The 144,179-nt window shown below is 38.0% G+C and overlaps 2 protein-coding genes across 3 annotated transcripts in view; one reads left to right on the top strand and one right to left on the bottom strand.

The window, feature by feature from the left end:
• The window catches only part of LOC115437233 (amphiphysin-like), an 11,980-nt gene extending 6,469 nt beyond the window's left edge, over positions 1–5,511 (top strand). For both annotated transcript variants that reach the window (XM_030160459.1, XM_030160458.1), the window contains 3 exons: positions 1–24; positions 103–204; positions 4,442–5,511. The exon at positions 1–24 is cut by the window's left edge and continues 165 nt beyond it. In XM_030160459.1, the coding sequence (XP_030016319.1) occupies positions 1–24; positions 103–204; positions 4,442–4,546 (231 nt within the window). In that variant the 3' untranslated portion in view covers positions 4,547–5,511. The remainder of the gene's footprint in view (positions 25–102; positions 205–4,441) is intronic.
• A 54,370-nt stretch (positions 5,512–59,881) lies between these two features.
• LOC115437152 (brain acid soluble protein 1 homolog) lies at positions 59,882–113,816 on the bottom strand. The gene is made up of 2 exons (XM_030160303.1): positions 113,663–113,816; positions 59,882–61,898 (listed from the first exon to the last, which is right to left on the bottom strand). Exon 2 carries the CDS (start codon positions 61,880–61,882, stop codon positions 61,241–61,243), a length of 642 nt encoding a protein of 213 aa, XP_030016163.1. The 5' UTR covers positions 61,883–61,898; positions 113,663–113,816; the 3' UTR covers positions 59,882–61,240.
• Between the last annotated feature and the right edge of the window lie 30,363 nt (positions 113,817–144,179).

The raw sequence follows: 144,179 nt of genomic DNA, 5'->3' as shown, positions 1-144,179 counted from the left end.
CTGCCAGACGACTTCCTGTATAAGGTGTGCTTTTACTGCAGACTCTTCAGCTCTCAGCCAGTCCAGCCTAAGTGGCCCTAACCCTAACCTGTCCTCCTACAGGTTGAGACCATGCATGACTTTGAGGCAGCGAATTCAGATGAGCTGGAACTGAAGCGAGGTGACATCGTGTTGGTTGTTCCTACTGCTTCTGTAGAAGATCAGGTGAGAACGCTTCCCTTGAGTTTTTCAGATTGAGGTTTATTAACGTTGTGTAGATGAACTCCCAGTGTCGCCTTTTACTGAAGGTTACAGTACTTTAACAGTTTCCTCGGAGTTCTGGACGTAGGAAACTACCACTCACGTCTCGTACAGAGTCTACATCACAGGTGTCAAACATGCGGCCTGGGGGCCAAATCCGGCCTGCCAGAGTCCAGTCCAGCCCATGGGATGAATTTGTGAAATGCAAAAATTACACTAAGATGTTAACAATCCTTTTAGTTCAGGTTCCACATTCAGACCAAGGGACTCTATGCACAGCCCCACTACTTGCTGAATTTCAGGTGGCTCCTTTATTTCCTGTCTTTCATTATTGGACACACTGAATAATTGAGGTGTGCCTGCTACTTCTTATTGTGACTACTGATTAATTAGGCACACCTGGATTAATCAGTGTGTCCAATAATGAAAGACAGGAAATAAGGAGCCACCTGAAAGCCACGGAAGTAGTGGGGCTGTGCATAGAGTCCTTTCAATCTCCAGTGGGTCAGAACCAGTCAAATACTATCATGATAACATATAAAAAAATGACAACTCCAATTTTTTCTCTTTGTAAATGTATATATTTTTGTTTTTACACTAAAACAAAGCATAATTTCACAAAAAATCTGAATAACCTGAACAAATATGAACAACCTGAAATGTCTTAAGAGAGGTAGGTACAATTTTAACAATATTCTGTCTGTTAAGACATGTTTTGTGTGTTTGTAGATCCACTGTGATCTGTAAGTTCTAATGTAGATGTGTAAATGATAAACTGAGGCGGAATATTGTTACAATTACACTTATTTTTTCAGTTTGTTCATGTTATTCACATCTTTTCTGGATGTAAACCTTTTCATAATGTAAATTTACTTTTTTCACTCTAAAACAGAGAAGAGTTTGGAGTTGACATTAATAATATATATTATTAGGTTATTATTATTATTTTTTGTCATTTAAGTTTTTATTGAAACTTTTTATACATATTTGACAAAACAATAAAAATGAAAAACGAACAAATCAACATTGCTTGGGTACATTATACCTATTTCAACACATTTTTATCCAGTCTTTCCATCATTCTTTGCTCTGTAAACAGTCCATTTATTCCACTTTTTGTCCATTTGTGCTTCCTGTTGTCGCACTCTATGAGTCACCCTTTCCATTCCATCAATGATTTCAATCCACTGGTCCTTTGTTGGTGTCCCCAGTTCCTTGTAATAGCTTTTCTGCAAGCCACGGAAAGTATCTTAACCAAGTGTATGTCATTTCCCACTACATTTCCATCAGAATTTAGGTAATTGTTTTATTGGTTTGGTCCACTTCAGATCAAATTTAGCTGAATGTGGAACTGAACTAACATGACTCTGACACTCCTGGTCTACAGGGGTTGGACAAAATAATGGAAACCCTTCTATGATGCCACAATGTTAGGTGTTTCCATTATTTTGTCCAACCCCTGTACATTATAAGGGTTAGACCATGAACCCTGACCCTAACCCTACATTCAGGGTTTAGACTAGTGTTTCTCAACAGAGGCGGTACCAACCCCCAGGGGGCATGGGACATCTTCAGGGGTGTTTGGAAGGAGAAAACTGAGAGGGGGGCGCTCAGGCACAAATCGGGGGTGTTAGTCACTGTTGTACATTACATACAAAAAGAGGATTATATCAACATCCTGGATAACAACGTGAAAGTGCTGAGAAACTCCAGACTGGTCCTGACTGGACATCCCAGCAGAACACTGACCACCCAAGCATATCACCAAAGTAGTGCAGCAGTGGTTCAAGGACATGACCCAGTCCAAGTCCAGACCTAAATCATATAGAGAATCTGTGGATGGAGCTGAAGACCACAGTGATGGGTTGGAGACTATCCAACTGGACCCAACTGGAGGCTTTGGACCAGGAATGGACCACCATCCCACAGGAGACAGAAGACAGTCTGTGGACACTAACAGAAAAGTGGACCACCCTAACCCTTATAATGTAGACTGTGTACCGGAGGGTTACGGTTAGGGTTCATGGTCTAACCCAGGGGTGTTCAACCTGCGGCTCCGGAGCCTCATGCGTCTCTTCATCCTCCTTGTAGTGGCTCCTCCCTTTACTGTGGTCAAACCAGCCGCTAGTGTTTTTCTTGTGCACTACTCATTCGACAGTTATGTAGATGAGCTGCATGGAGCGAATGTGCCTTCAACAACATAAGTAAGGGCTCATTTATGCTCTACATTAAAGACACAGGCGGACGGACGGAGGGTTCTGTCTGTCCTTTGTATTTTACTCACGGAATTCTGTCCGTTTTCCGGGAGCTTGTGGATGTGAACCCAGACGGAGAATATGGAGCAGTACAGCTGGGAACTGTGGAGGAAGTGTTGAGTTTGGAAGAGAATCCTTTCCATAAATAGCGATACTTTTCATAGAGCGACTGTATGAGTATGAGTACTGTGTACTTTTAGGGTAATCCTACAACAGATTCCCTTCCAAGATACAAAAGTGTTCGTTTTTTCGTCTGAAATTGGCTTTAAGACTAAATTCAATGATGAATAAAATTAATTTTTCCAATAAGTACCTTGTGAATTTGGTGTTTTTGGTATTAGTACTTCATATACTATTTGCACAAATACTATGAACTACTTTTACTGTGTACTTTTAGAGTAATCATACTCCAGAATCCATTCCACACTGCACTTCTGTTTGTTGTATTCAGTGTTTGTAACAGCTAAAATGTAAAAAAAAGATGAAAACTTCTAAAAGTTTTTAAGCTCTGTTATTTTTTGTGGCTCCAAACTATTTTTTTTTGGCAGAAGAGGGAGCAAAATGGCTCTGACTGATAATAAAGGTTGCAGACCCCTGGTCTAACCCTTATTATGTAGACTGTACCAGAGGGTTAGGGTCAATTCTGATGTATTAAAATTAGGGCTGGGCAAGTTAACGCGTTATTACCGCATTAACGCATTCATTAAATAACGCTGACAATTTTTAAAAAATCTCCCGTTAATGCCGTTCTGCCTTTCAAGCAACTCTTTGTTCCTTTATACATACGGACTGTTATTTTGAAACTCATGCTTTTATTTTGGTGCTCCACACGCACTAGAACCAAGCACTGGTGCTGGTGTAGCTGAGAGGAGAAAAGCCAGCGAACTTTCCGAGAAATGCTGAATCAAATTTGTGTAACTCCTGCAAAAGCATTGCCTGTATGTGTCAATCATTCTGTTGTTTGCTAAATAATTTCACATGCAAACGTGCCGTTAGAAACATGTTTATGACGTTATTTTGGATGTGTTTATTGCAATGTTTAACACGTTTAAGTTAATTCGTTTATGCTAGTAGTCGGAGATGGGTTGCTAATTCTTTATCCAGGCTCATGTTAAGTTTATGTAAATTCATTGGTTGTGTTTAGGTATAATATGCCAGCCTTTGAACTAACCTTTACTTATTTACGATGTGATTAGCTCAATGCTAACTTGAATGGGAAAATCCATAGACACGCTAACGATTAGCATTTATAGATCAATTTAAAATTTACGTCTTTTATCCAGCAACAAAGGTTCACATCAGATATTTTATACTATTCATTCTGACAACAACTGAACATAAAATACTCACAGGCAAACGTTTTTGGGGCCATACAAACAGAGTGAAAGAAACGTGTCTGTTAGTTCCTTCTTATGTCCGAACTGACTACGGTAACACCGAAAGGACAAAACATATGTTAGTGCAAGTTATTCTGACCACTAGAGGGCCCCCTTTGTATGCTTTTAACAACTGAACATCACATATTATGGGCTTATTAGTATTAGTACTTATTAGTGGGCTTAAGACTCCTGTCAATCACTCACAAGTGGAAATAAACTGGTGTGGACATAAACATGGAGAAAAGTAGCGGTCTTTTACATGGACATTTTCATTTTAAATGTCTTCAGATGGTGGGGTTGAGAAGTCCAAAGTTGTTTGGAAGCGTTGACATGTGGAATTATTTTTTATCACTGGAGTACTTCAAGTCTGAAATATCACTTAAAGGCAATTCACGCTGTTGATGCCAGCACACCCCCCCCCCATAACTATGCAGTTAATCGCGATTAATCCCAGAAATCCATGCGATTAAAAATTTTAATCGCTGCCCAGCACTAATTAAAATGTCATTGACATTAACATCATGAATTCTAAGATTGTACGTATGAATGTCACTGTGTTTGTTACAGGACGCTGGCTGGCTAACAGGGATCAAAGAAAGCGACTGGTCAACAATGGGCGTGGGTGCACAAAGAGGACTGTTTCCAGAGAACTTTACCCAGCGTTTGGAGTAAAGCAGAGCTGCTTTAGCTGCTGTAAAACAACATCAGGAAGTGTCAGTGTGTAGGTAAACCAGTCAGCATGTAGCGCCCCCTTCCTGAAAGAAACCAACGAGCTGCAGCAGCTGAGCTCTGGCGACGCACTGCAAAGTTCAACATTTACAGAGGCGGAAATGTTGGTCTTAAAAACAACTGGTAATAAATAAGCATGATGTGATACTATGTTGTACCCTTACCAAAACTGTGTGAGTGTTGTTTTTTTTTTCTTTTTTACAAATCAAATAACACTGTAAGGCTATCTGGAATCCTGCTGTGACTACATATGAACACTTCCAACGCATCAATCTGAAAAGGACACACCTGTACCATTGCACCAGCTGTTGTATTGGTTTTCTTGCTCTGCTGTTCAGTATACCAGAGTTTGTGATGCTGTGATGTATTTCAATGTTTCTGAGTGATGAAACTATTAAGTTTGTCATTACTGGTCACCTTTGTTCACTTGTTCCCCAGTTTGTATGGTATCATGGCTGAATGTTTGGTTGTGATCATTTGTCTAATTACTAAAGGGAATGGAGACTTTTACTGTGTGTTTTTGCCAAATTAATTGTCATATTAGTACTGGCATCTTTATGGTCATCCAGCATGAAAAATGTTAGTCTCAGACCCATGACCTAAACTATTGTAAAGAGGATCAATTATATTCATATCAGCCATATTATTATTCATGTTGGGTTCAAAGAAGGCAGTTTTTAACAAATACAATATGCAATCTTTGTTGTGGGTCTGTGTATGGAAGGGTTCAGGTTGACACTAACACTTAAGGTTTGGGTTAACCCTAACCCTGAGTGTTGATAAAGATGAGTTCACTCCCTTTGATGGACACATTATTCCACGGTGTACATGTTCATGTGATATAGATACTACAGTCCTTTATGTGAAGATGAGTAAGTTATAATAAAAAAATTATAAGTACAATCTAATTTTTGGATCGTTATGAGTTTTATTGAAACTTACTGCATTAGTGCAGGTTAACCCTTATGTCCTCCTCAAATTTATTAAACTCTGGTCACCCAAAAATGTACACACACACAAAAATGACTATAAAATCATCATATGCCAACATTTTTATTTTGCTTTTTTTTTTTTTTTTTTTAAATCTCTTAAACAACTTTCCGCTGCTCAAAACTACCAAACATTCAACAGTTTTCAGGATTTTAATCCGTTAAATGTGAGTTTAATCATTTGAATTCTAAGTGAGTTATTACAGAAAAACACAAAAAATGGAATATTTTCCATAAAATAATAGTAGGTGGATGAAACATTGATGGTTATTAGAGTGGATAGGTCAAAGATTAGCAAAAATTGATTTGATGTCATAATATTTTTTTCTGTTGTGTCACATACTCTCTCTGGTCACCCCCATTGACCTCTATTATAACCCCCCCTTTTTTTTTCTTTTTTTTTTTTTTTTTTATCTCGCTACCGTTACAATTTAGAAACATAAAAACTCTAAAGTGAACATTTTATTTAAAAGAAAACTAGTGATATTTGACATTTTAACTATATTTCAGCAGTTTAAACTATTTTCTATTGTAGGCAGATGGGGGGGGGGGGGGGTATGCAGGTCCGCTGTGTAACAGTCCAGCCTGTCTCACCTCTGTTCCTCCTTTGGTTTGGATGTGGAACTCAGTCAGTGGTGGAAAAAAGGTGGGATCACCATCTCACCTGTTTTCAGGATCTGTGTAAAAGAGGCTAATGACAATAGAGCACATTTTCAGTTGTAACTAAGTACTCATATAAGTACTCAGTATCGGCATGTACTCAAATGTAAGTACTTGTACTCAGTCTGGAAAGAAGTGGTATGGGTGCATCCCTGATCCAAACACCACTGACATTCATAAACCTCTGCCAACAAACACTGTTCCATCCCTACACTCAGAGCACTTTCAGTTATACCCCCCCCCCCCCCACACACACACACACACACACACTACTACTCTATGAAAGCATTATCTATCTATCTATCTATCTATCTATCTATCTATCATCTATCTATCTATCTATCTATCTATCTATCTATCTATCTATCTATCTATCTATCTATCCTATCTATCTATCATCTATCCATCCATCCATCCATCCATCCATCCTTCCTTCCTTCCTTCCTTCCTTCCTTCTGCCTCCTCCCTCCCCTCCCTCCCCCACACCTCTCCTTTTCCAATACTAGTCCACATGTCCACACCTTTATTGGACAAACTGTCCATTTCTGCTCTTTTGTCCATGACACAGACTGTATTTACCAGCGAATATTCAGATGAAGTTTGTTCAATAAATGTCGACTTATTGATCTTAAAAGTCCCTCCATATTATTTTAACATCTTCACTTGTATTTACTTGTAAAATAATTGAACGAGCTGAATTAATAACATCATCATTTTCCACATCCTTGATTTGTGTCAAACTAAACTCAGATCATAATATGATATGAAATCCATCCACTGTCATATTCAATTAAATCAAACATCAGTGTTTATGATCCGCGTTTTAATGGATTTATAGATTAATCAGTGTTTACATTTGTTTTTTCAGAAGGTTGGGAAATAACTCCATTTGGCTTTTTCCCCCCCAAATTGAAGTTTAATGGACTTTTTAATGTCATGAATTTGTTGTGTTTAAATAATTGATCACTAATACAAACCTTATTCATTGTTTTTATTGTTTGCATATTTCCAACCTCTATGTTTAAAGTTGTAGTTTTTCCTTTAGACTTCTACTGTCACTGATTGGTCCTGTGCTGCTGTCCTCTACTCTCCTCTAGTGGATACAACAACAAACTGCAGCTCAGTGTTTGATTCTTCATGGAACTGATCAAACCTGTTAAAGCTGGAATGAATACACACAACACACAGACTTTTATAGAACTGTTGAATGGACATGAATCAGGAGGCGTAAATACAAGTCATAATAATAATGAACAGAGTCAAAGGAGCATATATGGATCCATGGAGCATTAAAGATGGAAAACCTTCCAAACCTGCATGGATTCAACTTGGACTGAGTATTAAAGGAACTGAATCACTGATCCATGTGGTAAATGTGTCCAGTCAGTAAGAGGAGGCTGTGAATATACGCCCAAAAAACACCATATCTACATTCAACCATCCATTCAAATCAGTGGCGCTGCTCATCTTTCAGACAGGGGAGGCTCATTGTCGGCTTACATAAAAAAAAGTCAAGTTATTTAAACATAAATTCGTCCCTCCGTTCCTTTTTAAGAAAATGGTCAGTGACCTTCGTACCAGCTGAACAAGAAAACGTTGAAATTACGTTAAATGGAAACAAGGACACAATGAGTGTGTTTTATTTACAGTGCAAGAAATGAACAAGTAATTTCGTAGTGGTTTCTCTCTCCATTTCACAGCAGAATGTGCGACAGTATTAAACTTAACTCTTTTAAGTGAAGGAGTAGATCTCAAAGAGCTGTCAGTCAAATGGGATTCAGCCTTTTGATTGATCTTCCAATCAGCACGTGGAAGCCCAGCGTCCAGCCCAGCCGAGCTCCGCCCAGCTCCATTCACCTCCAGAGACGCCAAGCGTCCAGGGGCGGGACAACATCGTGGCATTTATCCAATTACCATCCAGTTTTGAGGCAATGAAAAAACTGTTCCACTCAGTCCCATTGAAGTGCATGGACGCTGAGCGTCTACGGGCAAATGCACTGAGCAGAGATTGAATGAGAAAATGAGACACGAGAATGGAGGAGAAGTGAACAACATCGAGCCCATTGGTTTGTGATAAAGCTGATTCTGAATGAACTCGTCTGTGAGATTGTAGCACAGCCACAGAATGTGTGTACAGAATGTTTTGTTTCATCAACTTATATCCCTGGTATATCTGTATGACCTGTTATTCTGAAGGGGTGTGTCCAAGTGCACGCGGACCAGAACGCTCATTAGGAGGGTGGTGCAGGTGTGTTGGGGGAAAAGACAAACAGAACACACTCCAGGTGTCTGCATGAGAGTCGAGCTATCGGTTCCAGTTTCTGTTAAAATTAAAAAAGAAAACTCTAGGACCACCGGGAAGAAGCCTGCGGTGAGACCTTTTAATAGACCACGTACATTAACTGCTGTAACGAAAAGAGCAGTGACGTCCGGCCGTGTCTGGGAAACTTTTCGTTTGGATTATTTTCATTGCCTTGGATTACTGGACTGTGAGGTATTTATCAGTGGATTACCAATTTTCCTTTGGATTGTTCAGTCCGACAACGAGGATAAAGAACTGTGGCCACTGTGATCAGCAACAGGTTTGAACAGAGACTAATGGTTTTTTTTTGTTTATTTTAACTTAGAGCTTCACTGTTGAACCATCAACATTAGAACAAGTGGTTCCAGGCACAACAAACCCCGCCCCTCACATGTATTGTAGCTTATTTTGGCATCGATCCAGCTGATGTCATCCCGTCTATGTGTGTGCTGATATCAGCATATCAACTGCCCCTATATATGTGGCAAGTTTAAAGTAAATTGAAACAAAATTGACATTTTTATTTAGATATTTTAAATTTCACCGATTATATGGAAATGGGAGAAAAAAAAAAAAATTTAAAGATTCCTAAAAAAATTTAAACTTTGAGCTACTTTTCCCAAAATGTACTGATATCTATTTTGGGTCACTGGCAATCTATAAACCCAGTTTGGTCTGAATTCAACCAATAGTGTTGCTGCTAGCAGGGGTGTCAAACTCAGATCCTCAAGGGCCGGTATCCTGCATGTTTTCGATGTTTCCCTCTTCCAAACACCTGATTCAAATGATAAGCCTATCATCCAACTCTGCAGAAGCCTGATAATGTCCGTCAGGTGTGCTGGAAGAGGGAAACATCTAAAACATGCAGGTTACCGGCCCTCGAGGACCGGCGTTTGACACCTGTGTGCTAGAGTGTAAACAAACAACATACAAAGAAACAAACCAAACCAAAAAATACCCCTTGCCTCCGGCGGGGTTAATACATTATAATTATTGGACCACTTTACATGTTATAGATGAAAACAGAGCCAAGTCAAATATAGAAAGAGTCTTTCCTCTGTAAGTCATAAAAACACAACGTTTTATCAATTTATCCACTGATTTGTTTTCAGTTTTAAAAACTAGTTCTCTGTATTGATTAAAGGGTACTTTCTTTCACTGCAAATCATTAAACAGTGTTTTACTGAACTGATGTATCTCACGTTATTTTGTAACCTTAAATTACATATCTTTCCTTAAATGCCCCTTTGTTCGCCTTCGTTCGTCTTTTTTCCCTACGCACCCTGAACGCCTCACAGGTCTAGGAGAAGAAACCCCGTGTGATTTAAAACCATATTTCTGTTTAATAAAGACACATGGAAATGAAGAAACCGACTGACAGAGATAAATCATGAAACTTTTTGACAACTTGAAGCAACAACATATAGATTTTACTGGACAAAATGTTGTGAATTGTTCAGTAAGTACGTGAATCTGCTCTGTTCACCGACTGAATATCCTGGTAAATTAGCAGCGCTCTTAGCTTAGCTTAGCTTAGCTTAGTTTAGGCGATTTATCCTGGTTAATAGATTTATTAGGTAAATGTAGAATGTAAGATGGCATATGAAAGTCGATATGTCCAAAAACAGTCATGATATGAAAGTTGTTGTGATATTAAGAAGTTAAAACGTTTCAAATGAGTTGAGTTGTGGAGCTAAACTAAGATGGCGCCGTTTTTTTTTTTTTTTTTTAATCTTTTATTTCAGGGATTACAGATAACAAAGCTCAAACATACAATCAACAAGGCCAAAAGAATTTACAACAATCTAAACATACAAACAAAAAACAAACATACAAAGGGATTCATAGACATTCGTTCTCCAAGAGTTCCTCAATAGTTTGTCAGTCTTATCACATTAGTTTAATACTGCATATGAACATGGCGCTGTGTGTTCTACTGCTGTGGATGTGTTGACACAAGACTGACATGTATTCAACCAGTTTGACTTAAAGGAAACAGTGTTAAATGGTTTCAGGTGCTTTTGTCAGGTACTGTACTACTAAAGAAGATATTCTTAGAATGTACTGTTTTATTTTTTTACACTGGATGATGCATAGTGTTAAATGTATGTTATAAGGACTGTGTTAGTAATCGCCTGTCCACTTGTGTTCAAGCTGTTATTTTTGTTATTTTCTGTAGATTTCCTTCTATGGACAGAACTGCTGCCTTCCTCTGGGACACTGTGGTGAGGACATACCAGGATGTCCATCTTTTCCATGGAGAGTGATAGGATCTTGATCAGTGGAACTTGGAAGAACTCAGATTTGTAAGTTTAAAGCTGAATGTCAGACACTGGGACACACTAAACTCATGAACATTGAAGGTGAACCTTAGACTGGGTTAGGGTCAGACATGTCCAGGGTGTACCCCGGTTTCGCCCATAAGTAGCTGGGATAGGCTCCAAGTGATCCCTGTGACCCTAGTGAGGATAAAGCGGGTTCAGAAATGAATGAATGAATGAATGTTTTGTGTTCAGTGTTGTACTGTTGTCAGGACGAGCATAGGGACAGTTGTCTGAGTCATTCATAAGTATTCTTAAAGTACATTTCCATATGGTTTTGAGTCCTTTGTAAGTGTGTGTTCTTTGTGTGTGTTGGAGGTCTTATTAGCTCCTCTGTAGAGTTTCTGTTAAGAGTCTATTAATGGAACCCAAGATGTAGATAGTGTTTTTTCTACAGTGGTCATTGACATTCACAAGGCTCATAAATGTAGTTCATGTATATCTGAACAGGCCATAGTCAACTTTATTCATCTAAAATGTCCTTTTTAATCTGGGGTTGGTGAAAATACTGAGGAGACAGTATCTGAAAACCAGGATCCACAGGAGCAGATGAGTAAAACACTTCAAACCCTGACTGTATTTAGGACACAACTGGTCTATGGGGCTGAGAAAAGCTGGTTTGTCTTCTGTGTCGGAACAAACACAGCAGCTCCACTCTGTCCTTACATGACCTGGACTCCTCCCCTATAGATCTGACAGTTCACAGGTGGGCGGAGCCAACAGGAGGCGGCTCCAGACAGCAGACAGGAAACACTGAACAGGCTGAACAGATCAGAGCTCAAACTGCTTTCACTCAAAGTGAAACTGAACCAGTTGTGGCGACACAAAGCAGAAATGGAGCAGAAAGGAGTTCAGCTGAATCAGAAAACATTTTCCTGTTCCATCTGTTTGGCTCTATTGAAGGATCCGGTGACTATTCCCTGTGGACACAGCTACTGTATGAGCTGTATTCAAACCCACTGGGATGAAGAGGATGGGAAGAACATCCACAGCTGCCCTCAGTGCAGACAGACCTTCACACCCAGGCCTGTCCTGGTCAAAAGCACCATGTTGGCAGATTTAGTGGAACAGCTGAAGAAGACTGGACTTGAACCTGCTGCTGCTGCTGACCACTGCTACACTGGAGCTGAAGGTGTGGTCTGTGATTTCTGCACTGGGAGAAAACTTAAAGCTGTCAAGTCCTGTCTGGTGTGTTTGGTCTCCTACTGCCACAAACACCTTCAGCCTCATTATGAATCTGCTGCATTTAAGAAACACAAGCTGGTGGATCCATCGGAGAAGCTTCAGGAGAACCTGCTCTCGTCATGATGAGGTGATGAAGATGTTCTGCTGCACTGATCATCAGTGTATCTGTTATCTGTGCTCTGTGGATGAACATAAAGGCCATGACACAGTCTCATCTGCAGCAGAACTGAGAGGCAGACAGAGCTGGAGGTGAGTCGACAGAAAATCCAGCAGAGAATCAAAGACAAACAGGAAGATGTGAAGGTGCTTCAACAGGAGGTGGAAACCATCAGACGCTCTGCTGATGAAGCAGTGGAGAAGAACCACAAGATCCTGACTGAGCTGATCCGACTGATGGAGGAAAGAAGGCGTGATGTGGAACGGCAGATCAGATCCAAGGAGGAAACTGAAGTGATTCGAGTCAAAGAGCTGGAGTCGAAGCTGGAGCAGGAGATCACTGAGCTGAGGAGGAAAGATGCTGAGATGGACAAACTGTCCCACACACACGACCACATCCAGTTTTTACTCCAGTATCCATCAGTGTCCAAACTCAGAGAAGATCCAGACTCATCCCACGTCCATATCCGTCCAGAGTTACTTTGAGGATGTGACGACAGCTGTGTCAGAGCTCAGAGATAAACTACAGCACAGTCTGACAGAGGAATGGACTAACATCTCACTGAGAATCACTCAAACACAGGTTCTACTGATTAAAGCTGAACCACAGACCAGAGCAGAATCTTACAGTATTCACGTGAAATCACACTGGATCCAAACACATTGAATGAAGATCTGTCACTGTCTGAGAAGAATAAAAGGTAACATTTATGAGTCAAAAACAGAACTATCCTCATCATCCAGACAGATTCAGTGACTGGTGTCAAGTCCTGAGCAGAGGAGAGTCTGACTGGTCGATGTTACTGGGAGGTGGAGAGGAAGTGGGGGAGGTGTTGGGGTCGCAGTTGCGTATAAGGATATTAAGAGAAAAAGGATCCGATAAGGAATGTGGATTTGGAAACAATGACAAATCTTGGACCTTTATGTTATGATGATTTAATCCTGTATTTTATCATAACAGTGTAGAGTCTTCTGTCCCAGGTCCAGTTTCCTCCAGAATCGGAGTGTACCTGGATCACACAGCAGGGTATTCTGTCCTTCTACAGCGTCTCTGAAACCATGACTCTGATCCACAGAGTCCAGACCAATTCACTCAACCTCTCTACGCTGGAGTTTGGGTTTGGGATGGATCCACTGCCCACTTTCCTAAACTCCATTAAACTCATGTTGACTTTGATCCAGTTGATCAGATCATCTTTTTGTATCTGTCTCTAAACCACATGACACAAAAAACAGATCAACTTTTTTTTTCCTGAACTCACAATCCAGATTCGGTCCCCATTCAGACTTTTTGGTGAGGATTCTAATAGTCCCCACCATGTGACTATCAACCAGCCAATAGTGTGTTTGCAAAAGCATCTTCAGTGTTTCACAGAGCTGTCATTAACTGAGGACCACACAACAAGACTTTGATGGTTGTCTGTGATTTGGAGGAAGTCAAAGAAAGTGGAGCTGTTTTTCTACTTTGGAGGAGTTGAGTTCAAATCTACTGTCCTTCCTGTTTCCTACAGTAGAAGCATGGACTGATCAGGCTCAGTCGTGTGACTGGAATGGGTTTCAGATAATAGTGGAACCTGATTGGTTCAGTTCCAAATACATGGACATGGATTTGGAGATGACGATAGAAGTGGAGATAATGAACCAACTCAGGCTGAGGCTGAGCTCATGCATAGAAACCTGTTCATCTGATCTGACCCTAACCCTAACCCCATCTGATCTGTTCATTCTGTTCCATTTGAGCATGTGCAAGAAAATAGAAATGAGACAAACACGAGTGATTTAGTCAAACATGAGCTGAAGACCAGAACAGGAAGTGGATTCTATCATCACTACGTATGTACAAACCCCAAAGAAATCCAATAATGGACTGAAAACATTGAAAAACGTTTTTTTTTTCCATGATTTCTGAAGTGCATGTAAACACATCATACCTGATTATTTCATTTATCTGATTATTAACAGTTATTGTTTTTTTATGGTCGTGTAAATGGGCTGAAAATGTTGGATGATCCAGTTCAATAGACAGATGTCCACCATCTTAGAAAATGGACCCATTTGCCCTTAAAGCCTGAGGCGTGACTTAGTTCAATAACGTAGAAAATACTGATGTTGTAATATGAGAAGATGTAATATTAGTTGAATTATCAGTCATCACATAATGGGGAAGTTTATGGAAAAATGTTGATTTGTGAATTAAAATATGAATAAAAACAAAATAAAGAAACAGTATTGTCTCTGAGTTCTCCACATTTGGACACCATATGGACAACTACAGTCCAGTGGAAAAGTCCTGGTCCAACGTTCTGTTGTTGGTTGAGTAAAGTTCTAATGTCCACACATAAGCGTTTGTCTGTTTTTAGATCAATTATTTTATTCGGACCGACTAAAATGATTGGTCAGACTTTTATTAGAAATATATGAGAATTAAACATTTTTGAGTTTCAATACCTGGTGGATTTCTTTTACATTTTAGTTTGACACACACTTATTAGGAGCATTTTAAGATGACAAAAGAAAAGTGTAAAAATGCCACATCATACGGTATAGCTTTAAGCTGAGACAAAATTGTTCAGATTTCACTTGTTTTTGTAGACGTTTCAAGTTATTCACATTTATTGTCAAAGAATAGTTTGTAAATGTAAATGTTTTAATCTAATTTAACTTTTGTACACTAAAACAAATTGAAAAATCTGGAGTTGACATTATTTATTGTTATTATATTGTATTTTGCTGATTTTTCAATTTATTTTTCATTTATTTTGCTTTTTTCTACTTTATTCAATTTTCATTCATTGAAGTCTGTTTTATTTGTTTACTTTGTTTTTTCCTGTTTATTTATTTATGTATTTATATGTCTGATTTATTTCTGTTTTGTTGTTTAAGCTGATAGACAAAATTTTTTAAATTTGATTTGTTTTTACAGACATTTCAGGTTATTCACATTTTATTATTAACGGATAGTTTGTAAATGTAAACATTTTCATGTTATAATATTTAATTTTTTCACATAAACCTAGAAGTCCTTCTTTATTGGTTATGTTGATATTTTACTGTACATCATATTGGTCTCAATGTGGAAGCTGATCTAAAATTAATTTAACATCCTTGACTGTTAATATCTTCAGTGTAATTTTGAAATAAAGTATAATAACAGTAGAAAAGTGAAATTAAACTGATAAACCCTGTAAACAACCGTGATTCATCAGGAAACAGGTGGAAGGAAAAGGTGATTCCAGTTAAACTCACATGAAAAACACTGTTGGTCGGACTTATAAAAAAAGAAAAAAACAAACAAACAGATTTTATGTGTTTTCATGGTTTAAAGACAGTAAATCTACAGACGGGTTTATTTATTTCATGCATTGTTTTCCTTTGTCTTTTTGCTGAATATTTGCAGCAGAAAACACCTCAAATCATGGACGAACAGGAGAAAAAAAACAAAGATTTACGCTTAGCAGAAAAATAACCGAGTACAATCAAACTGCATGGACTGAAACCATAAAGATGAGGACATTTACACGCATTTTATTCAGATTTTATTACTGTTACTTTTTAGTTGGTCTTTTCTCTCTGAAAGGAAAAGAAAATGTTAAATATGTCCAAATTAAAGTGTATTAATAGAAGTTAAGGGTTTTAAAATAAACTATAATTTGCAGATGAACATATTTTAAGCAGAAGTGACACAATAAACACTGAGCTTTGAGGCTAAAACTCCATGTAAATGTAACATATTTGTGTTCTTTTGTGTTTTGTGTGTGTGTTTGTGCAGATGAACCTGGTGCAGTTCCTCCAGTCGTCCACTAGGTGTCAGCACAGGCTCAGTGGTTCCTCTTATTGTCCAGAAAAGGGAAAAAAAATCCTCCAGAATCTGTAGATTCATCTGCGGCTGCAGGAATGTTTCATCCGTCTGATGTGATGATGCTCTGACCTTTGACCTTTGGACTGGTCTGCAGGTAAAATGAAGACTTATTTGACCTATTATTCCTTCACCTATGTTCATTTTGTTGCTTTTGCGGTTTGTCTTTCTACTCTTTCGTGCCTATTTAATTGATTTTCTTCAATTTTTTCAGTTTTTGTCTCATTTTGTTCATGTTGCTTTTTATTTTATGGATTTGTTATTCATTTTTGTTCATTTTTTGGTCACTTCAACTATTTTTGTTTATTTTATTGCTTAAATTTTCATGAACTTTTAGTGACTTTTATCGACCACAGATGAAGTTTTATTCCATATACAAGTTAGAAACAGATGATTTTATTCATCTAAGCATGTCTGAAACAACCCTGACCCTTATTTTCATTCATATTATTTCTTATTTCTTTTTTTTTTGTTCATTTTGTTGCCTGTTTTATTATATTTTCTTTGTTTTATTCATTTTATTGAACGATTTGCCTGATTTTGTTCATTTTGTTGTTTATTTGGTTTATTTTCTACATTTTCGTACCTGTTTCATTTTTTTTTCTTAATTTTTTTTTCTGTTTTTCTCTTATTTTGTTCATGTTATTTATTATTTTGTTGATTTGTTATTCATTTTTGTCATTTTTTTTGTCACTTTGGCTTTCTTTGTTTATTTTGTTGCTTATTTTGCTGTTTTTTTTTAAATTTCCATCTTAGTTTTTTTTGCTCATTTATGGATTTTGTGAATTCTTTGTTCATTTATGTTAATTTAATTTATTATTTGACATAAAAACAAGCCTCTATAATCTATTGGACAGGACTTTTATCAACTTTTTATCGACCACAGATGAAGTTTTGTTCAATATTCAAACCAGAAACAGGTTATTTTATTCATCTAAGTACAAAAAATTGTAATAACTGAAGATAAATAAGTGTCTACAACCTAATTTTCATTTCTATTACTTATTTCTTTTTTGTTCATTTTTGTTGCCTGTTTTATTATATTTTTAATTTTCTTCTTCAATATTTTGTCTTATTATTTCATTTTTTCTTCGTTTTGTTCATTTTATCAATTGCTTTGCCTGATTTGGTTCATTTTGTTGGTGACTTAATTATTTTTTGTTCATTTTTGTTCATTTTGTTGCTTATGTGATTTATTTTTCTATTTTTTGTGCCTATTTCATAATTTTTTCTTCAGTTTTTTTCAGTTTATGTCTTATTTGTTCATGTTACTTCGTTGATTTGTTATTCATTTTACTGGTCACTTTGGGTGCTGTGGTTAATTTTGTTGCTTATTTTACTGTTTTTTAAAAATTTCCATGACCTTTTATTGACCGCAGATGAAGTTTTATTCCATATGCAAACCAGAAACAGATTATTATATTCATCTAAGCACTGCTGAAATAACCCTGACCCTTATTTTCATTCATATAGTTTGTTTATTTATTTATTTATTTATTGTTCATTTTGTTGCCTGTTTTATTAGGTATTTTTTTCTTTGTTCATGTTATTGATTGTTTTGGCTGTGAACTTAAAAAAAGAATAAAATATGCAACAAAATGAACCAAAATTAATAAACCAACAAAATAGTAACATGAACAAAATAAGCCACGAACTGAACAGAATTGAAGAAAATATAATGAAATAAGCAAGAACATGAATGAAAACAAATAAAATAATAAATAAAATGAGTAAAAATGAACAAATAAAGGTTGTAGACTCTTGTTTATTTTTTCTTCTGCTTTGATATAATAACGGTTAGAATTCTGACATTTGTTAAGTATTTGGTATTTTTTGTTTATGGCTTAAGTTGAAGAAATACAAATAACTAAACAAATAAATTTTAAAAAGTCAAAACAAATTGCATGAAATAAAAGTCTGATATTAGTGCGGCTTTGGACAGAGGGTTAAAGATGAAAAAAATGTCCAAAAAATCACATTAAATACACTGATGCACATAAACACACCTCGTCTGAACGGTTTATTCTTGAATCTCTGTGAAAATATTCAGTTTCACGTCATAAAAAAGGTTAAAGTTTATGTCTTTTTGGTTCAGATTGAAGTCGTTTTCATCAAGCGTTCATCAAAAAATAAGTCAGTATTTCATGATTTCTCGCAAAACTCACTCTTTTTCCCTTCATTCATGAAAAATCTGAGGTGAGAAAAGACACAAATCATCAACAGCATTTGACTGAAGGTGCATCCAAACACCGGAGCATCGTCCTTAATTCTTAAAAATGCTCCAGTCGACACTTTGTGAAGCTGCCGGAGTCTGTAACCGACGTCACGGTCACCACGGCAACCGCCTCCTTCCCGCCGGTGATGGTCCTCAGCTGACCACCAAGAGCCGAGCGCCATCTGGACGAGGAGGAGGAGAGAGACGGCGTTTGGAGGAATCGCCAAAAAGAAAAAAAAACCCCAAACACTCAGCCCATGACGACCCATGATGCAACAGGGCGTAACGGGCGCACCATGTGGCTGTTTAATCCTTAAAGACCTAAATAAAGTAAGAAAAGAATGAAATCAGCAGCAAGTATTTGAATTTGGTTCCAGTAGTTTATGTTTTGGGCTCTTTTGTTTTTTTTTTTTTTTTCTAAATAAGTCCGGCTGGTTTTTGACACTTGGCTGAACTCAAAAAACTGTTAAACCGTCAAAAAAAGGAACAAAATAAGCAACAAAATGAACAAAATGGTCAAAGTGATCAATAAACTGAACAAAAATGAATAATAAACCAACAAAATAATAAACATGAACAAAATAAGCCACAAACTGAACAAAATGGAAGAAAAGAATAATGACATGTAAAGAGAATGTAGAAAAAAGATCAAAATAAGCAACTAAATGATCAAAAATGAATAAAATGCTTACAAAATAATGAATAACATGAAAATTTTTGCAAAAAATATATTAAAATTAAGTAAGGAAAGAAGCAACAGGCATTCGAATTTGGGCCCAGTAGTTTATGTTTTGGGCTCTCTTTTTTTTCTTTTTCTAAATCAGTTCAGCTTACTTACATTTACAAACTATCCTGTAACGATAAAATGTGAATAACCTGAACAAATGTGAACAACCTGAAATGTCTAAAGAAAATTAAGCACAATTTGAACTATTTTCTGCCTGTTTCTCAGTGTTTAGTGTCTTTGAGGCAGATACTTCAGGGCCAAAATAGGGCTGACAAGCCACTACAGGACCCACAAAAACTGAAGTTAAGGTCGTCATCAAGACTGATGGACCTACAACTGTCTTTGTAGATCTGATCCATAATGCACATGTAGAAATGATAAGTTCAGGCAGAATATCGTTAAAATTGCTCTTATTTTTCTTAAGAAATTTCAGTTTTTCAGGTTATTTACATCTTTTTTTTTTGTATAGTTTATAAGAATAAGTATTTCCATAATTTAATGGGTTTTTTTGCACTAAAACACAGTCAAAAATTTGGAGTTGCCATTATTTATAGGTTATTCTGTTATTATTTCCCTGGTTCGGCCCACTGCAGATCAAATTGGGCTGAATGTGGCCCCTGAAAGAAAATGAGTTTGAGAGCCCTGGGTTAAAGGGTTAATAGACTTTAAAGTGTCAGTATTTAAAGTGTGAATCCATTCATTTGCCTGTTTTCTGAACATCGACCTCAGATTCAGACAAACCCTGATGTAGGTTTGTCATATTTTAGTCTGAAGGTGTAGCTTTAACTCCACCCGTGACCAGAACCTTCAGCTCCTTCAGGATCCACTGAATCTGACCCAGAACAGGATCAGATCTGGATCTGACCACATGAGACCTTCTTGGGCTTCAGTTTTCCACAATCGACCACAGATTCAAGTTGACAACGAAAACATTAAAAAAAAAAAAAAACTAAACTAAACCCAGAGCTGAGTCAATGCATCCAGACCCTGTTTGTCTGCGTCTTTTGTCCTCATTGACCCATTTGAGGACTTCCAGGTGCAGCCGTGGTCCGGCGAGACTCACTGACGGGGGCTCCGGGGCTTGTTGCCTAGCAACAGGCAGCAAGCCGGCTTGTGCGGCGGCGGTGGTTTTATGTAACAGAGGCCTTAAGTCCTGAATGTAGGACGTTGGGTCTGAGGGAAGACGGACGGATGTCGACCACAGTGACCCCCCCCCCGCATTACATCCCATTATAACCCCCCACCACCACCACCACCATCATCATCATCCACCGTTATCACGACCATCTTCATCATCATCCATCATCACCATCATCATCACCATCACCACCACCACCACCATCATCATCACCATCATCACCACTATCATCACCATCATCATCACCACCACCATCATCATCATTACCACCATCATCATCATCACCAACATCATCATCACCACCATCATCACCGTCACCACTGTCATCATCATCACCATCACCATCATCACCATGATCACCGTCACCACCGTCATCATCATCACCATCATCATCACTATCATCACCACCATCATCACCACTATCCACTATCATCATCATACAGACGGATGTCGAACACGTCTTCATCTTCATGGAGTGGACGGACAGTTGGACAAATAACAAGAACTAATCTTACAAAATATGGAAATAACTGGTAAAAAAAAAAAAAAAACTGAGACACTAATGAGATGAACGAGTGGAGGGAAAAAACCCCATCCAAACAGGAAGTAAAGCCTAGAAAAATAACAGGAAATGACAGATGTTTCCTCTGTTCGCTGACGGATCTCTACACCCGATCTGAATTATTAACAAACCTCTCATCAATGTTTGATTCCACATTTCACAATTCACTTTCCCACTCACCTTATACTCCCTCTGAAACCCATAAACCCCGCCCCCACACCCAGTCCCACGCTGTGATTGGTGCACGAGGGGCCTCGGCAGCGATACCCGGGGAGATTATGGGATTTTTATTGGAAATAATCACATAAAAGGTAATATTTCTAATCTGTTTGCTTTAATTTTGACTTTTTGTATTTAATCTAAGGCTTTTATTTCACTGTAACTAGTCTTCATCATTTACATTTACATTATTGAGAATAAAACTAAACTAATAATGAATCCACTGATGTACATTCATCTCTGCAGCAGACGTTTGCACTGATGAAGCAGATTAATACAATTTATTACTGTCATTAAAATTAGATGTTCAATGGGTGGTGATGATCAGGTCTCAGATACACAGAAATAAAACATGCCTTCATGTGTTTCTGTTGTCAGCCTTTAAGGCGGCATCTTCACTAAAGTGTCACTAATGCTCAGTGTTTTTGTCCAGAAAATCTGTCAACAAGTGCTTGAAAGTAAATGCAAAACTAAAACTGAGGATAAATATGGGGATGAAGATGGTGAGGACAAAGATGAAGATGAAGACGATGATGAGGACAAAGATGAGGAGATAAGGATGAGGATGAAGATGGGGATGAAGATGATGAGGAAGATGAGAGTGAAAATGTAGATGAAGATGAGGATAAGGACAAGGATGAGGAGATAAGGATGAAGATGATAAGGATGAGGAGATGAGGACGAAGATGGAGATGAAGATGATGAGGATGAAGATGAGGATGAGGAGATGAGGACGAAGATGGGGTGAAGATGATGAGGATGGAGATGAGGACAAAGATGGGGATAAAGATGATGAGGATGGAGATGAGGATGAGGGTGAAAATGAGGATGAAGATGAGGGATGAGAACGAAGATGAGGAAGAGGACAAGGATGAGGAGATAAGGACGAAGGTGAGGAGATGAGGGTGAGAATGGGGATGAGGAGATGATGAGGATGAGGACGGAGATGAGGACGAGGAGATGATGATGAAGAGGAAGAGATGAAGATGAAGAGATGAGGATAAAGAGATGAGGATGTAGATAAAGAGATGAGGATGAGGACAAAGATGAGGAAATGAGGATGAGGATGAAGAGGACAAAGATGAGGACGGAGATGAGACAATGAGGATGAAGGCGTGGACGCTGATGAGAGTGTGGATGGTCGGAGACGCCACCGCTGCTTCACCTGCTGTGTTTTTCTTCTGTGAGTTGGACGTGGTTGTGCGTCCAAAGCTCTGAGGTTTAACCTGAAACCATCTCCTGCGTTCTCTGTCAGACACAGATGTGTTCACAAACGCTGCTAACTTCAGTCCTAAAACAACCCCCTCTAAAGGTTTTCATGACAACAGTCCTGCTTCACTCATCACCTCGGCGCTCTACAGGAAAAGCTCTGAAAACAGAGCGGCTCTGTGAATTGCTGTCACTTGTCTGCCTATAAACCTCTTAAACCGATGAGTTGCTGCCTCCGTCGCGGGAGAGTCACTCGGGAGAATCTGCGAATCTGGGACGGTCGATGGCGCTCGACTGACGCAGCCAATTGTACAACAATCTGCTGTAATCACCCAGTTAAGTATCTATAATTCAGCAGAGGGAGGTGATGCCGAGGACAGCCAGAGTTTCTGTAAAGGAGAAAGACTTCATCAGACGCCTCACTCTGCTCCGACCACCCTGCCAAAGCACCGACAGGAAATTTACGCTGTGTCCGATGCAGATTTCACAAATTAAATGAACAACTCAGAGGCGGCAAACATCCACGTGTTTGAAAAACAGACAGTGGTGAAAGTAAAAGTAGTGTGTCGGTGTGTAAAAGTACAAACCCAGACTATAAAATGTCCTCAAAGAGTTCAAGTCTGAGGCAAGGTTATTATCGTTAATGAAAGCGAACAAAATGATGAAAACTAGAATTGTAAAAACATTTTCGTTGACTGAAATAAATACAAACTACAATTAAAAAAAAAAAAAAAAAAAAAAAAAAAAGATAAATAACTGAAACTGTATTGTGTGCTTACAAAACAAACAGATAAAAATTATGGAAAAAATTCCCTTAGCTTTCATCTTTGTCGATGTTGGATTAATATGAAATCGATTTATTTCACTCAAGCAATTTTAGCTAGCGGCACTGTATAACACTTCAAGGTCTGTCACTTCTCGTCACTTGTTTACAGTCATTTTCTTGTCCCAACTCTACCTGCAATATGGAGACTTTTGCTGCGTTCCAGGCTGTTTTTTGAGCCCATAAGTCAAGACTTCAAACCATGACTCATGACTTTGTAACGTTCCAGGCAAGTCATGTCAAACTGCCTGAGCGCAAAGAATTGTGGGAGCTAGATGTAAACAAACCAGCATGGTGGACCATACGGTATGGTCATTTACAATCATTTCTATCCCTGAATGTGCTTACTCTTTGCTTATTTGAGGGAAACAGGAGGAAAATTGGCGCATAAAGCAAGAGAAGCTGTTCTATCTTTTATGTTATGTTATTTGTATATTTGTTTAAGTATTTGGTATTAATGTATTCTTGCACTCAATGGACTGAAAACTAGCTAACTCTAGAGTCACTGCTGATTATGTAGAACATTTGCAGATAAATAATGTCAGAGCAATACCTTGAGCGCAGACCTCCGCCAAGGCAGATCAGCCCCCCCGATCACCACCAAAATTTAATCATTTGTTCCTTGTGCCAGTATCAACATTTCCTGAAATTTTCATCCAAATCTGTCCATAATTTTTTCAGTTATCTTGCACACGGACAGACAGACAGACAAACAAACCAACCAACGCCGGCAAAAACATAACCTTCTTGGGGGAGGTAATGAACAGTTTGCATAAACACCACATCCATGGGGGCTGCCATTGCTACATCACATCAGAAGTCGGAAGTGGGAGAACATCGATCTAGTACGAGGTCACGGGTTTGACTGACATTCCAGTGCCTTTTCACCGGTAGAAGGTTGGAAAAACACGAGTTACGGGTGAACTGGAACGCAGCATAAAATTGGGAGAAAGCGGCAGAGTCCTGTTTGGGATTTATGTGAATACAATGGCAAAGATACGAAAAAAATGAAACTAAACTAAAACTAAGCATTTTACAAGAAAACAAAAACTAATAAAAACTAGCAAACCTATTCTAAAAACTAATTAAAACTGAATTAGAGAAAAAAATTCCAAACTAAATAAAACTAAACTATAATGAAAAATCCAAAACTATTATGACCTTGGTCTGAAGGACATGTTCAAAATGATCTGACCCTCTGGTATCCAGCTGAGCATATTATGCACACTTTGCACTTCATGTTATAGAAGTTCATCTTATTTTTCACAATTTGTTTTAGGTCAGAATTCAAAACCTGTTCATTTTTGCACGATTTTTAGTCCGAAAGTTCCGATGGACTAGCGGTATTAGTTGGCGTCCATCCGTAAACAATTATTCAAGAATCTTCTTCTCCGAAACCATCAGAATGACATGATATTTGTTGTGGAAGATTTTTGGGGAAAAGTCTACCAAGTTTGTTCAAAGAATTGGGAAATATTGATTTTTTTTTAATTTTTCAAAATTTTTTTTATGAATTTTTAGAATTTTCCAAATCTCCATTGGTTTATAATGGGACACATTTCAAAGTGCTATAACTGGAAAACAGTTGAAGATATTGATATAATTACTATTGATAATAGATCGGAAGTCACATATGGACTTTCATCTGGTGCCATGACCTTTGACCTTGACTGACTTTGAAAGGTCAAACCCAAGGTCATTTATGTTCAGATTTCTAGAAACTTCTTCTCCAAAACTTTCAGCCAGAATCAGTTGAAATTCATAGCAGAGGTTCATTGGGGTAAAGTCTACCAAGTTTGTTTAGAGTGTGTTGTGATGTTTTGATGTTGTGATCAAATGTTGTCGTGATATGTTGTGATGTCTTATTCTCTTTTAATTGTATAGTAAGTGTTCGAGTATGTATCTTGTATTATATTGTACAGGTATTGTGTGTTTTGTGCTCCCTTAACAGTCTGTTATGTATATGTTATTTGTTACATTAGTGCCCTATCAAGTGTCTAACCATGTCTTTCTCCTGTAAATGTTTTTTTTTACTGCCTTTTTAAAACTTGGCCAGGGGACTACAGATGAAAACTAGCCTTCTGGCTAATTCTGGCTTTTTTTAACCATGTGTAACCATGTGTTTTATGAAATTGCATTGTCCCCTTTCAAATAAATTAAACTATAAAGTATATAAAGAATTGACAAATATTGATTTTTGGTAATTGTAGCAGCCCTTGGCATCAATGAAACGACATAGAGTTCAACTGGTACAAATCTTTATTTCATCATCGAACACCGTGAAACTAGAACACAAACATATATATGTAAGTTATTTTGCAAAGTTTACTTACTTTACATTTTCTTCAGAAGCACAGACATTTTTACAAGAAACAAGACATCTTACTCATAATTAAAATTATAATTTAATACACATATTAAAAAAAATAAAAGAACAGACAAAAGAAGAAAACATGCCACTACAGTTAATTACCACATACCTTGTGGTGCCTACCAAGGGTGTAAACTCCTCATTCATCCAGTGCAGGGCTGTCAAACTCATGATAGTTCAGTTCCACATTCAGCCCAATTTGATGTCCAGTGGGCCGGACCAGTAAAATAATTCTGCTCACCTCACTTTACTGTTCAGCACAATCCTGCTCTGCTCTGTGTGGCAAAACAGGTGTGAGCTAATCAGCCTCATTTATCCCAAAAGGGGGTGTGGCCACAATAAAACAAAATGGAAAGAAAATCCAGCAGAAACCAAAAAAAAAAGAAAAATCTAAAATAATAAACCTGTCAACCGGCCACTAACAATAATAGATAGGAAGTCACATATGGGTTTTAATTTGGTGCCATGACCTTTGACCTTGAGTAACCTTGAAAGGTCAAACGAATGTTAATTAATGTCTTTAAATATGCTGTTGGACTACAGGAGCCTTGGCCCTATTTTTTAAAAATTCGGACCCATCCACTAAAATCAGCACATTGTAAACTGTGTTAAATTCCTACACCAACACCCTTCTACCAAGTTAACACATTTAGCGTTTAACATTTGAACTAGCATCAAAAATAGACTTGCATATTTACCTATATTGCTGTTAATCATTGAGATATGACAGGATGAACATATGAAAAAATAACTAATCCAATTTTTTTTTTAGTCCAACATTTTTTTTGTTTTTGCATCAAAAAATATTTAAAGGGTCAAAATATCACAATTCTTGAGTATTTGGTATTTGTTTATTGCTGAAGTTTATGAAATACAAAAAGTACCATCACTGTTACATAAAACTATTTACAAGAATTCATGTATAAAACACCATTAAAACCTCCTTAAAATGCTGCTAAAAATAATAAAAATTGTCTATCTCTCCTTCTCCGATGATTGTCATCGAATGGCAAGGATCTTAGGTTTTGGATGATGTTTGGATTTCATCAATAGCACAAATGGTTTAGGAGTTATTGAAATTTGAATGATGGTGAATGCAGAAAAGTGTCAGCAGACACAATCGTCTTAAAAGGTTTAAAGCACTTCGTCTTCATCTGACGGCAGAGGTCCGATCCTTCACCTCCTGATACTCTGCCATTTTAGGAAGCGGTTTGTGATCGTCTGATTTGTCCGTCACAAATCAGACACCACTTAGCACAACATTGATTGACTCCCTTTAAATACACAGCGCTCCTAGCCCGACCCGGACCCACTCTGATTGCAGATAAGAAACAATAAAATGAGCTTTATTGATCCTGGAGGAGAAGTGGGTCAGTGCAGCCGACCAGAAGAAAATGATGTAAATAAGGATGTAGTCCAGGGGTCTCAAACATGCGTCCCAGGGGCCAAATGCGGCCCCCCAAAGGTTGTAATCCGGCCTGTGGGATTACAAAGTGCAAAAATTCCACCGTCAAGGCTGTGGAACTCATTTTAGTTCAGGTTCCACATAAAGACCAATATGATCCACAGTCAAATAATAGTCAAAAAACTATGAAAAATAATGACTCTCGATTTCATGTGGAAAAAAAAAAATTACATTGTGCCTATAAATAATGACAGTTTCAAATTTTTTTGTTTTAGTGTCAAAGATAACATTAAATTATGAAAATATTTACATTTACAAGCTATCCTTTAACAATAAAATGTGAATAACCTGAACAAATATGAACAACCTGAAATGTCTAAAGAAAATTAAGCGCAATTTTAACTATTTTTTGCCTGTTCCTCAGTGTTTAGTGTCTTTGTAGATCTGATCCATAATGCACATGTAGAAATGATAAGTTGAGGCATAATATTGTTGAAATTGCACTTATTATTCGTAAGAAATGTACTAGATCTGTACCATACTGTCTTCTTCCAATGTGGGTCCGGGGTGTGGGGTCAGTAGCCTCAGCAGAGGAGCCCAGACAGCCGTCTGCTCAGACACATCCACCTGCTCCGGGGATAGAATCCTTCCAGTGTGTCCTGGGTCGGTTTCTTCCACGCACAGATCCCACAGTTTAAATAGAACCCATGGGGATCACTCATATTACGTGGTCCACGCACGCACTGATGCCTGTCACTGACTTACATTGGTATCATTTTTGGGCCCAGATACCCCTAAAAGGAAAAAAAAACAACTTTTATGTTATGTTATATTAATTAATTAATTAATTAATTAAAATTTAGTTCTCTTACTTGCTAAATTTTTCATTCACAAATGTAAGTTCTATAATACAAAACCCAATATTATTTATTTTTTGAAAGATGTTGAGCTTTATTTATGGTTGTTCGATAAATCAGGAAACAAAAAGGCTATAAAAACCATCAGTATTTGCTCTTATTTGGACATTGTATTGTAGTGTATTCCCTCTGGCAAACTTATGTTATTTTCTTGTTGTATACATTGTTGTATACTCCACTCAGTTCAATAAAGATTTAATGAAAAAAAAAAAAAAAAACACTTATGTGGGCCCATCACGTGATGCCATCACAGATTTGAGGTCGGAGCAGTGCATTGCATTGTGGGCTGCTCACAAAAACGACATGCTGACTTCTGTTAAATAAATAAAAGAAAACACAAAAACATATTTCCTTCAGGGGATTTTCGGTTCATTTTCATGCATTCATCTCAACAAAATCTGATCTCAATGGCTTTACATATCTCACCCATCCCTCCCAGTGTTGCACAAAAAAATCTTCAAATTTATAGTAAAGGTTATTCTTTCCATCCTATAAATTCCCATGGTTATGTCTGTCCAATTATTTATTGTCAGTTCTTCTTGTGTCATCCATCGTTTAGTTATTGCCTTTTTTTCTGTAGCTAGTAATATGCTGAATAAGTACCTGTTTATGTTTTTGGCCTCTGGAGAAATGCATCCCAAATACATGGTTTTGAAATCAAAAGGTAAATAGGTATTAAGAATGATTTCTATGGCTTGCATTTTGTGTTTGTAATTCTTGATGTCAAAACTTTTTCATTCCTATTCTGATAAAATGCACACAATACATTTTATGTATGACTGAAAGTCAAGTCAAGGTCAAGGTTACTTTATTTATACCCGTAGGTAGATTTGGTGATTGCCTTGGCATTACAACAACACATACATTGAACATGCAAGACAGATACTTGATCACGCTTACAGACAGGACAAAAAGTGCTCAGTGTTCCACCATTCATCAGTACAGCAGCATGGATAAGTAAAAGAATAAAATAAATAAGATCAAATAAATAAAAACAAGATGCAATAAGACACAATAAAAACCAGAAAAGATAAAAACAATTCGGGATAAAAACCAGGATAAGAACATAAAATTGAAAAATATGAAGTCACAATAATCAATGAACTCATTCAAGAGTTTACAAATATTATTAATTATTCTTAATAATATAGTTTTTTGCACAGCTATAGGCTGATATGCAGGCATATTCGTCTTATGCACATGAATATTTGACAGTTTCCTTACCCCATAACAGATGTGTTTTTAATTTCTCATGTGTCTCAGATACTCATTTGAAGGACAGTCCAGACTCAACGTGGTCGTACCCAGACTTCAACACCAGTCGACATGGATGGACGTTCTACCAACTCCTGGAGTATTTGAGGTGATATTTCCAAAGCTGTGACGCCTCAGTGGGTTCATTCATTCCATCCAGGTCAGAGGGGTAAACCTCAAAAGGCTGAAATGTCCAGATAAAGCTGAACACGTGCCATAAAATCCTCATTCTACACATGAAAGTGGCAGCGTGTCGACAGAACCTGCCTCTATTTTTACTTGAACTCGGCTCCTGCAGAAAGTTCACGTCAGCTAATAAAACACATTTTTCTGCACAAACTGTTTCCAAAAAGCAGAGGCAGAGAAGATCAAAGATTTATTCTTTTTTAATCAAAACCCACTCAGGCCGTCTGTAGTTTCTCTGCTCACGCTCAGAAATACTGCTGCTGTTGCTTAGCAACCATTACACCCATGAAAATATAATGAACAAAAGTGAGAAGATGCTGTAATCTTCAGCCTCCTGCAACAAGGATGACTGAAAATAAGTGACTCACAACTTCAGGTTCATGGATGAATAAAGGATTACATTTGGTCTGATATTTAGCAGGAAATGTGTTAAATCTATAGTTTATGCTCAATGTTCATAACAAAAAATGGAATGAAAATGCTTAAAATTCTAATTAATGAAGAAGAATTTTGGACATTTGACACAAGTTCAAACAAGGGAAGTGAACAACAGCCAGAAATAGAAACATGGAACCGAAACTCCACTTGCTAGTGTAAAAAAAACTATTTAATTTTTAAAATTTGCATGTTTATATGAAGTTTATTGTGATCAGGAAGTCTTTTCTTTTTCACTTTGCTATTATTTGTTGTCATCCATCAGGCTGTTTGTCGTTATATCGTTGCTGAGGTACAATTATAAACCTATTCTATGTTTTTCCACTAAACTACTTGATGAACTCCTCTGCTGTCAATGGATGAAATAAAAAAAAAAAGCTGACATTGATTTTGCGAGGTCCAGGTGGTATGACATCCTTTGACCGCTTGTGTTGATGCAAGCTAAATCTGATGCTAAGCTAACCATCTGCATCCACAGTAACATCCTGTACATTCTATTATAGATGACTCTGGTCACTCCTTCCTAAACCCTTTAATACTTTACGTTCTACCATGTATCTTTCCGAAACTGAGCAGGAGGTCCTGGGTTCAGATCCCAGACGAGCCCCCAATTCATGTGCAATCCCATCCAGGGACTGCATATCGAAATTAGCCATTAGTTTTATTTATGGTACAATCTACGAATTGGAAACTGTTTCTGTTAAATAAACGATAAATAAAAAAGAAAACTAAATATGTAAATCACTTAACAAAACACCGACAAAGTAAAACACATCAAATTATTACAAATATCATCAAATATGGTGAACATGCATGATTAGTTATACAAATAAACACAGGATATCGCAGGTCATGTGGTCAGTTTGGCCGTTGTATGACAGGATTTTAAAGGCTTGCCCTATCAGTAAACAACATGTCAGGTTAGAGCGCCTCCTTCAGGTAGGGAGAGGGAAAGCACCAATAGGAAAAACAGTTTAATAGAAAAGAAAACGGATGTTTATAAGTAGGGCTGTGTATCGGCAAGAATCTGGCGATACGATACAAATCACAATGCTAGGATCATGATACAATATATGACGATATATGACGATACTTTTAAAAAGGCAATTTTTTGTTTGTTTCTTTTTTGTTAAATGATTATTTCCTTGAAAAATTGAATTGCACCAGAAATCTGCACAAATACTAAACACATTTTTATTTGATCAGAACAGGATCTAATGTTATATCACAAAATGTTCCTGTGTTCAAACTTAAATTCTGTTTTACAGACATTACAGTTTAAGATCCTATTCAAATGTTCATATTCTATTAGTTCAGAACTAACATCATAACATTATTTTTGTGCGATCCCAACAAAGGAGCTAACATTATTTAATAAAAGAGTGTTAAATAATAATATAAACAAAAAAGAAAAAACTAAAAAACAAAAATGAACCTCCATGATATCTGCATTTGAATGAGTACCTAAAAATATTGATATAGTACTTTTTAATATCGATACAGTATTGTGAAATGAAATATCGTGATATATTGCAGAACTGATATTTTCTTACAGCCCTAGTCTGGAACAGATAAAATGTCTCTTCAGAATTAGAAAATCCTTATGTGTGTACTCCACTTTACAGGTTTTTCTACTTCCTTTGGACTAAAACTCTGACACCTTAGGTGAAACTGTGTGTTTTGTTGTTGTTGTGTAGTCTGTGTGTGTAGTCGCTGTGTGTGCAGACGTGGATTGACGTGGCAGACATGGCGCCCTGGGGAAGGACAAGCTGCTAGACTGGCTGGGGGGGTGGGGTGGCGGCAGCGGCGGGATGATGGCGTTTGGCTTGTCGGGGCTCATCCCTCATCCAAGGAGCAGCGTCAACCATCACAACACACACAAACACACACCCGACGGACACAACACCACTGCCGCCGCCTCACACACACCTAACGCAATGTGACAGGTCGGCCTCCAAACACACTGAATCCCAGTCGCCCTCCGAAGAAGCGGCGGTTCTCGCTGTTTGTCGTCTTGTGCGTGTGCAGCGTGTCTGGCGGCGGCGACGGTGGCGGCGTCCGTCAATGAAAGGTGTGGACCCTTTTCCCAGCTCTCATTGGCAGACGAACGGTTTATTTCTGTCACCCATCCTTAAAAATGTGACGCTCAGTGTTCATCAAAAAGCAGATGATTAAAACAGGTTCCATTTGGGTTTGAACTCAGGAGGATCCAAGCAGAACCCAGACTGGTTCAGTCCCCAACTGAACCAAGTCCCCAACTGAACCAAGTCCCCAACTGAACCGAGTCCCCAACTGAACCGAGTCTCCAAGTCCTTGATCCAGATGAGTAGGGCTGGGTAAAAAAATCGATTTAATCGATCTTAGATTGATATCATTTTAATTTTGTGTAATCGATTAATAGTGGATGAGATTGATTTTTCAGAGCAGGACTGGGAGTACGCGGAACTGCGGCCGGCTCTGTCTGCGAACCCCTGGGGGGTTGTCTTGGTCTCGCTCGCGAAGCTCTGTCGTGGAAAAGACGCGGAGGAAGGGTGAGGAAAAACCTACTCTTCTGGAGGTCCCTCCAGCCTCAAACTCGAACCCGCAGTGTGAAGGAACTGGCTGCCCGGCAAATCGCGAAAGCCAGTTGTTTTTGGAATAATAACTTGGATCCATACTATCACCTATGGCTGAGTATGGAGTTAGAGGAATAGGAAAGAGACAATGTCCAACCGATACGCTACCCCCCCCTGGCTCCCTGACCCGCTCCGACCAACAATCATGGAGCGCACCCCCCACCCCACAGTGAGTAGAAGCCACCAGCCAATAGCACAATAAAGATGACGAAGAAGTCCGTTCAGATCCACTGGTGAAACATGGGAATATTTCTGTCCTGATCATTATTTAAGAGCACATTCAGCAATTTACTGCTGAAATGTCATATTTATTTCCTTTCTAATATCAATATTGATACCAGTATTGATGTGTTGCATGACTGCAGTAGTCAAATAATCAGGTTATAACTCAAAATTGTACTTTGGTATCATTAAATTACTCTGATTAATCGATTCAGAACCTTATGAATCGAAATCAAATAGATTATGGAAATTGGCCATGATACCCAGCCCTACAGATGAGTCCCCAGCTGAACCAAATCTCCAATCAAACCAAGTCCCCAAATGGAACCGAATCCACCATCGAACCAGGTGTGTAAAGTAGTGGACAGATGTGGATAAATCTGGATGAATCTCCACGGTAACCAGGTCTGACTCAAACTAACTGAATCTTTGGACATCCTTCACCCATCTAACTGTTTACCGGTGTGTTCAGAAGGCCTTAAACCCACCGTCATTGGACTCAGGGTGTCTTCCAAAGGCCGTAGAGGTTTTTATTGGTCCACAGGGCATCTGAAGGCTCTGATTCTCAGCCCTATTAGTTTGAAATGTGTGTTTGAGTAAATACATCGACCTGTGTTTACACATGAATATTTAAGGCCGCGTTAATGCTGTTTTTCTGCTCCGGTGACTTCCTGCTCGCCCTCCGCCGAGGACGGACGCCGTGACATTTTTAGAACAAGAGAAAGAGAGAGAGAGGGAGAGTGTTGGTCTTGGCTTGTTCGCCCCAACAAGCTTTAATTTGTCTCCACTTACAGTCCGATCGAGTCGCTCAGCCCTTCGCCCCGGAGGCCGCCGCCGCTGCTGGCGCCGCCACCATGTGGATTAGAACACGGATCTGAGCCAAATGCTGCCGTGTGAGGTCCAGAACACAGAGACCAGGACCACGACAAAACCAGAGACACGATGATTTACTGGTTTTCAACCTCTCAATGGGATTTATCAGATTTCTTTCATTCCCAGTTTAGTTTATTCACTGTCTTACATATAATGTCAGTGAAGATTTTAAGTTTGTTTGATTCGGAGCATTTTAGAGCAGAAAAAACATACAAACACTTCAGTTAGTTTCTTTTCCCCCCTCACAGCAGCAAGTGTATTCCCATGAACCTCCACAGGCAACACAGGATAGACATTAAAGAAAACTAACAATTATAGCAAACAGGCAATGTCCACTTCCACAAATAAAGCTGTCAAAGGCAGAATAACAAAACCTTGATTATTAGGGGTGTAAGAAAATATCGCTTCAGCAATATATCGCAATATTTTATTTCACAATACTGTATCAATATTAAAAAGTACTGTATCGATATTTTCAGGTATTTATTCGAATGCAGATATTGTGGGAGTTCATTTTTGTTTTTTTGTTTTTCTTTTTTGTTTCTATTTTATTTATTATTATTTAATACTCTTTTATTAAATAATGTTAGTTCTTTTGTTGGGATTGAACTAAAACACTGTTCTAATGTTAGTTCTGAACTAATAGAATATGAACATTTGAACAGGATCTGAAACTGTAATGTCTGTAAAACAGAATTTAAGTTTGAACCAAGGTTCTAATAGTTTTGGATTTTTCATTATAGTTTAATTTTATTTAGTTTTGACTTTTTTTCCCTCTAATTCAGTTCATTTTCATTCGTTTTTAGAGCAGGTTTGCTAGTTTCTATTAGTTTTCATTTTTTTTCTAAATGCTTAGTTTTAGTTTAGTTTAATTTTTTTTAATATCTTTTCCCTTCTTCTCTGTCATATTCAAATAAATCCCAGACAGGACTCTGCTGCTTTCTCCCATCTTTAGTCTCCATGTTTCCAGGTAGAGTGGGGACCAGAAGACGACTGGAAACCACAAGTGACGGACCGTTAAATATCATATGAAGCCAGCAGCTAAAATAGCTAGAGTGAAATAAATCGCTTTCGAATCAATCCAACGTTGACAAAAATGAAAATGAAAGGCATTTTATCCATAATTTGTATCCGTTTTAGTTTTGTAAGCACACAATAAAGTTTCGGTTAGTTATGGTTTTTTCTTTTAATTATAGTTTTTATTTATTTCAGTTAACGAAAATGTTTTTTCAATCCCAGTTTTCGTCATTTCGTTAGTTTTCATTAACAATAATAACCTTGGTTTGAACACAGGAACATTTTGTGATATAACATTAGATCGTGTTGTGATCAAATAAAAATGTGTTAAATATTTGTGCAGTTCTCTGGTGTAATTCCATTCTTCCAGTAAATAATCATTTAAAAAAAAAAGAAACAAACAAAAAATTGCCTTTTTAACAGTATCATGATATATCGTATTGTGATCCTCGTATTGTGATTTGTATTGTATCGCCAGGTTCTTGCCAATACATAGCCCTATTGATTAACAACATGGAGTTTTGCATCAACCATAAATATTATTGCAATTAGAAGCGTTTTAATAGTTTTCAGATTCGATTCATATGTGAGTTTCAGTTCTCTGTGCACTGAGATGATCCTTCTGCAGTGTATGTATGAGTACTTGTACTTTCACTTCTACTGGAGGACACTGTGTAGACCAAGGTTATTATCGTTAACAAAAACTAACGAAATGACAAAAACTAGAATTGAAAAAACATTTTTGTTAACTGAAATAAATAAAAACTAGAATTAAAAGAAAAAAAACCCGATAACTAACTGAAACTGTATTGTGTGTTTACAAAACTAACTAAAATGGATAAAAATTATGGATAAAATTCCCTTCGTTTTCGTCTTTGTCAATGTTGGATAGATACGAAAGCGATTTATTTCACTCTAGCAATTTTAGCTAGTGGCACCATATGGAACTTCACGGTCCGTCACTTCTCATCACTTGTGGTTTCCAGTCGTCTTCTGGTACCCACTCTGCCTGGAAACATGGAGACTAAAGTTGGGAGAAAGCAGTAGAGTCCTGTCTGGAATTTATTTGAGTATGACGGAAAAGAAGAGAAAAGATACGACAAAACTAAAATTAATACTAAAACTAAGCATTTAAAAATAATGAAAACTAATAAAAACTAGCAAACCTGCTCTAAAAACTAATTAAAACTAACTGAATTACAGAAAAAAAAAGTAAAAACTAAATAAAACTAAACTAGAATGAAAAATCCAAAACTATTAGAACCTTGGTGTAGATTCATGTTAACTCTGAATTCACGAGGAAATGCTGCTCTAAAATGCATTTTTAGCTCCCAAACGTGGTTTCGACTCATATCAGTGGCAGAAACGTTCATTCCACAACATGATTCTACCAATCCACAACCCATTCAGTTTGTATATATGAGCTTCTGTGTATAAATACACACATGGTACAAGTGTGAGTCAGATGCATCACTGCGTCTTCAGGGGCAGCAAATTGCCAAGTATGCGGTTGCCATGACGATGTGAAGAGCCAATGAAACCCGGCGACTCTCCTGAGAGGCGAATGGCGTCGGCAGATGAAAAAAAAAAAACAAAACAAATAAATAAATGAAAAGGCAGGTGGCCGCAGAGGAGGAGGAAGAGAGCTGCAAATTATAACAATCACACAGCTCCGACGCCACGTTTCCCACGCAGAGGCTGACGGATGACGGACCCCCGGAGAGGAGGACGGAGAACAGATAAAAAAAGACGGAGGAGTCAGTGAACGTGTCACTGACTTCCTGTCGCCGGGTTGGAAACAACAAATTCAGAAGCACTTGTTGGACCAGTCAGTTAAAAAAACCCCCACATCTACAGAGAAAACACTTATATCAATAAACTGGCAAAAAATCTACCTAAATATACCGTCACTGAACCTGTTTACATTCACACCAAAAAACAGATCATGATCGGATTTCTGGAGATAGGAGTAGATTAGATAAGATTAGATAAGAAAAGATAAGATAAGATTAGATGAAATAAGATTAGATAAGAAAAGGTTAGATAAAATTAGATAAGAAAAGAGAAGTTTAGAAAAGATAAGATAAAAAAAAAAGATATATATATGTATGTGTGTGTGTGTCTGTGTGTGTGTGTGTGTGTATATAGTGGACTTTTTTTGTTTTTTTCCAGTGACCCTAATCCTCTTCTGTAGTTAAGTATACACCTCTTTAACCAATGTCGACCTTACCTCACCATTTTTTTAATCAGTATATAATTATTGACAACGTCAAATGATTTTTGACTATTTAAATTTCATCAGGGTCGTTTGGGGGTTTAAACTTCAAATTCGTAAACATCCACCTTTGACCAAAAGTATTGACTGATCTAAAATATTAATAATACTAATCTGTTAATGAATATCTGTGGAAAATGTTTAGGAAATTCCTCAAAAGTCTAGACATAATGGCACTGACATTTTTGTTTCGTCATGTTGTCATTTGACCGTTGTTGTATCCACGTCGTTTGGTCTTTTACATATTTCTTATTGAATTTTCCTCTTGCTACCGATTTGATATTGTTTCAGTCTTATAATGTTTGTCTTTTACTGATTTTTGTCTGGATAAAAAAGATGGAAATAACTGAACTCCTGCTTCAACACTGTCAACTCCTCTAATATGATGCATTTCTGTGTCCTCGAGTATTAAATCAGAATTAAACATCCCTGCTGCTGCTGGTTCTACCTGCTGTGAAGAGTCTGATCTGCTGAAAATAGAACAGATTCTTCTTTTTTTTTCAGACTTCATTCATCCTCTACTCATTGTTTGAAGGCTTCTACCTTTGAGGTGTTCATCACTCCTTAAATCTGTGACAGTGAACTCATCCTCAGATATTTAGGTTCCGTTCAGACTGTAAGCAAATGTGGCCCAAATCCGATTTTTTTGTCCGAATGTGACCTGTATCCAATCTGTTAAAGACACTTTGAACAGCACTAATCTGACCCAGACCTCTTCCATATGTGGTCCTGAATCTGACCCAGACCACTTTCATATGTGGTCCTGAATCTGACCCAGACCACTTTCATATGTGGTCCTGAATCTGACCCAGACCACTTTCGTATGTGGACCTAAATCTGACCCAGACAACTTTCATATGTGGTCCTAAATCTGACCCAGACCACTTTGATATGTGGTTCTAAATCTGACCCGGACCACTTTGATATGTGGTCCTGAATCTGACCCTGAACACTTTCATATGTGGTCCTAAATCTGACCCAGACCACTTCCATATGTGGTCCTTAATCTGAACCAGACCACTTTCATATGTGGTCCTAAATCCGATGCGTATTTGATTTTTTTTCAATGCAACTTCAGTCTGAACAGCCAGGTCGCATTTATCTGACCTTCACGTCATTGAAATGCGACAAACGTCACAGTTCTGCGCCCCAGGAGTGTTACTTCACAGTGTGTGTCTGTGTGGTCACATATTCCATCAGGACCTCTTTAGTGCATGTGGGTCACTTCAGGGTCGCATTCAGTTCAGACTCAAAACTGATAGAAGTCGCATTTAATGTGAAATATGAACCAGCACAAAAAAAATCGAATTTCACCAAAAAATCAGAATTGTGCATTAAGACCCATTTAAGACTAATCTAGTCTGAATCGTGCTTTAGAAACTCATCATTTAGTCGTAGACAATGGCGAGGGACGTCCCACAACTGGACATTTTCTGTCCCACCCATAAAATATCCCCTAATCCATGCATAAAACACTAACACGTGAATTTGTTGTATAAATCCTACTTGTTCCAAGACAAAATGTAAATGTAGTTTAAAGAAAATGTGTCATTCAAAATACCAACTAGATCTCAACCTCCTTAAAATGAAAGATTTCTCGTATCCCACAAACACCACATTATAACCATTAAAATAAAGAAGAAGTGATGAAAATTTTTTTAGAAAAAACAGAACAAGATAAGAAATACATGTATAGATGTAAAAGATGGAACAGAATGTAAACTTTGAAGGTAGATTTGCTTCTTTATTGGTTTAACCAAATAAAAAAATATTTCAATAAAAAAAAACTTCACTTCAATAAAAAAACCCAAAAACTTTTCAATCAAAGAAAAATAGTGTTTGAATGCAAAAAATATTTGAAATCCATAAAATTGCATTTGAACATTTTTTTTTCTTTGATTAAAAATGTATTTTTTTGTTTGAAGTGAGTTATTTTTTGATTGAAAATATTTTTTTTTAAATTGATTGAAGTCATCTTTTTTGTATTTGGGCATATTAGGGGTAGGATATTTGTGTCTTTATTATTCAATCCCAAAACATATCACTTTAAAAAAAAAAAAAAATTTAATAAAAAATAAAACCCTCCCATTTTTACTTAAAAAAAAGTGTTTGCAAAAAAATTTGAGACCCCAAAAATTGCATTGATTTTCAACCCTGTTACTGTAATTCCAGTAACAGGGTGACCAGATCCAGGTTTTGGTCATTTTTGACATGTCCTGTGGTCCTTAGTATTTATTTGTCACATTTACATGTTGATCTACAAACAAAAGTCATGTAGAATTCAACCCTGTTACTCAGATTTCAACCCTGTCACAGTATCATTATTATTAAAATAATCTTAAATGATTTTGTATTGAACTATTGTTGTTTCTGTTTGATTTGATGCATAATGGATTTGAGTGAATTTTTGAAAATCAATACTGAAATGAGTCAAAACAAAACATGATTATTGATGAGTTGGTGAAAATAGATTTTAAAGTTGTTTAAATGAATACGACACGTTTTATTTGAAAAAATTACATGGTTATTCAATGTGAACATGATTTTCTTTGCTTAATGGTAAAGAATGTATTAAAAATGTAAATATACTTTTTCAGGTTCTCAGTATTCATAATGGTTGCACAAAAACAAATAAAACAACTGATAAAACGTGAACCTTTCGATGCTGGTGCTTCATGGTTTTCGTAAATTTTTCGTTAAGTTTTATCTGAAATGACAGAATTGTTTCATGTGAATGTGACTTTCTTCGCTTAAAAAGTCTGATTTCTCCCTAAACGAACCAAACAACACGACCATAAATGATCTAAGACACGTTTTACATCCGGTCTTTATTTATCTGCGTGTTTCTGAACATTAACGCTGGTGTTAATGCATCAGAAGGTGCTGAAGAACGCGCTGTGACTCGGTCGACCGGCGCCTTCAGGCTGTCGGATTCCACAGCGGCCGAACCCATTGTCCTCTCGCTGTTTTCCAAATTTAGAGATGGTGGTTTGGTGGATGATGACAGAGTGTGACAGGTCTGACAGAAGAACTGAGCCGTCGGACCGTTTCACTCCACATCAAACAGCCTCGGTGGGATTTCAACACTCAGGTGTCTGGAAACTGGGTTCATTAATCGACTCCAACCACAGAAACTCCACTCAGATACAGATTAACTCATTACATCTAGCTTTTCATTTCCGTCTCTGATGTGCAGCTGGTTTTTAAGCCTTTATCAGGCAAGTGACTATTTTTGGTCATTTCCACACACATTACAAAACAGTGACAGCAACAGTTCCAGTGAGCCCCCAATCTGTGGTCCAATGTGGTCTCCAGGGTCTGTAAGGTCCACCTCTGAGGTCCAATGTGGTCTCCATGGTCTGTAAGGTCCACCTCTGAGGTCCAATGTGGTCTCCATGGTCTGTAAGGTCCACCTCTGAGGTCCAATGTGGTCTCCAGGGTCTGTAGGGTCCACCTCTGAGGTCCAATGCGGTCTCCAGGGTCTATAACAGGGGTGTCAAACTCCAGTCCTCGAGGGCTGGCATCCTGCATGTTTTAGATATTTCCCTCTTCCATCACACCTGGTTCAATTAATGATCAGCTCATCATCATGCGCTGCAGAAGCCTGATAATGATGGAATGGCTTCCAGGTGTGATGGAAGAGGGAAATATCTAAGACATGCAGGAAACCGGCCCTCAAGGACCAGAGTTTGACACCCCTGGTCTATAAGGTCCACTTGTGAGGTCCAATGCGGTCTCTGGGGTCTGTAAGGTCCACCTCTGAGGTCCAATGTGGTCTCCGGGGTCTGTAGGGTCCACCTCTGAGGTCCAATGTGGTCTCTGGGGTCTGTAGGGTCCACCTCTGAGTTCCAGTGTGGTCTCTGGGGTCTGTAAGGTCCACCTCTGAGGTTCAATGTGGTCTCCAGGGTCTGTAAGGTCCACCTCTAAGGTCCAGTGTGGTCTCCAGGGTCTGTAAGGTCCACCTCTGAGGTCCAGTGTGGTCTCCAGGGTCTGTAAGGTCCACCTCTGAGGTCCAGTGTGGTCTCCAGGGTCTGTAAGGTCCACCTCTGAGGTCCAGTGTGGTCTCCAGGGTCTGTAAGGTCCACCTCTGGGGTCCAATGTGGTCTCCAGGGTCTGTAAGGTCCACCTCTGGGGTCCAGTGTGGTCTCCAGGGTCTGTAAGGTCCACCTCTGAGGTCCAGTGTATTACATTTATCAGGTTTTTCTGGTCATGTAAACAGGTTCATTGTTTCAGATTCACCAAAAAAACCTACTTTAGTCCGAGGCAGTTTCATGTGTTTTGCAAAAATAATATAATTAAAATCCTGGATATTATGTTTTTTTGTTTTTTATCTTGTTTTGTTTCTGTCTTGTTCCTTCATTTCTACATTTCCAACTCGTTTTTATCTTGTTTCATTTTTATCTCTTGTTTTTTTATCATTTCTGTCCCGTCTACCCCGGGATTTTTCCATGATTTCTGACGTGCATGTAAATGCATCACATCTGATTTTTACAATGATCTAATTTCTAACATTTATCAGGTTTTTCTGGTCGTGTAAATGGGTTTATTGTTTAAGATTCAGCAGAAAACCTACTTTAGTCCGAGGCAGTTTCATGTGTTTTGCAAAAATAACATTTAAATTTTTTACCGTTTCGATCATTAACACAATCCTGGATATTTTGTGTTTTTGGTTTTTAATCTTGTTTTGTTTCCGTCGTGTCCCTTTTTTTCTACATTTCGAGCTCGTTTTTTTATCTTATTTCATTTTTATCTCATATTCTTTGTCATTTCTGTCCTGTCTATACCGGGGGTTTTCCATTATTTCTGACCTGCATGTAAATGCATCACATCTGATTTCTGACATTTATCAAGTTTTTCTGGTCATATAAACAGGTTTATTGTTTCAGATTCACCAGAAAACCTACTTTAGTCTGAGGCAGTTTCATGTGTTTTGCAAAAATAACATCATTTAAATTTTATACTGTTTCAATCATGAACACAATCCTGGATATTATGGGTTTTTTTTGTTTTTTACCTTGTTTTGTTTTTGTCTTGTTCCTTTTTTTCTACATTTCCAACTCGTTTCTGTCTTATTTAATTTTTTATCTCATGTTTTTTGTCATTTTTGTCCCATCTAAACTAAGGTTTTTCCATTATTTCTGACGTGCATGTAAATGCATCACACCTGATTTCTGACATTTATCAGGTTTTTCTTGTCATGTAAACGGGTTCATTGTTTCAGATTCAGCAGAAAACCTACTTTAGTCCGAGGCAGTTTCATGTGTTTTCAAAAATAATATAATTTAAATCCTGGATATTGTGTTGCGTTTTTTGTTTTTTTTTTAATCGTTTTGTTTCTGTCTTGTTCCTGTTTTTTCTACATTTCCAACTCATTTTTATCTTACCATTTCGTTTTTTCTCATGTATTTTGTCCCGTCTAAACCAGGGTTTTTCCATTATTTCTGACATGCATGTAAATGCATCGGATCTGATTATTACAGTGATCTGATTTTTGGCATTTATCAGGTTTTTCCAGTCGTGTAAACGGGTTCGGTGGTTCTGCTCCTAGTTCTTTAAGGGTTAAAAGAACAGAACAACATGTCCTCAGTGCTGTATATGTGTGTGTGTGTACATGTTGTGTATATATACATGTGTGTTCATGTTGTATGATGATGTGTTTGTGTTCATGTACATATGTCGTCCTGTGTTCCTCTCTCTCTCTCTCTCTCTCTCTCTCTCTCTGTTTCTCCACATGCTCGATCTCTCCCTTATGGATCAGGAGGAGGGATGGGGGGGGTGAATGGAGGGGGGGTTGCTCTGCAGCGGCTGCACTCGTGCCTGTTGCTAGGCGAGAGTCTGCACCGTGTCCGCCTCCGCAGCCTATCAGGGCCATGCAGGAAGCTGCTGCTCCAATGGGGCGGCGGAGTGCGGCGGCGGCGGCGGGAGACGCTCAGGTTCTTCATGGAGTTTTTCGGCTCTTTCCTCCACGGGGCCGTTATATGTCGGACATCAAAGCAGGAACTGGGAGGTCTGTTCATCCCTCCTGGTTTGGTTTCCGCTGCACCGGTGCCAGATTATTCTTCTTTTTCTTCTTCTAGAAGTGATGCCTTGTCGCTGCCAATCGTCCTGGGAATCATTAAAGTGAAATCATTAATTCTAGGCATAGCCATAGAGAGAGAGAGAGAGAGAGAGTTGCGACACGCTTCAATGTCGCCGTTACGGTGGTCACGTGGGTCACGTAAGGCCCTGTCCATACCAAGGTTATTATCGTTAACGAAAACTAACGGAATGACGAAAACTAGAATTGTAAAAACATTTTCGTTAACTGAAATAAAAAACTATAATTAAAAGAGAAAAACGATAACAAACTGAATCTGTATTGTGTGCTTACAAAACTAAAACAAATAAAAATTATGGATAAAATTCCCTTTGTTTTCGTCTTTGTCAATGTTGGATTGATACAAAATCGATTTATTTCCCCTCAAGCAATTTTAGGTAGCGGCCCCATATGACACTTCACGGTCCATCACTTCTGGTCACTTGTGGTTTCCAGTCGTCTTCTGGTCCCCACTCTACCTGGAAACATGGAGACTAAAGTTGGGAGAAAGCACCAGAGTCCTGTCTATGATTTATTTGAGAAGAAGAGAAAAGATACAACAAAACTAAAATTAAGACTAAATCTAAACTAAAACTAAGCATTTAGAAAATAACAAAAACTAATAAAAACTAGCAAACCTGCTCTAAAAACTAATTAAAACTTACTGAATTAGAGAAAAAAAAAAGTCAAAACTAAATAAAATTAAACTATAATGAAAAATCCAAAACTATTAGAACCTTGGTCCATACGAACACAGCTTGTTGTATCCGTAAAAGTTTTAGCCCGTCCATCCGTCCGGTTTTCTCAGCGTATTCAGTACTTAGAGAACAGTCTGGAACTGGGTGGATCACTGTGAAATATGCACAATCTATTTTATACCGGACCAATCACAAGTCTTGGGGGTGGATGTTTCACAATGCGTCATATGCACCAACTAGGGCTGCACAATATTAACAAAAAAAACCCCTGACATTGTGATTTATTTATTTTTTAACCCTGCAATATGAAAAACTACTCTGGAGGATATAACAGCTGTGTGGCGCCGACGTAAATGGTCAAACAAATTCGTTGTGTTTCTTCTCGTGTCGACACAGAACACGTGTTCAGTTTCATCCTTCTTGTAGCTGAAATAATTCCAGATAACTGATGTTTCTTTTCTTTTTGGCACCAAGTCTTCATTTTTGGTGGTTTTTCTGATTTGTTGTTTTTTGTTTTTGTTGTCTTGTTGGTTGTTTCTTTTTTTTTTTTTTTTAGGGTTGGATTGAGGAGTTTTTTGGGAATTGTACAGGTGCAATCCTAACATTTGTAACTGTTTAATTCTAGATTTATGGTAGCTGTTGTACAAATATTTTCCTTAATCTAACACTGGAATTATACAGGTGTAATAATATATATGGGTGTTTCTCTGAAACTGATTCTAAAAACAGGACACGGGCTAAATATTCAAACCAGATGTAGACGAATGTTTTGAAGCAAGTTTGGGTCTATTTTAAAAAGACATATTTACTGAGATAAAAGAAAAACTTTTTTTTAGATAAAACATATTTTTATATTTTCCATTAAATTTTAATACAAAAATCTGTATGTAACACAGTTAAAAGGACACAACAATTGCACGCTACTATATTTTTTTAATATCTTTTCATTCTCTCACAGGTGCATTTTGGGAATTGAACTAATTATTCAAGGCAGAGTTTTTCACAAAAATGGTCACTGTTGCAAAAATCATTCATGATTTATTTGTGTTTAAATGTTCAGGTTCCGCACATAACACCAGTGGACACGATGGGTTCCACACCAAACCTGGAATGAGACTGAGGTTGATGAAAAACCCAAATGTGTGGATTAGAAAAACCACTAGGATCCACATATTGAACACAGTGTCTTTATTTGGAGTCTATAGAAGACCATTTAATTTACACACGTTTTCACATCTAATGCACTGACACCTAGGGAGATTTAATGTCCATATTTGGGTCCTATTTTTGGACCCAGTATTTGATTATAAATTCATTAATTATGACATGGAACAGAGCAAGAGTATGATTTTTTTTGTATTTATCTAAGGTCATCATTAGGTCCATCCTGGGGGAAAATCTGTCTACATTTTCCTTTTATTATTGGGTCTAAAAAGATGGAAAAGTGCCAGATACTAAAATAAACCCAGTTTCATAGACAGACACACACACACACACACACACACACACACACACACACACATATATATATATATATATATATATATATACACACACACACACACATACAGGGTGGGGAAGCAAAATTTACAATATTTTGAGGCAGGGATTGAAAGACAGTGTATGACCAATTAGTTTATTGAAAGTCATGAGAATTTATTTGCCACAAGAAAATGTACATAATAGAAAATGTTTTTATTCTATGTGTCCTCCTTCTTTCTCAATAACTGCCTTCACACGCTTCCCGAAACTTGCGCAATTGTTCCTCAGATATTCGGGTGACAACTTCTCCCATTCTTCTTTAACAGTATCTTCCAGACTTTCTCGTAATAGTTTTGCTCATAGTCATTCTCTTCTTTCCATTATAAACAGTCTTTATGGATACTCCAACTATTTTTGAAATCTCCTTTGGTGTGACGAGTGCATTCAGCAAATCACACACTCTTTGACGTTTGCTTTCCTGATTACTCATATGGGCAAAAGTTTCTGAAAAGGTATGGATAATAGTGTTAGGTATGATTATGACATCAGTATATGTTTGGTTTCAAAACAATTGATGTAGTGCCTGCTGAGAAAAAACAACTAAATTTTCAGTGTAAATTTTGCTTCCCCACCCAGTAAATATATATATATATATATATATATATATATACATATGAAATATATGGGCAGTAATTGTGTTTTTTTCAGGGTTGAATGTTGCTTTTATTCTGGTCTTTAGTTTAATAATAGGATGTTTATTACCTCCGCCAAGGAGGTTATGTTTTTGCCAGGGTTTGTTTGTCTGTCTGTTTGTCTGTCCGTTAGTGTGCAACATAACTCAAAAAGTTATGGACAGATTTTGATGAAATTTTCAGGGTTTGTTGGAAATGGGATAAGGAAGAAATGATTAACTTATGGGGGTGATCAGGGGTGGGGGGGCCCACGGGGGGGCCCACTGATCAGCCTTGGCGGAGGTCTGCGCTCTCCGAGTGCTTCGAGTGTTACTACTGGATTTTTCTGGGTTTTATACGGTTTATTGGAAGTATCTGTACGGGTCCTTTTAAGCTGAATTATGACCGTTTCTAAGTAAATCCTGGATGTTTATTGGCTTTAATTCAGTGGTTCCCAACCTTTTTTTACTCCTGACCCCATTTTAACATCACAAATTTCTGGCAACCCCAGACATTCAGAACAGAGACTTTTTTTTTTGGCTAAAATTAACTTGTTTTTGATCCAAATTTGCCTAGTTTGCCATACTATGTCGCAAATAAACGTTAATTTTAGAGGACATTTAGTCTATATAATGTTTATTATTATGGGCGGAGGCAGTAAATCCAGGTGTAGATTACTGCACAAAGGGAGAATTTGATTTTCCTTGGTCAGGATATGTACAGTCAGTCCAGCTTGGATTTACAAGGCTGACAATTAATACTGAACAAACAAGAACTGAAACTATGAATTATGAAAGAGCTGCAGCATCTGAAACCGACCACAATGAACATTTGACAGATAAACAGAACCACAGTGCTTCAGTTTCTGCTTATGTATGAATGTGTATTGTATTATGTATTGTATATGTATTTATGTATTGTGACTGTCTCTCTCAGCTCACCATATATTTTTTATTAGTAAGTTTTTATTTTTATCAATTACTACAAATTTCAGGTGACCCCATTTGAATTGAATTTGACCCCATATGGGGTCCCGACCCCAAGGTTGAAAAACTCTGGTTTAATTCTTTTTGATCCAGATCAGTTTCCATGTGAACACACGTCTGACAGTGCAGTTGAATTCAGACTTGTAGTGTTTTACATCTGTCACCTTGTTATTGTCGGTGTAATAATTCTTCATCCATTTCATCAGTTTTATTCCTTGTCGTTGCGTCCCAGAATGCATCGTCTAATTACCGCGACTTCCGTCACCGTGTGGCTTTCCTCTGGTGAATCCAACCGTCGGCCTCGTTTTCTTCAGCGGCGAAAAAAAAACAAGCAGTTGAAGCTGAAGCGGCTTTAAATATTCAACACATTATGTAAGATTATGCAAGAACCAGGGAGAGCGAGGAAACATGGGGGATCATGGGAAACGCTGAATATTTAAAGGTTGGCCTCGTGTTTCACTTGGTTCATGAAGGAGCTTGGAATTATAGTGAACGTCCTGATCACTGCTTCATATGGAGGAAAAAAAAAAAACCCGAATGTTCCGTCAGTTTTCCTGCGTTTTCTGATTCATTTCTGATCGGTCTTAAAGCCGATGTTTCTTCCGTTCTTCTACTTTTACACCAGAACATTAAACATGTTCTCATCTTTAGTTTGCATTTTTAATTGACCAATCTGCTTCTGAAACTGGACTCTGTGCATTTTCTTTCTGTATATGATGCAAAACACTTACATAACAGAGCAGCTGCATCAGAAAAAAAAACAAAACGCCTCAAGTGACCAGAAAATTACAAGAGATGTTTGTTTTTTCTTCTTCTTTCCACGTTGAGAAGTGACTGATTGAAATAACAGATTCAGATTTATTAATTGTCATTCAATAAAAACATCCCAGATGCTGTTAAAGAACGAAACTGCAAAATGCACAGGGCGAAAGAAAACAGAATTTTTTTAAAAAAACACCAACTAAACACAACCCAATATATATGATAAAATATTAAAAACTGCATTAAAATAAATAAGTTAGTAAAGGTACAAAAAAATATTGCACGATGGAGGGGTCACTATTGCACCTATTATTGCACATACTGTATTGCACTTCACCCCTGAACAGATTAAAACATGAAAAAAATAACCTCCATGTAATGAACAAAGTCTTGAGTTGATGACATGGTTATCGTGAACGAAAACTAATGAAATGACAAAAACTAGAATTGAAAAAACATTTTCGTTAACTGAAATAAATAAAAACTATAATTAAAAGAAAAAAACATAACTAACTAAAACTGTATTGTGTGTTTACAAAACTAACAAAAACGGATAAAAGTTATGGATAAAATTCCCTTCATTTTCGTCTTTGTTGATGTCGGATTGATATGAAATCGATTTACTTCACTCGAGCAGTTTTAGCTGCTGACACCATGTGACACTTCATGGACCATCACCTCTTGTGGTTTAGAGTCGTCTTCTCGTCCCCACTCGACCTGGAAACATATCTACGACAGCGAGCAAGATGAAAGATGTGAAAAAACTAAAACTAGAAAAGCACACAGAGAGCACAGACCTCTGCCAAGGCAGATCAGTGGGCCCCCGTAGCCCCCCACCCCCACCCCGATCACCACCAAAATTAATTAGTTTGTTCCTTGTGCCAGTATCAACATTTCCTGAAATTTTCATCCAAATCTGTCTTTAACTTTGTCAGTTATCTTGCACACGGACAGACAGACAGACAGACAGACAGACAGACAGACAGACAGACAGACAAACCAACGCCAGCAAAAATATAACCTCCGTGGCAGAGGTAACTAAGCATTTAGAAAAAAACAAAAACTAATAATAAAAACTAGCAAACCTGCTCTAAAAACAAATTAAAACTAACTGAATTAGAGAAAAAAAAAAGTCTAAACTAAATTAAAACTAAACTATAATGAAAAATCCAAAACTATTAGAACCTTGGTTGGTGATGGGCCTTTGGTTTAACTCCAGGTTTTCCATTGAGGTTAAGACTTCATGGTAACATACCTAGAGCTGTGTATTGGCAAGAATCTGGTGATACGATACAAATCACAATACTAGGAACATGATATGATATATCACTATATATATCATGATACTGTTAAAAAGGCAATTTTTTTTTTTCTTTTTTTTAAAATGATTATTTCCTTGAATAATTGAATTACAGCAGAAATCTGAACAAATACTAAACAGATTTTTATTTGATCCCAACAGGATCTAATGCTATATCACAAAATGTTCCTGTGTTCAAACTGAAATTCTGTTTTACAGACATTACAGTTTAAGATCCTGTTCAAATGTTCATATTCTATTAGCTCAGAATTAACATCAGAACAGTATTTTAGTTCAATCCCAACAAAGGAACTAACAATATTTAATAAAAGAGTATTAAATAATAATAAATAAAATATATCTAAAAAAACTAAGAAAAACATAAATGAACCTCCACCATATCTGCATTTGAATAAATACCTAAAAATATCAATACAGTACTTTTTAATATCGAGACAGTATTGTGAAATGAAATATTGCGATATATTGCAGAACCAGTATTTTCTTACACCCCTAGTCGACGGTCAACTGGCAAATTATCGGCTTCACTTTAACTGTTTATCCAATGATTATACAAGGGTGAGCATATTTTGATTTCCAAAGAAGAGGACACTCGGCTGAATGATCACACGCTACGCAAGTACCATAGTACTGTGTGCAAAACACGTATAACACTAGAGAAAATATTTAGCGAAACAGTCTTCACATTTTGGTTTTATGTTGTTTTTTGAGAGTCTACTTTTTTCTGATACACCCTATATATACATACTCCCCCCCCCCCCCCCCCATTAAATCAAGAAGAACATTTGGAGTCATTATTTGTCAGGTATGTTATTATTTTACTTGCTCTGTATGTGGAACCTGAACTAAAACCAGTTCCGACACCTTTGACTCTTAATAACTTTAGGATAATTTTTGTAAATTCACACCATGGACCAGATTAGAACCTGTGGTGGGCCAGTATGTTTGACACTAGGGCTGTAAGAAAATATCGGTTCTGCAATATATCGCAATATTTCATTTCACAATACTGTATCGATATTAAAAAGTACTGTATTGTCATTTTTAGGTATTTATTCAAATGCAGATATTGTGGTGGTTCATTTTTGTTTTTCTTTTTTGTTTATATTTTATTTATTAATTATTATTTAACACTCATTTATTAAATAATGTTAGTTCCTTTGTTGGGATCGCACAAAAATACTGTTCTGATGTTAGTTCTGAACTAATAGAATATGAACATTTGAACAGGATCTTAAACTGTAATGTCTGTAAAACAGAATTTCAGTTTGAACACAGGAACATTTTGAGATACAGCATTAGATCCTGTTCTGATCAAATAAAAATGTGTTTAATATTTGTACATATTTCTGGTGTAATTCAATTCTTCAAGGAAATAATCATTTTTATAAAAGAAACAAACAATAAATTGCCTTTTTAACAGTATCATGATATATCATGATATATCGTATCGGGATCCTAGTAGGGTCATTCCATGGCAATTCAACCAATGGTCCCCACATGACCCCCTCAGAAAATTCATTCATTCATTCATTCATTCATTATCTTCCGCTTCTTCCGGGGCCGGGTCGCGGAGGTAACAGTCTAAGCAGGAATGCCCAGACTTCCCTCTCCCCAGACACCTCCTCCAGCTCTTCCGGGGAGACCCCGAGGCGTTCCCAGGCCAGCCGAGAGACATAGTCTCTCCAACGTATCCTTGGTCTTCCCCGAGGCCTACTCCCGGTGGGACATGTCCGGAACACCTCCCCAGGGAGGCGTCCAGGAGGCATCCAAAACAGATGCCCGAGCCACCTCAGCTGGCCCCTCTCGACGCGGAAGAGCAGCGGCTCTACTCCGAGCTCCTCCCTGGTGACTGAGCTCCTCACCCTATCCCTCAGGGTGTGCCCAGCCACCCTGCGGAGGAAACTCATTTCGACCGCTTGTATCCGGGATCTTGTCCTTTCGGTCATGACCCAAAGCTCATGACCATAGGTGAGGGTAGGAACGTAGATTGACCGGTAAATCGAGAGCTTCGCCTCTCAGCTCCGCTCCTTCTTCACCACGACAGACGGGTACAGCGACTGCATCACTGCAGACGCTGCACCGATCCGTTTGTCAATCTCACGCTCCATCCTTCCCTCACTCGTGAACAAGGCCCCGAGATACTTGAACTCCTCCACTTGGGGCAAAGACTCCCCACCGACCCGGAGAGGGCAAACCACCTTTTTCCAGTCGAGAACCATGGCCTCAGATTTGGAGGTGCTGATCCTCATCCTGTTCGCTTCACACTCGGCTGCAAACCGCCCCAGGGCACGTTGAAGGTCCAGGTTCGATGAGGCCAACAGGACAACATCATCTGCAAAAAGTAGAGACGAAATCCTGTGGTCCCCAAACCGGACCCCCTCTGGCCCCTGGCTGTGCCTAGAAATTCTGTCCATAAAAATTATGAACAGAACCGGTGACAAAGGGCAGCCCTGCCAGAGTCCAACATGCACCTGGAACAGGTCTGACTTACTGCCGGCAATGCGAACCAGGCTCCTGCTTTGGTCATACAAGGACCGGACTGCCCTTAGCAAAGGGCCCCGGACCCCATTCTCCCGAAGCACCCCCCACAGGATACCACGAGGGACACGGTTGAACGCCTTCTCCAGATCCACAAAACACATGTGGACTGGTTGGGCGAACTCCCATGAGCCCTCGAGCACCCAATGGAGAGTATAGAGCTGGTCCAGTGTTCCGTGACCGGGACGAAAACCGCATTGTTCCTCCTGGATCCGAGGTTCGACTATCGGTCGGATCCTCCTCTCCAGTACCCTGGAATAGACTTTCCCCGGGAGGCTGAGGAGTGTGATCTCCCTATAGTTGGAGCACATCCTCCGGTCCCCCTTCTTAAAAAGGGGGACCACCACCCCGGTCTGCCAATCCAGAGGTACTGTTCCCGACTGCCACGCAATGTTACAGAGACGTGTCAACCAAGACAGTCCCTGCACATCCAGAAACTTAAGGTACTCAGGGCAAATCTCATCCACCCCCGGAGCCCTGCCACCAAGGAGCTTGCCAACCACCTCGGTGACTTCAGCTTGGGTGATGGATGAGTCCACCTCTGAGACCTCAGCCTCTGCTTCCTCCATGGAAGACGTGACAGTGGGATTGAGGAGATCCTCGAAGTATTCCTTCCACCGTCTGACAACATCCCCAGTCGAGGTCAACAGCTCCCCACTTCCACTGTAAACAGTGTTGGTGGCGCACTGCTTTCCCCTCCTGAGGCGCCAGATGGTTTGCCAGAATTTCCTCGAGGCCGACCGATAGTCCTCCTCCATGGCCTCCCCAAACTCCACCCAGACCCGAGTTTTTGCCTCCACACCCACTCGGGCTGCTGCGCGCCTGGTCTGCCGGTACCCATCAGCTGCCTCGGGAGTCCCACGGGCCAACAAGGCCCGATAAGACTCCTTCTTCAGCTTGACGGCATCCCTTACTTCCGGGGTCCACCACCGGGTTCGGGGATTGCCGCCACGACAGGCACCAGAGACCTTGCGACCACAGCTCCGAGCAGCCGCTTCGACAATGGAGGTGGAGAACATGGTCCACTCGGACTCAATGTCCCCAGCCTCCCCCAGGATTTGGGAGAAGCTCTCCCGGAGGTGGGAGTTGAAGACCGCGCAGATATCGGGTTCTGCCAGACGTTCCCAGCAGACCCTCACAACATGTTTGGGCCTGCCGAGTCGGTCCGGTTTCCTCCTTCGCCAGCGGATCCAACTCACCACCAGGTGGTGATCGGTTGACAGCTCTGCCCCTCTCTTCACCCGAGTGTCCAAAACACGCGGTCAGAGGTCTGATGATACGATAACGAAGTCGATCATCGACCTCCGGCCTAGGGTGTCCTGGTGCCAAGTGCACTTATGGACATCCTTGTGTTCGAACATGGTGTTTGTTATGGACAAACTGTGACTAGCACAGAAGTCCAATAACAAGACACCACCCGGGTTCAGATCAGGGAGGCCATTCCTCCCCATCACCCCCCTCCAGGTCTCACTGTCATTGCCCACGTGGGCATTGAAGTCGCCCAGGAGAACAACGGAGTCCCCAGTTGGAGCACCATCTAGCACCCCTCCCAGGGACTCCAAGAAGGCTGGGTACTCTGCACTGCTGTTCAGTCCGTAGGCCAAAACAACAGTGAGGCACCTGTCCCCAACCCGAAGGCGCAGGGATGCGACCCTCTCGTTCACCGGGGTGAACTCCCAACACATGGTGGCTGAGCTGAGGGGCTATGAGCAAGCCCACACCAGCCCGCCGCCTGTCACCGCAGGCAACGCCAGAGAAGTGGAGAGTCCAGCCCCTTTCGAGGGGTTGGGTTCCTGAGCCCAAGCTGTGTGTGGAGGTGAGCCCGACTATATCTAGATGGTATCTCTCAACCTCCCTCACAAGCTCCGGCTCCAGCGAAGTGACATTCCATGTCCCAAGAGCTAGACTCTGTGTCCGGGGATCGGGTTGTTGGGCTCCCTGCCGTCGACTGCCACCCAATCCACAATGCACCCGGCCCCTATGATTCCCTCGGTGGGTGGTGAGTCCACCGGAGGGTGGGCCCACGTTGCTCCTTCGGGCTGGGCCCGGCCGGACCCCATGGGCATAGGCCTGACCACCAGGTGCTCACATACGAGCCCCAACCCCAGGCCTGGCTCAAGGGTGGGGCCCCGGCTGTGCCATACCGGGCGACGTCACGTTCTTTCTTTGGATGTTTTTCATAGGGGCTTCTGAATTGCTCTTAGTCTGGCTCGTCACCCAAGACCTGTTTGCCTTGGGAGACCCTACCAGGGGCATAAAGCCCCCGACAACATAGCTCCTGGGATCATTCGGGCACTCAAACTCCCCCACCACGATAAGGTGGCAGTTCAAGGGGGAGCCCCTCAGAAAATTCTGAAAAAAAAAATCACACTTGTTCACCTACCAGATAAACAAACACATCCAAAATTTTAAAGTCATATCTGTAATAATTTAGGAGATACAGCCCTTTGAAAATTAATGTTTTTAGTTTTTTTAATTTTGCAAATTTGCTTTTCGGCCAACTTTGAGGAGCTATATCTCCTTAGGTATTCAAGCCACACTGCTGAAACTCACTGTCTGGGGTGAAATCCCCCTTAAAAGACTATATTTTGCATCAAAATAATTGTAGGTGCCTTCATGTTTGGTCCATGAGGCCTTGAAATCAGGCGAAAAGGCTAATTCTTGGAAATGTCTCTCTTCAGGCTTGCACTGTGCCATAATGGATGAATGTAGAGACCTAATTTTTTTTTGCATGGATTCTTATGGTCAAGATGCATCAATATACTGCAAAAAGACTACATTTCAATGAAAAGTGTTGCTGTGAGGCAATGAATAAAATGGGTCGATTTCAATTTTTCACAAAAATACTCTGAGCACCCAAGTTACCATGTGGCCAGTTAATGAAAATTTTGAAATTTTAACCATGTCTTCATATATGTTTCAACATGTTGTGCACAAAATTTTAGCTTTGGGATAGAACTGGTTCTATTTTTAATATTTTTTTTACTGTATGACTATATTTTCTTCAAATTGTATACAAACGTAGGTGTAAATGGCATTTTTAACAGTGTAATGGCATTGATTATTGTACAAGTTCTGATAATACTTGAGATATTTGAACTAGAGTGTGGAACTGCATGATGGTTCAGCTAGAAAAATTATAGATTTCCCAGAACGGGCTCAGGTTGATGCCTGTAGAGACTTCTCGGAAATTGGACGGAGCTGGTCAGTTGACCCAATTTCACCAGGGTCAATGACATAAATGTACGTAAGTTTTCCCAGAATTTTTATGATGCTGGCCAGCCTAATCTTTCTGTGACATTCATCTTTTAAGATCAATCCAACAACACATTTTTCCTCCATGATGATTAAGTTCATTCAGGATTATGACTAGAATTCCCAAAATTAGGCTGGCCAGCATCATAAAAATTCTGGGAAATCTTAGCTACATTCATGTCATTGACCCTGGTGAAATTGGGTCAACTGACCAGCTCCAACTAGTTTCCGAGAAGTCCCTACTACAGGCATCACCCTGAGCGAGTTCTGGGAAATCTATAATTATTCTATCTGAACCATCATGCAGTTCCACACCCTAGTTCAAATATCTCAAGTATTATCATAACTTGTGCAATAATCAATGCCATTACACTGTTAAAAATGCCATTTACACCTACGTTTGTATACAATTTGAAGAAAATATAGTCATGCAGTAAAAAAAAATTAAAAATGGAACCAGTTCTATCCCAAAGCTAAAATTTTGTGCACAACATGTTAAAACATATATGAAGACATGGTTAAAATTTCAAAATTTTCATTAACTGGCCACATGGTAATTTGGGTGCTCAAATACAGAGTATTTTTGTGAAAAATTGAAATTGACCCATTTTATTCATTGCCTCACAGCAACACTTTTCATTGAAATGTAGTCTTTTTGCAGTATATTGTTGCATCTTGACCATAAGAATCCATGCAAAAAAAAATTAGGTCTCTACATTCATCCATTATGGCACAGTGCAAGCCTGAAGAGAGAGGACATTTTCAAGAATTAGTCTTTTCACCTGATTTCAAGGCCTCATGGACCAAACATGATGGCACCTACAATTATTTTGATGCCAAATATGGTCTTCTCAGGGGGATTTCACCCCAGACAGTAAGTTTCAGCAGTGTGGCTTCAATACCTAAGGAGATATAACTCCTCAAAGTTAGCCAAAAAGCAAATTTGCAAAATTAAAAAAACAAAAAACGTTAATTTTCAAAGGGCTGTATTTCCTAAACTATTACAGATATGACATTAAAATTTTGGATGTGTTCGTTTATCTGGTAGGTGAACAAGTGTGATTTTTTTCAGAATTTTCTGAGGGGGTCATGTGGGGCACTTTCTGAAATCTGGTTGATTTGGGATGGAATGACCCAGTATTGTGATTTGTATCGTATCGCCAGATTCTTGCCAATACACATCCCTATCTGATACCTCTGCTATAGTGCGTCTTTGGACAGGTCCGTCCATGTCCCACCAGTGGAAGTGTTTGACTCCCATCTTTTCACTCCTTCATGTGTTGGAGCTGGTGTTAAACTCCAGGTAAACTCACTTTCATTCTGTTTCACTGACATTCATCCAAATCCTGTTTCCAAACTGTTGCATGACATCACGCTTGGCCCAAAGACTGTTGATGGAGGGGAACCACGCGTCAGGAGGAGGCCACTGATCCTCCACCCCCACCCCCCGCTGCCTCTGATCCTCCCCCACAAGGCCCGGCTTTGAACATGCACAGATGCATGCTGGGTAAGGACCCGCTGGCTGACATGGCGGCTTTGAAAGCGCCGTTCGATGCGGTCTTCAAAGGAGGCGAAGTGGGAAACATCTCTGAACAGCAGAACTGTCCAAGTTGAGTCCAGTAGAACCTCGGCTCAGGGTTTAACGTGGGTCAGAGCTGATCTGATGGGTCGGTTCTCCTCGATCCACATTTTTTATTATCATTTTTTTTTAACCAGGATCTTGAAAAACCTTGGTGCGTGTCCACTCAAATTACCTGGTAAAAAAACTTTCCCTCGGACTTTTCAGATTTGTGAAATTCATGGGGGCGGGGCTTTGTGTTTAAGAATGCTGATTGGTGGAACACACTGTCAGTGTTCCACTGTTACTTTCACCCATTAAAGTCTGTCTGCAGCTGCAAACGTCTGTATTCAATTTGTGCAAAGTTCACTGAGGCTACGTTCAGATAGCACGTCCTAATGCAATATTTGGATTTTTTGGTGAAATCAGATTTTTTTGTGTGTCCGTTTATATTAACACATTAAATGCGACTTCTATCAGTTGTGAGTCTGAACTGAATGTGACCCTGCAGTGACCCACGTGCACTAAAGAGGTCCTGATAGAATACAAGACCACGCAGACACACACTGTGTTTACAGAAGGAAATATGGACCACATATGAAAGTGTTCGGGGTCTGATTTAGGACCACATATGAAAGTGTTTGGGGCCCGATTTAGGACCGCATATGAAAGTGTTCTGGGTCAGATTTAGGATCGCATATGGAAGTGGTCTGGGTCAGATTTAGGACCGCATATGAAAGTGGTCTGGGTCAGATTAGTGCTGTTCAAACAGTGCTTAATCGATCGGATCCAGGTCACATATGGACACAAAAATTGGATTTGTGCCACATTTACCTGCATCTGAACAGAGCCTCAGTTTGTTTTGGATGTTCTGGGTCCAGATCCTCCACAGGTGTTTTCTTACCTGGTTTAGGATCTGGTCCACAGGTCGGTAGTAGTTATTGGTAGGGATGCACGATAATTGTGTTTTACTACCGATATCGATACCGATAACTTCCTGCTTCCTGTAACCGATACTAATAACAAACAACACAACTTTTTCCTCAGTTTTATCTGTTTTAATGTAATAATCTCTGAATTTTTTTTAAATATAATAACCTTTTGACTCTGAGGTTTAATGAGCATCTACATGATCTGTGAATTAAATATAGAAAAATACCTGATTTTTTTACTGAAAAATACAAAGGAAAATTGCATAAATAATGGTAATAAATGACTTTGATCTCCACAGATTAGATGTTGGTCTGTAACCCTTTCATGCATGTGATTATTCAGACGTATATTTGCAATAATTACTCCCATTTAGCTGTTTTTAGCCAAGTTATAACTCTACAACAATAACATTCCAGCAGATTTTCTGGTTAATTTGTAATTTTTCTACATAATCAGATAATCAATAAACCCACTGGTGTGTAACATCCACTAGAGTTACCTTTAAAATGATTTTTTTTTTTAATTTATTTTTTTAATGGAAAAAGGCTTTTGAACACTATGCTAAAACATATGTATTTATGATAAAAGTATGCATAAGCTGTTACAAATAATGGACTTTAATATATGTTTCTTATTCATAATAATCCAATTGGACACATTTAAATCTTGTTTGGGAGTAAAAATCCTAATCAGTTTTATAATAAAGGGTTAAACCATTCATTTCAACACTTATATTCATGTATTTGGTTTCATTTTCTTCCTTTTTTATGAGTCTTAGGTGATGTTTCAATGAGAAATATTAAAATACTTAAATCTGCCCATTACAGAGGATGGAAAAAAACACTTAGACAATATAAGTTTCAGTCAATTTCTTACATTTTATTACTGTTGCACCATTTATACAAGTACATATAATTTTGAATGCATCAATTTCCATATCATCTTTTCATTTTTGTTTCAATGGACGTCGTGTAGGAGTGGAAATAGCAGTGGTGAGACATGGAATGAAAATATCAACTGTAGTTGCCATGGATGCAGACTGAGAAATCATTATTATTATTTATTTTATTTTTTTTAATTCCACTTGACCAAAAAGACAGGACTACAGGTTCACCCAACCACGGACATGCAAATTATTTTTTACTGAGTCGAGAGGAAAAAAAAACAAAACAAAAAAACAAACAAACAAAAAAAAAAACTGGACCAAATGACACGTGACGTTTCCTCGAGTGTTTGTTTCTGCTACGAGTGTCGGGAGGAAAACGGCGCATCAGTCGGAAACGGAAAGGCTAGCAGATGGATGGCGGTGGATATTGACATATATACCTGCTCATATGCAAAGGTGGGAGGTTCGGTTGGGTACCGGGGCACTGGTTCTGCCGTTCACATGTCCATTAATTTGACCGTTTATTCGTCCTTCTTTTACCATTCTTCAGTCCTTTCCTCAAAGTTTGTCTCCTGCTCATTTCTTCCGAGTTCGTGTCCATTCTTACTGGAGTTTCCCTTTTTGTTTTTCCTATTTTCACTCGTCTAAAAGCGCACATTTCCCCAGAATTGGAGATAGAAAGTTTTCTGTTCGGCCTCTTTTATACTTAAGTTCCGTAAGTACAACTTTCCTTTTGCGTTTCCCTCAGATTGATGCTAGTTCTACAACCTAAAGGGACGATGAGGCTACGTTCAGACAGCAAGTCTTTTTTTCCTGGTGAAATCCGATTTTTTTGTGTGCTCGTCCATATTCCACGTTAAATGTGACTGCTATCAGTTTTCAGTCTGAACTGAATGCGACTCTGAAGTGACCCACATGCACTAAAGAGGTCCTGACGGAATACATGACCACACAGACACATACTGTGCAGAATTGTGACGTTTGTCGCATTTTAATGACGTAAAGGTCGGATAAATGCAACCCGGCCGTTCATACTGAAGTCGCATTGCAAAATATCAGATACGTATCAGATTTAGGACCACATATGAGAGTGGTCTGGGTCGGATTAGCGCTGTTCAAACTGTCTGTAACAGATCGGATACAGGTCACATATGGGCGAAAAAATCGGATTTGTCCCACATTTGCAGAAAGCTTTTTCCTCGGCCTCTTTTATACTTAAGTTCCTTAAGTACAATTTTCTTTGCGCTTCTCTCAGATTGACGCTAGTTCCATAACCTAAAGAGATGATAAGGCTACGTTCAGACAATATGTCTTGATGCAGTTTGGATTTTCTGGTGAAATCCGATTTTTTTGTGTGTGTGCTCGTTCATATTCCACATTAAATGCGACTTCTATCAGTTTTGAGCCTGAACTGAATGCCACCCTGAAGTGACCCGCAAGTGCAAAAGAGGTCCTGATGGAATACGAGACACGTACTGTGTAGAATTGGGATGTGTGTCGCATTTCAATGATGTAAAGGTTGGATAAATGTGACCTGGCCGTTGAAACTGAAGTCGCATTGCAAAATATCGGATACGTATCGGATTTAGGACCACATACGAAAGTGGTCTGGGTCAGATTAGCACTGTTCAAACTGTCTTTAACAGATCAGATACAGGTCACATATGGGCGAAAAAATCAGATTTGGGACACATTTACCTGCAGTCTGAACGTAGCCTTCCTGATCCTTATTCTTCTGTATTATTTTCAAAGCGGGAATAAAGTGTGTTAAAGTCCTCCAAGCTAAAGGGTCGCTGGTAAAAGGCGTCTCCTTCCCTTATCGGTGCGTTGGCGTCAGAACAGTATTGCTATTTTTACTTCAACTTAAAGGATGGAGGTGCCACCGCTGCATACACGGGCTGTATATATGCGACATAGGAAAGGAGAAATGCATGATGGGATGGCGATGATAAACTCAGAGGCTCCTTTTCATGTGCAAGGCTTTCTCATCCCATAATGATGACATATATATATATATATATATATATATATATATATATATATGTGTGTGTGTGTGTGTGTGTGTGTGTGTGGTTGCCATAGAAATGGCGGTTGCTACTCTGGACTTCCCGTCCTTGATGCAGAGCCTGCGAATGTAAGTGATGGTTTCAGGTTAGAATCACCGTTAACGTTAAGTGTTTTTGCACCGATTAGAAGGCCGTTAACTTGACTTTTTTTAGCAAAAATACGGAGCTTTTCCTGTAGTTTTTGCTCCGATTAGGAAAATATCTACCAATCTGTGCCCTGGAGTTGTTAGTTCGTACGTTAGAAAGCATTGTTTAAGTCCCAACGTCTTTAAAATGTTGAATATTTTACGGGTAGGGAACTTTACTTTTACTGCCGAGGTTATGGATATTTTAGATCCTGGCATAGATTGAGCTGATAATCCTCCACCTCTGTCCTGTTCTGTCCATTTATGGTGGTGTTCAATAAATATAAGTTTGAGTTTTCAGTGTAAACTTTGTCGTCATAACAGCTCCATCTCTACCTGCACTGTCTTTGTCAACGTTTAACGCAAAAAAGATTAAAAAATAAATAAATAAATCAATGAGTTGATGTTAAAATTTGGATGAAGGGTCCGAGATTTCCATCAGTGTTTCCAAAAAAAAAAAAACACTTCAGAGGTTGCTTTAGCGAGGCGTTGCAGGTGTAGTAGATATTACAAATGTTAAAAAAACCCACTTAGTTCACTACATACCAAGGGTTTCAGTACAAAATCTAGATCTGAAAAAACTCCTACGTCAGTTTTATGCCTAAGAATACATTTAGCTCTGCGTCCACCGACTTTATCAACCTCTAAAGTGTCCGAGAAACCGTGGTCTAACTCAGTCCTCGTGACAAAACTCCCCCCGATTTTAAGCCAAGAGATGGAGAAACAGGCAGCGACGCAACCCGGAAACACAAATAAAACTGAAGGGAGATGGTTGGGGAAAAAAAAAAAGGAGACGACCACAAATCCACAGCACTGAATACTGTCGGTAGAGGAGGAGGAGGAGGAGGAGGAGGAGGAGGAGGAGGAGGAGGGATGAAGAGTGGACGGATGCGGTGGGAGTCCAGCTGGTGAAGTGGTTCCGTCGACCCTCCCTCCTTCCCCTCGGTCCAATTTCCCCACATTGTCCACAGAGCAGGGGGGTGAGGGGGCGGGGTTTCTGAATGCCGGGTTGAACCTCTTGACTGTGTGAAGGAGATGGCGATGGCAGTGGCGGGATGGCGAGGCAAAATGGCCGACACAGACTCGTATCAAAGTTCAAATACTACAGCAGAAAAAAATAGAATAAAACATAACAATAATAATAGCAATAATCATCTGCAGCTGCGGATTCTTCTCCAGGCGGTTGCTCCGGTCCGGCTCCTTCAACCAATCGTCATCATTACAATTATTATTATTATTGTTATTTCATAATATGCGTGGGCTAGTTAATTTCTTTTTCATCTTTTTTTAATTCGTCGTTGTTGAGTTAGGTACTTAATTTTCATTTCCGAAAAGAAGCTGTCCATTAATCTTGAACTGCTACGGTTTGATCCTTGCTCGGTGCCTCCGTGGCGTTCGCCTCCTTCGGCGGTTCGGCGGCTGGTGTTGAACTGGCGGCTGTGGCCTCCTTTGCCGGTGCAGGGGCCGCCGCCGCTGCCTCTGTGGGCTTGGGGTCAGGGGAGGCAGCAGGCGCCGCCTCGGCTTTGGCTGCTGGTGCCGCGGGGGCCTCAGTCTTTTTGGCGTCGGCCTCGTCTTTGCTCTCCGGGGCCGCTGCTGCTGCCTTGGCCTCCGGCTCCTTGGCGGCCGGGGCTGACTCCTTGGCTGGGGCGGGGGCGGCCGGTTTCTCCTCGGCCTTGGCGGGCTCTGCGCTCTTGGGTGCCTCTGTTTTCGGCTCAGCGTTGGCGGCAGGTTTCTCGGGCTCCTTTGCGGCCGGAGCTGCGTTCTTTTCCTCGCCCTTGGCCGCGGCGGCGTCCGCTGCCGGCGCCTCTTTAGCTGCTGTGTCGTTGGCTACCTCCTTGGCGTCGGTGGCAGCGGGGGCCTCGTCTTTGTTGTCCTTGGGCGCCTCGCTCTCCTCAGCAGATGCCCCCTCGGCTTTGGCGTCCTTGTCTTTGGCCTTGTCATCGTTCACGTTGTATCCCTTCTTCTTTTTGCTGAGTTTGCCTCCCATGATGCCTTTCTAGTCTCTGAAATGCAAAGGAGAACAACAGTGGTGTCATTAACATATTCACAGAAGAGTCAATGCAAAATCTAAGTAAACACCACTGACCTACACCAGCGTAAGACTGAGAGTCAAAGGGAGCATATTTGTGTTCCCCCGGTACCTATGTTCTGCCAGTACCTATCCTACTATATAATACACATTCTGTGTCCCATCGATGTTGCAGCACAGGAGGACATTTGTATGGATTTTTCTCGGCCTTCACAGGCTGCCAAACTCACCAAATGAATACAACCATTACCTGACTATCTACTAGGGACAATTTCATGTCCATATTCAAATGTTGTGAAGTATGCTGGGTGATTTTAGCCTATCTCTACTTTAAATTCTTTGTCCCTGCCGCCATACTCCATTTTTGGAAGTCGTTATGCTGCCATTCATGAAATTTCTACTGCTAGCAGACAATGCTACAATGTGAAGGCAGCATTCTCAATAATGTATAGGCACTTGCACGCACAATGGCACCACGGGTACAATACCGCTAGTGTTTTATAATGCAGAAGTTCCCCTGGTACCTATCTTCCCCCAGTACCTATGTTTTATGATACCTATGCTCCCCCGGTACCTATATTTTATGATGCCTGTGTTCCCCGTTGCCGATGTTCCACCGGTACCTATGTTCCCTAGTACCTGTGTTCCCCCGGTACCTATATTCCCTGGTACTTATGTTCCCCTGGTACCTATGTTCCCCTGGTACCTATATTCCCTGGTACCTATGTTCCCCTGGTACCTATGCTCCCCTGGTACCTATGTTTTATGATGCCTGTGCTGCCCGGTGTCGATGTTCCACCAGTACCTATGTTCCCTGGTACCTATGTTCCCCCAGTACCTATGTTCCCCCAGTTCCTATGTTTTATGATGCCTGTGTTCCTCCGGTACCTATGTTTCTCCAGTGCTGATGTTCCCCTGGTACCTAACCCCTAACCCTTGGTGAAACTACTGAAACGCCTCTGCCTGCAACAATGGTTTATAGCTTTCATCCCCACATATGCAACTACATTCTTATCATGTGGATTATTTTATTCACTCTAGTCTGATGTGTTTATTATTTGTTTCTTTAAAAATATGACAAAAATCTTATTGATTATTAACATTGATGTTTTTATCTCAAATCCTCATGACCAGGACATCTGACAGCTGTAGACATGATGTGTCTCAATATTTATGTCCATATAGTTTAGAAACATCAGTATTTCCTTGAAGTTTAATGTTAGATTTTTCTTCCTCAGTGAGATGTGGTGAAAGTAGATGGTTAGATGTGGAAGAACATTATTTACAGTCAGAGCAGGAAAGCGGTAGAACATTTAAAATCACAGTCATAAATAAAACAAAGTCAATGACCAGAGAAATTCAGTCAAAATCATCTCTGAGGCATTTTAGAAGCAAAGACAATAATTTAACCCAAACAAACCAATGAAATGATATTTATCCCATAATATAAAACTATATTCTGACATTAGTCATGATTGTTTTGTGTCCCAGACGCCTGTTAGAAAAGAAGCACCTGAAATCATCGTGTTCACATACTTTTGTCCATATAGTGGATGAGTTCGGGTAATTATGCTATGATGCTAATGAAATGCTAACAACTCCTACAAAAACCGTCCGCGGAGAAGACTGATGTACGGAACCCATGAAAACCCCAACGTGAGTGAGTAACATCAGTGTGTAAGTGTAGAATCTGAGGTGATGATGAGGCTGAGCTGGAAACAGCGCCTTGGAGCAGGTCGACCGTCGACGTCACCGACACATTTCTGGCTTCGTTTCAGCTGAAGCTCTTTTATGAGTCTGACCATCTGTGAGCTCCACAGGGGACGACTTCAGCACAACAACAAAAAAATCAGCACCAATACGAGCAAAGAACTGGACAACGGAGAGCCTGAGATGGAACGTATATCTGTAAACTGTTAACCGTTTAACAGGCAAGTGACTATTTTTAGTCATTTCCACACACATTACAAGACAGTGACAGCAACAGTTCCAGTGAGGACAGTGAGTCCCCAAAGGCAGGTTCTAATGGTAGAAAAGGCTGGTTCTAATTGTACCAAAGGCAGGTTCTAATGGTCCAAAAGGTAGGTTGTAATGGTAGAAAAGGCAGGTTCTAATGGTCCAAAAGGTAGGTTGTAATGGTAGAAAAGGCAGGCTCAAATGGTAGAAAAGACAGGTTCTAATGGCCCAAAAGGCAGGTTCTAATGGTCCAAAAGGCAGGTTCTAATGGTAGAAAAGGCAGGCTCAAATGGTAGAAAAGGCAGGTTCTAATGGTCCAAAAGGCAGGTTCTAATGGTAGAAAAGGCAGGTTCTAATGCAGGGGTGTCAAACATGTGGGCTGCGGGCCAAAAGTGTTCTGCCAAAGGGTCCAATCCGGCCTGTGGGATGAATTTGCAAAGTTCAAAAATTACAGACTGATCTCATGCAATCGTGTTGTATGTCATGTCAGTTCTTAGGGCAATTGGGGTGCTATACATATGCATTTTCATTCTTTTGCGTGCTATTCCGTGCCATTTGATCGCGTGTCAATGTACGCCAAGATCTCTGGTTTACATATCTGTAACGGCTAACCCTAACCGCTAATCACGCAGCCACTAATCACACTAACCCTAGCCGCTAAACGCTAATTGCGCGCTATTTTACTTGGCGTGAACATACACGTGGAAAGCTTATAATGTGTACAGATAACACGCCATTTAAAAGTGGCGTGTTATCTGTACACAATTCATAAAAAATTATACTGAAGATACAAACAGTTAATGATAATATATTTGGGATTCATGCACTTGTCCAAACTGATTATATCATCACTGGATGGAATAGAATAGAATAGAATAGAATAGAACAGAATAGAATAGAATAGAATAAACCTTTTTTTTTTGCCGCTGTTACAGGAACAAGGAAAACATTTTTTTGTTTAGCAGCACATTCTTAAAGTGCAAAATTAAACTGAAAATATAAATAAAAAAATACTGACAATTTACAAAACTACAAAGAAATGCAAAAATATACACCAGGCCAACTCTATACCACAGAAAGAACCAACATATACAACAAATACAGGATATATACAAGGTAATAAAATATATGAACGAGGTCAAATTAAAAACGAGGTGAAGTATTATCGCTGTGAAAGGAAACAGGTTTAATGGAAAAGCTGAAAAACGTCTGATAAACCAGACAATCGGAGACGCTTTATCTGCAGATCCAACTGAGTTTTGAGGCTTGTGTTGATCACAGTGGTCGTACTGATGACATACTGTGTTTTTATGTCTGTGACAGTGACATAAACAGGAGATGTTAGTGGTAAACATCTGAAAACTACAGAAAAAGTCTTAAAAGCTACTTCCAGAACCTCAGCGTTTATGTGAATGGGCCACAGCCGATGCTAATGCTAACATTAACACTGTTTTTACTCCACTGTTCATGTAAAACGGCAGCGGAGCGTCCAGCAGCAGCATTGGCCGTGGTGGCCGTTCCTGCCTCAGCGTTCCACGGGCCACAACAGAACCCTCTGCTGTATCCCAGCCGGTACCATGACTCACAATCATCTGGACGCACAATGGCTGCTTTTAACCCGAAGGCGCCGGGCTGGGGGCGGCGCCGCCACAACCTGCAGGAAGTGCTCCGGGAGGCACAAAGACTTAATTTAACCTACGAACTGAGACGCACAAAGGAAGTGTGATCCACTTCATGCGGATGAACAGACGGCGACAAATGGAAACAGGAGAATCTGCTCCGACGGCAGCTTTAACCCATAAAGACACAAAAATCCACCAACGAATACAACCATCTAATGATCTAAACTGTTTAATACCTGTTGATCCACTAAATCTATCAGTACATGTCAATAACTGAGGTCAAATACAGTTTGACCTCCATTATTCATAGGATAAAATGTACAAAAATTTGTAAAATGAGAATGAAATGAACGAAATACTGGAAAAATAAGGAAAAAATGAACCAAAAAACATTGAAATATGGCATAAAAGTGAATAAATACCTTTAAAGTGAGAAGAAAATGAGCAAAATACTTAAAAATCAGGAATTTTCATCATTTCTGTTTATTCTGTTAACCCTCAAAAACCTAAACCATCCACTGATATTAACTGTTTAATAGCTGTTGATCCACTAAACCAGGGGTGTCAAACTCATTTTGTTTCAGGGGCCATATTCAGCCCAATTTGATCTCCAGTGGGCCGGACCAGTACAATAATAGCAGAATAACCTATAAATAATGACAACTCCAAATTTTTTAGTGCAAAAAATAACACTAAATAATGAAACTATTTCTATCCAAAACAAAAAAGATGTGAAAACCCTGAAAAAACTGAAATTTCGGAAGAAAAATAAGTACAGTTTTATCAATAGTGTGCCTCAACTTATGATTTATACATGTGTATTACGGATCAGATCTACTAAGGCACAAAACAGGCAGAATATTGTTAAAATTACTCTTATTTTTCTTTAGACATTCCAGACATTCCAATAACTCAAAGAGAAAAGATTGGTGTTGCCATTATTTATAGGCATAATGTCATATTATTTTTTTCACATTAAACCAAGAAGAAAATTTGGAGTCATTATTTCTAGGTTATTATGCTGTTATTTTTTAGTTTGATGCCCTTGACTGTTAATATCTTCAGGGTAATTTTTGCATTTTGCACTTTGTAAATTCATCTTGCAGGCCAGATTGGAACCCTTGGTGGGCCGGTTTTGGCCCCCGAGCCGCATGTTTGACACCTGTGCACTAAACCTATCAATACATGTCAATAATTGGTGTAAAATACAGTTTGTCGTCTTTTCATGGTCATCGCATTGACAAAACGTTTGACAAAAAATTGACTATAACAAGTAACATGAACAAAAGTTAAGTAAATAATCAAGGAAATTCAACAAAATAACAATGTGACCAAGAAAATCAAGAAAATAAACAATAATGGAACAAAAAAAAATGAGAACATGAACAAAAATCCACGTGAAATGAAGTAAATAAGAAGTAAAAACAAGAAAATTACAAAAAACCCCAACAAAAATTAACAAAGAAATGAACAAACTGACAAAAAATCAACTAAAGCATCTACTGATATTAACTGTTTAATTCCTGTTGATCCACTAATCCTATCAATCCATGTCAATAATTGGTGTAAAATACAGTTCATCTTTTCATGGTCATCAGATATGACCATATTTGGATGTTCAGAGGCTCTGTAGTTACCATAGAAACACTGTCATCTTCTCCAACATTGATTCACCAGTAAAACCCATGGACTTGGATCAAAGACAGTGGATGGAGACACTGGGTTTATGTTCAGTTTATGACATTTTCAGTGAACCTCACTTTTCTCTGTTTCTGTTTATAATAACCTTCAACTACAATAATCTACATGATCATAAAGAAAATACATGATTTACACTGAAAATAACACAAAATACAGAGGATAATATTATAAATGGTGCTAAATCATTAAGGAAGGTGGAAAAAAGGCAAAAAAAAGGAAGGAAATTAAGTTTGAAAAAAGATTAAAATAAATAAAATGAATAGGAATAATTATTGATCCCCATTATGGAATCAAAGTCTAATCTAGTTGAATATAATCTAATTTAATCTAATCTAATCCATTCATCCATTCAACAGTTAACCTTGATACAATGCTTGAAAATAGATGATATGGAACAAATGTAATAAAATAAAACTAAAAAACTGTACAAAAAAAAAGTGACTTGCTGACTGTTTTCAGGGTAAAAAACAAAAACATGATAACGTTTCTATCTATTGTAAAGTAGTGTTTTCTCATCCTAAAACATGTTCAATGTGGTTTTTTGTTTTTTTATCATGAAAACAGAAATTCACTTTTTTTTTTTTTTTTTTTTTTTTTTTTACAATTTTTAGTTTTCATATTAAATCGTATCAAAGTGAACTGTTGAATACGATGCTTGAAAATAGATGATTTGGAACAAATGTAATAAAATAAGAATTAAAATTGTAAAAAAGAAAAAAAAGAAAAAAGTGAACTTCTTACTGTTTTGAGGGTAAAAAAAAAAACTACAAAAACACGTTAACTAGAAGCACTCGGAGAGCGCAGACCTCCGCCAAGGCTGATCAGTGCCCCCCCCCCCCGTGGGCCCCCTCATCCCTGATCACCACCAAAATTTAATCATTTCTTCCTTATCCCATTTCCAACAAACCCTGAAAATTTCATCAAAATCTGTCCATAACTTTTTGAGTTATGTTGCACACTAACGGACAGACAAACAAACAAACAAACCCTGGCAAAAACATAACCTCCTTGGTGGAGGTAATTAATAATGTTTCTGTTTATTGTAAAATAGTGTTTTCTCATCCTAAAACTTGTTCAGTGCATTTTTTGTTTTTTTTTTACCATGAAAAAAGTTAGAAATTCACTTTTTTGTTTTTTTTTTCCACAATTTTTAGTTTTCATATTAAATCGTATCAAAGTGAACTGTAGAATATGATGCTTGAAAATAGATGATGTGGAACAAATGTAATAAAATAAAACTAACAAATGGTTAAAAAAAAAAGTGAATTTCTGACTTTTCATGGTAAAAAACAAAACATTGATGACGCTTTAGCATGAGAAAACACTATTTTACAATAAAGGTATTAATTATGCCATTGTTAGAACTTCGTCCGGCACATGTCGCTGTTGGATATTATCGTCTATTTTCTCCTGAATGTAAACTCTGAGTGGATCAAAAACATGCGATTAATGCTGTGAAAGTGTGTATTTTACCCCAAACCATGATCTTTTCCCAAACCTAAACCTTCACAAACTATGACTGAAAACTGCGCTTTATTTTAATTAAACACTAACTAATGAAATTGAGGACTTTGACACTAAATCAGACCTTTCCTATTGAACCTGGTGACAGTTTTCAGCTCCTTTCACAGATTTCTGTTCATTTTTTTTCTTTCGTTCTGATGCATTTTCTGCCTTGTTTCCATTTCTAGTTATATTTCCACGTCTGTTCTTTCTGTTAAGTTCCAGTGTCGGTTTATGGGACGACGACACCACATCCTTTCTGTCTGAGTGACTTCCCTTATTTCTGCCAGTTTTGGTTGATGCGTCGTCTTTTTCGTGTTGGTTTATGGTCATTGTTGTGTTTAGTGAAACTGCTGAGTTTCTATGTTATAACAGACACTGACAAAACTTAGAGAAAATGATAATAATCTGTTTTTTTTTCTGACCTTTAACATGTTGTTTTAGTTTCCAAACATACTGAGAAATGAGAAAACAGACAAACTACACTACACAATTAAGCATTAACTCAGAATCAAACTTACTCTAAGCTGAGTTTACTTCAAATATTAAGTAATGGTTAATGAACGTTTTAAGTACATTTAACTTACATTCAACAAAGATTTTTAAAGGAATAATATTTTGCTTTTTTTTTCAACTGGACACCTGGCTAAGAGAAAATGTCCGTGGAACAGGTGGACAATAAAACAAACAGTCCGCTCATGGTTAAAACAAACGATCGTCGATAGTCGCTTAGAACTTTTTGATTTGTCTCTTGTACGATAAACACCAAAACTCTCTCTCTTTGACTGAAAGCACTGAGCATGTGCAGGTGGTCAAAGAAAAAGAGGTTTGGTCACGACTAAAACTAATGAATTTAAATCCATTTAACTTTACTTTGTTCACACATTCGACTATTTCTATAAAATAAGTTGAATATACTTAATATTTTCTAGTAATGTCATCAAACATGTCATTTAAAATTTATACTTACATTTTTATACTTTTGCGAATATTTATTTCTACCTGCATTTCCTTTTCTTTTTGGTGTGATGCATGTTGCTGTGGTAAACTCTTAAATTTCCTCATGGTGGGATCATTAAAATACGGAAGCGTATTACATTCACACAAAAAAAAAAAATTTGGCTCTGTTTTTCCGAATTAATGAGATACTGTTTTCTGAAGAAATTTTAATTTGGCTCTGTTTTTCTGAATTAATGAGAACAGAGCCGAATTTTTATTTTTTCAGAAAACAGTATCTCGTTAATTCGGAAAAACAGAGCAAATTTTTTTAAAAACTTATTTTATCCTGTTTTCTGAAAAAATAAAAATCTGGCTCTGTTTTTTCCAAATTAAGGAGATACTGTTTTCTGAAAAAATAAAAATGAATTTTATTTTTTGTCTGAATGCAATACGCTTCCGTAATAAAGTCTTATCTAAACTTATATATATATATTTTTTTTAAATTCTCTTTATTGAGTTTTTTTCATATAATATATTTCATATATTCATATTTTTAAGTGTGTTCTAATTATTATGTTTTTAAGTCTTTTTGCCATCCGGGCTGAAAGTGCTGAATGTAAAACCGCTGCATCTCCGTTCCAGTTGCCCTGTTTTCCATCTGCATCGTTCACAGCTCCATTTATTTTCCCTGAGAATGCAAACACAAGAGTAACACCACCTGCACATTTTCTTCTCGGCTTCTTCTTCCTTTTTTTTTTTTTTTTTTTTTTTGTTCAGCAGACGAACTCGGACGCTGAGAAAGATGCTGAGCGAACAAAAGCGGTGATTGATCACACAACGGCAGCGGCGTATATTTATATTTATACAGAGCTATTAAGACTGACCATCAGTGCAGTGAAGCAGTTTAACCCTTTAAGGCACAGGGGTCAAACTTACGGCCCGTGGACCAGAACCGGCCCGCCAAAGGGTCCAATCCGGCCCATGGGATCAATAATATATTGTGCTATGTATAGAAATGGACAGTTTATTTTAATATGTGTATAACTGTTAGGAAATACTGTCAGAATAACCTAGAAATAATGACTGTTTCTCTTTGTTTTAGTGTAAAAAAAAAGAGGACGATTACATGAAAATGTGTGCATTTACAAACTGTCCTTTAACAGTGAAATATATATAATCTGAACAAATCTGAACAGAAACATCTGAAGAAAAGTACAGTTTTACCAGTATTCAATGTTTTGTGTATTTGTAGATCCACTGTGAGCTGCACATGTGGAAATAATAAACTGAGGCAGAATATTGTTAAAATTGCGCTTATTTTTCAGTTTTTCATGGTTGTTCATGTTATTCCTATTTTTTAAAAGGTAGTTTCATCATGTAACTCTAAAACATAGAGAAAACTCTGGAGTTGACATTATTTATTTCAGGGGTCTCAAACATGCGTCCCGGGGGCCAAATGCGTCCCACCAAAGGTTCCAATCTGGCCCCTGGGAGGAATTTGCAAAGTGCAAAAATTCCACAGTCAAGGCTGTGGAACTCATTTTAGTTCAGGTTCCACATACAGACCAATATGATCTACAGTCAAATAATAACAGCAGAAGAACCGACAAAAAAGAATGACTCCAGATTTTCTTCTCGGTTTGATATAAAGAAAAATAAAAAATATTACATTATGTCTATAAATAATGAAAATTTCAAATTTTTGTCTTTGTTTTAGTGCAAAAAATAACATTGAATTATGAAAATATTTGCATTTTCAAACTGTCCTGTAACAATAAAATGTGAATAACCTGAACAAATATGAACCTGAAATGTCTACAGAAAATTCAGCCCAATTTAAACTCTTTTCTGCCTGTTCCTCAGTGTTTAGTGTCTTTGTAGATCTGATCCATAATGCACATGTCGAAATGATAAGTTGAGGCAGAATATTGTTAAAATTGCACTAATTTTTCTTAAGAAATTTTAGTTTTTTCAGGTTATTCACATCTTTTTTGTTTGGATAGTTTGTAAAAGTAAGTGTTTTCATAATTTAATTCATTTTTTTTTGCACTAAAACAAAGACAAAAATGTGCAGTTGTCATTATTTCTAGGTTATTCTGTTATTATTTTACTGGTTCGGCCCACTGGAGATCAAATCAGGCTGAATGTGGAACCTGAAAGAAAATGAGTTTGAGACCCCTGATTTATAGGTCATTATATTATTACTACAGGGATCCACAGGTCCTACAGTCGTGGAAAAAAATCTTAGACCATCAAAAGCCATCAAAAACAATAGTTATGCAATCCAGTACTAACTCCTGTGTGTATCATATGACTAAAACAGACAGAAAAGAAAAAAATGGCATGTCTAAAAGCATTGTTTTTGTCAGTACAATGTCATAGATACAGATAAAAGAACTGAAGTGATTTTAGTTGTTATCAAGAAAACACGTTAACACATGTATATAAATAAGTCGAGACATAATATTGTTAAAACCGTATTTAATTTTCTTAAGAAATTTCAGTTTATTCACATCTTTTTTTGTTTGGATAGATTGTAAATGTAAATATTTTCATAATTTACTGTTTTATTTGCAATAAAACAAACAGAAAAATGTGGAGTGTTCCATATTTATAGATTATTATGTTATTATTTTATTAGTCTGACTCAGTTTAGATCAAATTGGGCTGAATTTGGAACCTGACATCCCTGATCTACATGTATTTACACACACACACACACACACACACACACACACACACACACACACACAAACATATACTGTCGTGGAAAAAATTATAAGACCATCAAAAACAATAGTTATGCAATCCAGTCCTAACTCCTGTGTGTGTCATGTGACTAAAAAAGACAGAAAAGAAAAAAATGGAATGTCTAAAAGCACTGTTTTTGTCAGTACAATGTCCTAGATACAGATGGAAGAACTAAAGTGATTTGGGTTTTTATCAAGAAAACATGTTAAATGGATAGATATCAGCTCTGAAATTAAACTACTATGAGCTATTTTTGTTGGTATCATTATATTTGTCCAAACAAATGGACCTTTAGTTGGACCAGGCATTAAAATGAAATTGAAGGGTTAAACGGTGCTTCTTGTCGCCTTTTCTTCGTCCCGTTTTCCGCCATCAGATTGATTTTAAAGCAGAAGCAGAACCAGGACGGGGAGTCCAACGGTGACAGATTTAACCTTTAAAGTGTCATGGTGGACGTCAGGGACACAGAACCTGCCAGGAGGGGATTTACTGAGACCCCCGGACCTCCTGGAGACCTCCATCTGTCCCAGCAGAGAGGATTACCAGGACCAGGACACAGCCCAGACCATGGACCGACACGGTGGACCAACTGGAACGGACCACTAATAATGTGAATACCAGGTTCTGGTGCAGACCGGGTTCAAAAAGCTCCAAATGACTGAGAGCGAAACGCAAAGAGGGAAATGATCCCAGGAGGTGGAGTCTAATTTAGACGAACCAGAGGCGATAAATAAAGAGAGAAAAGTGGAGGCAGGAGAAGACGTTTGGAGGATTTGAACGAGAAACCCTGGACAAAAAACATATGATAGAGGACGAAGACGAACACAACGAGTAGAGATGAAGAGTCAGAATGAAAAAGAATGAAAAACAGTCAAATTAAAATTTGGGTTTTTCCTCAACAATGTACAAAGAAAAAAACATCTACAAAATGATCAAGAGAAACTGACAAAATCATCTAGAAAATGAACAAAAACACTAGGAAATAAACAAAAATAAACAAAACAACCAAGGAAAAACAGAAACAAAATACAAAGAGGAAATGAGTCTAAAAAATTGAACAAATTTATCAAGAAAAAAAAAACCTAGAAAATGAACAAAGGGGAACAAAATAATCAAAAAAATAAACAAAACTGTCTAGAAACTGAATGAAAACATTTGTAAATTAAAACAATCAAGAAAAATAAAAATAAGAAAATGAACAAAAATTAACAAAATCTATAAAAATTTGATCTGCCTGTTCTGCTGCCTTTTGGCCAGGTCATCATTGTAAATGAGAACGGGTTCTCAAATGACCTACCTGTTAAAATAAAGGTTTAATTAATTAATTAATTAATTAATTAGTAAAAATAAATAAATAAAATTACAACAAAGGGTTAAATATTTCTGATGACAGTTGTTTGACCTTTTCTTTATGGTCAAAATATAACAAATGTAAAATGTTTGTTCCACATCAAAACACATTATATAAATGAAGTGAAACAACAGAACATTAGTTGCCGATGTGATTAAAATGAGTCCTAAAACCTGATAATGAACTTTAGTCATGGTTCAGAGGGAAAAAATGAACAAAATTATCAAGATGATTAAGAAAAATTAACAAAATTATCAAGAAAATGAAAAAAAAAAAAATCCAGAAAATGAACAAAGGTGAACAAAATAATCATGAAAAACAAAATCATCTAGAAAATTAAGAAAAATGAACAAAATTATCTAGAAAATGAACAAAAATATTTGGGACATGAACAAAATGATCAAGCAAAGAAACAGAAACAAAAGATAATTAGCAAATTAGTCTAGAAAATTAACAAAAAAGCCAAGATTATTTTTTAAAAAATGAAGAAAAATGAACAAATTATCAAGAAAATGAACAAAAAAGAAATCCAGAAAAATGAACAAAGGTGAACTAAATAATCAAGACAACAAACAAAATCATCTAGAAAGTTAACAAAAATGAACAAAATTATCTAGAAAATGAACAAAAACATTTTGTACATAAACAAAATTAAGGGAAAAAAAACAAAATCAAAAGATAATTAGCAAATTATTCTAGAAAATGAACAAAAAAGCCAAGATTTTTTTTTTTTTTTTAAATGAAAAATGAACAAAATTATTGAGAAAATGAACGAAAAAAAATCCAGAAAATGAACAAAGGTGAACAAAAATAATCATTAAAACAAACAAAATTATCTAGAAAATGAACAAAAACATTTGGGACATAAACAAAATGATTAAGGAAAGAAACAGAAACAAAAGATAATTAGCAAATTATTCTAGAAAATGAACAAAACAGCCAAGATTATTTTAAAAAATGAAGAAAAATGAACAAAATTATCAAGAAAATGAACGGAAAAAAAAAAAATCCAGAAATTGAACAAAGGTGAACAAAATAATCATGAACACAATCAAAATCATGTAGAAAATGAAACAAAAACATTTGAGTAAACAAAATAATAACATCCTGTCGGACGTGTCATTGGATCATTTCCATATTTCTGGTTCTTTTATCTTTTTTTTTTTTTTCTTTTAAAGAAATGAACTCAAACCTTCGTCCGTATCCGTTACAGTTGCTGTTTGGCTCAGCGCTACAGTTGTAATGTTTTGGCTCTTAAAGGGTTAACATGAGCTTCTACTAACTTCCTCTGAGCGTCCGACCCGCTGGTACGAGCAGACGAACAGTGAGTCCAGGTGACGTCGCTGCTCCGACATGAATGCAACGCTTTTATTCCCAACGCCGGTTTAAGAGCGGGCCGTCGGACTGAACGGCAGCAGACACAGCGGAAAACTGGAGCAGAAAATCTGGCCCGATCACACACAAATAAGAAAAAAAAAAAAAAAGCCAAAAGCTCCACAGCAGCTCTGTGAGTTGGAAGGAAAAGAAGCAGAGAGGATGCTGGGAGTTCAGTCAGCACAGGGAGGCCGACGACAGGAAGTGGAGTAGAAACCACAGACGTTTGGACGTTTGTTACCGTTCTCCCACCACAGCTGTCGGAACCCACCGCGAGTGTTAACGTCCACAGATGATTAGCGTTAGTCCGTTTAACGAATCCACAATGGCACCATGGCAAACGCATCATCAGGTCATTTCCATATTCCTGGTTCCGTATTATTTTACTCATGTATTCCATTACTTAAGCGAAGGTAAGAGTTTGGTGAAACTAAAGCAAAAAAAAAGAACAAAATTGTCAAGAAAATGAACAAAAAATGAAAAACAAAATCTAAAAAGTGAATAGATCTGAATGAAATAAAACAAGAAAACAAACAAAATCATGTAGAAAAAGGGCAAAAACATGACAGGTGTAAAGTATGACAGGTGTAAATTATGGCAGGTGTAAAGTATGACAGGTGTAAAGTATGACAGGTGTAAATTATGGCAGGTGTAAAGTATGACAGGTGTAAAGTATGGCAGATGTAAAGTATGGCAGGTGTAAAATATGGCAGGTGTAAATTATGACAGGTGTAAAGTATGGCAGGTGTAAATTATGGCAGGTGTAAAGTGTGACAGGTGTAAATTATGGCAGGTGTAAAGTATGGCAGGTGTAAATTATGGCAGGTGTAAATTATGACAGGTGTAAAGTATGGCAGGTGTAAATTATGGCAGTTGTAAAGTGTGACAGGTGTAAATTATGGCAGGTGTAAAGTATGGCAGATGTAAAGTATGGCAGGTGTAAAGTGTGACAGGTGTAAATTATGGCAGGTGTAAAGTATGACAGGTGTAAAGTATGACAGGTGTAAATTATGGCAGGTGTAAAGTATGACAGGTGTAAAGTATGGCAGATGTAAAGTATGGCAGGTGTAAAATATGGCAGGTGTAAATTATGGCAGGTGTAAAGTGTGACAGGTGTAAATTATGGCAGGTGTAAAGTATGGCAGGTGTAAAGTATGGCAGGTGTAAAGTGTGACAGGTGTAAAGTATGGCAGGTGTAAAGTATGACAGGTGTAAAATATGGCAGGTGTAAAGTATGACAGGTGTAAAGTATGGCAGGTGTAAAGTGTGACAGGTGTAAAGTATGGCAGGTGTAAAGTATGACAGGTGTAAAGTATGGCAGGTGTAAAGTATGACAGGTGTAAAGTATGACAGGTGTAAAGTATGACAGGTGTAAAGTTGTGTAATCTATTTTTTCTTTTACTCCAGTTTTAATCAGTTTTTTCTTTTATTCCAGTCGTTTTAATGTTTTTTTCTTTCATTCCAGTTTTTTAAATGTTTTTCTTTTATTCCATTTGTTTTAATCTGTTTTTCTTTCATTCCAGTTGTTTTAATCTGTTTTTTTCTTTCATTCCAGTTGTTTTAATCTGTTTTTTCTTTCATTCCACTCATTTTAATCTGTTTTTCTTTCATTCCAGTTGTTTTAATCAGTTTTTTTCTTTCATTCCAGTCATTTTAATCTATTTTTTCTTTTATTCCAGTCGTTTTAATCTATTTTTCCTTTTATTACAGTTGTTTTAATGTTTTTTTTCTTTCATTCCAGTTTTAATCTTTTTTTCATTCCATTCGTTTTAATGTTTTTATCTTTCATTCCACTCATTTTAATCTATTTTTCCTTTTATTTCAGTTGTTTTAATCTATTTTTCTTTCATTCCAGTTGTTTTAATATGTTTTTTTTCTTTTATTCCTTTCGTATTTAACGCTGTGTTCATTCCACGTTGAGTTCAGCCGGTTTGAATCTCACACTGAAGCAGAAGTGAACTAAATAAAATCATCCGTTTGTTGTTGGCCGTGGTCTAATTACCCAGAGTGCACACAAACTGCACATGCACCACTTACTATGGCCTCGGGCTCAACGCAAACACACACACACACACACACACACACACTGGCCTCATCCTGAATAAACACATCCATTCATTGGCGTTTAAGGCATTGATTCTCACATTGACAGAGCTTTGAGAAAACTCCTCGGATGGAAATGGGCATCGATCGGTGCCGCTGTGTTCACAGGACATTTATTACTGAAAAAAAAAAAAAAACAACAAACGGCTGCAGGAAAATGGATGCACACTCAACAAAACAGAAGTGAAAATGATTACGTCCGTCTCCAAGGAGTCGCTGGCATTTCAGTTTGAAAAACCCTCGTCTCCACAGACACCACATGACCGCCACGTCTGCACGAACGGACGCTGTGAAAAAACATCCACAACTTCACTTTTATACTCATGTTCCTTCACTGCTCCAACCATATGATAATAAAAAGAACAAACTTTAACCCTTTATGTACAAAAATGCACATGAAATAAAGAAAATAATTAGAGAAATGATCAAAATAATAAAAAAAAATTAAAAACGAATAAAACAACTAACAAACTGACTGAAAATGAACAACATAATCCAGAAAATTAAGAACGAACACAACAACCAACAAACTGACCAAAAATGAACAAAATAATCAAGAAAATTAAGAGCCCTTTAAGATCAACACTTCAACTCTAAGAAATGGCACCACACCTCTGCAGTAGGGCTGTGTATTGTCAAGAATCTGGCGATATGATACAAATCACAATACTAGGATCACGATACAATATATCATGATACTGTTAAAAAGGCAATTTTTTGTTTGTTTCTTTTTTAAATGATTATTTCCTTGAAGAATTGAATTACACCAGAAATCTGCACAAATACTAACACATTATTTGATCACAACAGGATCTAATGCTATATCACAAAAATGTTCCTGTGTTCAAACTGAAATTCTGTTTTACAGACATTACAGTTTAAGATCCTGTTCAAATGTTCATATTCTATTAGTTCAGAACTAACATTATAATATTATTATAGTTCAGTCTCAACAAAGGAACAAACATCTGCCTCTCAGACAGTAAAAAGTGCTTTTAGGATGCTTCAAATAACCATTATTTAATAAAATGGTGTTAAATAATAATAAATAAAAACAGGGATGTAACAATTACTGGTGTAACGATAAACCACGGTAAAATTGCAGACGGTTAGTATTACCATTTAAATTCTAATTCTCATGTTAACCATGTTTGATCTACCGCACTTTTAGGGGAGAAAACGCCTATGTAAAGATCTGCTTTTATGTCAAATATTTGAGTATAGTTTTAATTTATTGCAATTTTAATTGTATATTCCTAATATTTGGAACCAATATTCACTTTTAAAGTCTTTGAAAAGGTTCGTTAAGCATCTTTGTTTTATTTATGCAGTAAATTATACACATTTTTCATATCGGATTTTATATTTTTTTTTGTATTTTCTGTCCTTTTTTGTTGATATAGTAGGTTAAAGTAAAAAAAGTAATAGACAGTTGATATAAATGAAGTTGTGCTGAAAAAACAGATCCCAAACATGGGTATAGTAAACATTTGTTTATATAGTATATAAAGGCAAAATAAAAAAAACCCAGCCAAAATAGGCTCAGACCACTAAGGATTAATATTTGAATGTTTCTGCCAACAGATGGTACAATGCGCCGATTATTTTATTTGGTTTTTTGTTGTTGTTTTTTTTCTTTTCAAAATACAACTTGGTTAAATTATGTCAGTGTGTGTATTAGTACTTTTTGAATATTTTGAGCACAGTTTCAACAATACTGCGATAATAATGATAACCGTTATAATTTTGGTCACAATAACCGTGATATGAAATTTTCATATCGTTGCATCCCTAAATAAGATACAAACAATAAAGAAAAACTAAAATGAACCTCCGCCATATCTGCATTTAAATAAATACCTAAAAATATCAATACAGTACTTTTTAATATCGATACAATATCTTAAAATGAAATATCACGATGTATTGCAGAACCGATATTTTCTTACAGCCCTACTCTGCAGAGCATCCGATCTAGAAAAACCTCCAAAAAGTGTTGATTAATGTAAAGCGTCAGAGTCCTTTAAAGTGTTTCTGTGTGCAGTTTGACGTGGCCTCAGTGTTTTCGCTGATGCTTTGTGTCTGGATTTCAGAAGCAGCTGCAGCTTCTTGACATTTTCAATGTCCTGATGGTGGAGAAAAATGTGCCTGCATCATTACAACGCTGTCCGATCCAGAGGCTAATGAACACGTCTCCATTCTGAGTCCACGGCGGCGTCAGCATCAGCGACGACAACGAACTGAACAACGTTATTAATGAGTCTGTGAGTAAGACTGTCACAACTTTAACGAATACTTTCCTCTGACTGTGTGAACTCATGTATTTGTGGTTCGGTTCCACAGTTCACGCTCATGTTCACGCTAGGGATGGGAATCGGTAAGAATTTAACGATTCCAATTCCACTATCGATTTTGCGTATCAATCCAATTCCATTATTGATTCACTTATTGGTTCTCATTGGGTGAAGGAATAAAAGAGTATAAACAGGTTTGTTTGCATTAACTGTCTTTTATATTTCCATCTGCACAGAAAATAGAGCATATACAGTAAATAGAAAAAATACAGTAAATATTTTACAAATATTATATGCAGAAAAAATTTATTTTAGTGCAGTTTTTAATATTTTATCATATATATGGGTTGTTTTTAGTTGGTGTTTTTAAACATTTTTTCTGTGTTTTATTTCGTGCTGTGCATTTTGCAATTTCATTCTGTAACTGCATCTGGGATGTTTTTATTGAATGACAATGAATAAATCTGAATCTGAAAATAGAACATATACAGCAGTGGTCCCCAACCCCCGGTACCAGTCCGTGGATCATTTGGTACTGGGCTGCAAAGAAAAAAAAATTGTGGTTAATATTAAAGCAGTTTTTTCCATTAGTCTTGTGGAGATTTTATTTTGAAAAGTGACCGTTTCCGCCCTTGCCTCATAACTACTCTTGACTCTGGTGCCATTTCATGAATCAGTAGAAACACAAGCTAAAGAAATGAGCCAAAAACAAAATTCACCGAAGAACTTTTTCGGGAAGAAACGAGGAAACGATGAGGCTGCAGAAAGGTCACAGACTGCCTGCAAACAGAAAGCTGCATTTAGAAGGAAATATCAGGATTCCTGCCTCAGTTCCAGATTCATCTAAACAGGTGACGAACAAGCGCCTCCAAACTGCTGCGACACACCAGTCCATGTTTGAGACAACTTCAAACCTCTGTGCATTCTGGATTAAAGTCAAAACAGAATATGCGGATATCACCACAAAAGCCCTGAAAGTCCTTCTTCTGTTTCCAACCTCGTCTTTGTGTGGCTGGGTTTTCTGTGATGACAGTTACCAAAACAAGAACGCAGAGATATATGGAACACAACTGGAGTGTGTGTCTCCCATCAGCCCCAGATGGGACCGTGTAGTTGCAGGAAAACAAGTCCAGGGTTCCGACTGATTCTGCATTAGGGTGAGTTGATATTCTACTGTAGAATCATTGGAATTGCCTGATACACAGTGTAAGTGTTTCAGATGGGGGGGGGGGGGGGGCACTGTACAGTTAAAGTCAAACTTAAGATGCTTTATTAATTCCTCTGTCCGTGCGTTTCCATGACAACTTTTATTCCTGGTTTAATCTGAATAAACGTTAGATCCTATTTAAGATGACCATGTAAACACCTAATTCCAGTTGAAAAAGAATAGTTCGGAATAAATTTAAATCCGAATAAAGTCACTGGTTTAATCCCCTTTTAATTCTGAACTAAATTATTCCTGGGACATGTAAACCCTTTATTCCGTTTGGACTTTATTCCTGCCATTCTGTGCATACTCGTCTTGTCCTGTCGTGGTGACACACACATTCTGCGCTGGTGGAAGAATATGCAATGCAGTATAGTCAACCCAAACGGTTCCAGTGGGCTATTCTGATGGGATCTACCAGCCTGGAAAACCCTAAAGGAAGAGTTCATCACCTATTTTCTTATTAATTCATTTGTCATGCACTAATGAGTTTGATAAGTGGGCAAATCAGTTGCACTGCAGTGCACCGACTGCCTTGTTCTCGCAGCCCTTCCGTTAGCTTAGCTTAGCCTAGTTTAGCATAATGGCTTCATTCCTATGGTCAGACGTAGCCAGGCTTTTATAGGTGATTTGTAGTATTTTATGAGTGATTTTGTGAAATTCAGTTCTCCCTAATCATTACTTTAGTCCGGTGGGGTCAATATGATCACAAACTGAGGCTCAAATCATGGCGATGTGACTTACTGCAGTAATAAAATCTTGGGAAATAAAAACTAATGTAAAGCTAAAACGGTAAAGCAGAGCTAGTTTAGCGCATGCGTCCCCTCAACAAAAAGATTTTCCAACTTCCGCCAACACAACAGTCCCAAGATTGTATGAGTGCAGTAAGTCGCAGATCTAAAGAAATAATTAGGGAGAATCAGATTTCACAAAATCTCAGATTTCACAAAATCGCTTACAAAAGAGCACAAGTCACCTTTAAAACACTGGCTACATGTGACCATGGAAATGCAGTGACTAGGCTAAGCTAAGCTAACAGAAGGGCTGCGAGAACAAGGCAACGTGAGCACTGCAGCGCAAACCCTTTTGCTCACTTATCTACCTCATTAATACCTCATGTAAACCTTTATTTGGGTTTAACATTTCCATGTAAACAGAAGAGAAAATACTTTAGTTCCGAATTAATGTCTTCTGGAAAAATAAGTCGGACTTAAAAAACCTCATGTAACCGTACCCTGTGTCTCCTGTTGTGCACCTCATTTCCTTTTCCCTACCTTCACAAACTTTTATTTGAGGGGGCAGGACGTTTGTTGCCCCCACCTGAACTGCCCTGGTGTTCACTCTGCCGCTACATTCACAAGTGTCACTAAGTAGCGCATCAAACACGTGACATTCCTGTAAATGAATCACATGCTGTGGACAAATGTTTGAGCAGATTGGAGGGATTCCACCCTTTTGAAGAAATGGAGGCTTTGACAGTGTTCCAGTGGACCTGGTGTCATCAGTTTAGACTGTTTCTGCCTCAACGCCATGTTGGCTACATTCTGACCAAAACAATGCAGCGTGCGGGTGACATCATCACGCATGCGCAATGAAGGCAGAATCGATAAGCAGAATCGTTAAGCAGGCAGGCAAACGATTCCAAGGAATCGAGCTGCTGGGATCCGGTTCTCAAAAAGAACCGGTTCTTTTTGAGAACCAGTTCTTAGTTTAGCTTTTGTTTTCTTTGAACCCTGTCACACATACCGGTCCCTCCAGTGGACATCTGTTGTACTGCTGTTCTCTTCTACATTCATGGGTTTGGTTGTTTTAGTTCCACATCAGCTGACACAGTGGACACTTATGCACCATCCCATAATACACAAACATTCAGACCATTACAGTAACTTTACTGTTCTTAAAGCTGATCTGCTCTAACATGTCTGAGTAGAAATCAAGTGCTGTTTTTTTTTTTTTTTTTTCAAAAACGCTGACACCGTAGGCGTTGCCGTGGTAACATGACAAGACCAGATGTTTTGAAAATGACAGGAAGTGTACATCTGATGTGATATTGTACGTACATACTCCGAAAGAAATCAAATAACGGACTGAAACATGTAAACAAGGGTTTTTAATTGTTGCATTTCTGAAGTGACTGTAAACACGTTGCATCTGATTACGACAATTATCAGATTAGTTCCAGTTAGAGCTGAAATGATTAATCGACTCAAAGTGATCCAAAAACAATCATTCAACCACATTTCTCCTGAATCAAAGCTTTGTTTCCTTCATTTCTCTGCTGTTAAACGTTGGTTCCACTGTTGTGTTTCACACAGACACTTAGCACAAAGAAGCTTCAATTCAGGAAAACTGCAATAGAATACTTCCCTTCAATCAATTCAAGTCGATTACTCGAATCATGAATTTTTGCATTTGCTTCAAGCACCTAATCGATTAATTGGTTACAGCTCTAGTCCCAGTTATCGTCTTTTTATGCTCATGTAAATGGGTTCATTGTTCGGTCCATATCTGATCACATCTACTGTGTCATCTGTCTAAAAAACTGTTCCTATCCAACCATCGGACCTTTTATGTTTTCAGATTTTGTAAATTCAGTCTCAGTAAACCTGGTCGAACGCTCCTCCACATCTGTTTACGCCAAATTCAGTGTTTGTTTCGTGGACGAGGCGACGATAAACCCCCATGTTTGTTCTGGGAGCATCAGATAAATCCACCTTAGTCCAGTTTACAGCCGTCTGCTGTGCTCTGATTGAAATGAAGCCAAGCCTGTTCTGTTTGTCCGATCCTCTGGGTGGTCGGATGGAAACACAGTTAGTCAACCTGCCAACAGCACCAACACTTTAAATAAAAGATGAGCCCACGCCAAAAGCACCAACACATTAAATACAATATGAGCCGACTCCAGGGTTACAGCGTCTGACTGCAGCCTCAAACCATCACATGTTCAATACTCCAAAAGTCCACTCAACCCTTTATCTGGCAAGTGACCATTTTTGGTCATTTCCACATACATTACAAGACAATCGTTGCTTTTCCATCAGACATATTCCCAAAACTTTACCGCTATTTATTAAATGTCAAAAATAGAAGTGCGTAGTGTCGGTTTTTCCATGAAATCACAAATACAATGGTTTGTTTATTATTGCGAAACACATACCCACGTTTGGTTTAAACTCTTCTTCTTCTCTTGTTTTGTTCATGTGATTCTAGTTGTGCAAAAAGGTCTTTCTGTTGCAGTTTCGTGCGATATACCAATTTCACTACGAAAAACCACCTCTAACACGAGCAAAAAGTTTTCATCGAAAAATGAGACTTTTGGCGAAATTGTTGTTCTTCCATTAGGTGAATGTATATGTACAAGTTATATTAACGCAATTAGAGGATCAATGAGTCAATTTAAAATACAGGTTCTAATGTTTAAAATACTGTCCTAATGTTTAAAATACTGTCCTAATGTTTAAAATACTGTTCTAATGTTCTAAAATACATGTTCTAATGTTTAAAATACAGGTTCTAATGTTTAAAATGCAGGTTCTAATGTTCTAAAATACATGTTCTAATGTTTATAATACATGTTCTAATGTTTATAATACATGTTCTAATGTTCTAAAATACAGGTTCTAATGTTTATAGTACAGGTTCTAATGTTTAAAATACAGGTTCTAATGTTCTAAAATACAGGTTCTAATGTTCTAAAATACAGGTTCTGATGTTTACAATACAGGTTCCAATGTTTAATAATATAATAATAATATTCTGGGTTTATTCTCGTAGTGTCGAGTGTTTTTATGTTTCCGATGTGATGCTAATACGTAATATGATAAACATCGACATAGAAAAAGAAGCTCGGACTTTTTCTCTCGGCTCCACATAAACAGAAGTGTGTGTGTGTGTCCTCGCTGTGGCGTTGTGTTTCTATGGCGACAGACACACACACACACACACATAAACACACACGTTTATTAATGAGCGATGTGGACAGTGTGTCTGAGAAATATGTGACCTCTGACCTGCCCACAGCCCAGCTCAATGCTAACACACTGACACACAAATGCACACGCACACACACACACACACACACACACAGCCATCCATCAGCCTCAAGGTTACCACAACCAAAACACAACCCGAGGCCCCGCGGTTCCCAATGTAAACGCAGACCACCGCTTGCTCTTAAAGAGACAGACCACGAGGAAACACCACAGTTTATTCACCAAAACACCAGTTTATTCACCAAAACACCACAGTTTATTCACCAAAACACCACAGTTTATTCACCAAAACACCAGTTTATTCACCAAAACACCACAGTTTATTCACCAAAACACCACAGTTTATTCACCAAAACACCAGTTTATTCACCAAAACACCAGTTTATTCACCAAAACACCACAGTTTATTCACCAAAACACCACAGTTTATTCACCAAAACACCAGTTTATTCACCAAAACACCACAGTTTATTCACCAAAACACCACAGTTTATTCACCAAAACACCACCATTTATTCACCAAAACACCACAGTTTATTCACCAAAACACCAGTTTATTCACCAAAACGCCATCATTTATTCACCAAAACACCACCATTTATTCACCAAAACACCACCATTTATTCACCAAAACACCAGTTTATTCACCAAAACGCCATCATTTATTCACCAAAACACCACCATTTATTCACCAAAACACCAGTTTATTCACCAAAACACCATCATTTATTCACCAAAACACCAGTTTATTCATCTAAACACCACCGTTTATTCACCAAAACACCACAGTTTATTCACCAGAACACCAAAGACATCCCATTAGAACGTGTTTGATGATGTAAATACAGATATTGTGTAAGATGTACAGATGTATAAAAGGTTTGGCAAAAAAAAAAAAAAGAACAGCAAATACTGCATCATAAATAAAAAATAATTCAATGTAAACGCGTAAAAAGATGCTGTAATGCAATGTTAATGCATATTTTTAATGCAATTAATAGATAGATAAAACGTCATTTTCCTTTTGACTGGATTTTTTTTTTTATTAGATTAATGCATATTTTATGTACAGAAGAGGATTAGGGCCATTGGAAATTTTTTTTAAAATTAAAGTTCAATATATATATTTTTCATTATTATTATGAGAAAAACGTCAGAATTCTGAGTTTAAAGTCAGAATTCTGAGAAGAAAAGTCAGAATTCTGAGAATAAAAGTCAGAATTCTGAGTTCAAAATCAGAATTCTGAGAATAAAAGTCAGAATTCTGACTTTTTTCTCAGAATAATACTAAAAAAAATATTGGACCTTTTTTTGTTTTTTCCAGTGACCCTAATCCTCTTTCGTATTGATGTAATTGTGTCTGATTTTGTCTGTTTTTTTGTTTGTTTTATTGTGCATTAAAAAAAAAAAAACGCTTAATCTGTTCTTTCTCATGTAGTTTGTATTAATTTTCTCTTTTTCCAAAGTGAAAAACCTGTAGTTTGACAATATTTACCTTTTTTAATATGTATTGTATTTTTATGGTTATGTAAACATATCAATTGAACTGTAACAGTGTTTTTTCCTTTGTTTTGTTTTTAACAGGACTATAATTAATGATGGAATGGACCAGTCATGTGACCAGTCATGTGACCAAACAGGAAGTCCCATTAGCCTCCGTCATTATCCAGGTGATTCTTTCATTAATTATGTTTTAGTGTCAGAAAATACGGAAAATAAACTTCATGACTCAGTTGTGGAGAATCTAAACTTACAACAAGGTTCATTTTGTGGATTATTTTGTTCATTCTTACTTATTTTATTGAGATTTTATCCATGTTGTTCATTTTTGTTCATGATGTTGAAGGTTTTGTCCATTTGGTTGAAGTTTTCGATACCTTTTTTGTTGGTAACTTTCTTTGCTTTTATTCATTGTAGTGTATATTTTGTTAAATTTTATTCATATTTTGTTGATTATTTTCTTCCTTTTGGGGACTATTTTGTTGATTCTTGCTTGTTTTATTGATATTTTGTTCATGTTTTCATGGTTTGTGGCTCCTTTTTGTTCATCTCATTGATTATTTTGCTCATTTCGGTTAATTTTGTTCATAATTTGTTGATAAGTTTCTTCCTTTTGTGGATTATTTTGTTCATTCTTGTGTCTAATTTGTTTGTTTCTTTTTTTAAATTATTGTTCATGATGTTGAAGGTATTGTCCGTTTGGTTGACTGTGGCTTTTTTTGTTTTCTTCACTTTTCACAATATTTATCCAATTCTTCCACCTCATGTATAAACTTTACCTGACGTTCGTATTCACCTAAACCTTTTATACACAGATACATCCGTTTATTTATTATCCGTGTGTTCATATCAGAAACTGTTGCTTGTGCACAAGTTGAGCCATGTCTTTACTTTTTCAGGACATAAACTCTGCATTATCGTTGGTCTTGATCTAGATTGCGGTTGGAAATATTTCGACGTCGTGTTTATTTGTCCTCCTCATTTACTTTCACCTCATAAGTTTATTTATCTCAACATCTCCTTCATTTCTTCACTGTTTGCCCTCTGTTTCATTCCCTCTCGGGCTTAAAATGCTCTTAAGGTTCTCGGCGTCGGTGTCTGGTCCTGTTTTACCTGATGAATGTCGACAAATCCGCACTTTGAGGCTTTTAAGTGACGCCCTTCCAACAGTTGACGCTTCAGACTCAATAAAACACTCCAGAGTCCTTTAATGTGACCACAAAAGACGAGACGAGTCCTTCAACGGGGACAGAACGCCCCACTTCCAATGAAAACGCTTTGTTTTTCTTGGTTTCTTTGGACGGTTTTGATTTGTCATTCGGCAGAACAGGCCTCGACAGGAGTTTTAATTGAAATTCCACGTGTTCTGGATGTGAGTAAATGAAGCAAAGACAGAGGTTTTACAGACGTTTAAGGACGAACACCAGAGTTTTTAGGTGTCAAGTCTCAGTTTTACATTTCATTCAGACGTAATGGAAGTCTATGGACACCACTTTAAATGCAACAAAGCTCATTTTATGTTGTTTTATTATTTTCTTTATTTTGTGGATGATTTTGTTCATCACTGTTTATTATTCAGTAGATTATGTTCATTTTTGTTCATTTTTTTAGATGATTTGTTCATTACTGTTTATTATTCAGTTAATTACGTTCATTTTTAGGATGATTTTGTTCATTATTGTTTGATATGAAGTTAGTTTATTTTTTGGATGATTTTGTTCATTACTGTTTATTATTCAGTCGGTTATGTTCTTTTTTTGTTCATTTTGTGGATGATTTTGTTTATTATTGTTTATTATTCAGTTAATTACGTTCATTTTTGTTCATTTTGTGGATGACTTTTTCACTATTGTTAAATATTAAGTTAATTACGTTCATTTTTCTTCATTCTGTGGATGATTTTGTTCATCACTGTTTATTATTCAGTAGATTATGTTCATTTTTGTTCATTTTTTTTAGATGATTTTGTTCATTACTGTTTATTATTCAGTTAATTACGTTCATTTTTAGGATGATTTTGTTCATTATTGTTTGATATGAAGTTAGTTTATTTTTTGGATGATTTTGTTCATTACTGTTTATTATTCAGTTGGTTATGTTCTTTTTTGTTCATTTTGTGGATGATTTTGTTTATTATTGTTTATTATTCAGTTAATTACGTTCATTTTTGTTCATTTTGTGGATGACTTTTTCACTATTGTTAAATATTAAGTTAATTACGTTCATTTTTCTTCATTCTGTGGATGATTTTGTTTATTATTGTTTATTATTCATTTGATTATGTTCATTTTTTTGGATGATTTTGTTCATTATTGTTTAAATCAAGTAATTATATTCATTTTCATTCATTTTGTGGATGATTTTGTTACCTCCGCTAGGAGGTATTGTGATCACTTTGCTTTGTGTTTGCATGTTTGTTTGTTTGTCTGTTAGCAAGATAACTCAAAAAGTTATGGACAGATTTTCATGAAATTTTCAGGAAATGTTGATACTGGCACAAGGAACAAATTATTACATTTTGGTGGTGATGGGGGGGGGGGGGGCAGATCTGTCTTGGTGGAGGTCTGCGCTCTCCGAGTGCTTTCTTGTTCATTATTGTTTATTATTCAGTTCTTGTTGATAACTTTGTTCATTTTAGTTAAGTTTGTTCAAATTTTGTTAATTCTCTTCCTTTTGTGGATAATTTGTTCATTCTAGCTTATTTTATTGATATTTTATTCATGTTCATTTTTTTTCATGATGTTGAAGGTTTTATCCATTTGATTACATTTTTCTGTACCTTTTTTGTTATTTTGTTGATAACTTTCTTCACTTTTATTCATTTTGGTGTTTATTTTGTTCAATTTGTTGTTGTTTTGTTCATTATTTTCTTCATTTTATGTATTATTTAGTTCATGTTTTCATGGATAATTTTGTTCATGTTGATTACTTTGTTCATTTTAGTTAATTTTGTTCATATTTTTCATTAATTTTGTTGATTTTTTTTTCTTTAATAACGCTGCCTTGTTTGTTTGTTTGTTTGTTTAATAAATCTAATACTTCTTGTATTTTTGTGCAGACAGAGAAACAGACCGATCATTTCTCGTGTCCTTTTGGCATTTGTTTCTTCTTCATGGAGGAATGAAAGTGGAAATAATCTGAACTTACGTTTCTCTTTTCAGGAGGAAACGTTCTGTTTCATGTGGACTTGCTCCACTTTTATTCCCAGAGACCCAGATGATTTCCCAGAGGACCAACGGCCTCTCGGGACCCAACCATCGCTATTTTTGGACCATGATTTGGGAACACAAACACGAGTTTAATTTTCATAAAGAGGTAAATAAACGCCTTCACTCGTCAGCCCTGACAGATACTTTCTTAGAAACAACGGTCAATGCTGGACTTTTCATCATGTTCCAGTTTTTAGTCTGATGTTGAGGAGATGGATGGGTGGATAGATGGATGGATGGATACATGGATGGACGGATGGATACAAGGATGGATGAATGGATGGATGCATGCATGGATGGATGGATACATAGATGGATGGATGGATGATCCTCCTCTAACCCAGACAGAGATGATTAAAGCTCCGCCTCCTTCTTCTGCAGCTCCGTCTGCTGCCAACTCCCTGAATGTTTCCGTGCTGGCGTCCTGCCGCCGCTGTCGCCTAAATCATAGGACGCGCTGCAGTCCACTCAGTCTGTCAAAGGCTCTGAATCGTCTCAATTAGCTGAGCTGAGAAGTGAAGCCAGAACAGCCTGGTGTTTTCAAAGCAGCCGACGCAAAAGGCAACGCCGTTTATTTATAAAAGCAACGAACGAATGTGGTTCCTGTTTGGAAAAGGAAGAGCAAGAGCAGACGAATGATAAAGACCATAACTGGAACTGTTTTAGAGAGAGAGAGAGAGAGATAGGAGATAGGGAGGGAAAGAGAGAGGGGGAGAGAGGGAGGGAGGGAGAGGGAGAGACAGAGAGAGAGAGAGAGAGGGAGAGAGGGAGGAGGTAGAGGGAGAGAGGGAGGGGAGGGAGAGAGAGAGAGGGAGAGACAGAGAGAGAGGGAGGGAGGGAGAGAGAGACAGAGAGAGAGGGAGGGAGAGAGAACGGGAGGGAGGGATACAGAGAGAGAGGGAGGGAGAGAGAGGGAGAGAGGGATGGATGGACAGAGAGACAGAGGGAGGGAGAGAGAGAATGATGGATGGATAGAGAGAGAGAGGGAGGGATTGAGAGAGGGAGAGAGAGAGGGAGGGAGAGAGAGGGAGAGAGGGATGGATGGATGGGAGAGAGAGAGGGAGGGATAGAGAGAGGGAGGGATAGAGAGAGAGAGAGAAACGGGAGGGAGGGATACAGAGAGAGAGGGAGGGAGAGAGAGGGAGGGAGAGAGGGATGGATGGAGAGAGAGAAGGAGGGAGAGAGAGAAAGAGAGGGAGAGAGAGGGAGGGAGAGAGAGAGAGGGAAGGAGGGAGGGATAGAGAGAGAGAGGGAGGGAGAGAAAGAAGGAGGGAGAGAACGGGAGGGAGGGATGGATAGAGAGAGAACGGGAGGGAGAGAGAGAGGGAGGGAGGAAGGAGAGAGAGAGAGAGGAGAGACGGAAGGAGGGAGGGATATAGAGAGAGAAAGGAGGGAGAGAGAGAAGAGAGAGATGGAGGGAGAGAAAGAGGGAGGGGGAGGGGGAGGGAGACGAAGAGAGAGCGGGATAGAAAGGGAGAGAGATGATAGCGGGGAGGGATAGATAGACTAGAGAAAATAGACACGACAGATAGAGATAGATAGATAGATAGATATACGATAGTGATAGATAGATCGATAGATAGATAGATAGATAGATTACTACACTGTAAAACAGGAGTGTCTAAAATTTCGATCAAAACCTCAATCTGAGGTAACAGTTCCTGTAAACCAGTGGAATATCTGTAAATGGTTTAAAAGGATTTCATTGGACAACAGTCTGGAATTCAGACTCTTCAATCTAAAAATAAACATGTCTACAGATGTACGAACTAAGAAACCAACTCAACCTAACATCAGTCAAACACCTGCAACAACAGATTATTGATCCAATATCTCATTATATTCAATAACGTGTAATATCTGTTTATACTCACGCTGTTATTTTCACACTGTATTTATCTTCTCATCACAATTGTACTATTTAAAGTCTTTTTTCTTTTTTTTCTTTTTTTTTTTTTTTTTTTACAAATATTCACTTTTTTTTTTACAAGTATTAATTTTTTTTTTTTTTTTTTACAAATATTCTTTTTTTTTTTTTTTTTTTTTTTTGTTTTACAAATATTCCTTGGTAAGATGTTGCTTTTTTCCAGTGAAACGAGTAGTAAGTAAGTAGCAAATCTTTTGCTCATTTTCTTCTCACTTTAGAAGTATTTGTTCACTTTTCTACCATATTTCAAGGGTTTTTGGTTCATTTATTTCCTCATTTTTAAAGCATTTGCTCATTTTATTCACATTTTACATATTTTGTTCATTTTATTCTCTGAATCATTGAGGTCAAACTGTATTTTACATTAATTATTTACATGTATTGATAGGTTTAGTGGATCAACAGGTTTAGATCAGTAGATGGTTTAGGTTTTTAAGGGTTAATGGACTAAATACGGGGTTCTGAAACATATTTTGCTCATTTTCTCCACATTTTAGAAGTATTTGTTCACTTTTATGCCATATTTAAAGATTTTTCAGTTAATTTTTGTCCTCATTTTTAAGGCATTTTCCTCATTTTATTCTTAGTTAACACATTTTAGTACATTTTATCCTCTGAATCATTAAGGTAAAACTGTATTTTACACTAATTATTGACATGTATTGATAGGTTTAGTGGATCAGCAGGTTTAAACAGTTTAGATCAGTAGATGCTTTGGGTCTTTAAGGGTTAATGGACTCTAAAGTGTTCTAAAACTTCCTGCTTTGTGTATAACTTCAGCTGTAAATGCTCTATTTCTTCGACACATTGTGCAGAATTCAAGGACACGAGAAGCTTTTCCACTCCAACTTTAATGTGTCGGCTGTTGAAAATAGAAGCCGCGGCTGAATAATGAACACTTCTGAGTTTATGGGGATGGAAATGAGCGGCTACTGTGGCAGCAGAATATCAATGACTCGGTATTCTTTAGCATGAAACATTCATATTTCAACAGTACACCAAGGACCCAAGCCCACCATGAAATATTCAAATGAGCGTCGCCACGGCAGCTTTTTTCACTTTCACCTCATCATTATCATCATCATGTGTACCGTACATGGAGTATTTTTGACGCTTGGTGGGAATGGGGACAGTGCATGATGTCCGACTGACCATCTGAGTCACACTTCCAGTACGAACAGTTCCCATCATGCCGCTGTCTGCACCCCCCCACAGTCGGCACCATTGTGCGGCTCGTACACAAACCCGCAGTGTGTCGCCGATCCGCCCGTCTGCACCAGTCTTTACTCGTGTTTAGAGTCTGAAGCCTTTTCTGCTGACATAACGCGTCCTCTGGCAGCCATATTGGGACGCCGTTGTCTCGTGTAAAGACGACCAATTGTTCGCTGCCACCCCCCCCCCCCCACCCCCCCCCCCACACACACACACACACACACACACACACAACAGAACTGCTTTATTGTCTGAGCTACTCTTTCGACAAATAACAATCAAACTTATGACTAAAGATGAAGTAATAGGAGCTTTTGTGAGCTCATTTCGGCAGGGACAGGTTAATCTTTACAGTTTTGTTGCTTTGACCCTGTAACGCTGAACGTATCATATTTGATACATGAGGTTTGAAGCCCTCTACATGATAGTGTCATATTTTTTGTCTTGAAAAACCTGATGTATACAATTAGATTCATGCAATACACAGATAATCCACCAGGGGGAGGAGTTCATTCAGCAGAGGCCTTTCCAGTGACACTACAAGACTGTCATTAATGAGGAAGGAGGAAGAACTGGGACCATTTAGAAAAGGAATTAACAATTTGTTAGACATGTTTGTGTTATATTGTGTTTTTGTTTGTTCAAAGATAATACTTAAGTATTGAGACCCAATGGATCAAATATGATACAAAATCGAAACTCAGACATGGAAATTGATATTTGAAAAATAGAAGGACCAATAAAGGCTCCTGTTTCAAAATACTGGGATTTTCTGTCAGTGATTTAAGGGGGGGGGGGGGCAGCAGTTATACAGGTGGGGGTGTGGTCCGTAACTAACGTTGGCGTGAAATGAAAGTGAACCTTTACATCCTTTCACTGTCCGACTCCTGGTTCTATTCCTCTATTATTCAGCGGATCTTACCTGGAATTTTCACACCTTCTAACCTGTATCCACTGGACCCCCTCCACTGCTCTATGCCCCCCCTCCTCCACCACACACACACACACACACACACACACACACACACACACACAAATGCTGGGCCCCATGAATTTGTCATGTTTACCCTCCCTTTACGGCGCTCCAGTGCATGAGGAGGATCACGAATTCTGAGACTGTGACATTTCAGTTCATGTGAACGTTAGTGTCAGTAATGGAGGATATAGGTGGAAGAAAACTGACACAACCTGATGGGATTTACATTGGCTGGTGAGGCGACTGTGAGGACGAATAACATTAAGGCCAGAACGAGCAGGTTTTCACTGAGGACTCTGAGGTTCAGACCAGATCTGAGTCCGATCAGAAGAAACAATGAACAGCAAATAACACCATCATGTATGCAAGTTTTCTTTAACCTTTAAAGATCCAAACATCCACCGTCGACCAGAAACACCTGCTGATCTAAACTGTTTAACACCTGTTGATCCACTAAACTGATCAATACATGTCAATAACTGGTGTAAAATACAGTTTGACCTCCATTATTCAGAGGACTTAATGAACAGAAATGTGTAAAATTAGCAAAATGTTTCAAAAATAAGAACAAAATGAACCAAAAAACCTAGAAACATGGCATAAAAGTGAACAAATCCCTCTAAAGTGAAAAGAAAGAGCAAAATACTTGAAAATGAGCAGAGTTTGTTCTGTTAACCCTTTAAAGCCTAAACATCTACTGATCTAAACTGTTAAATACCTGCTGATCCACTAAACCTATCCATACATGTCAGTAACTGGTGTAAAATACAGTTTGACCTCCATTATTCAAAGGATATAATGAAAAGAAATGTGTAAAATTAGCAAAATGTTTCAAAAATGAGGAGAAAATTAACCAAAAAACCTTGAAATATGGCATAAAAGTGAACAAATCCCTCTAAAGTGAAGAGAAAACGAGCAAAATACTTAAAAAAAAAATAAATAAATAGAGTTCATCGTTTCTATCTATTCTGTTAACCCTTAAAACCGATACCATCTACTGATATCAACTATTTAACACCTGTTGATCCATTAAACCGATCAATACGTGAATAATTAGTGTAAAATGCACTTTATCTCCGTTAATCATAGGATAAAATGAACAAAAATGTGTAAAATGAGAATATAATGAACAAGACACTTCAAAAATAAGGGAAAATGAACCAAAACACTTTGAAATATGGCATAAAAGTGAACAAATACCTCTAAAGTGAGAAGAAAATGAGCAAAATACTTAAAAAATGAAGAGCATTCATTGTTTCTATTTATTCTGTTAACCCTCAAAAACCTAAACCATCTACTGATATTAACTATTTAACACCTGTTGAGCCACTAAACCTATCAATACATGTCAATAATTAGTGTAAAATACAGTTTGACCTCCATTATTCAAAGGATAAAATGAACAAAAATGTGTAAAATGAGAATAAAATGAACAAAACAAAATTAACCAAAAAACCTTGAAATATGGCATAAAAGTGAACAAATCCCTCCAAAGTGAAGAGAAAATGAGCAAAATACTTAAAAAAAAATAATAAAGAGAATTCATCGTTTCTATTTATTTAGTTAACCCTTAAAACCGATACCATCTACTGATATTAACTATTTAACACCTGTTGATCCATTAAACTGATCAATACATGTGAATAATTAGTGTAAAATGCAATTTTATCTCCGTTATTCATAGGATAAAATGAACAAAAATGTGTAAAATGAGAATATAATGAACAAGACACTTCAAAAATAAGGGAAAATGAACCAAAACACTTTGAAATATGGCATAAAAGTGAACAAATACCTCTAAAGTGAGAAGAAAATGAGCAAAATACTTAAAAAATGAAGAGCATTCATGGTTTCTATTTATTCTGCTAACCCTCAAAAACCTAAACCATCTACTGATATTAACTGTTTAACACCTGTTGAGCCACTAAACCTATCAATACATGTCAATAATTAGTGTAAAATACAGTTTGACCTCCATTATTCAAAGGATAAAATGAACAAAAATGTGTAAAATGAGAATAAAATGAACAAAACAAAATTAACCAAAAAACCTTGAAATATGGAATAAAAGTGAACAAATACCTTTAAAGTGAGGAGAAAATTAGTAAAATACTTTCAGTTTGTGGCTCATTTTATCCACTTATTTTGTTGAGTTTATTCATTTTTGTTCATTTTTCCTGATCACTGTGGCTGTTTTTGTTCATTTTGTTTCTCATTTCATTCTTTTTTTTCTTTCATTTTGGTTAGTTTTCTGTATTTTTTCAGGTTATTTATTATTTTGGTGACTATTTTCAGTTTTACCTCTGATGGCGGAGGTTATTTTTTCATTGGGGTTTGTATGTTTGTCTGTTTGTCTGTTAGCAAGATAACTCAAAAAGTTATGGACAGATTTGGATGGAATTTTCAGGAAATTTTGATACTGGCACAAGGAACAAATGATTATATTTTGGTGGTGATGGGGGAGGGGGTGGGATCTGGCTTGGTGGAGGTCTGCATTCTCTGACTGCTTTTCTAGTTGTTCATCTTATTTATTTTAAACCCAGTGTGTCCATCCACTGTCATTGATCCAACTCCATGGGTTTGAGTGGTGAATCAATGTTGGAGAAGATAACGGTGTTTCCACGGTAACTACGGAGCCTCTGAACATCCAAATATGGTCAAATCTGATGACCATGAAAAGATGAAGAACTGTATTTTACACCAATTATTGACATGTATCATGTAAGTCCTTATTTTTCTCCAGTATTTTGCTCAATTTGCTTCTCACTTTAGAGGGTTTTGTTCACTTTTATGCCATATTTCAAGTTTTTGGTTCATTTTTTCCCTAATTTTTAAAGCATTTTGTTCATTATATTCTCATTTTACACATTTTTGTTCATTTTATCCTTTGAATAATGGAGGTATAACTGCATTTTACACTAATTATTCACATGTATTGATAGGTTTAGTGGATCAACAGGTGTTAACGGGTTAATATCAATAGACGGTTTAAGTTTTTGAGGGTTAACAGAAAAACTCTCCTCATTTTTCCAGTATTTTGTTCATTTTCTTCTCACTTTAGAGGGATTTGTTCACTTTTATGCCATATTTCAAAGTTTTCTGGTACATTTTGTTCTTATTTTTGAAACATTTTGCTCATTTTACACATTTCTGTTCATTAGGTCCTCTGAATAATGGAGGTCAAACTGTATTTTACACCAATTATTGACATGTATTGATCGGTTTAGTGGATCAACAGGTGTTAAACAGTTTAGATCAGCAGGTGTTTCCGGTTGACGGTGGATGTTTGGATCTTTAAGGGTTAAAGAAAACTTGCACACATGATGATGTTATTTGCTTTTCATTGTGTTTCTTCTGATCGGACTCAGATCTGGTCCGAACCTCAGTCCTCAGTGAAAACCTGCTCATTCTGGCCTTAATGTTATTCGTCCTCACAGTCAGGAGGCAGAGGAACCTGTGTTGAATGTCAAATATATGGAACTGAAGCCTGTGTTGTGTAGATACCATCCAATCAGACCAGAATACGTCTGAACCGACACATGAGGGTGTAGATGTTGAATGGAAGCAGGAACAGCCAGTGTGTGTGTGTTGTCAGCTGTGTTTGTCTGGTATTCTAAACTGCAGCTTTGTCCGCACCATCATCTCACGCCCTTCCCTTTTCTCGCAGGTTTTAACCACATACAGAACAAACCAACATTGAAATCCACAGCAGGTGTTCGGTGTCAAACACATGAGGAACTATTGTACTGAACCGCAGCACAAACACCGATCAGCTGATTCACCTTTAGGTGCATCAGTGGGTTCAAATGACCCACTGAGGGCGGTTTATTGGAATATCTGTGGAACGTCCTGCCCCCTCAAATTAAAGTTTCTGAAGGGAGGAAAAAGCAAAATTAGCTGCACAACAGTGGGAGGGTTAGAGGAATTAGTAAAACGTCTATAAGTTTCACTTTCACTTTAAGGTCCAGTAGTGATGCACGAGTCGGGTTTTTTTCAATCTTTTTTTCAGTCTTTTGTGGAATTATGTGACCTGACCCAACCCGCCCCGCAAGTAACCCACTGATGTGCACATCACTAACGTACAGCATGGAACACACCCCCATATAATACCTGGACGGACCTGTCCATAGATGCACGACAGCAGTGGAAAATACAAGGTTCTAATTTGTCCTCAGAATTTGGAAAGTGCAAAAACGATACTAAAGTTCTTCAGAGTCAAGGGTGTCATAGCTGTTTTAGTTCAGGTTTCACATTCAGACTAACTGTGATCTACAGTAAAACAATAGAATAATAACATATAAATAATGACTCCAAATTTAATTCAAAATTTCATTGTAAAAAGTCAGTATCGGATCGGTATCGGCAAAAGTAATCCTAAAAAAAAATCAGATTGGATCGGAAGCAAAAAGAAAATCAAGATCGAGACATCACTAATTTCAATGACTGCCCTTTAAGGGGTTAAGGATTTTTAAGACTTTTTAAGGGTCTGTGGACATCACGTATTGAAAGTGTGATTGCATCCTTTCTATGCAGATGACATGTAGCCGTTCACCACAAAAACCTCCGCTAAACAATCCTATGCTTTACGGCCTCAGTGGATCATGTGACCCTCGCCTTCCACATTCTCATCATCAAATTGATTTCTGCCCAAACCTACGACGGCTGCTCCCAACGTCAAAAGCAGACGTATGGGGTAAGGTCGCTGCCAAATATTCGTCTATAGGCTAATATGCACGCAGATCTGTCTTGTACATACAAATATTTGGACAGCTTCGTTACCCCTCACAGATGGAAGGTCTGTCAGGCTTCGTACTATAACACGAGAACGTTAATGAGTCTCTAACTGTCGAATCCTGCTCCGCATGTCTCTGGAACCTGAACGTCTCGTGTCCTAAACGTCCGTGTGACCGCCGCCGCCTCCGTCCCAGACAGAACTAATAACTCCTGACTGCTTTGCAGGGACATTACGCACTTCTGTTTTTTCGACATTTAGTAAATATCGGTAAAGTTTTGCACAGATGTCCAGTGGAAAAGCGACTCAAGTGTATTTTTCTCATTTCTAGTCCAAATATCTCATCACACTTAAAATCAGACAGAATCACCTAAAGAGGAACTTTTCAGTGAGATTTATAGACAATAGATCTGGAAAATCTGATTTCAACAAATCTGACCAAGATCATTTTCACTTGTTCAATTGTCAGATTTTTTTTCTGAATTAAGCAAAAAAAAATTCATGAATTAAGTATATTGTAGTTTTCTGTTTAATCTGTTAACCCTCAAAAACCTAAACCATCTACTGATCTAAACCTGTTGATCCACTAAACCTATCAATACATGTCAATAATTAGTGCAAAAGGCAGTTTGACCTAAATGATTCATAGAATAAAATGAACAAAAATGTGTAAAATGAGAATAAAATGAGCAAAATGCTTAAAACTGAGGGGAAAAAAATGAACCAAAAAACCTTGAAATACGGAATAAAAGTGAACAAATACTTCTAAAGTGAGGAGAAAATGAGCAAAATACTTATAAAATTTGGAATTTTCATAATTTCCGTTCCGTTGGCAGATTTTTTTTTGCTTGAATTAAGCAAAAAAAATCTACCAGAAAGTCAAGATGGAAAAAAAACCTGTTGACATGAGCGTAATAATCGGATTATTTGGAGTAATCCGATAATTGTAATAATAAGTGGATAAGTCGAATCCTACTCAGAGTGTCTCTGGAACCTGAACGCCTCATGTCCTAAATGTCCGTCTGACTGCCGCCACCTCCGTTCCAGACAGAACTAGTAACTCCTGACTGCTTTGCAGGGACTTTTTCGCTGATGTTTATGATGCTTTACCAGCGTGAGGAAAACATAAAGCACCTCGGCTGTGATCACCTTTAATATCTGCCCATAAATCTGCACTGGGAGCAGGAGGACAATCCCAGGGAGGTAGAGAGAAGGCAGAACGTGAATATGGAAACGACTGTATCTGCGTAAACACAGTGAACATGGAGTCTGAATGTAGGGAAAAAAAAACGTACAAATGGAGACGTCAGATAGAATAAAACCATCTGGATCTGTGTATCATTGGTTCTTTTCATATTCAACTGAGAATCCACAATCAGAAAAACAAAAAAATGACTCATTAATTCATTATTCATGTACAAATCAAAAATAAAAAGCAAAAACCCCTCATTTGGTCCATTTGTTTATTTCTAATTTTGAATGTGTGCGTACAATCGAAAGAATGAAAGACACCTGTTTTTTTTTTTTTTGTACATGAATAATGAAATAAGTCATTTTTTTTTGTTTTCTGATTGTGGATTCTCAATTAAATATGAAAACAAACAAATGCTACATGGATTCCTCTGGCGTTCAGGTGAGCAGATTATGCACACTTAAAAGTTGTATTATTTTTAAACAATTTGTATTGGTCAGAATTCAGAAGTTGTTAATTTTTGCATGATTAAAAAAAAAAATACAAACCTACTTTATAAGGCTCTTTTAGGCTTGATTTCTTCTTATTTGTGCACTTTACTGCGTTCTTGTACTACACTTGTTTCATCTGTTCCTCAGATCAGAACTGAATTTGATAAAAGTGCCTCCTGCTTTGCTGCCCTCTTGGTGTAGAATACTCGACAGACTGAACTGAAACCCTCTGAGCTTATTCCACTTGGAACCTTTGGATCTATCTTTAGGGACAGACAGTGGGAGACCATTGGACGGTGCCTGTGCTTTTAAATGTTAAATTGTTGTTTTCACTCCTGCACTTCTTGTTGAAAACACTCTTCCACCTCTAAACTTGTGTGTTTTCATCTGTACTGTCACTTCCTCATAACTATTTTTATGACGTGCTGCTGACCTCTTGTCCAGGTCACCGTTATGAAAGAGATCCTGATCGCAAAATAAATTAAATTATCTAAGGATTATAAAATGCTACAATTCTTTTTTTTTTTTTTTTTAAATTATCCATTTACATAAATATATATTTATACATAAGGAACCACACAGACACATTATATATATATAATAAAAATAACAAAAATTATACTAAAAACCTATTAAACCCCCTAAAAAGAGAAAAAAAAACAAAACAAAAAAAACCAACAAAAAAACCAAGAAGATAAATAATATTATCAACTCCTCTTTACAATATTCGCATAATAAATTATCTAAGGATTATAAAATGCTAGAATTCTTTTTTTATTATTATTTTAAATTATACATTTACATAAACATATACTTATACATAAGGAACCACACACACAATATATACACTATCGGTCAAAAGTTTTAGAACACCCCAATTTTTCCAGTTTTGTATTGAAATTCAAGCAGTTAGAGTCCAATGAACAGCTTGAAATGGTGCAAAGGTAAGCGGTGAACTGACAGAGGTAAAAAAAAAAAGGTAAGGTTAAACAAAACTGAAAAATAATGTACATTTCAGAATTATACAAAAAGGCGAACAAGAAATGGGTTAACAACTTAAAGCAGTTCTGCAGCAATGGAGGTTGATCAAGCCTCGAAAGTTGGTGCTACCAATTCCTACAGGTGTCCCAACGTTTGTGAATTCCTTCCAACCCCCTCTGTCTGCATAAAAGTAGTGTTGGAACACACTTTGGTACCATACAGTTGGGAGCATTATTTGAACAGTATTGGACTGCAGAAAGTAGTGTGTTACTATAAAAATGGAAAAGAGGAAAAGGCAATTAATGATAGAAGAGAGACAGACCATCAGAACACTTAAAATGTAGGTCTGTCCTACAGAGAAATGTCCAAGAAAGTCCAGGTGTCAGTAAGTCCAGTTTCCTTCACCATCCAAAGGCACTATGAAACTGGGGGAAATGCTGACAGGAAGAGGTCTGGCAGAGCCAAAGACACAACAGAATCAGAAGACAAGTTTATGACAGTCAACAGCTGGAGTGAGAGGAGACTCACAGGACAACAGCTTCAAGCACAGTGAAGATAGTGGTCGTAGTAAGCAAGTCTCAGTTTCAACTGTGAAGAGAAGACTTCCAGTTGCAGGTTTGATGGGTCGAGTTGCAGCAAGAAAGCCACTGCTGAGACTTCAGAATAAGAAAAAGAGGCTGGGCTGGGCCATGAAACACCGCCAGTGGACTACTGAAGACTGGAAGAAGGTGCTATGGACTGATCCACCTACAGCAACACAAGGGTGTAAAGTACTGGGAAAAATGGGACTTTTCCATTCAGTCTGTAGACAGTAAACAGTAAATGTCTGAATGGAGAATGGAGAAGAAGAGAAAAGATATCAAAAAACTAAAACTAAACCAAAACTAAGCATTCAGAAAAAACTGAAAACTAATAAAAACTAACAAACCTGCTCTAAAAACTGATTAAAACTAACTGAATTAGAGAAAAAAAAGTCAAAACTAAGTAAAACTAAACTATAATGAAAAATCCAAAACTATTGGAACCTTGCAGTGCTTCAATTTCACACTCAGTTTGTCATGTCTTTTATGGATTGGGATTGTCTCTCTCAACTCACCATATATTTTTCATTTGTAATTTTTTTTTTTTTATCAATTACTGGAAATTCCAGGCAACCCCACGTGGGGTCCCACCCCCAAGGTTGAAAAACACTGCTGTAAATGCTCGAAGAAAACAAACAAATGGTTTATCTCAGTCAGATCTAGGAGTGTAGGAAAATATTGGTTCCGCAATATATTGTGATATTTCATTTCATGATACTGAATCGATATTAAAAAGTACTGTCAATATTTTTAGGTATTTATTTAAATGGGTATTTTGCTCTGCTGTTTGTATACTAAAAAGGTAGTATTGTGATATTGCAGGTCATGCATGTAGCTTTTTTTTAATGGATAACACTGTGTTGTTAAATAATGGTTATTTCAATCATCCTAAAGGTACTTTTTACTGTCAGAAAGAGACAGATGTTAGTTCCTTTGTTGGGATTGCACAAAAATAATGTTATGATGTTGGATGATTCAGTGACTGAACACTACATTCATTTCACAGCTAATAGAATATGAACATTTGAGCAGGATCTGAAACTGTAATGTCTGTGAACATCATTTTAGGTATTTATTTATTCTTATCATTTATACAAAATTTCTTTTTTTACAGAGGAAAGTTTTGCGATATAGTACTAAATCCTGTTCTGATCAAATAAAAATGTTTTGTATTTGTGCGTATTTCTGGTGTAATTAAATTTTTCCAGGAAATAATATCTTAGAAGAAGGAACAAAACAAACAAAAAATATTGCCTTGTTAACAGTATTGTGATATATTGCGATATATTGTATCATGGTCCTAATATTGTGATTTGTATTGTATCACCAGATTCTTGCTGATACACAGCCCTAGTCAGATGCAGTGTACAGACCAGTAAAACCAGCTGAATACAGGGGTTGGCAGAGTGACTCTCGCTGAATAAACTGCCCCGTCAAACGCCTGCGGTGACATCAGCGTTTCCAGCTGAGCTCTTCAACACCGCCGCCGCCGCCGCCTCCATTTCCTCCAGACTCAGACCCAGTCTCTAAACTGGCCATCTCAGCAGCCCGCTCCCGCGACCCCTGTCACCGGCGCGTCGCCATCTCGCCGCCAGACACCGGCGGAGAGAAATCAGAGGTGGCGGGCATCCGCTGTCCCCCGCCAAAACAGAGAGACTGGGAGAGCGCGACAGGGGAGGGCAGGCCCGGAGTCGGCAGCGGCGGCGGTGGCAAGGCAGGACAAAGTCGTCTCTAAACTCCAGCTAACCCCGAAAACAGCCACGGGGGGGGATGACCCAGACACTATGACAGAGAGGCGGGGCTAAGTTGGAAACAGTGACCTTCGACCGCCAAGCAGACAAACACTAACCAGAGCTGAAGCATGGACCAGCTCCAATACTCGAATCAAAACGATAACGCAAAACGTACAAGAAAATCCACTCAAAACCGGACTAATTAGACTCATTTACTCTCTACAAACACACCTCCGATGGTGTAAACATCACTGCATTTACATTTACTGCATTTAATTTTAGTAGTTTTGTTTTGAAAAGTTACGGAAATTGTTTGCATCAATTCTCATACCCTGCCCCCCATGGTTCCTGCTGGTACTGCATGTATTCTCTGATGATTTCACTTTACTGGAGCCAAAGCCACTACAAACAATGACCTCCGACTTTGAAGCAGACAAACACTAACCAAAGCTGAAGCGTGGACTGGCTCTGATACTCGAATCAAAACGATAACGACGCAAAATGTACAAGAAAATCCACTCAAAACAGACTAAGACTCATTTATTCTCTGTTCTCTACGACTAATCCTTCTACACATCAACATGAGTAAAACTTCCTTTGTTGCCGCCATGTTTATTGTAAATATTTTGGTAGTTTCTCTTTGAAAAGTTCTGGAAATTGTTCGTATCATTTCTCAACCCTGCCCCCCCATGGTTCCCGGTGGTACTGCAGTGTATTCTCTGTCTAGGAAATAGACATAAATATGGACAAAATGAAGACTTTACATACAAAGTAAATGAGCCTATTGCATTATTTGATTGATGATTTCACTTTACTGGAGCCAAGGCTGCTACAAACAGTGACCTCCGACCTTGAAGCTGACAAAAACTAACCAAAGCTTAAGCATTGACCGGCTCCGATACTCGAATCAAAACGATAACGACGCAACACGTACAAGAAAATCCACTCAAAACTGGACTAATAAGACTCATTTATTCTCTACAAACACACCTCCGATGGAGTAAACGTCACCGCATTTACATTTTTTAGATTAGATTCAACTTTTCAATTTCCATGCATTACTCATGCTAATGTGCTAATGCCAAAGCTAATCCTAGTTGCTCTTGGACTGAACTTCCCTAAATAGGTAATAAAGTGAGTTAACCTTTAAGCTAACCTTTAAGCATGACGTTAATGACTGGAACAGAAGCTGTACAGCTCTGTTTGTCCAAGAAGACCCATCAGATCAGAAAAAACTAGTTCAAATATGTGTTTCCATTTCCCACGATGCCCTTTAAAGCTGCAGTGCTTCATAGTTTTGGGTGTTACTAATTGGTGTTTGAGTGACTGAGTAATTTTGCGAAGAATGGAATAAAACCGCAGTGATGATTGTGATTGTAGCCAAAAGTGCATTGTACTGACATGAAGGGGGTGACTATTTACGCACTAATTTTACACAATCAATTTTTATTTCATTGGTTTCACTTTGATATTTAACCCTGACCTTTTTCCATCGATCCTCTAGATTTTCGTAACTTTTGTAATGTGAAACTTCGCACAAAATGCACATAAAATACTTGAACAGGAACAAATGTAATGTGTTGAATTTGGTGTTTTCGGGGGGATTCGTCAGTCGACTTAGGCTACGTTCAGACAGCAGGTCTTAATGCACAATTCAGATTTTTTTGGTGAAATCCTATTTTTTTGTGTTCACTGTGTTTACAGAAGTAACACTCCTGGGACGCAGAATTGTGACGTATCTCGCATTTCAATGACGTAAAGGTCGGATAAATGCAACCTGGCCGTTTAGACTGAAGTCGCATTACAAAATATCAGATACGTATCAGATTTAGGACCACATATGAAAGTGTCCTGGGTCAGATTTAGGACCACATATGAAAGTGTCCTGGGTCAGATTTAGGACCACATATGAAAGTGTCCTGGGTCAGATTTAGGACCACATATGAAAGTGTCCTGGGTCAGATTTAGGACCACATATGAAAGTGTCATGGGTCAGATTTAGGACCACATATGAAAGTGTCCTGGGTCAGATTTAGGACCACATATGAAAGTGTCCTGGGTCAGATTTGTGCTGTTCAAACCGTCTGTAACAGATCGGATCCTGGGCAAAGAAAATCGGATTCGGGCCACATTTACCTGCATCTGAACGTAGCTTTATTCTGCTGAAGAAACTCGAAGGAAAACCAGACATGTTGTGAAAACCTGACGTGTTTGTGTCTGTTTCTGTGGCTTTTTGTGTGGTTTTTTTTTGTTGCCATCACCAAATGACGGGCAACACAACACAACGCTGACAGTTTCACACAGCCCTCGATCACGTCTCGCACTTGAGAAAAAAAAACAAAAAGATTGGTGGTAATTTGGTTGCGGTCGTCAGTTTGCGTGCGGTTGATGGGAGCTGACAGAACTGGGACTGCACCTACGAGTCCAAACTCCGTTGTACCATCTCATTACTTTCACATTTTTCCGTGCACAGAAAAAGCCCGGTTCTGCGGTGAACTCTAATTCACACTGATCTGGAACTCACACTTTGTTTGCATTTGGACATTCCTGCAGTTAATAATCAACCAGTGTCGAAGAAATGTCATTAAAATCAACATTTATGGAATGGAAGGGCAGGTGTTTTTTTTTTTGCATTTACTGCTGTGTGGTGACCATGTGCAAACATCCACCTCTGATTGAGTTATTATTTAACAAAGCCACAGCTCATATGGCAGTAAATAGTTCCTGTTTTGCAATCACAGGTGATGAGATAACAGAAAAAGCCTTCATGGTCCTCCATAATCGGTTCCTCTTTGTGCCGTTTTTCAATAACAGGCCCCTCTTTTCCATTGCAGTCGGAGATGAAAGTGCACGGACATTAAAACCTCATAATGTTATCGCTTCACGCGCTGCTTTTAGGATCAAATCTGTCTCTTTCACTGATAAAACCACAGGTCGCTACAAGAAATATGGTGGCATTGTCCCTTTATCTGCCCTCGCCAAATGATTCCAAATCCACGAGGAAGCCGCAGCGAGTGGAATTTGGGATTCAGTGAGAGTGAGCTGAGATTGTGGAGTTCATTGGGGCCCCAGCAGGGAACATATCAGATAACGCCGTCACTTTGGGTCTGAGCTGTAATTTCCTGGAAGACGAGGCGCAATGTGACAGATGGCGCTCTCGGTGAAAGAGCTGCTGAGGACGAGGACATGTCGCAGCGGCCGTGGAAACCAGGGCTGGACCAGGCGGGAGGGGCCCGACCAGGGGTCTGACCAGGGGTCCACAAGGGACCGATGAAGGGCCCATGAGGGGTTGATGAGGGGCCAACCACAGGTCCACCAGAGGTTGATGATGGGCTGGCCAGGGGCCCTCAAGGACTTGATGAGGGACCAACTAGGGGCCCGTGAGGGGCCCGTGAAGGGCAGGATGCCCCGTGGACTCTGTAGTCTATAGGGGGGTGTACCCAGGTTCTCTCAGACCCTACATTCAGTCCATTCAATTAAACTCTGCTGTTTTCATCAAAGGCCACAATAGACGAGTTTAAAAAAAACTAAGAATCTGATTCCAATAATAATAACTCACATTTATGGCTCAAATATGTTTCATAAATCACAAAGTTTTATATTTGTTTTGAACATGAGTACAGCAGATCTAGACGTTCAAGGTCTAGGAATCTAAGTAGGCCGATAATTGAATTTAGATGAAAACGAATTAAAACAGTTACACGTTTATTAGTTTCACCAGGACAAGGTATATGAACAGTAGATTATGTTCCAAGGCCCATGTCCTATGAAACAACCACATTTATATGTGTGTGAACAGAAATCAATCTACATTTATCTGCTCCTAGACAAACAGCCAAAGTTATCAATAAAATGAACAAAATGAAGAAAAAATCCAACAAAATAGTCGGTAACGAGAACAAAATAAGCCACAAACTGAACAAAATAAGAAAAAATAAGAAAAAAGGTAAAAAAAAAAAAAAAAAAAAAATTGAAAACCAATGAAACAATAAATAAGATGTATGAAAAAATGAACAAAATTAGGTTGCAGATGTTTGTTTTGTGTTTCATTAATTATATATATTTTAAAGTCACTTATCTTAAATTTGTTTTGATATAATAACCCTTCACTTTAATGTGAGCTGGTATGAACATTTACATGATCAGTAAATTAAATATAAGAAAATACATGAGGAATAATATGAATTTATGAACATGAATATAGAAAAATATAGGAGTTACACTGAAAAATGTTCAACTACTTAAAGTAAATATTAGAGTAAATGTGGATAAATCACTAGAGAAAAGTTGACTATAGAGAAAACTTCCTTTGGGAACTGACACAGAAGTGGCTCTGGATCTGTAAGGGTTAAAGCACATTAGCTCTGGACTCATCTGCTCTTTTACCCATAATTCCCTGGGTGCTGGCCCTGTAACTCTGGAAGGTTCTGCTCCACTTCTGCATAAACAGACCATAATAATAAACCTGCAGAAAAGTTCAGCGTCATTTAATTGGTCATGTCATACTTCCTCTGACAGGAAATCGAAACCTCAAACTTCCTCATTACTGTCGGACGGCGAGTGTTTATCGAACGCCGACAGCGGTGTTATTTTTACAGTCCGTCCTTATTGGGTCCAAGCGCCACCTCTGCTTCATTAACAGACTCTGTTTGGACGTTCAACTCTGACGCTCACGTTTACGTGGGTTCAGCTCGGAGCTGACATCAGTCATTATTGTTTTGTATTCCAGACGCCGTCAGAAAACAAACACCGGAGTCCAACAGGTCCGCAGACGTTTGGACGGAGAGGGGAGGAGTTGGACCAGGGCTGTCCAACTCATTTTAGTTCAGTTCCACATTCACCCCAGTCTGATCTCAAATGGGCCAGACCAGTCAAATAATAACAGTGAAAAATGTACAATTACATGATGAAAATGTTTACGTCTACAAAGTTTCCTGAATAACACAAACATCCTGAAATGTCTTGAGTGCAATTTTAACAGTATTCTGCCTCAGTTTGTCATTTACACATGTGCATTGCAACTTAAATTACAATTAAATACACAAAACATGTAGTAACAGGCAGAATATTGGTAAAATTACACTCACTTTTCTTAAGACATTTCAGTTTGTTCATATTTGTTCACATTTTTTGTAAAAGTATAGTTTGTATATGTGACTATTTTCATGTAATTTTACTTTTTTTTTTTTTTTTTTTTTTTTTACACAAAAATAAAGAGAAAAAAAATCATTATTTCTAGGGTATTCTTATAGCATTTTACTGGTCTGACCCACTTGAGATCAAATTGGTCTGAATGTGGAACCTGAACTACAACGTTTAATATCTTCAGTGTAATTTTTCATACATTCATTTCATAAATTCATCCTGCAGGCCAGATTGGACCCTTTGGCGGGCCGGTTTTGGCTCCTGAGCCACATGTTTGACACCTGTGAGTTAGACAGTTAGGATATGAGCTGGGGTGTCGTAAAGGGGGGGGGGGGGGGGTATAATTCATGGGGTCCAGCATTTGTGGGGGGTCCATAGAGCAGTGGAGGGCAGGGTGCGATATGTTGTGGGGTGGTGGTGGTGGGGATAAACCCCCCCTCTGGTTCATATTATTCACATGTTTTGTACGAGGATTCATTCATTCATTCATTCATATGTTTTGAGCAGAAAAAAAAAAAAACATTTTTTGTGTACAAGGTTATAATAGTTTTGGATTTTTCATTATAGTTTAGTTTTATTTAGTTAAGACTTTTTTTTTTCTCTAATTCAGTTCGTTTTAATTAGTTTTTAGAGCAGGTTTGCCAGTTTTTATTAGTTTTCATTATTTTCTAAATGCTAAGTTTTAGTTTAGTTTTTGTTTTTCCCTGTCTTTTTTTTTTTTTTTGTACCTTTTCTCTTCTTCTCCGTCGTATTCACATAAATCCCAGACAGGACTCTGCTGCTTTCTCCCAGCTTTAGTCTCAATGTTTCCAGGTAGAGTGGGGACCAGAAGACAACTCTAAACAACTTAATAAAGACAAATTCATTAACAAATTCATAATTTTTATATGTTTTAGTTAGTTTTGTAAACACACAATACAGTTTCAGTTATCGTTTTTTTCTTTTAATTATAGTTTTTATTTATTTCAGTTAACGAAAATGTTTTTACAATTCTAGTTTTCGTCATTTCGTTAGTTTTCGTTAATGATAATATCCTTGCAAGGAACTAATATCAGAGCAAATACAGTAATACAGCGGTGTCAAACTCATTTTAGTTCAGTTCCACATTCAGCCTAATATGATCTGAAGTGGGCCAGACCAGTCAAACAATATAAATAATAGGATAAGAACTTTTGAGTGAAAAAAGTAAATTCCGTAATGAAAATGTTTACATCTGGGAATTGTACCTGAACATAACATGAACAAATATGAACAACCTGAAAATTTGTTAGTAAAATAAATGCAATGTTAACAATATTACACCTTTTATCATTTATACTTACGCATCACAACTTACAGATCACAGTCGATCTACAAATACCCAAAATATTAAATAACAGGGAGAATATTATTAAAATTCTACACACTTCGCTTAAGACATTTCAGATATTCACATTTTTTGTAAAAGGATAGTCTGTAAATGTAAACATTTTTATGTAATTTTACTTATTTATACATTAAAACAAAGAGACAAATTCACAGTTTTCATTATTTTTAGGCTATTATGATAGTATTTTACTACTCTGATCCACTTTAGACGGAATTGACCTAAAATGATTTTAACATCCTTGATTGTTAATTTCTTCAGTGTAATTTTTGCATTTCACAAATTCATCCCAGGGGCCAGATTTGGCCCCCGAGCCACATGTTTGACACCTGTGCAGTAATAAATAAAGGTGATCAAGACAATATAGCAATTTCCATGTACATTAGTAATAAAATAAATTCAATATATTCTGCTCGAAAAGGAATGGGAAGAAGACAACGTATTAAATCCCACCCCCATCTCACATTTATACAACAGAACACATGATTTGAACTCCCTTAATGATAAAGTTCCATCTGTTTAGCGTCCTAATAATGTCAATAACAGAAAACAGATTAAAACTCAAGTAATTTACACTTAGTAACTATGTTAATGATGGTCTGTAGAACTTAGAATATATTTAACAATAATCACAGACCAACAAAGGTCAGAAAAAGCCAAGGATGGTGTTAATAGATAGGCTGTAGATGTAAACGTTTTCATTATTTCACTTTTTTTGCACTAAAACAAAGTGAAAACATTGGAGTTGTCATTATTTATAGGTTTATTCTGTTATTCTGTTACTGGTCCGACCCAAGGTTATAATAGTGTTGGATTTTTCATTATAGTTTAGTTTTATTTAGTTTAGACTTTTTTTTTCTCTAATTGAGTTAGTTTTAATTCATTTTTAGAGCAGGTTTGCTAGTTTTTATTAGTTTTTGTTATTTTCTAAATGCTTAGTTTTAGTTTAGTTTTAGTTTTTTATCTTTTCTCTTCTTCTCCGTCGTATTCACATAAATCCCAGACAGGACTCTGCTGCTTTCTCCCAACTTTAGTCTCCATGTTTCCAGGTAGAGTGGGGACCAGAAGACGACTGGAAACCACAAGTGACGTATGGTGCCATTAAAGCAAAAAAAATCGATTTCATATCAATCCGACGTTGACAAAGACGAAAACGAAGGGAATTTTCTCCATAATTTTTATCCGTTTTAGTTAGTTTTGTAAGCACACAATACAGTTTCAGTTAGTTATATATATATTTTTTTAATTATAGTTTTTTATTTATTTCAGTTAACAAAAATGTTTTTACAATTCTAGTTTTCGTCATTTCATTAGTTTTCGTTATCAATAACAACCTTGGTCCGACCCAGTTTAAGACCCAGTTGGACTGAATATGGAACCTGAACTAAAGTGAGTTTGAAGCAAGGTTATTATTGTTAACGAAAACTAACAAAATGATGAAAACTAGAATTGAAAAAACATTTTCGTTAACTGAAATAAATAATAACTATAATTAAAAGAAAAAACGATAACTGAAACTGTATTGTGTGTTTACAAAACTAACTGATTGATACTGACTGACTGATATGAAATCGATTTATTTCGCTCGAGCAGTTTTAGCTAGCGGCACCATACGACACGTCACCGTTAGTCACTTGTGGTTTAGAGTCGTCTTCTGGTCCGCTGTAACCGGAAACTGTCATCAACAGGTTTAAGGCTTACAGTTTATAAATTAGGACTTTTTATCACACTATTACATATTTATTTTCAAACTATTACAACTTTAATCAAATAAAAATACAACATTACTTTCCTGAAATTATGATTTTTTTTTAACTTTGACTTTATTCTCAGAATATAATGGCATTTTCTCGAAATTTTACTTTACTCTCGTAGTGACAAGTGTGTTATTTTTCTGATGTGGCACTAATTCGCTGCCGTACTGAACAACTTGAGTTTTAATAAAATAATGTACGTTATTTGTTTCTGACACAAAACAGAGACTAAGTAAAACCGTGGCTTCATGGTTAATGTATCTGTTCTATTGATTATCATATATTTATTATTAACCAGAGGTCACTGGGGGCGGGTTTATGAATGACAGGAGTTAAAGCTGGGTGATATCATCCCCAAATGAATGATGCGTTCACTGTCTGACTGGAAAACTGTTAAAATGAGTATCGAGGTCAGTGCAACAAATACTGAAATAAATCATTAATAATCATAAAACTGTTTAAAGCTATTAAAATTAGGTACAGTTTACATATTATTAGCCTTCATTTACACTCAGATGCTTCAGTCAACACAAACTTTTGCCAATATTGATGATTTCAAGCATCCAATCAATCGACCAAACTGATTAATCGTTCTGTTTGAATTCTACACAGCCCTAATTTATGATGAAAATCCAGAATCCAGAGTCAAACTGCCCTGATTTTTGTGTCTAGATAAAAAACACAGATCCAGAAATGTGTCCTGACATGTTGGTTCGTTTGAGGAGCTGATTTTATTGTGACTCTTGAATATTTCAGATGAACAAAAGCAGAAATGTTCAGATTTAAGAAGCAAAATCCGCCATTTTTTTTTTTTTTTTTTTTTTTTTTTTTTTTTTTTTTTACTTTATTCGCTAAATGTGCACGAAGGCAACTGGTTGATCCGTGAACACATCACCACCACCATCACCATCCGCCGTCTGCACATGCACCCCCCCCCCCCCCCCCCCCCCCCCCCCCCCCCCCCCCCCACACACACACACACACACACACTGATCGACACAAACGGACAGAAACGCACGCGCAAAGACGCATCTCATCCTGTGTTTTATCATCAAAACATGTTTTTCTCCAGAAACAATAAAGCAACTCTCGACCCCCCCCCATCCCCCCTCTCCTCTCCTCTCCATCCTATTGATAGGCAAGGTGGCATCTCTCCCATCCACACCCTACACTCAGTGCGCATGCGTGCCGCGGCAAACAAAGGACCAGACAATTAAATATCAATAAAGTTTGACTCGACGCAGGAAAAAACATCCAACACCAACAGAGAGACGCAAAATAAGGAGGAGGTGGAGGGAGGAGGGGGGGTATTCAGGTGTAACACCCCCCCATCCATCCATCCATCATCCTCCTCCTCCTCTTCATCCTCCATCCTTCTCAGTGAAATAAAGGAAATATCTGATCAATAATTCATCTGGATCGTGACATAATCTGGTTACAGACGCTGGATGGATGCGCGTGCGTGCATGCATGCACGTGCGCGCATCCTCATGGTGTCACACCTCCGCACAGACAAAGAGGTGGAGCGAGCTCCCCTTCCTCCTCTCCTTCTTCTTGTTCTTTCTGGACTGTTTACTGTCAGAGGATGGAGATGCTCCACTCTCCGTTGCTATGGCAGCCGCGGGAAAATTATATAATCACAAGCATTTTCACTGATCAATAATTGATAGATCGGAGGGCGCGTGGACCGGAGCGGCTCCGGGTTTCGGGCCAAAAGCGCATTTTTTGGGGGTGAATAAAAGTGTGCAAAGCAGAACGGGAGTGCGCGTGTGGCTGGAGCGCGTGTTCCTCCAGACTGCACACACCCCTTTTGAAGCGCGTGCACGTCCTCCCCCGTCTGGAGCTGTGGACGCGGGGCTGAATATATGTCCTGATTTGTCTAATTTGGCTCCTTTCTCCCCTTCTTCACGCACCTCTTCCTCCCTTTTTCATCCACCTGCTCTTTTGTCTCGGTCCGTGCGCTCCGCTCCACGCGCGCCGGTTTCCCATGAACACGAGCCACGGGGAGAAAAAAAGCGCACGAGACAAAGGTGATGGAGAAGGAAAAGCGGATAAAAAACACGCCCAAACGCAACCAAAGCACCGGTTCTGGGGGCTCCGGGGGCCGGGGCTGGGGGGGGCACCGGGCCCGGGCGGCGGCTCTTACCGTGCGGACTGAAGTTCCGACGCTCCCTCGCGCTGATCGCAGCTTCAAGTTGCGGCTGCTGTAATTTTTTTTGCGGCTTCTCTCGCGCGCCCAGCGGCTTGTGCCTGCTTGCACGGAACGGCTCGGCTCGGCGATCCTCCGCCTGCGCGCACACGCATGCATACATACGAGCACGCGCGCGCACCAGTCGTGCACGCACGCACACAGAGCGCAAGGGAAATTGTGAAGAAAACCCTTTTAATGTGTGAATATTTGGATAAATCCGCGTTAATGTTCCGGTTACGAGGCTGATCCGACATTTTGTCTTATCTTATCCTTTTATATGACGTATAATTACACTTAATGGACTTTTTTTTTTTAATCTTATAATATTTCCTTTAACATTTAACATTTATTACATCATTAAACTATTTTCTACTTGTATATGAATATGTCATGTAGGCTATATATTTATTTTTCTATAAAATGATTTTTGTCTTTATCTAATTTGAAAACATTTAGGTTAATCACAGCTTGTTAATAATGTCGACTTGATGTGGATGACATTTATTTATTTTCTCTTTGCGCTTGTAAATCCATCCTCCATCCTGTGTTGGATGCGCGCGCCTCCTGTCGGTCATTACGCGCACACACACGAGCTGAGGAGAAACGGATGCACGTGTTGAACGTGTTGGAATGAAACCGAGTACTTTTACTCAAGTACCGAGTTTAAGTACTCCAGTGGAAGTGGAATATTACATATTAGCTCTTATATCCACAGTGATGATGATGATGATGATAGGGATGTAACGATTACCGGTATAACGATAAACCACGGTAAAATTGCAGACGGTTAGTATTACCGATGAAATTCTAATTCTCATGTTAACCATGTTTGATCACCGCACTTTTAGGGGAGAAAACGCCTATGTAAAGATCTGCTTTTATGTCAAATATTTGAGTATAGTTTTAATTTATTACAATTTTAATTGTATATTCCTAATATTTGGAACCAATATTCACTTTTAAAGTCTTTGAAAAGGTTCACTAAGCATCTTTGTTTTAGTTATGCAATAAATTATATACATTTTTCATATTGGATTTTAGATATTTTTTTGTGTTTTCTGTCCTTTTTTGTTGATATAGTAGGTTAAAGTAAAAAAAAAATAATGGACAGTTGATATAAATAAAGTTATGCTGAAAAAACAGATCCCAAACATGGGTATAGTAAACATTTGTTTATATAGTATATAAAGGCAAAATTAAAACAAAAAAACAAAAAAACAGCCAAAATAGGCTCAGACCACTAAGGGTTAATATTTGAATGTTTCTGCCAACAGAAGGTATAATGCACCGATTGTTTTATTTGGTTTTTTGTTGTTGTTGTTTGTTTGTTTTTGTTTTTTTCAAAATACAACTTGGTTAAATTATTTCAGTGTGTGTATAAGTACTTTTTGAATATTTTGAGCACAATTTCAACAATACCGCGATAATAATGATAGCCATGATAATTTTGGTCACAATAACCGTGATATGAAATTTTTATATCGTTACATCCCTAAATGATGATAATGATGATTAATGAGGATGATGATGATGGTTTGATTTATTATTATCACATACATCATCTGGATAAATGCAGTTAATAATACAGTAAAATATGTACGTTTAGGTTTACATTATGTTCAAATATCTATTCGATTCATATCTGTTTATTGCATTTTTTGTAGAAGTAAAATTAACAGCAAATACTTGAATAACTTGTTTTTTTTACTTGGTTTAACAATACTTTCCACTGACTTTAATGACAAAAAAGAGAAACTAAAAAAAAAAAAAAAAAAAATCAAAGGGAAAATAATATATATAGAAAAAATAAGTATCCTTATCTACCTTTTGATTTTTAAACCATATATTTGGGACACATTTCTCCAGAGGTCAAAAACATAAATAAACAAAAGCAATAATAAAAAAGAAGCAATAACTAAACAATGGATGACACAAGAAGAACCAGTAATAAATAACTGGACAGACAAGACCATGGGAATTTTAGGATGGAAAAAATATGTACATGTATATATGTATATGTAATATGTATAATGGACTGAAAATCCTCTAACTGAAGGAAATATGTTTTTGTGTTTTTATTTGTCTATTTATACATTGATTTTTATTTATTTATTTATTTATTTTTTACATTCATGTAATAGTTGTATTGTCAATCATCTTGTTTAAGCTTTGGTAACATTTGAAGAACATTTGTATTTTTTATGATTCAAAATGAGTTTATTTGAGTAAATAAGGAACTATTTTATGTTGATGTAAGGTTTATTTATTAATGACCAATTTATTTCTTTTTCTCATCAGTGAAATCTTTTCAGTTGATATTTTGGACAAACTTTACTTTAAAAAAATTTGTTATGTTTTTTATATGTTACAGTTAAATATATGTTGTTTGTTTATAAAGTTTTGTAAATATAAACAGACACCTTTGGCACAGGAACACATTTGGACTAATTTTTCCAATCAAAAATGCTGAAGTGAGAGTTAGGGGGTACTTGAATAAAAAAGTCTATTTCAGGGGGTACTTCACTGTAAAAAGTTTATTTCAGGGGGCACTCCGCTGTAAAAAGTCTATTTCAGGGGGTACTCCACTGTAAAAAGTCTATTTCAGGGGTAATCCACTGTAAATGAGGTTATTTCAGTTGGTACTCCACTATAAAAAGTCTATTTCAGGGGGTACTCTGCTGAAAAAAGTCTATTTTAGGGGGTACTCTACAGTAAAAAGTCTATTTTAGGGGGTACTCTACTGTAAAAAGTCTTTTTCAGGGGTACTCCACTGTAAAAAGTCTTTTTCAGGGGGTACTCCGCTGTAAAAAGTCTATTTCAGGGGCACTCCATTGCAAAAAGTCTTTTTATTCTTCTGTACAGCAGGGTTTTATTGTACAACTGTTTTATGTTTTTAATCTGTTCTTGTATTTTTCTTTAATTTTTTGTTTTTTTCCCCTGTAAGCGCTTTGGAAAAAAAGTGTCTGCCAAATGCATAAATATAAAACTATGGTATGAATATTAAATATTAAATATTAGCTTCATTTTGTGTAATTTAACCTTTAACATCACAACATAATCCTTTCTGTAGTTTACAACGAGACAATATTTACAGTTTTCACACTGGTTTAGACTGAAATTATCCCAAACTTTGGACACCTTGATCTGTTTTCATCTGGATCTTCAACATTTCCTCTACAGGTTGTAGTAACGGACATACGCCATCAGATGGCAGTGTCTTACACAATAAAAGCCTTTTCTCTGCTGCTGAATCTCCATCTGGGTCAAAACACAGTCATGTCCCATCAGAGTGAACTTTAATTGGTTACCATTCCAACAATTATTTTAATATAGAGTAGCTCCTTGTTTTGGATAATCCAACTAAAGCAAAAATGACTAGACGCACTCGGAGAGCGCAGACCTCCGCCAAGGCTGATCAGTGGCCCCCCCCCGTGGGTCCCCCCACGCCAAGGAGGTTATGTTTTTGCCAGGGTTTGTTTGTCTGTCTGTTTGTTTGTTTGTCTGTCCGTTAGTGTGCAACATAACTCAAAAAGTTATGGACAGATTTTGATGAAATTTTCTGGTCTGCACCCCCCCACCCCCGATCACCACCAAAATTTAATCATTTCTTCCTTATCCCATTTCCAACAAACCCTGAAAATTTCATCAAAATCTGTCCATAACTTTTTGAGTTATGCTGCACACTAACGGACAGACAAACAAACAAACAGACAGACAAACAAACCCTGGCAAAAACATAACCTCCTTGGTGGAGGTAAATATAAAAGTGAAAATGTGGGTCATTTAGCAACACTAATCTGTCCAATTGTCTCTTAAACCAGGGGTCTCAAACATGTGGCCTGGGGGCCAAATGCATCCCACCAAAGGTTCCAGTTTGGCCCATGGGATGAATTTACAAAGCGCAAAAATTCCACAGTCAAAACTGTGGAACTCATTTTAGTTCAGGTTCCACATACAGACCAATCTGATCTACAGTCAAATAACAGCAGAAGAACCGACAAAAAAGAATGACTGCAGATTTTTTTCTCCATTTGATGTGGAAAAAACCCCATTACATTATGTCTGTAAATAATGACAACTTCTAATTTTTGTCTTTGTTTAGTGCAAAAAATAACACTGAATTATGAAAATATTAACATTTACAAACTATCCTGTAACATAAAATGTGAATAACCTGAAACAAATATGAACAACCTGAAATGTCTGAAGAAAATTCAGCCCAATTTGAACTCTTTTCTTCCTGTTCCTCAGTGTTTAGTGTCTTTGTAGATCTGACCCATAATGCACAAGGACAAATGAGAAGTTGAGGCAGAATATTGTTAAAATAAAGCTGATTTTTCATCAGAAATTTCAGTTTTTTCAGGTTATTCACATCTTTTTTTTTTTGGATAGTTTATAAAAGTAAGTATTTTCATCATGTAATGGAGTTTTTTGCACTAGAACAAAGACAAAAATGTGCAGTTGTCATTATTTCTAGGTTATTCTGTTATTATTTTACTGGTCCGGCCCACTGCAGATCAAATCAGACTGAATGTGGAACCTGAAAGAAAATGAGCTTGAGAGCCCTGATTTAAAGGGTGAAAAAAAAAAAAAAAAAAAAAAAAAAACAATAAAAAGTGAGTTACAACACAAAAAGAAAAAGATCAATAAAGTTGAAGAGTTGGATGAAGAGGATAAAGAAGCAGCTGAAACCGTGTTTGGACTGTGTGTGTGGACTTTTTTAAGTTTCTCTTGTTGTTTGATTACGTGCCAACATCTCCAAACTTCCCAGAACAGGATGAGGAAGACGAACATTTCCTGGAGTGTTTTTTTTTTTTTTTTTTTTTAGACCACAGATCTGAGATAAGTGTGTCTTTGACTTCCTCTGACTGGCATCATGTGGACAGAACCGCAGGAGGACAGGGTCAACATGGAGAACCATGGAACATATGGGTTTGGATCACATTTAAAAGATCAAGTCAGACGGGGGGTTCCTCAGGGCTCCGTTATCAGGCCTCTTTTATTTGACATTTACATACTTCCCCTCCATGTGATTGTGGAATTTTAAAACAATGTCAACACGACTGCGTTGACCAGTGGCACCACTCCACTACAGACCTTTACATTTGCTCATAATTCAGTTATCTCTTTAAAACAGAGGTGTCAAACATGCGGCCTGGGGGCGAAATCCGGCCCACCAAAGGGTCCAGTTTGGCCTGTGGGATGAATTTGTGAAATGCAAAAATTACACTGAAGATATTTATCATTTTAGTTCAGGTTCCACATACAGAGCATAACCTCACTTATCATCTTCACATTCTCATACATACACACATACATACATACACACATACATACACACCTATATTGACATACCAGAAAAGTAAAAAAACAAAACAAAAAAAAACATACATACATCCTTGAAGGCAACACAGAATGAATAAACAATAAGACAAAGGATTCACACAAGGATTCTGTTGGGTCTCTGTAAACTTAATTTGATTCTGATTTGAATTGATAAAGCACTTTGTGACTCTGTCTGTGAAAAGTGCTCTATAAATAAATAAATTTACAAAGAGAACAACAGCAATCAAACAAAACACAAATAAACACACACACGAAAAACAAACAAAAATTGACCATCTCTATTTTAATTATTATTATAAATTAACCCTTTAAACCCTAGGCCTAAAATGGCCCACCTGTTTTTGGTTGTTTTTTTGTTGTTTTTTTTCTTATTTTGACTAAATAAAAAGTTGGAAGATATGCTTGGAGTGAGTCCATTTGCTTATTTTTCCAGAGCACTTTTTTTTTCCCCAGATCTTCCTAAATCTAGCATTCATTTACAATTTAGTGCATGTTATAATTCTGCTAAAACAGCTTCTGCTCCAGCCTCTATCCCAGACAGAAGGGAAATTACCTTAATGACCCAATTAAACCGACAAAGCCCAACGTCTCAGGTTTCAGAAACTGTTGGAAGTTTTCCAGTTACACAAACAGTGACAGTTCCATCCATCCAATCTGCATATGCCCAGGGTGTGTCAGCCGTGACACGTCAGGTTTTAAAGCAGGGGGGTCAAAGTCATGTTAGTTCAGTTCCACATTAAGCCAAATTTGATCTGAAGTGGGCCAGACCAGTCAAATAATAACATAATAATATAGAAATAATGTCAACTCCAAACTTTCCTTGATATTTTAGAGTGAAAAAAGTAAAATTATGTGATGAAAATGTTTACATCTACCAACTATCCTTTAAATCAGGGCTCTCAAACTCATTTTCTTTCAGGTTCCACATTCAGTCTGATTTGATCTGCAGTGGGCCGGACCAGTAAAATAATAACAGAATAACCTAGAAATAATGACAACTGCACATTTTTGTCTTTGTTCTAGTGCAAAAAAACTCCATTACATGATGAAAATACTTACTTTTATAAACTATCAAAAAAAAAAAAGATGTGACTAACCTGAATAATGAATGAATATGAAATACTTCAGAAAAATCAGCTTTATTTTAACAATATTCTGCCTCAACTTCTCATTTGTCCATGTGCATTATGGGTCAGATCTACAAAGACTCTAAACACTGAGGAACAGGTAGAAAAGAGTTCAAATTGTGCTTAATTTTCTTCAGACATTTCAGGTTGTTCATATTTGTTCAGGTTATTCACATTTTATTGTTACAGGATAGTTTGTAAATTTTTTGTAAATATTTTTTGCACTAAAACAAAGACAAAAATTTGAAGTTGTCATTATTTATAGACACAATGTAAGGTTTTTTGTTTTTTTTTTTGCATCAAACCCAGAAGAAAATCTGGAGTCTTTCTTTTTTGTCAGTTATTCTGCTGTTATTATTTGACTGTAGATCATATTGGTTTGTGAATCGATTCTGAATTGATGCAGGATGTTTTTTTTAATTAATAAATTGATTCGGAATCGATTCACAACAGATGAATGAACTGAAAGAATCAAGTTAGTTAAAAGAATCAGATTCCACCACTATATTTACAACAAAATGTGTGTAAATCCAAACTAATACTGTTGAGTAGAAAATGTAATTCTTAAGTTATAGCATTAAAGTGACACCTTACTTTAGATTTATTGACACAATTACTTTGGATTTATTAGTAAGTTATTTTTTGCAATTAATGCAACATCTTTGAACATTAAATAACCATATTTCGTGGAACAAGCTACATAACATTTTTAAACTAAAACCAACAAATTCCAACATTTTATTTCTTAGAGTGCACCCTGATTCTGCTGATAGGAAGCTAAACAGTAGGCTGTTTTATGGAGAAGGGGTGGGGTTACATAAGTTCTACTTCCTCCCACTCATTTCGAATATGGAAATGAAGTCATACTGTGTTTTCATTATGCACAGATTTTTGTTTTTTGTTTGTTTTGTTTTCTTACCTGTTTCATTTCTAAGGACTAAGTAGGATTATTTTGTTTTGTTGTATATTCAAAAAAAAGTTTATTTATCCCAACGGGGCAATTTAAAGTTACGAGTCAACAGCCAACCCCCCCCCACCCCCCCATGACCCCTTCAAACCCCGTCAAAGACCCCCATCCTCCTTCTCCTCCTCCTCCTCCTCCTCCTCCTCCTCCTCCTCCTCCTCCTCCTCCTCCTCCTTCTCCTCCTCCTCCTCCTCTAAGACTGACAGAGAAAACAGGAGTGGTGGATAATTATTTTCAGTCAAGCCTGACTTTGCCTCCCTGTGATTAATCTTAACCACTTACCGACAAATGATGATACAGCAGACTGTTTAATCTGGGCAGGGTGTGACCAGGAGAGCATCATGGGTAATGAATGAGCCCTTTGTCCTGGATTATTTATGGTTTGGATGAACTCCAGTCAGACGCTCAAGTCACATGGTACAAAATCTGGAGAAAAATAGACACGAATAACAAGTTATATGTGATTCTACCGAAGCAGAAAAAAGTGATAAACTGGAAACTGTAAAAGTATCTACAGTTCTTGTTCAATATCCTCATGCACATTTGTCTGAGAGTTAATTTAACCTGTAGAATTATTAACCCATAAAGACCCAGAGCTACTGTAGTGTCAGTTCCAAATGAATTTTTCCTCTATTTAGCCTTTCTTAAATGATTTATCATAATATTATCCTCTAGATTTGGCATTTGTCCTGTATTTAATTTAGATGCTCGTTAAAGCTCAGAGTAAATTCAATGGTTATTATGTCAGAAAACAGAAAAACTGAAGAAAAAGGGACTTTTTCGGCAAAAATATTCGTAACTAATCATAAAACAAACGTGTCCATCCACTGTCATTGATCCAACTCCATGGGTTTTACTGGTGAATCAGTGTTGTAGAAGATGACGGCGTTTCCACGGTAACTACGGAGCCTCTGAACTTCCAAATATGGTCATATCTGATGATGATTTAAAGCTGAGAAACTGTATTTGACACTGATTATTGACGTGGATTGATAGGATTAATGGATCAACAGGAATTAAACAGTTTAGATCAGTAGATGGTTTAGGTTAAAGGAGGACGTTTGGGTCTGTAAGGGTTAAAGGTGGACGTTTGGGTGTTTAAGGGTTAAAGGTGGACGTTTGGGTCTTTAAGGGTTAAAGGTGGACGTTTGGGTCTGTAAGGGTTAAAGGTGGACGTTTGGGTGTTTAAGGGTTAAAGATGGATGTTTGGGTCTGTAAGGGTTAAAGGAGGACGTTTGGGTGTTTAAGGGTTAAAGGTGGACGTTTGGGTCTTTAAGGGTTAAAGGAGGACGTTTGGGTGTTTAAGGGTTAAAGGTGGACGTTTGGGTCTGTAAGGGTTAAAGGAGGACGTTTGGGTGTTTAAGGGTTAAAGGTGGACGTTTGGGTCTTTAAGGGTTAAAGGTGGACGTTTGGGTCTGTAAGGGTTAAAGGTGGACGTTTGGGTTATTAAGGGTTAAAGGAGGACGTTTGGGTGTTTAAGGGTTAAAGGTGGACGTTTGGGTCTGTAAGGGTTAAAGGAGGACGTTTGGGTGTTTAAGGGTTAAAGGTGGACGTTTGGGTGTTTAAGGGTTAAAGGTGGACGTTTGGGTCTTTAAGGGTTAAAGGTGGACGTTTGGGTCTTTAGGGTTAAAGGTGGACGTTTGGGTGTTTAAGGGTTAAAGGAGGACGTTTGGGTGTTTAAGGGTTAAAGGTGGACGTTTGGGTCTGTAAGGGTTAAAGGAGGACGTTTGGGTCTGTAAGGGTTAAAGGTGGACGTTTGGGTCTGTAAGGGTTAAAGGTGGACGTTTGGGTCTTTAAGGGTAAAGGAGGACGTTGGGTGTTTAAGGGTTAAAGGTGGACGTTTGGGTGTTTAAGGGTTAAAGGTGGACGTTTGGGTCTGTAAGGGTTAAAGGAGGACGTTTGGGTGTTTAAGGGTTAAAGGTGGACGTTTGGGTCTGTAAGGGTTAAAGGAGGACGTTTGGGTGTTTAAGGGTTAAAGGTGGACGTTTGGGTCTTTAAGGGTTAAAGGTGGACGTTTGGGTCTTTAAGGGTTAAAGGTGGACGTTTGGGTCTGTAAGGGTTAAAGGTGGACGTTTGGGTGTTTAAGGGTTAAAGGTGGATGTTTGGGTCTGTAAGGGTTAAGGAGGACGTTTGGGTGTTTAAGGGTTAAAGGTGGATGTTTGGGTCTTTAAGGGTTAAAGGAGGACGTTTGGGTGTTTAAGGGTTAAAGGTGGACGTTTGGGTCTGTAAGGGTTAAAGGAGGACGTTTGGGTGTTTAAGGGTTAAAGGTGGACGTTTGGGTCCTTTAAGGGTTAAAGGTGGACGTTTGGGTCTGTAAGGGTTAAAGGTGGGACGTTTGGGTTATTAAGGGTTAAAGGAGGACGTTTGGGTGTTTAAGGGATAAAGGTGGACGTTTGGGTGTTTAAGGGTTAAGATGGACGTTTGGGTGTTTAAGGGTTAAAGGTGGACGTTTGGGTCTGTAAGGGTTAAAGGTGGACGTTTGGGTGTTTAAGGGTTAAAGGTGGATGTTTGGGTCTGTTAGGGTTAAAGGAGGACGTTTGGGGGTTTAAGGGTTAAAGGTGGACGTTTGGGTCTTTAAGGGTTAAAGGAGGACGTTTGGGTGTTTAAGGGTTAAAGGTGGACATTTGGGTCTGTAAGGGTTAAAGGTGGACGTTTGGGTGTTTAAGGGTTAAAGGTGGACGTTTGGGTTATTAAGGGTTAAAGGAGGACGTTTGGGTGTTTAAGGGTTAAAGGTGGACGTTTGGGTCTGTAAGGGTTAAAGGTGGACGTTTGGGTCTGTAAGGGTTAAAGGTGGACGTTTGGGTCTGTAAGGGTTAAAGGTGGACGTTTGGGTCTGTAAGAGTTAAAGGAGGACGTTTGGGTGTTTAAGGGTTAAAGGTGGACGTTTGGGTGTTTAAGGGTTAAAGGTGGACGTTTGGGTCTGTAAGGGTTAAAGGTGGACGTTTGGGTCTGTAAGGGTTAAAGGTGGACGTTGGGTGTTTAAGGGTTAAAGGTGGACGTTTGGGTCTGTAAGGGTTAAAGGTGGACGTTTGGGTCTTTAAGGGTTAAAGGTGGACGTTTGGGTGTTTAAGGGTTAAAGGTGGACGTTTGGGTGTTTAAGGGTTAAGGTGGACGTTTGGGTCTGTAAGGGTTAAAGGTGGACGTTTGGGTGTTTAAGGGTTAAAGGAGGACGTTTGGGTGTTTAAGGGTTAAAGGTGGACGTTTGGGTCTTTAAGGGTTAAAGGTGGACATTTGGGTCTTTAAGGGTTAAAGGAGGACGTTTGGGTCTGTAAGGGTTAAAGGAAGACGTTTGGGTCTGTAAGGGTTAAAGGTGGACGTTTGGGTGTTTAAGGGTTAAAGGTGGACGTTTGGGTGTTTAAGGGTTAAAGGTGGACGTTTGGGTCTGTAAGGGTTAAAAGTGGACGTTTAGGTCTTTAAGGGTTAAAGGAAGACGTTTGGGTCTGTAAGGGTTAAAGGTGGACGTTTGGGTCTGTAAGGGATAAAGGTAGACATTTAGGTCTTTAAGGGTTAAAGGTGGACGTTTGGGTCTTTAAGGGATAAAGGAAGACGTTTGGGTCTTTAAGGGTTAAAGATGGACGTTTGGGTCTGTAAGGGTTAAAAGTGGACGTTTGGTTCTTTAAGGGTTAAAGGTAGACATTTAGGTCTTTAAGGGTTAAAGGTGGACGTTTGGTTTATTTAAGGGTTAAAGGTGGACATTTGGGTCTTTAAGGGTTAAAGGTGGACGTTTGGTTCTTTAAGGGTTAAAGGTGGACATTTGGGTCTTTAAGGGTTAAAGGAAGACGTTTGGGTCTTTAAGGGTTAAAGATGGACGTTTGGGTCTGTAAGGGTTAAAAGTGGACGTTTGGTTCTTTAAGGGTTAAAGGTAGACATTTAGGTCTTTAAGGGTTAAAGGTGGACGTTTGGTTCTTTAAGGGTTAAAGGTGGACATTTGGGTCTTTAAGGGTTAAAGGAGGACGTTTGGTTCTTTAAGGGTTAAAAAAAACATAATACAGACAGTTTAGACAAATAAAGATGCAGATAAGACGTGTTTACACAATTCAACTCAACAAAACCTTATCGAACTCAGCTGATCTAAACCAACCATTTAAGGCTGTTTTAGTGTAAAACCATTCAACATGTCCGCCACAGGCAAAGGACAGTGGAATATTAGAAGAAAAGGGATTTTTTTTTTTGTGAGAAATTAAAGAATTGTATTTAATCAAAAGATCCATGTGAATGTTAAACTGTTTCACTGATAACCTCCGAGATCTCCGAACGTAAACATTCTTTTTCCAGAATGTTCCAATGCAAATACATGAACAAAAGTGAACACGTTCCCCTCACATGAGGTTCCATTTCAATGTCATGCAGCTCAGATCACTAACGTATGACCTTAAAAAGATGACAAGAAATGATGACAACTACAATGTTTTTACTTTTTTTTAATGTAAAAAGTAAAATTACATGAAAATATTACATTTACAAACCATCCTTCAACAAAAATTGTGGCTCAGGTGGTAGAGCCAAGGTCCAATAACCGAAGGGTTGGCGGTTCGAATCTCGCTCTGTCCTTGACAGTCAGGTGTGTCCTTGGGCAAGACACTTCACCCTCCCTGCCTCCAGTGCCACCCACACTGGTGTATGAGTGTTCGGTGGTGGTGGGAGGGGCCGTAGGCACGAGTTGGCAGCCACGCCTCCGTCAGTCTGCCCCAGGGCAGCTGTGGATACAGCTGTAGTTTACCACCACCAGAGGGAGGATGTGAGAGCAAATGAAGAATGGGTCAATAATGTAAAGTGCTTTGGGTGTCTAGAAAGGCGCAATATAAATCCAATCGATTATTATTTTTATTATTAATAACCTGAACAAATATGAACAAACTGAACTGTCTTAAGAGTACTGAAGAGGATTAGGGACACTGGGAAAATAAATAAATACATAAATCAATCAAAAAATAAAAAGTAAGGTCCAATATATTTTATTATTATTCTGAGAAAAAAGTCAGAATTCTGACATTTTTTTTGTCCTCAGAATTCTGTCTTTTTTCCCCCAGATTAATAATAAAAATATATATTGGACCTTTTTTTTTTTTCCCCCAGTGGTCCTAATCCTCTTCTGTATATAAGAGAAGTCAGTGTAATTGTATCGATATTCTACCTGTTACTGAAAGTTTTGTGTATTTGTAGATCCACTCTGATCTGCATGTTTTACTGAATATGTGCAAATACGAAGCTGAGGCAGAGTGTGTTTTTTTTTTTCATAAATTTTAGTTTGTTGATTATTGTTCATGTTATTCACATTTTTTTTAAAGGATAGTTGTTCAATGTAAACATTTTCATAATATAATTTGACTTTTTTTTTTACTCTAAACCATAGAAGTTAGAAATAAAACTTTTGTAACTGACATTATTTCTCTATTATTCTGTTGTTTTTTAACTGCTCTGATCATATTTGGTTGAACATGAACTCAGCTGAGTTTGACAGCTCTGCTCTGAACCAAACTGGACCTCTGCTGATGAAGTTTTACCTGGACGTGATCACAGCTGACTGATGCAACAACAGGAAAAATACCAGTCAGTTTGTGACTCACATGTTTAGTCCTGGTGTAAAGCTCTGGAGATTTGGAGTGAACGGGCCCAAACATGCAAAACACCGAAACACACTGAAACACACCAAAATGTGAAACAGTGGAAAACCCCGACATGAACCGTCTAGGTCCAACCCTCAGGGCGGAAGAACGGATGCAACAGGGAATTAAACCAAATTAACCTCTGTCAACAGGAGAGGTCAAAGGTCAACACGGTGACCTGTGGAGAGTTCAACACCTCGGAGACAAAAAAGAGGAGGAGAAGCATTTAGGAGAGGAAAGAGGGCAGTTGGTCAGCAGTCACTTTTCCATTGACCCTCAAATATAATTTACACATAAAAATGTGCCAAATGAAAAAACGTCAAATTCGCCCAAACTCTCATTTTTTAATGAAAAGTTTTTGCTCTTTGAAGAGGTGGTTTTTTGGGCGTAGCAGAATTGGTATATCAGACAAAACTACAATGGACAGCCTTTTTTCCACAACTAGAGTCACATGAATAAAACTAGAAAAGTACTTCAATCATTTGTTTCTTGTGTCAGTTTCAACATTCCTGAAAATTTCATGAAAATCCTTCCATAACTTTTTTAGTTATCTTGCTAAAAACAGACACCCCCCCCACCCCACCCCCCATCAGATCATGACAAATTAATTCCTTTTTTGGTCTTTATCAGTAAAACAAAGTCTGTCCTTGATGTTAACAGTAACATTCCACACCCAGCATCAATACCTGGAAATAAGCTAACATTAGCATTGAGCATTAGCATTTTTCAACCCTGTTACATGCAGGGTGATCAGATATGGTTATTAGTTTTGTTGACATGTTAACTTTATATCATTGTTGGAAAAGTGACTGCCGACATGTTTCTTTATATCATTCCTGTCGTTCTGAGCATTTATCTGTTACATTTATGTTATGATCTACAGGGTGTCCCATAAGTCTCCATACATAGGAGACATAATACATGTGGTTCTAACATGTATTTCTTTATATTTCCTCTTTATAGTTCTTCAGCAGTGGAGGACACGCATTGAAATGTGTTCCAGACAAAATGGCAGTCATATAAAGCATATTATATAAATAAAAATGATTTATGTCAAGAAACATTTATTTTTCCTATGTATGGAGACTTATGGGACACCCTGTATAATCCAAAGTAGTGTGTATGTCAACCCTGTTACTCTAATTTCAACCCTGTTACCATATCTTTTTTTTCTTTTTTTTTCTTTTTTTTAAAGTAAGCTCAAAGTGTCAGAATCTGCTCTCACATTGTTACAGAGAACAAATATAACAACGACTTGCTCTTAAGTGGACTTGAAGACCTGAGTCACTGTTCTATATGTCCGTATTTGGTTCCTCGTCATGTGGTCTGGATGGCGTTCTGCTGACAGTCACAGGGTTTCAACACGGCGTGAAACCATGTGACTGAAACCGACCGCAAGATGACGAGCACGAAACGCTCACAGTGAAACCACGACCTCCATCTGAACCTCCTCATGACACCGTCGGGCTGCGAAAAACCTCCACACCTTCCACTAGTGATGTGTGTCAGGGACCAGCAGGGGGCGCCAAACCCCTGACGACCTGAGGAGCAGGGGTCAAAGGTCACACTTGTTTGAATTAGAGGTGAAGCCTCAGTGTCGTTAACCTGCAGCTGGAATGTTAAGGCTCATTATCTGATCAGACCCAGTCCCACTGGAGTCAACTGCAGCTCCAGAGAAATGAAGAAACCAACAGGCATGGGACTCATGTGGAGTTCCTCCTCAATAAACATCCTGTAAATACTCAACATGTGGTAAAAGTGTTTGGAAAAGATGGGAAAGAAAGACATGATGTGGGAAAGTTTCCACCGTAATGACAACAAATCAACTCCCCCCCGAAAAACCCTCTGCTTTATGTCTGTGATTCAATTTTATTTGATCAAGAAAAAGTATGACGGTGTATTAGGGCACATAAGAAAATAAAAACACTGGTCACTACGAGAATAAAGTCAGAAAATATTGACATAAAATCTGTAATTTTATGAGAATGAAGTTGAATACAAAAAGAGTCAGAATTTTATGAGAATAAAGTCATGGTTAAAAAAAAAAAAAATCATAATTTAACGAAAATAATGTCGTCCTTTTCTGAGATTAGTCTTAATATTTTGAAAATAAATTTGCAATAGTGTGATAAATAATGTATATTTTATATTGTCCAACCAAGGACTGGAGTTAAGAATTAGCACTAACTATAAACTATATGCATCACATCAGCTGGAAACTTGTAATTATGTTTGACTGCATTGTCCCTGTCAAATAAGTAAATAAATAAACCATAAGTTAAAAAAAAAAAAAATCTTACTATGAAGATGTGAAACAAGTATATTCTGTTGAACCACATCTGTAGAGTTGAACTAGTTGAACTCACTGTTCTAAAGGGTTCTAAAGGTAATATTCTCCAAACCACATGGGGGCAGTGTGTATAGACCCTCAGCAGTCTGTAGAATGTGGACTGATCTGGGATCTGCTAAAGTGAACCTCTCAGACCCAGACACGGGTTTACTGTCCACGTCTGGACAACAGTTTCACACCTTTATAAAAAAAAAACAACAAAAAACTGTCCACCCCAAAGGACATTCCATTAAAAAAAAAAAAAAAAAAAAAAATCAGAAAAAATTGTTGCATCATGATGTTTCCAATATAATGCAATTATTTATTTACGAAAGCCCAAACTTGTACTTTCCTGGGTCTCAGGAGGTTAAATATCATGTAATAAACACACACACATATGTGTGTATATATATATATATATATATATATATATATATATATATATATATATATATATATATATATATGTATAACTTCAAATGCTTTTCAACTTTAGACTAATTTTGAGAAATAAAATAAACCTAAAAAAAAATCTAGAAACTTTTTTCATAATTCATGAAAGGGTTAAAAAAAAATTGTATCATTTTCTAATCGTTAGATAATATTGTCTTATTTAAGAAAACTTAAGTGTAATTTTCTTCCTGCACTGGCAGATAATTGTACTTGAAATAAGACATTTTAACCCAGTAATGAATTTAATTTTCTCCTTTTTGTTTCTGCCTTTTTTTGCAGTTCAATAAATGGAGATAAATCATTGAAGAAAAGTTAAATATAAAGAAAAATATTTAAGAACTGTCACAAAAGTAGCTCTGGGTCTTTATGGGTTAAACAGGAGAGAGAAAGTAATCAAATAGTCAGTGGTTTTGATGTCCCTGGTCCGGTACCGGGTCCGGTCTGTGGTTCTGGATCCGGTTAATGGTCTTGATGTCCCTGGTCCGGTACCGGGTCCGGTCTGTGGTTCTGGATCAGGTTAATGGTTTTGATGTCCCTGGTCCGGTACCGGGTCCGGTCTGTGGTTCTGGATCCGGTTAATGGACCCATGTTGACAGCAGGAGGAGGCAGAGAGGCGCGAGGAGGAGCAGGAGGCGTGGCCTGTAGGTGCTGTGGGTGGAGCTTCAGGCTGGTCGTGCACCGGTCCTACTCTCAGACCGGAGGAGTCACGGGCTGAAGGAGCGGCTCAAACTTTCCTCACGGGCCGTCGGTCAGTGCGCGCGCGTGTTTGACCGTTGACGCACCGGAGGAGGACGCACGGCGGGGACGCACGAGCCCGGACCGCTGGGAACCGCTTGGAGGGCACGGGAGCGCCTTTTTTTTTTTTTTTTTTTGGGCCCGGATTGGAGTTTAGGTTTTGCAGGAGGACTCCCCATGAGACAAAGACCGGAGAGTCCTGTAGGTCCACGGTGACGCACGGGCGGAGCGGCGCGCGCCCCCTCAGGAGCTCCGGGAGGAGACGCGCGCGCACTCCAACTCCACCGTATTTTTATGGAATTTCACTAAAAACACATGAGTTGGATTGACCGCACGAGGGGCTTCCACGGACTAAACCCCTGGGATTAAAAGAACCAGGACCAATGGATAACTTCTTCTCAGAGGTAGGAGGACTTCCATCAGTTTACACCTTTACCTTCAGAACTTTAACCCTTTAAGACCCAAACATCCACCGAAGACCACAACCACCCACTGATCCAGACCGTTTAACATCTGCTGATCCACCAAACCAATCAGAACATGTTAATAATCAGTGTAAAATACAGTTGGACCTCCATTGTCAAAGGATACAATGAGGAAAAATGTCTCTAAAGTAAGGAAAAAATGAACCAGAAAACTTTGAAATATGGCATAAAAGTGAACAAATCCTTCTAAAGTGAGAAGAAAATGAACAAAATATTAAAAAATGAGCAGAGTTTATTCTGTGAACCCTCTAAAACCTAAAGCATCTACTGATATTAACTGTTTAACACCTGTTGATCCACTAAACCTATCAATACATGAACACACTGGGTTTATGATCAGTTATTGCTTAAAAAAAAGTCACTTTTTCTTGAGTTTTCCTGAACATCTATTAGTTAAATGTAGGAAAATCCATGATTTCCAGTGGAAAATACAAAACACAATGGGTAATATTCTAATAAATGATGATAAATCACTGAAGTAAGGAAAGTGAACCCATACAAACCCAGAGCCACTTCAGAGTCAGTTCACAGAGGAATATTTCTGTACGTTTCACCTTCCTTAAGTGGTTTATCAGCATTTAGGATCATATTGTCTTCTGTATTTTGTGCTTCTTTCAGTCTAAATCTGGTATTTCCTGTATTCAATTCACTGGTCATGTAGTTTGTTCATTAAAGATCAGATTACAGTTGATGTTTATTCTATCAGAAAACAGATCAAACTGAATAAACAGTGTCCTTTTTCAGTTCAGTCTGTCATGAACTGAACATAAACCCAGTGTGTCCATCCACTGTCATTGATCCAATTCCATGGGTTTGACTGGTGAATCAATGTTGGAGAAGATGACGGCGTTTCCACGGTAACTACGGAGTCTCTGAACGTCCAAATATGGTCATATCTGATGACCATGAAAAGAAGAAGAACTGTATTTTACACCAATTATTGACATGGATTGATAGGCTTGGTCAGTTTGTTTGTTTTCTTTGTTAATTTTTTGTTGTTTTTTTTAATTTTCTTGTTTTTCTTATTATTTACTTCATTTCATGTGCATTTTTGTTAATGTTCTCTTTTTTTTTTTCGATTATTGTTTATTTTCTTGATCATTTTGCTCATTTTTGGCCAGTTATTTTGTTGAATTTCTTAGATTATTTACTTAACTTTTGTTCATGTTCTCACTTTTGTTGCGTTATTTTTGGCTTCATTGATTGTTTAGTCAATTTTTTGTCATTTTTTTGTCAAACTGACAACTACGAAAAGATGATAAACTGTATTTTACACCAGTTATTGACATGTATTGATAGGTTTAGTGGATCAACAGGTGTTACACAGTTAATATCAGTAGATGCTTTAGGTTTTTAAGGGTTAACAGAATAAATAGAAATGATGAAAATTCCAAAATTTTCAAGTATTTTGCTCATTTGCTTCTCAATTTGGACGGATTTGTTCACTTTTATGCCATATTTGAAGGTTTTTTGTTTAATTTTTTCCTTATTTTTCAAGTATTTTGTTCATTTGAGAAATTTCTGTTCATTTTATCCTATGAATAATAGAGGTCAAACTGTATTTTACTGTATTTTACACCAATTATTGACATGTATTGATAGGTTTAGTGAATCACCAGGTGTTAACAGTTTATATCAGTAATGGTTCTGTTCTCCAGTGGATGTTTGAGTCTTTAAGGGTTAAATAAATTGCACCAAACTGATCAGAACCACAGGATAAAGCAACAAAACCTGCATTAATGAACCCGGATCAGGTCCATTTGGAGGGTTCGTGCGGTTCCGAAGGTTCACATGTAACTTTGTAAACTCTGAGAATAAATAATGGAGTAGAATAATGAAAATGTGAAGGAGTTGGAGAAAGCAGGTCCCAGTGGAGCTCTGGTATTTCCGCACCTCTTTCCTCGTTCCTCCAAGAAAAAGAAAAAAAAAAAGTCATGTAGAGCTATTAATAGAAGCCTAGACCTGCATCTGATCAGACCTGGAGCGGGTTCTGGGTTGGATCTGGTCCAGGATGGGGGGTTTAGTCAGACTTTTTACAGTGTATTCCCGTCGGTTTTAATAAATATGAAGTACTTTCCATCAGTATTTGCATTTTCTGCTGCTTTATCCGTCTGCTCCACAACATCTCACAGCTTCATATCGTCCTGTTTCATCCACTGTCGTTCATTCAACAGCTTTAGTTCCTTCTACAGTTCATCATCTTCTTCCTGTCGAATGTAAAAATCTGTGAAAGTGAAGGATGAAAGTGTTTGGTTTATGGATGACTTTTACATCCTCCTCCTCCCCCTTCAGTCAAGTTCACTCTAAAACCCTCAGAATAGAGCTGAAAACATGGTGTTTTTGAGCCACAAAGCTGTTTTTGTAGAAATACATGATATGTTTTTGATACAAAATCAGTAGGTGATGTTTTTCTGAGTGTAACTGCAGCGTGCATGGACACTAAACTGAAATCTGTAATGAGTGAAAATGAAAGTAAAAACAGACAGAACTGTTCAGAGAATCAGCTGTTCTTCCACCAGAGTCAAATATTTTCAGTTTTTCACTCTTTTTCTGCTGGTTTTTAATTCTGTTGTTGATAGAAAAAGTCAGTGGCTGAGGTTTTTTCTGCATTCCTGTTCTTTTTTCTGCTTTTGGTTTTTTTTTTCTGCATTTTTGTTGTTTTTTTTCTGCATTTGTGTTCTTTTTTCTGCGTCGTGTTTCTTTGTTCTGCATTTTGTTTTTTTTTTTCTGCGTTTTTTGGGTTTTTCCTCCTCCGTTCCCTCCTGGTCTTTTTTTTTCTCCGTTTCTGTATCTTTTTTTCTCCCTTCCTGGTTCTTTTTTCCCCAGTTCCCTGTTCTTTTTCTCCGTTCCTCTTTTTTTTTTTCCTCCGTTCTTGTTCTTTTTCCTCTGTTTCCTGTTCTTTTTTTCCCCGTTCCTGTTTCTTTTTCTACTTTCCTCTTTTTTTTTCCTCCTTCTTGTTCTGTTTTTTCTCCTCCTGTTCCTTTTCCGTTTTCTGTGTGTCATCTTCTTTTTTTCCTCTGTTTCCTGTTCTTTTTTTCTCTGTTTTCCTGTTCTTTTTTTTCTGTTTTCATCTTCTTTTTCCTCTGTTCCTGTTATTTTTCTGCGTTCCTCTTCTTTTTTCCTCCGTTCCTCTTTTCCTGTGTTCTTGTTCCTGATCCGCCGCTGGCTTTCAGTCCGACAGGTGTTTGAGTGGTGCTTGCTGAATCATGAGGTGGATGAAACAGGTTCCAGGTGGGTTTGATCTTCACTCCCACCCTGATCACAAACGTCTGGGAGGTTTATTCTGTGGTCGTGACTCACGGATGGTTTACGATATTACGTTTCCCACACCTTTTCTTTTCTTTCCTTGCTGTTGTGGTGACGTCAACCAGGTAACGGCAGAAACAACTGAGTCACCTCCTGAACACTTTTCCTTTCGGTTTTTTTTTATTTTTTCTTACGTCAGTTTGGCTTCGAGTTTTTAGGAAAGTGTTGTTCATCTGATGACAAACACTTTAAATTCATGTAAAATGGACCAAAATATGAGCCTCCACATAATGACGTGTACCCGTCCTGGACAGGAAACACATTCACCCGTCAGCGGCTGGGAGGGGGCGTCGACGTCCTGAGTCTATTTATAGACGTGGACTGACTCCGGTCCAGACGGTTCTGACTAGGGATGCAATTATCCATCTAATCCATTAATCATTAGTTGGTTGACCTTATCGATCGATTAAAGATGCAGGAGACTTCATGACCAGTTTTCATCAAATCTGTCAAACCTCACTCATCCTCAGTTTCATGAATCTGTCAGTCTGTCTGTCATTACTCACCTGAATCTCTTGTAATTACGGTGAACAGTTTCTTAGTGGTCATCGACCAGAAACAAACCATGTGTTTACATTCAGAGCCAGTAGGGAACTCGGGCATCTCTGGAATTTTGTCACGACGTGCATTGTGGGGAAACGCTGGTTTTGCTCTGCTCTCTGGCGGCGGCAGCTGCTACAGACCCGGCGTGGAAATGGCAGGAGGCTCCCTTCCCTCTATGCATATTCCTCCAGCCATTCTTCGTCGTGTTTCATCCATATAATATCATATGGTCGCGCCGCTGTCAGGCAGCGGCACGAGCCTTCGCTTCCCACAACGAACATTGCGACAAAATTCCTCAGATGCCCGAGTTCCCTCCCAGCTCTGTTTTGTAACACATGGTTTGTTTCTGGTGGATGGAAACTAAGAAACTGTTCACCATGAGGAAGAGATTCAGGTGAGGAATGACAGACAGACTGACAGATTCAGGATACTGAGGGATATGACTGAGGTTGGACGGATTTGATGAAAAATTGGTCACGAAAGTCTCCCACACCTTCAAAGATTAATTGATAAGCGGCGATTTTCCCTGAGAACCCTGAATTTCTCTTTCAATATGGTCCATAAGAATAAAAGCTAAATATTGTTATACACTCCATGTAAAAAACATGTCATATTCCTTAATGATTGATTTATTGAACCATTGGATACAGTCAGTGTTTCCTGTGGAATTCATCTGTTGATGTGGTGGTGCTGTAATGGGGGTTACATGTGCATGCATTTTGTCGATGGGTGGGGGGGTTACTCGGCCACACTGTGCAGCTTGGCTGGGGGATGCGTGCGTGTTGTTGGTAACCGTGCACATGCGTGCATCACTTTCTGTCCTACTTCTAATACTATGGAGGTACGGGGTGGTGCAGTCTGTGCCCCACAGAAGTGAAAGTGAGACTTTTTGCTCATTTATCTTTTCCCCACCTCCTGAAGCTTCGCAAACCTGTGACCGTGGACTAGACCCAACCTCCAGGGAAAACTCTCCGATCCGATACCAACCCCACATTTGTGTATCGCTCCCACAAACAGACGGTCAGCCTGTGTTTGGCTCCACCATGTCCATAAAGCCAGTCTAACACGTCACCGCCATGACCTGGTTCAATGACCGGCTATCCCAGCCGCGGCGGTCGCAGCGCGGACAAACCCTGCAGCCTTCAGACAGGTGTGGACAAGGGCAATTAACCAACAATTAATAATTAATCAAGTAAATTCTTATTGACAATCATTAGTTGATTAATTGTTTACATCCCTAGTTCTGCCTGAAGCACTGTAATTAGAGACGCAGAGGAACCCTTCCCACTAAAGGATGTGTCGCCATCAACACGTTCAGTTCAGACCAGGACTTGAATGACGGTGACCTTTGACCTCCAACAGAAACACTGAGTCACAACGTCCATCGCATTGATTTTAAAATTTTAATATTTGTTATAAATGGCTTTCAGAAGATATCAGGATCAGGAGATAATCCGGAGATAAATGACAAAAATAAACTAAAGGAAGGAAGGAACATCAGTATAGTTGATTTTATTTCTTTTTAGTGCATTTATTCATATATTTAGTATTTATTTTCAGGGTTTTTTCCCTGTAAATGCTCAGATGACTGTTTTTATGCGCATACTTCCTCTGATGAACAGATTTCCACTGCTTTTCCACAAATTCAACATGAAACTCTCCATAAGGTGTTGTGTGTTTTGGTTTTAGCGTGTTGCCTTCATGTTCCGTTTAAGTGTCGGCGCTCTTTGCCTTTATTTTTATATTTGCATCCTCCTGGTGCTCCAGATCATCTGCTCTGTCACTATCGTATTCTTATCTGAGACTGTGTTGTGTGATCAGACCGCAGTGGTTTCCAGTGTTCCTGATGCTCAGATGCTGTCTGGATCTGATCAGCGTCTTTGTCTTCGCGTAACGTCCACATTCCTCCAGACGCTGCTTTACTTCCTCGTCAAATGGCCTTTCCCTTAAAGACTGGCCTCTTGTTTCAGCTGTGATCCCTGGCAGATACAGAGGCAGCCAGGCCGTATTTTGAGACGATTGTGCAACGGCTGCCTGCTCCTGCCGCTCACAAATACACCCCCCTCACCCCCCCACCCCCGCTTCCAGATGTACCAACACCCGTCATGAGACCGACTCTGCTGCAGGAAAAGAAAAACCCTTAAAGCCAGAGTGTTTCTTTGTTCAGCCTGAGCACTCACACCAGCACCTACCAGCCTGCACCCAGTCTGACAACCTTTGACCCCCCTCATAACCGCGGCGAAAACCTCACCGGGTTTGAAACCAGCGAGTCGACCAATGAGAGAGCAGGAAGTCTTTAAACGCTCAGACCGTTACAGCGGAGGAACCGGTTTTAATGGCTTTCATGTTTCCTTTAACCCTTTATGAAACGCACACTGCAAATAATAACTCACTCATATTGAGTTAAAACCCTCCTGTTCAAGTAAAAGTATCTGCAAGTGTGATAAGAAAATTACACTTATCAGGTTTTCTTAAAATAAGACAATATTATCTGAGGTTATAGAATGATAAAACGCTTATTTTAAGCAGAATATACTTGATTCAAGTAGAACTGCAACTGATTAATCCAGTGGTTCCCAAACTTTTTTGGCTTGTGACCCAATTTTAACATCACAAATTTCTGGCAACCCCAGACATTCAAAACAGAGACATTTTTTTGGCTAAAATTAATTTTTTTGATCTTGTAATAGTTTGCTATACTATGTTACAAATAAACGTTAATTTTAGACGACATTTAGTCTATATAATGTATATTATTATGGACGGAGGCAGAAAGGCCAGGTGTAGATTACTGCATGAAGGGAGAATTGGATTTTCCTTGGTCAGGATATGTACAGTCAGTCCAGCTTGGATTTACAAGGCTGACATTAATACTGAACAAACAAGAACTCAAACTATGAATTATGAAAGAGCTGCAGCATCTGAAACTGACCACAAGTGAACATTTGACAGATAAACAGAACCACAGTGCTGCAGTTTCAGACTCACAGTTTGTCACGTCTTATATGTGTTGTGATTGTCTCTGTCAACTTACCACATACTGTTTATTAGTAATTTTTAAAATTTTTATCAATTACTAGAAATTTCAGGCGACCCCACGTGGGGTCCAGACCCCAAGGTTGAAAAACACTGGATAATTGAGTAGGTGCTTGAAGCGAATGCAAAAAATTCATGATTCGATTAATCGCTGGAAATTGATGAAGTGAAATTAATTCTGTTGCAGTTTTCCTGAATTGAGCTTCTTTGGGCGTCACAATAAGCGTCTGTGTGAAACACAACAGTGGAACCAATGTTTTAACAGCAGAGAAATGAAGGAAACAAGCTGTGATTCAGGAGAATTGGTGGAACGATAATTTGCCCAAACTCGTTTTTAGATTAAAAGTTTTCGCGCTGGTAAAAGGTGGTTTTTCAGGTGTAGTGCAAATAGTTTATCACACAAAACTGCAATGGAAAGACCTTTATCCACAACTAGTCACATAAAAAAAAACAAAAAAACAAAGCGGATGTTGACGGACGTTACAACAAGAGAAGAAGAAGAGTTTGTGGACAGACAGTAAAGGGAATCATTTTTTAAATTTAGTACGAGATAGAGGGTTAATATATAATAATATTGAATATATCTGTAAATCAACATGACATTTATGTTCATTTCCATGTTTATGAAATGACTTCTCATGTCATCTCCTGATAATAAATAAATAAATCTTTGCAGGGGTTAAGGGTTAAAGCTTCAGATTCAGCTTCAGATTCAGATCGTGCAGGTCCAGGAGGTCTGTTCAGGTTCAGGTGCGGGCATCAAACCCTGAAGCCGCGGCAGGACGAGGCAGGTTCAGCTGCCGTCTGTGATTGGCTGAGCTCCAGGTGTGTGTTGACACGGCCGAGGCGTTGGCTGGGATTGGCTTTGTTTGAACTGGTTGGCGTGGTCTTGGGTCGGCTTCACCTGTCCGCCAATCGGAGCGCGGGGTTGTCACGGCGACCGTACGAGTCTCACCACGTGTATCATCACACACTGACGTAATCTGAGGACATGCCGGTGTGTGTGTGTGTGTGTGTATGTATGTATGTGTGTATGTGTGTATGTGTATGTGTGTGTATGTATATGTGTGTGTGTTTATGTGTGTGTGTGTTTTGTTGCACATCATTTCCGTTGTGTATTTGTTTTAATCATATCCTTTACTATGAGAAACCACTCGACTGATTTAAGAAGATATTTTTAGAGCAGATGATAACAAAACACACAGACCTTTATTGATCCCTGAGGGGAAATTCACGTTCACTTTTATGTTTTTTTTATTTTTTAATTTTGTTTTTATTATTTTATTGTATAGTTTTGTGGATATAATGGTGTTACCCCGACCATCGCTGCCGGATCTCCTTGGTGTTTTGTCGATAACTCAGACAGATTTGGTTGGATTTCTTCTCCTTCATAACTAGGGGTGTGTATTGGCAAGAATTTGGCGATACGATACAAATCACAATACTATGATCATGATACGATAAATCACAGTATATCCCAATACTGTAAACATGGTGATATTTTTTTTTTTTGTTTCTGTTTTTAAAAGATTATTTCCTGGAAAAAACTTGTAGTGCAGCATTTGGATAAATAACGCGGCTTTACCAGAACAAAAATCACACAAATAAATAAATAAGTTTTACAGACATTACAGTTTAAGATCCTGCTTAAATGTTCGTATTCTATTACGAAAGAATACACAGTGTTCAGTCCCTGAATCATCCAACATCAGAACATTATTTTTGTGCAGTTCCCAATAAAACAAACAAACAAACAAACAAACTAATATTTACTTCTTTCAGACAGTAAAAAGTGCTTTTAGGATGCTTGAAATAACTGTTATCAATTTCCAAAAACTACATGTATGACCTGCAATATCACAATACTGCTTTTGTAGTATACAAACAACAGAGCAAAATACCCATGTGAATATAGAAATAAAAGATCATGATAAACAAAAAAGAAAAACAAAAATGAATCTCAGCCATATCTGCATTTGAATAAATACTTAAAAATATTGATACAGTACTTTTTAATATCGATACAGTATCATGAAGTGAAATATCATGATATATTGTGAAACCGATATTTTCTTGCAGCCCTGTTCATATCCAACATAGTGGAAGAACCTGTGGATTTCAGTTTTATAAGTCAATAAATCATCATAACAGGTCGATTGAGGTCAAATGTGGTTCATATTGATGTTCTGTCAACCATACAGAGTTCATATGGACTCATTTTATTCAACAGGTGGAGTTTTGGGGGAAAATTAGTTTCTCTGACCTTTAACCCTTAGTGATCTGAGCCTATTTTGTCTGTTTTTCAGTCCTTTGATTTTGCCTTTATATACTATATAACGAAATGTTTACTATACCCATGTTTGGTGTCTTTTTTTCAGCACAACTTCATTTATACATCTGTCTATTATTTTTTCACTTTAACCTACTATAAAAACACATAAGGAGGGAAAACACAAAAAAATATATAAAATCTGATTTGAAAACTGTATATAATTTATTGCATAAATAAAACAAAGATGCTTAATGAACTTCTTCAAAGACTTTAAAAGTGAATATTGGTTCCAAATATAGGTATGTACAATTAAAATTGTAATAAATTAAAACTATACTCAAATATTTGACACAAAAGCAGATCTTTACATAGGAGTTTTCTATGGTCCCCCCATTTTGAAAAAGGACAAAAAATGACAGATATGGTCAGAATCTAACGCCCCCCCCACCTCTGTTTCATACTTTTGTTCACGTTTCTTTGCTCCAGTTTCAAACCGTCATATCTCTGCTTGTATTTGTTCTATTAACATCAAATAAAAAGTGTCCAAGTGTTAAACGTCCGCATTTTCAAATGCAGTTGTCCCCAGTGGTCTACAGGACCGACTTCTGACACTATGACGTGTTGAAAATGTCATGATTGAGTCACAGGGCCGTGACCTTGGAGCCTTAAGGGTTAATCTGTCTGGATTTGCATTTTCAAATTCAGACATTTATGGATTTATTCAGTATTGTATTGAAATACTTGATTGAACAGATGGAAGATTCAGTACACTGCAAAAAATTCTCTCCTCCTTCTCTTTCTCCTCCTACTCCTCCTTCTATTCTTCTTCCTTCTCCTCCTTCTCCTCCTCTTCCTCCTTCCCTCTTCCTTCTCCTCCTTCTCCTCCTCCTCCGTCTATTCTTCTTCCTTCCTCCTCCTCCTTCTCCTCTTCCTCCTCCTTCTCCCCCCCCCCCCCCCCTTCTTCCCTTCCTCCTCCTCTTCTCTCCTCCTCCTCCTCCTCTCCTTCTCTTCCCCTCCTCCTCCTCCTCCTCCTCCTCCTCCTCCTCGCCGCCTGCTTTTCTCATTAAAACCATTTAAACTAACAGCTCAATCATGGACGTTAATGGGCTCGCCACAACAAACACAGGCTCCGCCCCCTTTATATGACTGGGTTTTGCTGATGGTTGAACTGAGCCGGTCACCCCCCCCCACCCCCACCCTCATGTTTTAATGCTGAAACCCGACTCCCGTGGAGGAACTGAAAGGAATGTCCACAGGCTGCAGATCTGTGGTTTGTGTTGAGCGTTCAACTGCTGCGTCCAGCTGCAGATCGACTCCGTCTGCAGCGTTCCACGGCCCGTCAGTAAAAACGTCCTGTTGTTTCGTCATGTTCGCTTAATTTTAGCTAAAGTTTTAACACTTAACCCTCGTAGAGGTCCTTCCTAAACATTGAAAGTGTGTAATCTGCAGTTACCATAGTAACGTCAACATTGTTTTCATACAGTTTGTTTTGACCTTTTTGACTTTTTTTTTTTCATCAACTTAAGCCATAAACAAAAACAGCAAATACAATCACTGGATGTTATTAGGGTCTTAGTGCTGGCCTCTCCAAACGGTCCTGAACTAACTATCTGTACCTGCTGTGAGTTCTGGATGTCTTTGGTTTGGTCCGTTTTCTCTTTGCTTGTTGTTCTTTTAGTATCTGCTCTAGTTGCTGTCGTTTGGAACCAGCAGATCCTGTGTCAGTGGAATGAAGTATAAATACATCAGATGGGACTTTCATCTGATCTAGTGCATGTTCAGGGTGAAGGTCTGTCAGAGTCACTGGAGATGGTCTGAATAAAGTCACAGGTTCAGATGTGAAGCACAGACCTGGCTTCAGTTCTTTAAAATAAAAAACAGTCAAGAATCTGCTGTTTTTTGTGCATTTTATTGTCTTTTTGTGTAGTTTTGTATAAGGATAGTATTTTAGCATTTTCTTTTTGTGCATTTTAGTGTCTTTTGGGGTAATTTAGTGTAATTTAGCGTATTTTAGTGCTATTAGTGTATGTTTGTGTCTTTTAGCACTTTTGTGTTTTTTGTCCATTTTCTTGTCTTTTTGTGTATTTTAACACTATTTTGTGTATTTTAGTGTCTATTAGTGTATGTTTTGTGTATTTTAGCACTTTTTGTGTCTTCATTTATGCATTTTATTGTCTTCTTGTGTATTTTTACCTCCACCAAGGAGGTTATGTTTTTGCCAGGGTTTGTTTGTCTGTTTGTTTGTTTGTCTGTCCGTTAGTGTGCAACATAACTCAAAAAGTTATGGACAGATTTGGATGAATTTTTCAGGGTTTGTTGGAAATGGGATAAGGAAGAAATGATTAAATTTTGGTGGTGATTGGGGGTGGGGGGGCCCACGTGGGGGGCCACTGATCAGCCTTGGCGGAGGTCTGCGCTCTCCGAGTGCTTCTAGTTCTGTATGGATTGGGTATTTTAGCACTTTTTTGTGCATTTTAGTGTCTTTTGGGGTAATTTTGTGTATTTTTTTATATTAGTGTATGTTTTGTGTATTGTAGCACTTTTTGTGTATTTTAGTGCATTTTAGTGTATATTAATGTATGTTTTGTGTATTTTAGCACTCTTTGTGTGTTTTTTTGTGCATTTTATTGTCTTTTTGTGTAGTATCGATACAGTATCGTGAAATGAAATATGGCGAAATCTTGCAGAGCCGATACTTTCGTACACCCCTAGTTAGAAGTTGTGAATTAGCACTTGATTTCCACTCAGACATGTTAGTGCAGATCAGGTTTATGAAGAACAGCATAGTTACAGTAATGGTTATTTTTGGATGGTGCAGAAGTGTTCCACTGTGTTCCACTGTGGTTACACTGATAAATGAGTGGTGGAATAAATACAGATATCAGTTTGAATGTTGTGGTTGGGTCAGTGTCGTCCAGGTGAACCTGCCTCTGCGCTGGAACGCCATTAGTCAAATGTTTAAAGCCGTCAGTCTGGTGTGTGTGTGTTTGTACGTCGGCGTTGCAGAGGTTCAGTCCAGTCTTAGACGTCCTCCTGACGCTAATCGCCCAGCGTCCTGCAGAGTCGACGCTTCCTGCTGATGAAACACTCAATTAGAACTGGAGTGGGGGGGAGGAATCTGTGCTGGTGAGGCGTTTGAGGTCTGTAGGTCCAACTGATGACGAAACATTCAAGGTTCATGTGTTCAGACGCAGAATCCGAGTGTTTATCATCCGCTTCTGTTCAGTCGGATCTTCATTTCACTGGTTTTAGAGCAAACATAAAACTATGTGTTGAACTCAGGCCTTTGAAGTAATGAGTTTATAAACTGATTTAGCTGAGTTTCAGAAAAAGTCATACTGCTTTTATATGACGAGGAAACAGCTGTAACATTAAAGGGCTAAAATATGTCAAGAATAAAGTCATACTTTTACCAACAAACAGGATTAAAATCATGGAACTGGTCAAAATCCACAAATTATCATGACTTTTCCTGTAGTTTTATGACTTTTCACTTCCAAATATCATGATATTTTTATATTGATATTAATAAGAAAAGCCTGAATTGTAAGAAATAATGATGCTATAGGATGAAAGACACATTTAAGTCTGAGGTATGTCAAAAAAAGTCATATTTTTACTAAAACAGGATTAATATCATGAAACTTGTCAAAATCTACACTTTTTCTTAAATTATTGGGATTTTCCCCATAGTTTTAGGACTTCTTTCCTCAGAGTATCACAGTATTCTTAATTAATATGAAAAGATTTGAATTAGAACAAATAATGTGTCTTTATGATGAGGAAACAGCTGTAACATTAAAACACTAAAGTTGTTAAGAATAAAGTCATATTTTTACCAAAAAAACAGGATTCGAATCATGGAAATGGTCAAAATCCACATCTTTTCTCAATTATCATGATATTTTTATATTGATGTTATTAAGAAAAGTCTGAATTATCAAAATAATGTTTTCATATAATGACACAGTTGAGGCTAAAATGTCAAGAATTAAGTCATAACCAGAATTAATATCATGAAACTTGTCAAAATCCACACCTTTTCTCAAATTATCTTGACTTTTCCAGTTGTTTTATGACTTTTCTTCTTTTCTAAATATTAATATAATACTATATTAGTATTGATACAGCAGAGGATTGTGGGGTTTCGGGGCTGTACCCTGTTGCTATCGACCCCCTGACAGCATAAGCCTCAGTACATTTAATGTTTTATTCCATGTTTTTATATGAGTTTCATTCTGTACCAGCTACAAACCTTTTAAAACAATAG

Source organism: Sphaeramia orbicularis, chromosome 17 (assembly GCF_902148855.1).
Source record: "Sphaeramia orbicularis chromosome 17, fSphaOr1.1, whole genome shotgun sequence".
NCBI classification, from domain to species: domain Eukaryota; kingdom Metazoa; phylum Chordata; class Actinopteri; order Kurtiformes; family Apogonidae; genus Sphaeramia; species Sphaeramia orbicularis.
This window is presented reverse-complemented; position numbering and strand designations above follow the sequence as displayed.

Excerpts from the sequence above, each read along its gene's own strand:
- LOC115437152 (XM_030160303.1), bottom strand. The coding sequence starts at position 61,882 with ATGGGAGGCAAACTCAGCAAAAAGAAGAAGGGATACAACGTGAACGAT.